At 42.5% G+C, this 144,179-nt stretch overlaps 1 protein-coding gene across 1 annotated transcript; it reads left to right on the top strand.

Moving 5' to 3' along the window:
- Positions 1–50,492: 50,492 nt before the first annotated feature.
- Positions 50,493–110,832, top strand: ACVR1 (activin A receptor type 1). The gene is made up of 10 exons (XM_065413844.1): positions 50,493–50,512; positions 54,063–54,136; positions 72,296–72,556; positions 73,079–73,296; positions 80,879–80,978; positions 84,149–84,295; positions 88,364–88,639; positions 92,376–92,573; positions 108,512–108,642; positions 109,763–110,832. The coding sequence occupies exons 1-10, from the start codon at positions 50,493–50,495 to the stop codon at positions 109,895–109,897; spliced, it is 1,560 nt and encodes a 519-aa protein (XP_065269916.1). The 3' UTR covers positions 109,898–110,832.
- The last annotated feature ends 33,347 nt before the right edge of the window (positions 110,833–144,179 follow it).

The raw sequence follows: 144,179 nt of genomic DNA, 5'->3' as shown, positions 1-144,179 counted from the left end.
TGCTGCCGCCATCCAGAGGATTGAGCGAGCTCCGGGAAAGTGCTGGGGCCGGGCAGGAAAGTGCCTCTGCTGGCCCAGGGCCCTCGGATCTCGCAGCCCCGGGAACCTGCTCCCCTGGTGTAGTGATGCTGCAGGAGGGAGCCGCATTAACACGGTGATTAGCCCCGTGCTCTCCGCTCCAGCCAGGACCTGCTCCGGGGGCAGAGCTCGGAGTCAGGTAGCAAATGGGAGGGAAACTGCTCAGACCAGCTTCACCGGGACCATGAAGCAGCCCTTTCCCGCACCCACATGTTTGTGCTCTGGACCAGTCCCTGGGAGGACCCCTTCGGTGTGCCAGGCTCCCTTAGGGTCACCAGGGCAAGCCTTCAGGGCCTGGGGCCGGGAGCGCAGCGCGGAGGCTGCTCCAGCCCTGCAGCCCGCGGGGCAGCGTGGTGGGTCCGGGGCGAACACGCTCCTGCCAGGAGGGGCCGGGCCCGGCTGCCTGGTTCGCCCCCTGCCCGGGTCCCCGAGCTCCCCGTGGCCGGAGATGGGCTGTCCGGGGCTGCGGGGGCGAGTGTCCCAGCCCTGGCGGGGTGGAGCGGAGCAGCCCCTGCTGCGGGTCCGGGGCGACGGAGACCGGGAATGGCGGGGCAGGGAGCTGCAGGAGGGGCCCGGAGCGCGGCTCGCCTGGGGGGCGCTCCGGCCGTTTTTGGGTTTTTTCCCCCCTCTGCCACCGGCTTTTTTTTTCCCGCCCCCCCCCCCCCCCCCCCGCGTCCCGATATTTAATCTGTGACATCTGGTCACCCTAGGGGGTGGGAAGGGGTGAAGTGGGGAAAGGGCCTGTGGCAGAGCCAGGGATTGAGCAGTGAGCACCCCCTGGCCCATTGGAAATCTGGCGCCTGTAGTTCCAGCCCCAGAGTCGGTATCTATACAAGGAGCCTCATATTAACATCTGAAGAGCCGCATGTGGCTCCGGAGCCACAGGTTGGCCACCTCTGCCCCACTTGGTAAGGCAATTCCCATCTTTTCATGTACTGTGTATATATACCTGCCAACCGTTTTTTTCTACTCCATGCATCTGATGAAGTGGGTTTTAGCCCACAAAAGCTTATGCCCAAATAAATTTGTTAGTCTCTAAGGTGCCACAAGTACTCCTCATTGTTTATGCTGATACAGACTAACACGGCTACCACGCTGAAACTGAAATCAGTGGCACTAATCACATATGTAAAGGTACTCAGATGGATAAGTGCTTGCAGTATCAGAGTCTAAGATACTACTCAACATGAGCAAAGGTGGCAAAATCAGGCCCCTATATATTTGTATTACCATCGTAGCTTGGGACCCCATTGTGCTTCATAAACCCTATATGAACACATATGAAGACAATGGCCCAGATCCTCAAAGTTATTTGTGGGAATCAGGCATCTTTTGAGGATCTGGGCCTGCCCTGAAAGCTCCTCAGTGCTTTTGGGGCTTGATAAATATTATAACATTTTAAATTTGAAACAATATTGAGGAAACATTGGGAACTAATAAAAACTGTTGGAGCACAGACACCTCACCTGATTTAATAAAGTTTGTTATTCTTGAATGGCTTGACCCTGCTTCTGTTAAATTCTACGGAATTTTTGTCATTTACTTCAGAGGGAGCAGGGCTGGTCCCATATAGTAACAATTAAGGATAATACATTTTAGAAATGCTAAATATTAACAGTGGGAAAATTTGGAAACATTTCTTCTCCACCAGTGTAACTCCACCAGTTTTTGTGTATGCAAAACTTCCACTAATTTCAACGAGGATTATTAGTCCACAAGCCGGGGATCCAGCAAATACGTTGGTATTTCTATAACTATGAAAAGGGGTGTGATCCTGCACTTGTTCTGCACATGAAGTCAATAAGGTTTTGCACGTGAAAATACTACAGGATTGTACACATGACGCCACCGCAAAACATAAGGTTTGATATCCTTTTTGCTGTTGTTTTCTGGGGGTTATATAGCTCTAAACAGTATAACAGCTGCACTAAACTTAGTGGGGCTGTTCTGCTGAACTCATTGAATGGGAATTTTAGTACCCCTTTCACATCAACATACCACCATTATTAAACCCTTAGGAATGCAAACATTCTGTAGGAGAAAGTGACATACTTAACACTGTGGGGGAAAAAAAGTTTATCTTCAAGGGACACTGTCAAGGTTGAGAGAAACAGAATTTAATCTTGCCTTTTATTCTCTCTATGTGATTGCAAAGTCCATGTACACACATTGCAAATTTACAGAACCTTTCATCAAAGGATCTCAAAATTCTTTAATAAAGGTGGGTATTATTATCATTGTCCACATTTTACTAACGTGGAAAATGAGGCATGGAGAGATTGTGAGTTTGCCCAGGATCACAAAGCAAATAAGTGGCAGACTCGGGAACACATTTCCTGACTCCCAGCCATTTTCTCTGGCCACTGAACACATGGGTGATTTGTGATTTTTTTAACATAGGTTTCAATTCTGTTTTTTCTAAGGAAAGAAACAAAATAATAAAAAATAATAAACAAATCTGTATTAACAGCTGAGCACTTTTGATCAACCCAAATGTAATAATAAGTCACATTGATAAAGGAAAAACTTTCAGGAATTAAATTTTAGTTTCAAATTTCTGGGAGTTATCAACATTGATATGTAGAAAGTTATCTTCAAAGGAATGATAAATACCATACATGTATATGGCCTATGCTGAGATTCATTCACCTACATACAGGGCTGGCTCCAGGCACCAGCGAAGGAAGCAGGTGCTTGGGGTGGCCAATACAAAGGGGCGGCACTCCGTCTGCTATTGGGGCGGCACATCCGGGTCTTCGGCGGGAATTCGTCGGCAGGTCCCTCAATCCGTCTCTTCCTCTTTAAGCTGCCGCCGAAGTGCCGCCGAAGTGAAGGACGGTGAAGGACCCGCTGCCGAAGACCCGGAGCGTCTTCCACTCCGGGTCTTCGGCGGCGAGGGCTCCTTCCGCTCCGGGTCTTTGGCAGCAATTCGGCGGCGAGGGCTCCTTCCTCTCCGGGTCTTTGGCGGCAATTCGGTGGCGAGGGCTCCTTCCGCTCCGGGTCTTCGGGGCACTTCGGTGGCGGGTCCTGGAGGGAGTGAAGGACCTGCCACCGAAGACCCGGAGCGGAAGGAGCCCTTGCCGCCGAATTGCCGCCGAAGACCCGGAGTGGAAGAAGCTCCGGGTCTTCGGCAGCGGGTCCTTCACTGGCTCCGAGTGTGTTTGGCGGCACTGAAGGACCTGCCGCCGAAGACCCACTAAAAACTCTCATGGGGGCCCCTAAAAATTCTCGTGGGGCCCCTGCGGGGCCTGGGGCAAATTTCCCCACTTGCCCCCCCCTCTGGGCGGCCCTGGTAGCAAAACTGATTTAGTTAAATTGGTGCCACCCATTAGCGTGGACACAGTTGTATGAATATAAAGGTATTTATATTGGTCTAGTTTGAGCCTGACCTAAATCGGTGTAAAAACTGAGCAAGTAATCCTTGTTATCACGTTATGTGTTTTTCTTCTCTTTGGATTAACACTCTTACTTTAAGTGTTCTCAGAGGATTATGAATAATAAAAGCAGACCTGGTGACATGATACATCATAGTTTCCTCGAAGTTTAATTTTCCAAATTGTGCAAGCATGTGTAGTGCGTGTGAATTCATGCTGCCTCGCTGGGGGTTAATCCACTTCTTAAACATTCAGGGAAATTAGCTGTAATGTTTTGTTTGACGTTTGTTTGCATGTCAGAGGATTCTCTATACCAGCTTCCACATAATTCAGGCTTTGTGGGCCTCACTAGTTAGCAGAGCAGCACCTTGCTCCAGAGCCTGCTGCAATTTAAAGTGAATTAAAATAAGTTCTCTGATGTTTACAGAGACAGACCAAAGTATATTATTATTTATAGAAAGAAACATTAAGGACTCATTTCAGAAATTAAAACTGGTTACTGTTCTGTAACCATAGTAAAAGTATCTTTGTCATTTATTACAGAGCGGGTCGAACTATTGAGTATGAATTGTATTTGTTATGAAGTAAGCCTCATGGTTTAGTGAATCATTAACAAAACTGAGCTCAATTCTCTTTGTATTAGTTATCCATATGTGTATTCACTGATAGTTTGGACAATTATTTTTCATACTATGGGGAGTTTGGAAACTTTTCACTTTGGACAATTCAATATTTGTATTGTGTGGTCGGTCACCTAAATAAAATGTTAGTGTTTCCACTCTGTGGATGACAAACATTTTAAATGGGAGAATAATTGACAAATAAATAACACACTTCTGCTACAAATACTTATGAATAATGAATAATATTCATGCTAAAATTCATCTAATTTTCAGGATTCATGTGAGTATTCAGTGCTTGTAAGACTACCCAGAAGTGACATAAACCCAGAAACCAAACTTGTCTTTTTTATTTACAAAAATATCCATGAATCAATTTATTTTCCTATTCAGTCACTTCAGTGCTTTGCCATGAGGCAGACCTATGGATCAACTGTTTGGATGAATTGAACTAGGATCCTCTATGATCTTACTAAAGAACAACATAACTGCCAGAATCTCCAGCATAGCTGTTGGTAGAATATTTTGTTGTTATAAATACATTTAATTCTGTGGTGAAATTAATAATATATATATAATGAACATTTATTAATTTATTTTTCATGTCTACAATGACAAGATGGAAGAAACTAAGAAATAATTTGCCAGCAATAGATGACAGTCAAAAGATGAATCCAACTTTTGCATATTTCATTCTTCAGTACAGAGATTATGAAAACAGAAAACAATCAACATAGCGGCTCATATTATTCTTATGATTGTGTCTACTTACCGCTAATCAGAAACATTATACTGTACATTTTATAATGGTATGTTTTTTAGTTGATTGTTGCCTGTTAAAGCAATTAGTTGTGAGATTCCTGAGAGAGTCCAGATGAGCAATTTTTTTCATTAGCCCCAAAACCTCTCCCCCATCCTGAGTTTATAAACTGCCTCTTGTGATGAGCCCCTGATGTTGCATTTTCCTACTTTGCAAACTGTCTCCTGAACCACAGCCAACATTTCCATTTTGCTCTACAGATTCCATCTTTATTTGATTACTCTCCCATATATCAAATCTAAGTTTAATAAAATACATTTTCTGTTGAGGAAAGATCACTGAGGCCTTGTCTGTACTAGAAGGGGTTTGCTGGTATAGCAATATAGTGGTACAGCTCTGTTGGTAAAACTCTCCAGTGTGGGTGCAACTTAACCTGGCCAACTGGTATAGCTTATGCCAGTTCTTCGAACAAAATAAGTTATACCAGCACAAAGACTTTTTTGCTGGTACGACTGTGTTTGCCCTAGAGCTTCTGCCAAAGTAACTATGTCGGTTAGGGATGTGTTGTTTTCACACTCCTGACAGAGCTAGGCCAGCAACATTTTAATTGTAGAATGGCCCTGAGTAACAATATTAGGGGCCAGATTCTGCTTTTAATTTATGTGGTTGTATCTCCCTGAGATGAACCTGGGTAACAGAGCAGCATATGGAATTGTCTTTTAGATTCTTCCAGTTATAAACTCATACCTGAAAGAATCTAAGTGCAGAGCTATACTACAAGCTTTTGTCAGCATAGCTAAAGTGGTCAGGGTTGTGACAGGGTAACTCCACCAGAGAGGTCCTTTGGGGCCATCTGCCTGTCCCAAGTCAGGATAAAGGAGGAGGGTTGGGCGTGGGGCTAGCAACTCCACCCCATAAAAAATCAACGTGCTACAGAAACGCCAAAAATAGAGATAACAGAGACTTTTAGCCTGGAAAAAGAAGGGTCTTCAACTTGAAGACGCATGACGCTGGGCGGTGAAAGTCGTGAGGAATAAAAATGGGCTATACCTGGAACCAGCTAGAGCAAATGGCTCAGGATAGAGGACTCTGGAGATCTGTGGTTGGCGGCCCATACCCCAATTGGGGTGACGGGCATGAGTGAGTGAGTGAGTGTGACAGGGTGGGATCCCGGATTGACACAGCCGTGCCAGCAAAAGCTGCTAGTGTGGATGTAGATATACTGGCAATTTTATCTTTTGCCAATATAGCTTGTTTTGCTCAGAGAGACTGGAATAAGCTAGACTGCCAACATTGTTTTTGGTGGTCTAAGCTGCGTCCACAGGTGGAGTGCTTCGCTGGTATAATATACAAGTATAGGCATAATGGCAAAGCACTCTTAAGGTATGTCTTCACTCCAAAGAAAAACTTGTGGCACCAAATCTTGGAGTCTGAGTCAATTGACTCAGGCTTGCGAGGCTCAGGCTGCGGGGCTAAAGAGAGCAGTGTAGACATTCAGGCTCAGATTGGAGCCTGGGCTCTGGGACCCTCCCCACTCCCCGAGTTGCAGAGCGCAGACTCCAGCCCCAGCCCAAATGTCTTCACTGCAATTTTAGCCTTGTAGCCTGAGTCCATTGACCCAGGCTCTGAGACTTGGTGCTGCAGGTTTTTCTTTGCAGTTTAGACATACCCTTAGTGTAGACATGACCTAACATGTTGAGACTTTATATTGTATGTAGAAAAAGAGAGAAAATATGGCACCTGATGTTTCTTGGCTAAATCGAATGTAATAGATTTATAGAGGTACAGACACTAGATAGAGGTACAGACACTATTTCCTTAACCTGTATATTATATAATTTTAACATTAGCTTTAATAAAATTTTTAAATCAGTTCAGAGCCAGTCTAAGGCATGTCAAATAACCAGCTGAATAGTCCTGCCCTCCTTCCCACACTGTGGGTATTACTTCCTAAAATGCTCCTATGTCCTCCCCCTCCATCCTGAGAGATAAATTGGGGGAGGGACCATCCTTTTCTGTATCCTAATGACAAAACCTTCTAGATTTCCCTGTCATACGGTAAAGCTCCTGGCTCCCAAGTAGTAACAACCAACCAAGTGTCCTACTCAAAACTGACATCCTGTACCCCCATAAATATATCCTCTTCTTTGTGGCAGTTATCCTGAGTTCACCATACATCTTGCCTCATGCATGGCCCTATAAACTTTAGTGCACACCCTGCACCAAATTATCTGATGTGTCTTTTATGGGGGGCTGTAACCTGCGCTTGCCAGTGGAACAGACTCATTCGTCTAGTGATTCTTTCCTACTTCTAAATGCTATAAGAGCCAAATTCTTGCCCCCCAATTACAGCTCAGCTCCGCAAGCCCATTGCACACTGCCTTTAATAGGGATGCAGGCGTAGCTGAAGGAAGAAATCGGCCAAATATTCCTAAGTTAGTTCACAGAAACATGGACAAATGCTGACTTTGTAACCTCACCTTCCCTCTTGTCCCTCCTCCTCACCCACTGCCTCCTGAATGTCAAGAAATGCCGATCTGAATGCGCAATTGCAACACACTCTGTGATCCAAGATAGTTGCATGTACCAGGTATTATTTCTTCCATTCAATTTGCAGTACATTTTGCGGGAGCCAGAGAGGAGCAGGATCTTTAACGGGGGCAAGAGGAGCAGAAAGGAATCCAAAGCTGAAGGAGTAAAGGGAAACAAGATCTGTGAGAGACACTGGTTTGGTAGATACTCTCTGTCTGACATGAGTGCAGGTACTGTTGGGGCTCAGTGCCTCAAAAGTTTTCTACCTGTCTCTCTGGTATCAATGTGCATGACACCGGCAGCTCCCTGGTGTGAGTGTGTACTCTCGCGCTATCAGGTGCCTCTGACCTGCTCTCTGGCGGAGCAGTTCTATGGGTGCCCACTCTGGGGCCTTGTCTGTAGCCAAAGTTGCATCTGTATTACTTTAAATCAGTTTTTAAGAGATGTAGCTAAACACAGTGTGGTTGTGTTGCCAGCTCTTGCCATTTCAGGCTGAGTTATGGAATAGTTGGTGTTTTGCTTAAAGTCACTGCTCCTGGCAATACACCTCCACTTTAAAAAAAGCGAGTTTCTAGCCCTCCTGATTGCGGAGGAAAGCTGGAGGGTGTGACCACAGTGAATCCTAATGGCTCAGAAATGGGAGGCCGTTAAAAAGTTTCAGAGGGGTTGCCTGTGTTAGTCTGTATCCACAAAAACACGGAGGAGTCCGGTGGCACCTTAAAGACTAACAGATTTATTTGGGCATAAGCTTTCGTGGGTCGGACTCCTCCTTGTTTCCGTTAACAAATTCTTACTTTTCAAGTCAATGTCATGAGTTCTGGGGGTCTGACTCAACACTTCTGACTGCTTGGGACTGGCAGGGGCACTCTTAAACCAGGCGGCGGCGCCTATGGCTGCAGGCGGACTGAATTAAACTCAATCCACATCAGCCGGGTTTACACCGCATTGCGTGTCTGCCCTGGGGCCGGCACCGGTGACTTTACACTCACACGGTGCGCTCATTGCCGGAGGGGCGACTGGCTGCGAACGTGGCCGGGCAGGGTGCGCTGCGCCGGCCGGCCGGCAGGGGGCGAGGCGGGGCGGCGCGCTGGGTTTGTGCCGGGAGGAAATGATGTGCCTGGTGCCTGGTTATTAATTACAGCGCCGGGCGTCCATTGGCAGAGCGGGGAGCAGCCACTTCCTCCTCCCGCTGGCGCCGCAGGAGCAGCATCCCAGCCCCGCCTGCCGCCGCTGGGACCTTTGGCTCTCCGGCGTCTCGTCCCTCGTCCGCCGCCGAGTCCCCGCGGGCAGGGCTGGGGGATGCGGCCGGGCTTGGCCGAGAGGAAGCGCCGTGATTAGAGCGCAGCGGCGCGGGGAGGTCTCGCCGCCGCCCCATGGCGAGGGCTGCCCGTCTCTAGCGCCCCGGCGCCGCCGCAGCCCCGCGCCTCCTCCCTCCGCGCTGCCATGAGACGGTGAGTGGCCTTGCCGGGCCCCGCTGCGGCGGGCGGCCCTGCGGAGCCCCGCGCGCCGCCTGGGCCGGGAGCTGCCTCTGGCGCAGCGCGGGGAGGTCCTGCCCGCCCCGGGGCGCGGGAGGGGACGCGCTGCCTGCGGGGCCTCGGTCCTGCCTGCTGTGGGGCCCAGGCGGGAAGTCCCAGCTCCCGGCAGTGCGTGTAGGGGAGTCGGTGCGGGCACCTCGCTACCTACCTCTGGTTGGGAGGCGCCTTCAGGGGCGCTGGCAGCCAAAACATGACATCTGCCCTCTGCTTGCCGCGGCCCTGAATGTCTCCCTCCGCTGGGAGTTCCTGGCCCCTGCTCGACAAGAAAGAGCCAGGAAACTCCTCTCTGAGCTCCCTTCCTTGCTAGCTGCCGTTTGAATAGCTTCAAAGGCAGGAATGTGGGATTCATCTTCTGATGCCCACAAGGCAAATGTGGTTACAGATGTTACACGTTACTTTGCCAAGTTTAAACTCTTCCCTCTGCGCTGTAACCATAACAGTAAAAAGAGAAGCTTGGGAACCTTTAAATGGATGAAGGAGGGGGGGGGTGATCTGGGTACATGAATGCTGCTTTTAAATGGACAAATTGCTATTTTCAGTTCATCTCTGGGTTCTTCTGTCACTGCTTTAAGCACAGGAACACTTTGTAGAAAGGCTGGAGTTCCCACTAGTTTTCAAGCTTCTTTTGTAATGTAGAAATGATTGGTGAACAAGACTGACACTTTCCTGTTGGTTTCAGTTGCCTCATGCTGATTGATTAAACATTACAATGACTATCACACATAAAAAGCTGTTAATTTAGTCCTTTGAAGAATGCAACTATCTTTTGGGGTCTAGTTTCTTAAGTCTCTTTCCTGTTAGCAATATTAAAACTCTACTAGCAGAGTTTTAAAACATCATATGAGCCAAAAATAGAACTTGTTTCAAAATTGCTTTTCTATGTTTTATAAATATCTTAAAAAGTATTTATCAAACATGCTTTAAAGTACACAACTATTTTTCCAAAATATAGTCCAAACGTTACAAAGCTGTTCCTGTCATGTGCTCACGATGAATAATCAACACTCCCTTTCTAAATGCATTGAAGTCATAGGACCAACTTGAAAATGGTTGAGGTATGTGATTTCATGGTGGAAAAACCCTGTGAGATAAACAGATATTACCAGGACTTTTGGGATGTGTGTTGATAACTTAAATCAAAACAAACGGAAAATATCACAGTTCAGAAATATAGAACATGGCCTGTTGAGTGTTCCACACACCTGTGTGGAAGACAGCTACATACAGCCTTGATTCCTGGTCTTTCTCAAACTAGCAAGTGCTTTAGATTTAGTCTGCTCAGCTCTGTGAGACATGGATGCCTTGTAATGCTCAACAGCAATCCCATTAGCCTGATGGAGAGTGGTATTAACACAGGCCTGGTCTACACTGGGGGGGGATCGATCTAAGTTATGCAATGTCAGCTACGTGAATAACGTAGTTGAAGTCGATGTACTTAAACCTATTCACCGCGGTGTCTTCACTGTGGTGAGTCGACTGCTGCCGCTCCCCGATCGACTCTGCCTGTACTCCACCGCCGCGAGATGTGCAGGAGTCGACGGGAGAGTGCTCGGGGGGTCGATTTATCGCATCTAGATAAATTGACACCGCGCCCCCCCCCGGTGGATTGATCGCTGCCTGCCGATTCTGCGGGTAGTATAGACATACCCACAGTCTAAGGAGTCTTGTCTGGTCTAGTCCTCAGCCTTGAGAAAATTATCTTCCAGTCATCTTTCTCCTCCCCCAAGCCCCCAACTCTGAAAATTGTGGAGAAATGGGTATTTTAAAAGTGAGGAAGGAAAATGTCTCAATTGTTGAGAATGTGAATAATTCTTCTGCTCAGGGGAAGGAAAAAGTTAAGTGAAATAACAAACTACATGGTACTTGGTTTTTAAAGGCAACTTCTCTAGCTGTATCCATTTAGGATAGGCATAATAATAGCAAACAGCCTCTTATTTTGATAATTGTCTCAATTTGGAGATTGTAGGGGGCAGAGGGAGGAGGGGAAGCTCTTGCTAATAACCCAGCCCCAATGTCTCTGCCTTCCAAACAGAAGAATACTAGGTATCAAATTCCACCCTATTTCTCTTACAGCTCTTGTTGTTTAGTATTTATATACAAACAACCATATATCTGAATCACTGACTCTGGAAGAAATTTTCTGGACTACATATAATGCAGTCATCATGGGAGATGTTTATAATGGTTAATATTTTTCTCATTCCCTGGTATATGAGAAAGAAGGCAACACTGAAAGCCAGTGTAGCAAAAGCCAGTTTAGAGAAGGCTGAAGTTTTGACAGGAAACTGATGAAGTCAGAGGCCAGAAATCCTGTGTGCATTTGAATCTCTTGAGGCTATTTCATTCATTGCTGATTTGGTGGTGTTTAGTCAATGCATTTCTGGGAGACTAAATTAAACCACCTATTTTATGTAGTATTAATGGGCTCCTATCTATGTATTAACGGTCCTAAAGATTTTATTAACACTCATTGCTTTGTGAAACACCATAAGCATGGTGTTAGCCTTTACAATAATGTAATTTGTAGCAATACCCTGTAGAGATACAAAATGATCTATTTCAGAGGTTCTCAAATTGTGGTCCGCGGACCACTGGTGGTCCGCGGACCACATAGTCCCCTCTAAGGTACGCGCCTGGATGTCCGCACACAAGAATGAAGGGCCACCCACCTAATTAGTGGAGCCGTGCAGGCGTGGCTCCACTAATTAGGTGCCTGGACCCTGGAGAAGACGCACATGTAAGGTGAGGTGGTGGCCTTGGAAGGAATAGTATTGGGGAGTAGGTGGGAGGGGGCAGTGGGGTGAGAAGAGGGGGTGGGGGGAATTTGGGACGTGCAGGGCTCCGGCAGCCAGAGAAAGATGTGACTTTCCCCAGCTCCAGGGCTGTGGCTGCTGGGGAGAGACAGCCCTCTTTCCCAGCCTCAGCTCTGTGGCTGCTGTGGCAGGGGAGATACCCCTCTCCTTCCCAGTCCCAGGTTGGGGGCTGGCGCAGCGGGGGAGAAAGGGCACATCCATCACATTAGAAAGGTAAGACTACTGATATTAAAGTGAGTTGTGTGCTTTTATTTGTTAATTTTTTTAATATAGCGCTTTTATTCAAAGCGCTTTACAATAGTTAGCTAACAGTACAAACAACATTTGGAAAGATCATTAAGTGGTCCGCTAAGACCCACAGCAATTTTCAAGTGGTCCGTCAGCTTGAGAACTACTGATCTATTTACAGCAATACCTTTGTTTTATAGTAAACTGGAAGAAGAACGCTTCATGCCTACACGGACATACCCTGTTTAAACCTACCGAAGACTGTGGGCTTGTACAGCTATCACTGAGGGCATAATCTGTCCTAGAGAACTTTTTGTTATTTGTGATGATGCAGGAGATAGCCTGGAATTTGAAAGTTTCTAAGTTTGACGGGCTGGCAGTTATTAGGGAAACATTTTTTTTCACCCTAAAGTGAGCATTCTTGATACAGAGTCACTAAGATTTCCAAGTGGAACCATACTTTCAAATCAACAAAGATTGTCCATTTTTGTGACATGCATTGAGACACTTCTGTGGCCCCCCAATCTTCCAACTAGGAAAAATCCTGTTCTTGCAAAGGATGAAGCAATTTGTTTATGGTCAATGACACATTTAGATGTCTCTCTTTTCAGTTTTCATTTCTATGTCCTGTAGCCTTGAACTAGGCCCTATGCTTCTTATCCATGGAGGCTGTAGTGACCATATCAAATATTTTATAAATGCCCTCCAAGTACCATCTGTAAAGATCTAATGTTGTTTGAGAATAATGCTCTTCCCAAGAAGGGTATGAAATTGAAGGCAGTAAAAAGGCCAAGCACCCAAATGAAGCTGCCTGCAAATGCATTGATGCTTCCCTGGATGGTTCTAACATATATTTAGACATTACGAATTAGTCTGTTTTTTTGGAGAACAGATTCTCCAAAATGAAAGTAACCCGCCTCATCCCCTACATTTGAACAAACAGTGATGTGTTCCATACTGTTGTTTTGAGTCACTTGGACCCCACCTCAATGTACCTTGTTAGTATGAAAAACACTTTTCTGTTTGTGTTATAATTAACTTCATAAAGGGCCCTTGGCATGCCATATACTTTGGGAATTGCCTGTTGACCCAGATGGCCCAAGATTTATGGGTAGTCCTTGCTTGTAGTTCTTCCCACTACTCATATGCCCGTTGTAACCTAATGACAAAGTGGTCTTTTTCCCCTCTGTCTCCATTTCAGGACATACTTCAAGGCATACTACAGTGACTGAGATAATTTTTGCAGCCATTTCACTGTCTACATCATCAGCCTTTATGTGATGAACTGTAGTCTGTCCAAAAATATAGAAGGTGGGGCTGTTTATTTAAAAAAAAAAAAAAAAAAAAAAAATGCTTGGGAGAAGGGAACCATTTATCTGTGTTTAATTATAATTCATGTAAATATAGCACATTTCAAAGTTAGAAGCAGAGAAATGGAAATCCTGTTTGGATATTATTGGTGTTGGCAGAACCAGTCGCTTTCAGTTGTATCAGCTGCTCTATTTTACAGGGTGCTCCAATGGCAGTCTCCTTGTATTTTCACTCAGTTCTTTATAAATAGGCATGGCAGAACTTGATTTTTATTGTTATTTTTATAATTTTGATGGATAATATTGATGTTTTTAAGCACTCTTGCAGTTTTTATCAATATAAATCTTCACAGTTGCCCACAGTTTTGGTTCTTCTGCCTTTTTTAGGTTTTTATTGACTTAAATTTTGGCAGTTGTGGGCAGTTATGGATGGGAGTGGTGGTCAGACAATTATTTAATGGTGTTAGACATTGAGACTCAAAGCTTTAATGGTTAAAATACAAATTGTCAACATCACATGCCAAAATGTATGAAATAAATAGCCTTAAATCATACTCAAGTTCTCAAGCAACATTTTTTTTACTTGGCCTATCTGTAAATTTAAGTTATAATTGTGGGAATACTTTTTTCATTGTGTGTGGTGAACTTGACACTTACTGACATACTTATAAGTTTAATTCTTCCAAGCCTATTGATAATCTACATTACAACAGTCATCATTAACATCTTTCTAATTTTGCTTTTGTGAAAATGTAACCATCGTATTTCCTTCATTTTTATTTTTTTTAATTTTTTTTGTAAGGAATATAGCAGCATATTGGTTGCTTTGCCTTTGCAAATGAATCATGTTACCTAGTGTTTGTTCCTCAGTATATGGAATAGCGTAGTCACATTAATTTCTTACAAAGGGATTTGTAACGGTTTTAATAGTGACCACAGAAGTTCAGTCTGTGTCTCTGCAGACCTTTCTCAGAGCATTTTCAGCTATATTATTTCCTGAAGCTTGTTATTAACAAACTTCCACTTAATACACAAATAGGAGGAATGTGTTTTGTATCAACTATAATTCTTGATGTTCTGATGACTGTTTATGCTGCTGTCTAGCCTGATATGTCAAGTTGGTTAAGATTTCCCCCCCCCCCCCCCCAGCTGTCTATCCATCCAAATAAGATAGCCAGGTGCTTTTAGGAAATTGGAGAAGTGACCTGCTCTTTCTTAGCAGTTGAGAAGCTCTTGGGGGTAGGAGGACTTGGAAAAGCCTCTTCTTCCTTTCAGCAGGAACAGTGGCACAGTAGAGTGGAGCTGAAATTTTATGTGAAGCTGATGTAGGAGCAGGATCTAAGGACAGGATCCTTGTAGAAATCCCTGGATCCGTTCCCTTTCCTAGCAGCTTGACATTACAAGTGGGGTTCCTGTAACCTGTGCTTGTAGATCTACCTCTGTCTAATAAGTATATGGTAAAAATACAGTTCACTTCCATCTACACAGCAAGAAAGAGCTGTGTTTGAACATTGTGGTGGGACTGGGTCACCAGACAGTGCTTAATCTGGGTCCTGTCCTGCCAACTATTAAGCATGTGATTACTAATGGGGATTCTGCTAGGCTTTTTGTGTGTTTTGACTGGGAGTTAAAGGTGTGGTGTTCTAAAACACTATTGTAGACAAGGCAGTGTAGATTTTAACACAGTTTAAGAACGTTAGGATGAGTTATCTCCTAAAACCATAATTTTAAATCCTACTCTAGACAAGCCCTTAGTGTGTAGCTGAGATCTTAATCTTTCTGTGCTTCAGTCTACCACATCTGTAAAACAGTGATGATACTTCCCAGGTGTGTTGGAAGGCTTAATTTCCAAACACTTGTAAAGTGCTTTGAGATCCTCAGATGGAAGGAGCTATATAAGCACAAAGTTTTGTTATTAAATTTAATAGAAATGCTTTAAAGAAATAACCAAGTGATTTTTTTTTATTACATTTAAACTATTCCCCTGCAGTATTTGCAACCATTACATAGCAACACAGTCTTAGAGTAATATTTTCAAAATTACATCAGGTGACTTAGGAGCCCAAGTCCCATTTTCAGAAGTGACTAAAAGTATGTCTACACTGTAGAGGAAAAACCAAGTCTCAGAACCCAGATCAATTTACTTGGGTTTGTGGGGTTCGGGCTGCAGGGCTAAAAATAGCACTGTAGGCTCTGGTGCCCGGTAAGGGGAAACAATCTGGAGCCTGGGTTCCAGCCTGAGCAGGAACAACTACGCTGCTATTTTTGGTCCTGCAGCCTGAGCCCAAGTCAGTTGATTCTGGCTCTGAGACTCAGTGCTGTGGGGTTTTCTTTGCAGCGTAGACATACCTTTAGGCTAGTAAGGCCCATTGACTTTCAGTGTGTGCTTTTGAAAGTGCTACCCTATATTACATAAGAACCAAAATGAACTGAGTAGAATCACAAAGATGATATTGAGTTTGTTTTTATTGGATAAGCTGAGTGAGATGATATAGAAGATGAAAGAGATTAAGTCAGATAACATCAAGATATGACTAATAACATGTGTAAGATGTGGGTTTTTTTATAAATCTTTTACCCATTTAGTAGTGGGTTTAAACATGCTGACTCAGAGATAGAAAGCCCAAATCAGAAATGACTAATAACGATTCACCAGCTAGTGTATGAAGGATATCAAGTGCTGCATCTCATTATCGGAGCTAGTAGGGGGAGCCTCTTCAACCTCTGATCTGGTGTTTCATTTCAGATTGGATTCAGCTTAACCCTTTGCTAGTCCTCCACTTCAACTGCTTGCTACTGTTACCTATTAACATTTCACTGAAGTCAATGGAGCATTGGGATATGCATGGCGGCTGAGCAGTGCATTGGAACTAGGCATTGTATCTGCCATTGGTCAGAACCAGCCTTAAATAATCTTTGCTGGTTATGCAAAACCACTAGTTACCAACTCCAGAAAATCCTGACTCGTCCACTGTAATCATATCCTATTCTGCATTAGTGCAAATGAACAACACAATGTCCATCTTCATAAATAATTAGGGTATCCATGGGTCCCTGCAATTAGAAATGTCTGTTTTCAGGACCTGCCCTCGCTAGTCTTACGCCAGTGTTTAGTCTAGCATGCTTTAGCTGACTGGTCACCTGAAGGATGTGCTGGCCCAGTGTCCTCATGAAGCGGACATCAGGCTGAGACTTGACAAGGGTGCAGCATGATTTGGTAGCATGTTACTGGGGCCATTGGTCTCGTAAAATGGTTGTATTGTAGGTGGGTCCTTATTCCCTCCCATCTTACCTAAACAAAATTTACAACTTGTAGTTCACTAGACAGGGTACTAAATTGGGCAGTTAATTCCAAAATAGATATGGAATTATGGTCTGATTCTCATATTAAAGAACTTGCTTTAATTTTACTTTAAACTCTGGCTAAAGTTAAAGGGTAACAAATACATCAAACAGTACTGGAGTCATTTGAAAAAAGATGATTTTCTTAAGAAAAATATCGCTTGTGGTTTTGACAAATGACCATAGTGGAAGAATACATTAAAGCTGATGAAGTATACACTGAAAGAAAAAATGTCCTGTGAAGTTGCTAATGATTTAAGGTATTCTTAGGGGTGCTGTATTAACTGATGTAAAATAACAGACAGCATAAGGTATGCCTAAATTAATCAACTATAACAAAAGTATTCTAGATTTCCTTTGTATAATTTTTTTCCGTACAGCTAAAATTTGCGTCCAGACCCTTATCCTTTCACTGAGCATTATCTAAACACAGTTTTTTGTACTGCTCTATCATTGCTGCTTGCCCCTGGTATATAATTATACCTGTTATAGAGGTGCTTACTCTTGTATAACTAATGGGAATAGCTCAAATAGGCTGATCCCTAGGGTAAAGAACAAATGCTTGTAACCTGGAATAAACGTGGGGATTGCCTCTCTAGCATTTTGTAAGGGTATGTCTTCACTGCAGAGTTCACCTGGGCTCTTACCTAGATGTTACCTCAACTACCCTCCCATCCCCACACACAGCCCTTTCACCCAAGTTTAGTGGTGCTAGCTGGCCTGTCTGGAGGTATGGGTTAGAGCCCAGGTGCCATTCTATTCGGGCTAATAACTTGGCCACTTTGCAGTGAGGACACAGGCTAAATCACTTCAGTGCTGATAGTCCTTCAATGCTTTCCCACAATTCCCCCATGGGACCATAAGGTCAAACTAGTTCTCCCAGTTCACCGGGCAAGAATCGGAGTGGCTCAATTTATTGCAGCACAAAGAACCATGGGATGTGTCCCCAGAAATGCTAGGAACACACACAAGTGCAGCACAGGTGAGGATGCAGTAACTCATGTAAGGGCTTTGCAATGTTGCTGCTCATATCCAGGCTAGGCTAACTCAGGTACTGCTCACCTGGTCTATCTCTGGCAGGGAAGATACCCTTTAGTACCTCAAGTTCAGTTGTAATCACCAAGCAGAGTGAAGGCAAGTCCTTGGAGTTTATCCGTTAGCTTCCCATTTTCTATCAGATCAGGTGCTGCATTCAAGGCCCTTCACAGCTCCGCATAACTGCTCTCATACTGTCCCTCCAACTTCAGCCTGGACTACCCCCCCCCCCTTTTTTTTTTTTTTGCACTTTTCTTTGCTAGCTAGCCTTTTTATTTTTAACCTCTAGTTAATGACTTTGTCAGTGAACTTGAGATACTTGGTTCATTTGTGAAGCCTGGTGTGGACACTCCTCATGTATGTTCCAAGTTATAAATGTTTGTCCTTTACTTCAGCCAATGGTAATGCAAATTAATAACATGTTCTAACTTAACTGGTAGGATATTTGTTCCATTTTGTGTAGACTCAATGCACACATGTAAAACTCATGTACATACCTCAGGTAGAAAGCTGAATATAAAACTCCTGGGGGAATTCTGCACCAAAATTCAGTGTGCAATATTTTAAAATTCTGCACATTTTATTTGTCAAAAACCACAATATAATCACACCAGTTTCAACTATTTTGGTAATTGATTTCCAAATACCTGTCAGCAAGCATGTCTGTGACCATACAGATAAAAACATTCAGGAAATTTTTTGACAAATTCCTGACTAGGCATATCAATACAGAACTTTGAATAATAATTCATTTAAATTACAATAGAAAAATGTATTTCCCACACCCCTCAGCAACAGTGCAAAGGATTGGGGGAGTCAGAGGTGATGGAGGAGCTGAGAGAGAGGGAAGTAATTGCTGGGAAGGAGACTGGGCGTGGACCTGATGGGTTGTTGGGTGTGCGTGGGAGAAATATGGAACTGTTTTTTGGGAGGGGGGGATTGTTAAGGAGTTGGGGAGCCTCTCCCATGCAGACCGCTAGCCTCTCCCATTCAGTCAGGCACATCTGCACATATCCCCATGGGCGGGGCACTCCAAGGAATGCAGTCTGTCTCCTCCCTCTCCATGGCTGGCTGCTCCGGTCCACGAGCCAGCTGCCCTCTCGTCTGGTGCCATATCACACCTTTCGCCCACCAAGGGCTAATTGCAGCTTCCCTTCACCTCTGTCTCAGAACCAATTTTTCTGCAGGAGGGAAAAAAATCTGCGGGGGACATTAATTCTGCCCTTGCGCAGTGGTGCGGAATTCCTTCAGGAGTAATATAATTATTCTGCCAGACCTATGCTAAAATCTGAGGCACACAGTATGCATTCATTTTACCTCTTTTTCACTCACATACATATTTATTGTCCAAAATGGCCTTCTGGAGAATGATTGATTGCATCAATTTAACCAGTTCAAAACTATGCAATAAAGCTTCCTTATGTTAAACTATCTTTCTGACAGCAGTATGGTATTTCTGTGCTTTGCGCATAAATGGTAATTTGTAGGAGAAAAGTATTTCTCTGACTTCTTTTTAATTAGGAATTAATCATTGAGGAGCTATTTTCCAATAACTATTTATAAAACAATTTATTAGATTCTAATTTACAGGGCTTTGGAGCGGAGGCCGGAGCCGGAGTGCGGAGCAGCTCCGGAGCAGTGGAGCTGCAGGTTTTTGCCTGGAGCTGGAGCGGAGCTGGAGTACAGCTCCAAAGCCCTGCGTAGAGCCCAAGGCTCTAAGAAAGGACTTGACTTCTCCAATGGTAGGAGAAGAAACAGCATGCAGTCCCTGACCAAAGGACTAAACTGACTTGCAAAAGTTGACTTGCAGAGTTGCCAGAGACCAGGGCACCTGCCTGGTGAGAAGTTAAATGTGCAGGGAGATAGCAAGGCCCAGTCTTTCCTTGTTTGGTTTGGTTGCCACTCAATGTGCAGTGGCAGTCAAAAAAGCTAACAATGTTGGGAATCATTAAGAAAGGGGTAGATAAGACAGAAAATATCATATTACCTCTATAGCGGGGTGGGCAAACTTTTTGGCCCAAGGGCCACATCTGAATTCGGAAATTGCATGGGGGGCCATGAATGCTCACGAAACTGGGGGTTGGGGTGCAGGAGGGGGTGAGGGCTCCAGCTGGGGGTGCAAGCTCTGGATTGGGGCCAGAAATGAGTTCAGGGTGCGGGAAGGGGCTCTGGGCTGGGACTGAGGGGTTCGGAGGGCAGGAGGGGGATCAGAGCTGGGGCAGGGGGTTGGGGCACGGGAAGGGTGCAGAGTCTGGGCGGCGCTTACCTCAAGCAGCTCCCAGAAGCAGCAGCATGTCCCCCCCTGTCTCCTACGTGGAGGCACGGCCAAGCAGTTCTGCGTGCTGCCCTCTCCGCAGGCACCACCCCTTCAGCTCCCATTGGCCATGATTCCCGGCCAATGGGAGCTGCGGGGGCAGCGCGTGGAGCCCATTAGCTGCCCCTAGGTGTAGGAGCCGAAGGGGGGACATGCCACTGCTTCCGGGAGCCGCACAGAGTGGAGTAAGCCCTCAACCCTGCTTCCCGATTGGAGCACCGGAGCGGGACAAGCCCTGGATCCCACTCCCTGGCGGGAGCTCGAGGACCAGATTAAAACGTCTGAAGGGCCGGATGTGTTTCCCCGGGCTGTAGTTTGCCCACCTCTGCTCTATATAAATCCATGGTATGCCCACATCTTGAATACTGCATGCAGATGTGGTCACCACATCTCAAAAAAGATATTGGATTTGGAAAAGGGCAACAAAAATTATTAGGGATATGGAACGGCTTCTTTATGAGAAGGGATTAATAAGATTGGGACTTTTCAGTTTGGAAAAGAGATGATTGAGGGGGATATATAGAAACCTATAAAATCATGACTGGTGTGAAAAAAGTAACTATTAGAAGGAGTAAATAATACTTCCTTAACCCAAGAACTAGGGGTCACCAAATGAAATTAATAGGCAGCAGGTTTAAAACTAACAAAAGGAAGTATTTCTTCACACAACGCACAGTCAACCTGTGAAACTCTTTGCCCGAGGATGTTGTGAAGGCCAAGAGTATAACCGGGTTCAAAAAAGAACTAGATAAATCATGGAGGATAGGTCCATCAATGACTATTAGCCAGGGTGGGCAGGGATGGTGTCCCTAGCCTCTGTTTGCCAGAAGCTGGAAATGGGCAGCAGGGAATGAATCACTTGATGATTACCTGTTCTGTTCATTCCCTCTGGGGCACCTGCCATTGGAAGACAGGATACTGGGCTAGATGGGCCTGTGGTCTGACCCAGTATGACCATTCTTATGTTTAACTTACTTTGGGCTGGTCTACACTGGGGGGGGGGGGGGGGGGGATTGATCCAAGATACGCAACTTCAGCTACGCGAATAGCGTAGCTGAAGTCGAAGTATCTTGGATCGAATTACCTGGGGTCCACACGGCGTGGGATCGACGGCCGCGGCTCCCCCGTCGACTGCACTACCGCCGCTCACTCTGGTGGAGTTCCGGAGTCGACGGTGAGTGCGTTCGGGGATCGATATATCGCGTCTTAACGAGACGTGATATATCGATCCCCGGATAAATTGATTGCTACCCGCCGATACGGCGGGTAGTGAAGATGTACCCTTTGTGTAAAAAGTGCCATAAGCTAAACAAAGGCCCTCTTATACTGGAGAAAGTAAACTTCCACACAGGAAGTTTTATCGGTAGAATTTTTTTGATTTACAGTCACATCTTAGTTTATGCCAGTATAAGTTTCCCCGTAGATGAGCCCTGACATTGATCTGCTGTGTGACTTTGCACAAGTCACTATGGGCCAGTCCTATATGAGGAAATTGTCTAGCATAGCTATGGTAGAATAGGCTAGTCTGGAAAAGCTCTTCATGTTGACACTCTATTCTGGAATAAAAATCACTGTTATTCCAATTAATCTATACCATAATTCCTGAATAAGTGTCAACACAGGGAGCCATTCCAGTTTATTCTCATATGGCTATGATGGTCACTTTCCCCAAGTAGACGAGTCCTTATTGTGTCTGTCTGTCTACTTGCAAATTGGGGCTAGTGATGTTTATAATGTACTCTGCATCTGTAGCTCTCAAAGTGCTGTTCAGATTTGCAAAGTATTATCCTTTCTTACGAACTCTTCTTCGCTCTCTGTTGGTGAGTAATAGCTTGTTTGAATGTTTCCTATTCACTTCCCCTTTTCTCCTGCAGGGTTGTGGGAACTTCTAAGGGTATGTCTACACCCAGCCGCTAGTTCGGCGGCTGGCAATCGAAGTTCTGGGTTCGACTTATCGCGTCTTGTCTGGACGCGATAAGTCGAACCAGGAAGTGCTCGCTGTCGACTGCGGTACTCCAGCTAGACGAGAGGAGTACCGCGGAGTCGACGGGGGAGCCTGCCTGCCGCGTGTGGACCGAGGTAAGTTCGAACTAAGGTACTTCGAACTTCAGCTACGTTATTCACGTAGCTGAAGTTGCGTACCTTAGTTCGATTTGGGGGTTTAGTGTAGACCAAGCCTAAGATTAGGCAGGCTGAGTGCAGCTAATCAACAGGACCATATATTGAGCAGTACTTTCACATCACAGGGCTGTACTGACTCAGATAACAAGTGGTCTTGCAGTGGGTACCCATAGTACTCACGGATAACTTTTTTTTTTTTTTTTTTCTTCCATCAGTGAGATTATATTTACTTGGAGATGACACTTGCTCTACAGACACTAGAAATCAGGAGGCACTTCCCCAATATCTGTAGGAGTGTGTGGTGGGGTGTACCAGACCTTTGTGGCCCCCTATTTCTTCCTTCCTCAGAAAAGAAGCACTGAAGGTGGATCCCCCATGCCTACCCAGAGCCAATCAGAGCCCAACAGGCTCAGATAAAAGGAACTGCAGGGCCTTTATCAGTTCAGTTCCTGGCTGGGACCAGTGGGATGAGGAACCGTGTTCCTCTTCTCTGGCCACAGAAGGGGATTGGTTGTATTTGCATAAGCTGTGGGGGAGAGGACTTGAGAGTTTTAACCTTAAGGTAAGGGGTAAAGGGGCCAAGTAGGAAGTGACCCAGAGAAGTTGCAGCAACTAACTGAAGGAAGCAGTACGTGGCTGCTGTTTATAGTGCCCTGGGCTGGAACCTGGAGTTCCTGGCTTCCCCTGCTGGCATAGTGATGATGACCCGAAAAGGGGACAAGGGTTGCTTAGAAGCCTGAGCAAAGGGCAGAATTTAAAGGGCCCAGAGCCCTGGCTGAAGACCAAGGAGGGCAGACAACTTTGTTGGACTCTTTTGTTACCCCAGAAGGGGTTTGTTTTAACTGTGACACTTGGTCAGAGGGCTGAGCCACTGAAGACCCACCAAACAAGGTTGACAACCTATGGGGAGTGCAAGGAGCAGGAAAAGGCATACAGCAGGAGGCACTTGAGGTGAGTGCTCCACTTAATGGAGGTAGTTCAGCAATTAAGCCCTTCTGTATTTTATTTACAATTGAAAGCTTTTTGGTTCATGCTAAAACGCTTTGCTGTTGCTTGTGGAAAAGAATATTGTATCAGTCTTTTCTACAGTAGTGCAGTAGGAAACCTAATCATTGGCTAGAAAAGAGTGACTATGGGATGAAACATCCAAAGGGAAGAAGCTATAGGAAAAAAGAGCATGATAGATAATTTGCTTTTGAAGTGTAATAGATACTTTTTTTTCTTTTTGCAGGCTGATGGTCCATAATGATACTAGGCCCACTTTAAATAATTCTTGTGTTATAGTATTGGTTGAAGCCAGTTCAATTTCTCCAGTGTAAACAAGTGCTCAATTTGGTAGAGTAGCTTTGTCTAGTCTAGGTTCTTGCATCATGCTCTGTTACCTTTAATCACTCCTGCAGTACTCAAACCTCCTTCCTCTCCCCCCCTTCAATCTCAAGTTTGGGCATCAACTGCACTACTTCAGTGGCTTATTGTGCACCTTATGTCAAGTTAATACAATAAAATAGGCATGTAGCTTAAAGGATAAGAAAGGGAATGCAATGTTGAGGTTCAGAGTAACTTGCTTGCCTTTCATACACAGAATTTATTTATTTGATTATTGGTTAGGCTATTAAACTTGTAAGAAAAACTAATGTTCTGTGAGCTTTCCCTTTTTTACTTGACTTTTTTGTGGCTTTATGCAAATAAGTTACATATTTAAGGTAAAAGTTTTGGTGTCTTTGCATTCATTGCCATTTCTCATAAAGAAACTTGGGGGATTGCCCAGGCCTGTTAGCATGTAGCACACTACAACTATAACTGCACACGGGTATGGGTAGAGGCATTTGTGTTTTAACTGGATTCTTTTTGTTTATTGCTAGTGTGGAGGGGCAGAAAGTTACTACAGAACAATGTAAAGGGGCTGAAGCTAATGTGAAAGCTGTGATGTCCTGCCGACACAAACCTGGGAAGGGGGAAGAGGGTCCCTCTCTAACCGTACTTGCACATGGTTAACTATTGGGTGAGCATGGGCTCTTAAGCTTTGTTTACGCTACAATTATAATCGAGTTGGGGGACCCTGATCAGTATTAGTATAAACATTGCCAAAACACATAGAGTAGATGGGCTCAGTGTCTAGCGTAAAGTCTCATTAAAGACGCAGGATAAATGGCTCTGTTGCAACCTGGTTAGGGGTCAGCTATTAACTGTCCCTTCTGCATTACGGGTGCTGCAGCAGCTCATAGTATAGGTGCACGCTACAGTGACAGATGGAGTTTTTCCATTGCTGTAGTAACTCCACCTCCCGGAGCAAAGCTAGCTAAGTCAATGGAAGCATTCTTCCGTCAACCTAGCTGCATCTAGGTTGGCATAGCTGTAGTGCTTACGGTGTGGATTCTTCACACTCTTGAGCACTATAATTATGTCGACCTAAGTTTTAAGTGCAGACCAGGGCACGCCTAACTCATAGTTACAGTTGTAGTGTAGCAGTCGCCTCAGTCTCCTTCTATAGACTGTCCTAACAACCACCCTATGCAGGTTAGGGAACTGCAGTAGGTTGGTATCACAGAGGGTGCAGGACTTTGGGATCTGCTAAAATTCTTACGTGACAGTTGAGTGTGCACAGAAATGATTTTCCCCCTGATTGTCTATAGATGTCGATCCTTTTTTCCTAAAAATCAATATTAAACCAAAAAAGGGTTGATGGGGTACCTGTAAACTTGAGGTCACTTTCTTCAGTTATTTGAGTTCTCCTGTGACTCTTAAAATGCTGAAAGTGCATTTAACCCCTAAACAAATGACTGCAAAAATTCTTCCAAAAAAAGTTTGGGCTCTGGACTCAGACCAAACTTGAGATGATTCAGCCCCAAAGGTTAGTGTCACACAATACATTCAATGGTGGGTTCTAATGAAAGTCCTGACATAGCTTGACCTAGCTATAGCTGTAAAAGCTTTAATGTGCTGGCACACACACACACAATGACAAATATATATTCACCCTCAATTTTTGTAAGATACTTGCTTTGAAAAGTGTCCTATTGATTTTATTGTAGCTCATTGGCAGAAGTATTTGCTTCATTGGAACAAGTTTACAAATGAACAACCACTTGGTTCTTTTTATTTGCATATTTGAGTTTAATTGTCCTTTGCAGGGCCAGACAAATTCTGTGTGCTGTGTTCTAGAGAGCTCAGAGCTGCAATGTGACACTGGAGTTCTTACTTTGTTTTTGTTGTTTTTGCCATTTACATTCTGAAAGGGTGGAGGGAGTCCCAGATAGGATTCACAATATTGTGTTGGCTAGAAGCTTATTTTTCAAAGAGGTTGTTTAAAGCTTATACTTTCAATTACACTGGCCTATTAAAATCCACTAATCCCAGTTGATATTGAAAATAGTGTTGATCACAAGTTGGTACAGTTTTATAAACTTTACCTGAAATGTCCTTGGGATAACACCTTAGATTTTGTTTACACTATTGCTTATGTCAATGTAACTTCCATTGCTCGGGGGGGGGGGGGGGGGGGAGGCTTTTTCACACACCTGATCTAAATTAATAGACTTCAAAAGCAGTGTGGACACGGCCTTATGTTGGTGGGAGACAGTCTCCCACCAACATAGCTTCTGCCTCTGTTGAGGTGGAGTAATTATGCTGACGGGAGAGCGCTCTCCCACTGGCATAGCGCATCTTCACCAGACATGCTATAGTGGCACAGCTGCATCGGTGCAGCTGTGCCAATGTAGCGCAGTAGTGTAGACTTTACATTAGGGAAGTTAGTTATTTTTTCACTTTTAGTAACCACACAAAACATACAGAAGAATGTTTAATGTTAATTTACAGTCCTTTGCCGTACAGTAATAATCAAGTAACTACTTGATTTGGTATAGTAGATAGTCCTCCTGCTTTCTTTTGGTGTTTTTCTTCATTAAGAAGGAATTGTAGGTTACTTTAATAATATAGTAATAAAGTAAAAATAATGTTCTTGTACAGTATTCTGAAATATTTCTTCACACAGTTTTTAAGTACATAACGTGGCAAACCTTGTGTGAAAGAGAGACTACTGGTTCTGCTGTTCTCAAACAATCCTCTTCAAAAATGTATAGTCTCCTATACTTTGGATTAAGCATAAACAAAAGCATAAACAATAGTCTGTGTGCTGTATAAACATTCTCCATATAAATCATGGAAAATCAGTGTTTAAAAAAACATTAAAAGGTTGATTTAACTCTGATTGTATTTGCGTTGTAGTTTTAAGGTTAAAATTAATCCTTAATTCATCCCACAAGGTTCTAGGGAAACAAATGATTATTCTGATCAGTTTTGAGACATGGGATTTTAACCCCTTGATTGACTGATCCAAAGAGACAGTCAGGTTAAGTTACTTTTAAAAGCATCTCTTTCCTGGTGTTACTTAAATTTTGAAATGTTGAAATCATTTAAATGTTGAATATACTAAGTTTACATGCTCGTCTCACTATATATTCTGTTCACTTTCTGGTTCTCACATGCTACCATAGTGCTACACCGGTTCGATTGGAAGGAAATATAGGGAATTGTTTAACTACTATTACCAGGAGAACCAAACTGTTCATTAAGTATAAATGTGAAACCTATTCCAGAAACGTTATTTTTAAGAAGACCAGGTAGAGTTTAGAATAGTGTTTGCTAAACTTTTAAATTTGATTTAATCTTTCTCTGAATCAACTTAATTTTGACATTACTAATAAGAGATGTTCTCTAAGTTAGCTGCCTTAGTACTTCAAATAAGGTCTACTCTGTATTTCCTTTTCTTTGCCTAGTTCACTTCAGCTGTACTGTAGAGCAGTGGTTCTCAACCTTTCCAGACTGCTGTACTCCTATCGGGAGTCTGATTTGTCTTGCGTACCCCCAGGTTTCACCTCACTTAAAAACTACTTGCTTACAAAATCAGACATAAAAATACAAAAGTATCACAACACACTTACTGAAAAATTGCTTTTACCATAATAAAATAGATCAATTGGAATATAAATATTGTACTTTTCAGTGTGTATATAGAGCAGTATAAACAAGTCATTGTCTGAAATTTTAGTTTGTACTGACATCACTAATGCTTTTTATGTAGCCTGTTGTAAAACTAGATCACTATCTAGAGGAGTAGGTGTGCCCCAGAAGACCTCTGCATACCCCCCGGGGTACATGTACCCCTGGTTGAGAACCACTGTGTTGCAGGCACAGAGGCCCGAGGACAGCAACAGCTGGTTCGTTGCCCGGCGTGCTTCGCGCCAATAAACATACCGGGGGGAGAAACAATCAAAGTTTATTTGAGATCTCAAAGTGGTGCAAGGAGACAGGCAAGTCTCAAATCGAGCACACCAGTAAAAAGCAGCTTCTCTCTTCTTATACTTTACAACCAAGCCCCCCCTTCTCTCCCCCTGTACCACCACCACCTACTCCCCCTCCCCTCTCTACCGAAGACATGTTTATACATTTAAGCCGTTAAATCATTCTAGGGCTATAAATCTAGCTTGTTAGTAACATTCCTCTAAACAATCATTTGGTTCTGTTTACCCTAGTTTACTACCCCTCCTCCAGCTAGAAACATGCAAACCTCATCATTATTGCTTAGGACCTGGTTATGAGCAAGGTCGTAATAGGTAACTGGCTATTTACACATTCCAATTCCTGTCCTTGGCTCTTGAGGCCGATTAGAGTTAAACATGGAAGGACAGAGTTTAAACATGGAAGAACTCTGGTTCATATATATAGGCCTAGTAACCCCAACAACTGCTATAGAGAAGTGCCCCTTCAGTGCTCCACTGGTTGACCAACACCTGGCTCTGTACCCTATTCAAGTAAAGTGGCTACAGCAGAGGGAGTCAAAAAGAATGTTGCTCCCTCCATGGCAAATTGATGTAGCGCTAATTTATGCAAAGTGCCCCCCAGTACAATGGTAAGAGATGTATTAGGAATATGTGCAGTGGGTGACATTCTATTCTAGATGGGCACTGCTCCTGTTCACTTTATTTTGATCATTCCTGTACTACCCTGACCAAAATAAATATTCTTCAGATAAATAAGCAAATAGAACATATGAGTCTAGATAGTCCACCTACTCTTACAAGCATCAAAAGAAAATACAGGCTCTGCCTCTGAGAGGTGCGACAACTCATGCAGACATAGCTAGCTAGCTCAGTAGCCCAAATAACAATTGCATGAAGCTGTGGCAGCACAAGCTAGCCACTTGAGTACATAACCAGGGTCCTGGGTGGGCTTGCACAGCTCCTCTGCTGCGGCTTCACTGCTGCTGTTACTTGGGTATGTCTACCCAGGCTGCAGTCAGCTTCTGATTGCAGTGTATAGAACCCTATGAGGCTCAGCACAGAATCTCCCCAGAGCTTGTGCTTGTTAACTCCTTAATAGTTCCGCTGGTGGGAATGCTAATACAGAGACAGCTGCTGGCATTTAAGTAAATACAGTCTAGACTTGCTCTGAGAAAGATTGCACAATGTGGTTAAAATGCTGGAGACCAGCCTGAACTAGCACTCCCATTAATGCAGGTGCACTTGTGGTAAGGGCATAGGCAATCTTATGGGAAGGAGGAGAGGACAGCAGTTATATTCTGCACTCCACCCTTTCATCCACAGCTGGGATGGGTGTAGGCTTTGTGATGCCAGGTGCAAATTAAAAATTCAGACAGCAATATGAGGAGAAGTGAGAGGGTGAGGCAGCTAGTTGGTTGGACTAATGCCCCTTGCAGAGGGATTTGGAAGGAAGCTGACAATCATAACCCCAGAGGTGTGGGACCCTTTGCAGCGACATGCTTCACGCCAGCTTATGGCCTGCCCTGCAAAGATCTGTTACCAGTGTAAGATTTTATTATTTAGAGCCATACTAGCAATGTAAGTTTTTAAGCTCCTGAAATAGTAGGCATTGGAAGCTAACACTAAAAGACTCTTCCCTTAAAAATGCAGCTGTGTTAATAATTATTTAACATAGATATTGGGATACTACTTATAGGACACAGCCAGGCTGGGTCCTGTTGTGCTGGGCACTTAAACACATCACAAAGGACAGTTCCTGCCCTGAAGAGCTTACCTTTGTGTATCCCCAAACTGGTTGGCAAGTAGCCTGAATCTGACTCTGAAACATTGGGGGAAGGAGAACTATAAATTAATAAGTGAGGTTTGACTTTAATTCCTTCAGGCCTGATCTTGCTCCCATTGGGACTGATGGGGAATTTTGCACCCAACTCCCATGGAAGTGGGATGGGGCATTAACTAGAAGGCAGTACCACTGCTTGTGTGTTTTCTGTGGTACTTACAAATAAAACAAGTGGAACAAGTTGAAATGAAGGATGAGATGGCTGCACTTATTAATGCTGCCGTGGCTGTTCAATCTTTGTTTTGCAACTCTTCCCAAAATTGTCAAACCATTAAAAGTGAAATCAGGTGAAGCTGATCTCTAATAGTGTTAAAGAAAGCTGTACTGGTGCAAGAGATTTTTCCTTTTCTACCTATCCCAGTCTCTTCCTTGCAGTCAATCTGTTCAGTAATACTGCACTGTTTTTTTGGAAAGGCTATTTTGTAAGCAAATTCTAAATTCTAGAGAGCTGCTGTTTAGAATTAAACTGTGATCCAGTTTGGAGTCAGAGAAATCATGCATGTCAAAAATATTATTTAAAAAAAGAGTATGTGCGGGGAAGGGATGGGAGGTGTCTCTTCTCCTGCCTCAAGTATTGAGAATGGGACCAGCACCATGGCTGAAGATTCCCATTAGCTAGAAAGCCCCAAGGTTGGTACTTGGAGCTTGATCCAGCTCCCACTGAAGACCAATGGAGTCTTTCCATTGACTTTAATGTGAAATGGATCTAAACTACCAGCTGAGTGGGCACATAACTCTCTGATTTGCCTTCATCATAAGATAGTGGCAGAAAAGGGTAAGGAAGGAGCCTGTAGGTGAGAAGCAATAAGGAAAGGTAAGGGAAATGATAGATACACTTCACTGTCTTTCTCCATTGAAAATGTCTTTTGGGGGGGGGGGAGGGGGAATGAAAATAAACAGGTGATAGTCAGGAAATGGAACAGATTAAATAGGAGTAGAACAGGAGGAAAGAAATCCTGTTTTTTTAAAAATAAAACTTTCACACAGCATTTTAGGTAGTGAAACTTCATAGGTGCATATTATAATAAAGGAAGCATTACTTAGGAAAATACTGCATAGCAAAGTTAATTTGAAAAGGGATGAAAGCTTCTGGGAGAAGGTTGTTTGATACTTGAGCCAAATTGGGTCAGACTTCACTACTTGTGGTAGTGAATGGTAACTTGTCACTGGGTTTCAAAGCTTGCTAGCACAGTTCTTGGAAGCCTGTAGTATGCTTTTGCCTTCCCAGACTTTTGGGGCATGCTCAGATCACCTGATGACCTTCCCTGCACCTTTTTGTTAAACTGTGGTGAAAATCAAGCAATGGTGCCCTTTTATCTTTTCTTTTTTTGGGGGTGTGGGAGGGGGAGGGTGGCAAAAGTGGCAGACCCAAATACTAAATGAAATCACAAGTGTGGTGTCGTCCTTGTCCTTAGGGCATATTTGACAAGACAAATAAGCACTGCATGGTTTGGCAAGATCAGCAATAGAGCTGGTTTGAAATTTTGACAGTTTTTTTTGGTAGCTCACATTATTCAGCAGATAATGTGTTACATTATTCAGCAAGCTCCCCAGGCTGGATAAAAGTTAATTAAGTAACTTATTTGATGCAGGGGTGCAATCAATGAATAATGTTAAAAGGGAATAACTCCTTTAGTCAGCTGTAATCTTCAGCCTCTGCTTGAGAGGTCCCCATCTTTAGAATACCAGTTTTTTTCATGACTGGCCTGAGATGCGCTGGCAGAGTTGGCTGTGGGATCCCAAGTCTGGAATAGCAGGGGGTGTTGCATGACACATTGTACTCTGCACGGGCAGAGCTGCATGTGTGGGGGAAACTATCAGTGAGTTCTCCTCATGCTGTAATGGATTTAGCTAGTGCTCTAAGTCCTGCAACTTCGTGTGTCCCATTTAAGAGGGATATTAAAAATAAAAATGGCTACTTAAAATGCTAGGCACGTTCTCAGTAACTGTTGCATAGGGAGGAGGCTACAGATGGAATATTTGATACTGTTGGGTTTCTTTGCCTTATACAGCATAAAGCAGAGTCATTCCTTAAGCATCACAAACAGAAGAACTATGTATGTATCCAACATCAAATTATCACTTGGGTGTATGCAGTTGTTGGTTCCCAGACTGAAGCTGGCACAAGACACTTCTTCAGAGCACATAGTCACTGCAGAGAGGCTTTGGTAAGATAGCTGTGCTGTGTAACGGTTGGCATCCCATCCTTCCATTGGATTGTGTTTAACAGGAACTCTTTTAATTGGTTTCCACTGTCATTCTGTTAAAACTCTATTGCTAGACAGAGAAATTCTTGACATATGTTTGTTCTTGAAAACATACACTCTGTACTGCTTTGGTCATTAGATTCATTTTACGTGATTGTCAGCTTAAAAAACCTCCCAAACCCTGCATTTGGCAGCCTTTCAACAGCAAAGCAGCTTCCTGCAGCCTAGGACTATAAACAGTATAATTTGTCCATGGAGGCCTATGCATTACAGAAATGAAAATTCTCTCTGACAGCATTCATTGCTTAGAACACAGCAATTTGGCTGTCAGAAACAGCTGGCACAGTAGGATGGGACTATAGGAAGGGGGAGAGAAGGAAGTGCTTACTCCAGAGCACCAACCGAGAAGATCAAGTTACACAGTCTGTCATTAACAGACGACACCATGCTCTAAGATCTAGCTTCATGTCTGAGCAGGAGTCTGTGGCTCAGACAGTAGGTGTTTTACTAAACAATTGAAGAAAAATCTTTACTCTGCAGCAATTGCCCAATGCTGGCTTTCTTCAATGTTAAGTTGTGCTAAGTGTGTCCTCTGTTAAACGGAGCTATGCATTAAAGTAATTTTTTTTTCTTCCCTAGATTAGGTAAAGTCTTGCTGTCCCCCACCCCCTTTCTTATATGGGGTGGGGGATGGGTCAAACAGCTGTGAAAGTATTGCTCAGAGGGCTTGTCTCCAGCCCACAGTTCTCTTCAGTCTGGTTGCTGGTTAAGAAATGTACAGTAATCATGACAATCTACTAATTAAATACCAAGTTAAACAGGTGACAATGGAAAAACAAGTGTCTTATAAAAACAAGGAGTCAGTGGGGTTTTTTACCCACGAAAGCTTATGCCCAAATAAATCTGTTAGCCTTTAAGGTGTCACCAGACTCCTCATTGTTTTTGAGGATACAGACTAACACGGCTACCCCTCTGATACTTGGCACCATGCAAGTGTTTTATGTGGCATGCCTTTCTCCAGTATATCTTTCTCCCAAAAAATAGTGTGTACATGCTTGATTTCTGTGTCTCCAGTATGGCTTTGTGTTTCCTCTGTATTGATTCACGGTTCATTGAACATGAGCTAAGCAAAAAGCATACTTAAATGATGATGGAGACAGCTGTCTGTTCAAGTAGGAGATGTACTCATGGTGTAATGGCGCCAGGTTTTTCTTCCATTACTTTCTCCAGTAAGGTACACAGGAGTAATATTTCACTAAAGGCTTTTTCATTTCCTCTTAAGTCTCTGGTGTCTTACATTAAAATATACTATGTTTCAAAGAACTCATCTGTACTACAAGCTTTAGTATGATTTCTGTTCCTGAAGACCTAACTACTGTATTTCTGTGGTGATCTATCTCTAATCATTTTAGTTGGAAAGATTTTTGTGGGTTTGAGTCCTTATCAAAAATGTGCAGAGAGAAGAAGGAAAAGAGATTTATATTTTTAAAAGCTGATTGGCTAGCTAGCAGAACTGTTGAAAATGTACATATGGAGAATTTTAGATAAAAGCAGAAACTTGTAATGCTCTGGAAGCTGATATGTGGTTTTTTGTTTTTGTTTTTAATCTGTTCGCCTTTATACAACAGAAGCTGAAGTTCCAGATGTTGTTTTGGATTAAAGATAGTGAATGGAAAAATAAGCTTTCTTAATGATAATAGAGTCAGACTGGCTGGTTCTGTACTGACAGGAATATGGAGAGATAAAAACTCCATTAATGGTGCATGCACTGCTGAAGAAGCCAATAAAACAATGCCTTCTTCACTGGAAAAAAAACTCCATATTGGCAGTGATCAGTGCCAACTGCAAGAGGAGGCAGCTGCAGACTAACAAAAGTATTAAAATAAAAACACTTACATGATTTGGGTGGGACTGGGTTTTTTGTTTGAGTTTTTTCTTCTCTTATAGTTAAAGGTTAATCTTTAATGATCAATATTGCATGGAAAAAACAGGATCTTAAAATGCTTTAGCCATGTATAGAGTTTGTGGTGGGAAGGAGCAGTGGACAGAGGATGGAGAAAAGTCAATACACTCTTTCAGAGAGAGATGTATTCTCAGGGGTCAGTCATGTGGCCTCTTGGTGGCTTACCACCCTGAAAAAAAATCACTTCTGTTGGTCTATATAGTGACTTTATTTTTTTAATTTAATTTTTTAAGCTAAATATTTCCTACAATCCATGAAGGTTTGTTTTTAAATAACTGTTCTGCTTATTTCCTCCTCTTGATCTCAGTTGCATCCTTCTCCTGAGTCCTGGCAAATCTTACTAACAGTGAATGCAGGTTTTCCATTCAGTGGAATGCCCTCCCCATCCAGTATCTGATAACTTACTGTGCTATTTAACTGCTTCAGGCCTCTAACAAAACCCTCATTCTCCAGTTTCTCTGACCTTGCAGTGCAGCTTTTGTAAGGTAGGTTTCAGAGTATAAATTTGTTAGTCTCTAAGGTGCCACAAGTACTCCTGTTATTTTTTTGTAAGGTAGCTACTTCAACTATGCTGATTCATGGCATAGTACTAATAGTTACAGGAGGCAGTATCAGCCACCCTCATGTAGTGTGGAACTAAGCCATTGCTGATCACCAGGGATCCTAGTTTTCAGTGATTTTTTTTTTTTTTTTTTTTAACCCTGCTCCCATGAATTCTCCAGTTTTTAAAAACAAAAAACAAAACCTCAAATCTGTCATTTAAATGAAATGCTGAACTTTAGTTTCCATAGCCACAGTATATATAGTGTGACAAAGTTCCTCCTCTACCTTGGTGGGTCCTGCGCTTATTGGCAGGTTTTCTCACCTCAGATTCACCATGTGGGTCGGGAAACAGCCTAGAGACCTTACCCTCTCGTAGAAGCCATAGTCCAGGTCAATTCCTCCTGTGTCTGATCAGGAGTTGGGAGGTTTGGGGGATACCCGGGCCCACCCTCTACTCTGGGTTCCAGCCCAGGGCCCTGTGGACTGCAGCTGTCTAGAGTGCCTCCTGATACAGCTGCACGACAGCTACAACTCCCTGGGCTATTTCCCCATAGCCGCCTCCCCACAGGACCTTTCTCCTGGTGTTTGATAATGCTTGTACTCCTCAGTCTTCCAGCAATATGTCTTCTGACTCTCAGCTCCTCACATGCACACCACAAACTGAACTGAGGTCCTTTTTAAACTCCGGTGCCCTGATTAGCTATCCTGTCCTAATTGATTCTAGCAGTTTCTTAATTGGCTCCAGGTGTCTTAATTATCCTGCCTGTCTTAATTGGTTCTAGCAGGTTCCTGATTATTCTAGTGCAGCCCCTGCTCTGGTCACTCAGGGAACAGAAAACTACTCATCCAGTGACCAGTATATTTGCCCTCTACCAGACTCTTGTACCCCACTGGTCTGGGTCTGTCACAGTAGGTATCAGTTGAACACAATGTTTTATTGATATACTGTAGAACCCTGTTTATCCAATCCTCATCATCTGGCTTTCTGTATTAACTGAAATATTGGCTGGAGCCGACTGCCCAAACCCCTCACCCCATCTTAAAATAAGGGTGAGAAAGCTCTTTGCCAATTCTTCTGGTTATCTGGATTTTTGACACCCCCCCCCCAATCTGGCCCCGTCCCAATTAGATTGGATAAATGGGGTTCAGCTGTAAACTTAAAGTGCATTCAAAAATCAATCACAAGAGCGGGAGGTTGCGCGCATTGAATAAATGACACTGGTAATTTTAGTAAAATTTAATTTGTTTTATTTTTTCACAAAATGTAAAAACTTGATTCTCTGTAAAAACACACGTTCTGCATTTTTCTGTGGCAAATGGATTTCTAGGGTCCCTGCTGAGCACTCAGGATCTAAATCAGGGGTCTCAATCTCAAATGACCATGAGGGCCACATGAGGACTAGTGCATTGGCCTGAGGGCTGCATCACTGACACCCCCCCCCCCCTCGCTGTCCCCGTCCCCACTCCACCCCTTCCATGAGGCCCTGCCCCTGCCCCGTCTCTTCTCCTCCACCTCCTCCCCTGAGCATGCGGCTCCCTGCTCCTCCCCCCTCCCTCCTGGAAAGTGCTAAGTGCCACCAACAGTAATGCACCTCACTCAAAGGACAAAACACGCACTTAGTTAAATTTACTTCTGTTAAAGCCCCCCCACTGCACTGGGCTGCACCACCACTCCACTCCTGCTCTGCCTCTTCCAGGGGTGGCAGGTTTGTAGAAATTTTGGTGGTGCCCAGAACCTGCGCGCCTCTCCCCCTCCCCCCCCAACCTCTACCCCCACCTGCCTAAGGCTCTGGGAGGGAGTTTGGGTGGGGCAGGGGGTGGAGGGTGCAGGCTCTGGGATGGAGTTTGGGGATAGGAGGGGGTGCAGGGGTGAGGGCTGTGGGGCTGGGGATGAGGGGTTTGGGGCATTGGAGAGGCTCAGAACTAGGGCAGAAGGGAAGGGCAGCCTGCCCTGGCCATAGTGGAGGGGGGCACTAGGACCCTGCAGCAGCAGGTGATGCCGGAAGCTGGCAGAGCGGAGTGGAGTTAGCATGAGCTGCAGGCTCCGGGCGGTGAGGGGGCAGCAAGTGAGCCCAGGGGAGACATGTGGGGGTGGCAGGCGGGGCCGGGGGAGAGACCCGGCCCCAAATGTTGGGGAGCAGGGAGCTTAGCTGCCACATAAAATAACTTGGAGGGGGCGGCACAGGGAGCTTGGCGGGCCGCAGGGGAGAGCTCCGGCCCACGGGCCGTGTGTTTGAGACCCCTGATCTAAAGCCGTGTCCATATGACTGACTGACTGCTATTGCTTGAAATGGGGGTAAACTTCCTCAGGGCAAGTAAAGGCTTTCTTGGTCTAGGCTAATGGCTTGCACTGGTGTAGCTATGCTAGCCTGCATTTCTGGCTGCAAATTTCTACTGCATATAAGGCCTTATTCCCTGTCTACACTAGGGAATTTTTAGTGTCCTCCCTCCCCGCTCTTCACCTCTTCCCCCTTCCGCCCTCCCCCACTCCAAATGTGGCTTATCAAGGCTTTTGCCATTTTTCTCTGGACCTTGCTCCTGCTGTTGATCTGATTCGGACTCTGACTCTTAATTTCTTGCTCCGTTTAAGTTGAGTATTGGTTTACTTCATGCCCCTTCTAGGATGGGTTTTGTTAAGCTTATGTCTCTGCCTTTTGAGCTTGGGAGTCAGAGGGGGAACCTTTCGTGAGAGGCTTTCCCTTCCCCATGGGCAGTGGTTGAGGTCCAGTGATCTTTATGGAGGAATTAATCTCCAGCCCTGCATATGCTGGTCTAGCCCCATTTTTAGGGAGTAGGGTACTCATTTGAGGGAATTACAGACTAAAAGGCTGACAAACTCCTGATAGAGCTGGAGCAAAGTGGAGGGTATAGAAGGAGCTGGGCAAAGAGTTCCCTTATTTTATCATCTGTTTATCATGGGCGCGGCATTACATTCTTTCCCTCTGTTGCCTGGAGGTGGCAGTGGGACCATGATGCCCCTGTTGCTGATGTTTCAATTCCCCCCAAGTATTTTTGTGCCCCTTCTAGCCTGTTTAGCTGCAGTTCGTTTCTGACCATTATCTTAGGTGCCTGAGTTCATTTTCTATGTTGCAGCTTCCTGGACCTCTCGGCTGACTTGGCTCTCCTCCAGCTGAAGTTTTTCCTGCTTTGCTTGCGCCTCCATAGACAAATATGGTTCCTTGTTTGCTGCTGAGTTAGAATAAGACTTGGGCTTTTGTGGAGATGGGTTACCTGTCTTGCCAGTGACTGAGAGATCTAGGTCACATCTGTCCCCCCCACCCAACACACACTAAGGGCTTGTCTGCACATACATTTTATAGTGCTCTAACTTGCTGGCTCAGGGGGGTGAAAAATCACCCCCCTGAGCACAGCAAGTCTGAGCACTTTAAAGTGCTAGTGTAGACAAGCTCCGAGCATTGGGAGCCACACTCCCAGCGCATGGAGCTAATCCCCTCATGGAGGTGGATTACCAGGAGCGCCGGGAGAGCTCTCTCGCGCAACCACACGTCAAAGCGCTGCTGCGGGAGCGTTCCCGCGGCAGCGCTTTGAAGTTTCCAGTGTAGACATACCCTAAGTGCAAGAAGGAACTGGAGTAACAAACTCATTCTGCCAGAGACTGGGTTAATCTTTTAAATTTAGTGGGGTGAAGTGTACATTTAGGGCTACATACATATCCTTAGTGAAACTTTCTCTGATCTCGTTCGACTTGCACAAAGATCAATGCTAGAGTATCGCCTTTTATGTAATACTGTAACTTATAATTTTTATATGCATTATTTGTTAGTATCTTTATAATGGCATTCAGTATCACTCATTGGGAAAGTAAGCTCACCTTTCAGCTTTTTCTCCTTGTTTCTCTTATCTTTCACAATCTGTTTCTTTTCTTTGACCTTTCTGTATCACTGTAGGTTTCTCCCCATTCCTTAATTCATCCACTAAAATGATCTGCATAGAGATGTTGCTGAAAGCATAATCAGGCTTTAGTTATTTTACTGAGGAGTTTGATAGAAGGAGAAGTTAGTTTAGAACCCCTCAAACTATTGCTGTCTTCCTGAGTCTGCAGACAGACAAACATTGCATTGGTTTACACCTGGTTTGGAAGGCTTTCTTCATAACCATCACTCCAAGAAACTTAATATTTAAAGTGAGAGCTTATATTCTGGTAAGGTGGGTCACATAAATATATCACGTTAGCCTGGTGTTTGAAAGATAATTTTCATGGGTGAGGAATGATATAGTCTCCTGTTTTGGAAGCATCCCCCCTCATAAATTACAGTGGTTTTTTGTTGCTTCACCCACTTCGTTGAAAACCATAAGATTCAGTCTAATAAGGCTGTTTAGAAACAAACTACCTACAGGATTTTAAGAAGATTCTGATGGGTTTGAAAATGATTCCTTACCTTACCGTAAAGATCAATAACTAAGCTACTACTTTAGAGTGTCCATGATCTATGACTTATTTGTCATCTTAAAACTGAGTGACCTTAAAATATTCTAGAAATGATAGGTAGTCTTTAGTTTCTAAACATAAAAGTAGATAAGATTAAGCTGTGTGGTGTGGGGTTTGTTTGTTTGTTTTTATTTATTTATTTATTTTTATTTTTGCTGTGTAGCTGCATCCAGAGCCAAGCAAACTTGCAAAATCCCATCAGGGGAAGGAAGTGTGTGGCATGGCGGAGTGGGGTGTCGAGTTCCCTTGAACTATTCTTGGGTATGCTGTAGTTCAGCAAATCTACCAAGGTGTTTATTGTGTTACAAGATGGTTGTCCCTAGTCCTATTGTACCATAGTTTGACCTTGCCTGTACCTAAGATCCTACAAGTTTGGTAACATGGTTTGTTCCTGTCCAAACAGGCAAAACCAAATTATATAGTATAATGTAGTCAAGGCTCTCTGTCTGTGGTATTGTAATACAGTTTCTGAGAGCTAAACTTGCTTGTGTAGCTGGATCCTCCTCCTTTGCCTGGATAACTAATTGCATTCAGCTATTTGCCTTTCAAGAGGGTAGTTAAGGAAAGAATTTAATGAAAACTCCTTAAATGACACACACATGTGTGTAGACCAGCATAATAGAGAGAGGACTTTTAATCAGATTGTCCTTTTTTTTTTTTTTTTTTTTTTAAAGTCTTTAAACATCTCCTAAACTTCTATGACTGGCTGCTCTTTTGGAGGAAGGGGGGAAGTTAACCTGTTGTACCTCGCCCCCCCAATCTTCCTGCTTCAGAGCACTGCCCCCCCCCCCCAAACCACAACCTTTCCAGCCTTAACCATCATAAAGAAGCTAAAAAGAGTGATCAGCCCATTTAAAAACTCCCTTCAAGTTGCCTTCTTGAAAAACAGAAATATGTGGCTTGTTCCCTCACATTTGTAGAGGGCCAACTGTCCAGGGATATTGTTGATGACTTCAAGCTGTGATCTTCCTTTTTCTGCTTTCTTCCTAACTAACTTGTGTGGAGTCCCTTTGGACACCTTAGTCTCCTGGCCTGCTCATATTTGTTTGGTGAATATATTTTAATGAACAGCTGTGCATTTGTTGAGTCACACTGCAATTATCTGATTCTGCCATAGCAGTGAGATGGGCAAAAACATGTTTCAAGCTGAGTTGCTGGAAAATTCCATTAATCACATTCTAGTTAGGAGGCTTGGGATGAGGGGAACAAAGCAAAGTATTTTTGTATATTAAGTATTTATTATACTTTTCTCCCCCCACTCTTGATTTAGTGGGTAATGTGATTTGCTGTTAACATTATAGGTCCTGGGAAAATAATTACAGAGGTTCAGCTTTACCCTGGCAGGCAAAATCCTGCTGGGATTATTGATGTGCAAATGAAGTTAGTTACTTGTGGTAGAGTATTTAAATAGATAAGGGGTCACCGAAAAAGTTCTGTCTGTAATGACAGTGATTGCAATAGCATTCCATGAATTCATTTACTAGGTATTCAGTTTGAAATGCTCCAACCTGATAATATCACAGGCTGAAAATAAGAAACATTTGCACCTTCTAAGTTCCGTGCATGTGTGAAAACACAGAACTAACCACTAGTGAGACAGTATTTAATTAGTACACATGGCAATCTGCAGAATCTAGACTAGCTTGCTCTTCTCTCTCTCACCCTTCTCCTTCCCCCCCACCTACCTGGTGAAGGAGGTTCATTTTGAATTATGGGTCTCTAAATAGTTAATTATTAGTCAGATATTGGGGGCATAGAATAATTGATTATAGGAAATGTGTGTTTCATCTCTTGTATGCCCTGTGATGTTGAACTACTCTCCTACATTTTTTTGATAGATGAGCAACTCCCCCTGCTTTTGTTTAGACTAGGATAAAAGGTGTATCTTTAAAATGTATTAGCCATGACATTTTTAACTAACACATTTCAAAAGGTGATTGATTCACCATCTCTTCACACAATGTTAAAATCCAACTTTCCCCGTCCATGCAAAAATTTTCAATGTTTTAGTTAAAATGTTGAACTAATGTTTTAAAAATACATCTTTTCCTAGTGTCGTCATATGTTGACATTGGTCTCTATCTACACTGTAACTTCTAATCAGGTCCTGAACGCAGTAGAATATATTGTAGTCCCGAGAGGGCTAAAATACAGATCCATCATGCAGCATAGGTGGGGCTATTCTCTGCTTTTACGGTGTACAAAAATCATCATATAGACTTCGACTTTTGTAGGGCTGGAAGCACAACACAAATACACTTTTTAAAACATGGGCCCCATACTGTATCACATTCCCCCAGTATGGTGAAATTACAGTGCAGAGACAGGACCTTTGTCAGACTTGCTTGCAACCATTCTTCTAAACATCCTCTAAAACTGGCCCAAAACTCTTAATGGTATGTTTTGATTTGCAAGAACAAAATACTGTTTGATCTTAAATGGTCTTGTAAAGTTACAAGAACTAGTTTGTCAGGAAAATACTTGCAATGTCTTTTCTGAAGCAAATCAGTTTCAGGGAGGGCAGCTAACAATTCTTGGAGAGGGGAATGCAGAAGTACCTCATCAGCTAGAAAAATTCCTTCTGTATTTATGGCTGCAAAGTATAAACACCACCTACTTTTTAAAGCATTCAAGTAGTTTGGTGGTCAGAATATCAGCATCTGCATATTCATCCTTAATGCTACTTAGCAGGCTTAAATTTTTTTAAAAACGAAATTCTACAAGCTAAAGAATGTTGTTCTGTCACCAAAACAGACACATTTTCATGTAAAGACTAATAAATATTCCACTCTGAAAGTCTGACAAGCCCTGTGTTCTTTTCTGTAGGGAAGCAAGGTAAGGTTTCTCTTCCCTCCATCATCTGTCAGTTTGTAACACACACCTTTAATGTGACTTAAACACTTTTTAATAACTAATTTTGAAAAGCCTACAGACTATCATAGAGCTTCTGTTTATCTCTAAAGACTTACAGATTTATTTGGGCATAAGCTTTCGTGGGTAAAAAACCCCATTTCTTCAGATGCATGAAGTCACTCCATGCATCTGAAGAAGTGGGTTTTTACCCACGAAAGCTTATGCCCAAATAAATCTGTTCGTATTTAAGGTGCCACCAGACTCCTCATTGTTTTTGTGGATACAAACTAACACGGCTACCCATTTGATACTTGTTTATCCCTGAATCTGGTTGAGCAAATACTGTAAGTATTTAGAGCTAATATTACACAAATATAACCCTCATTAAAAGTATTTGCTAGACACACACAGGTCACTTCCCAAAGTTTAAAATCTGTACTATTTACCTCTTAAAATTTATCTTTGTGCTTTTGCCAGTTTTTTTTTTAACACAACTCCTTGATCATCATAACAATCTGACTTGTGATTTTGGCTTTTGTTTACAGTTGTGCAACTAACAATGGTCAAGCTAAGTTCTGTTTTAAAATAAATAAGCCCTCCTTTCCCTGAAGCTCTGTGCTGAGATCTTAAGCAGAATGGCCAGGATACTGCAGACACTTGTGATTGTATGAGAAGCATTATAGTAGTGAGCTCAATATCTGGCAGTGTTTGCAGGATTGGGCCCTATGTTTGCCTCTTCTATAACAGAATCTTCATTCTAAACTGGTTTTCTGGTGTTTATAATTAAAATGCCCCATATTATGCAAGTGTATTGATATGTGCAGCGGTTTGGTGTGGCTGCAGCAGAATTCAGGATTACCCAAACCAGTTTAAAATATACTGTTGAGATTATTTTTAAAATGGGGAAAAGTATTCAAGAAGGAGCTCATGCTGCTACTGTAAGACGGTCTTCAGCGTGCCTGTTGGCTTCAGCAAGCAGGCTGCAATGTTCCCCTTCCCTAGGAGCATGTCCGAGAATCACATTGTGTGCCAATGTGACATAAAAAGTATAACTCATTTAATATTCAAAATATTACTAAGGATATTTAATGAGCTGCTGAAATATGTGGGAAGCAGCAATAACGTGTGTACTTGCTGTTAAATGTCTTGCTTAATTGATGCTTAGTTTGTGTCCTTGGGGTAAATTGATAAGACGCACAAAGCCAGTGCATACTCAAGTTGTTGAGCCTAACTTTCTCATGCAATTACTTGTGAATATATCAGTTATTTGTCAATACGAATGATAATTTAGTTTCTACTTGGCTGTTTGCATACATAGAATTGTGCACACAGTTCTTAAATATTGAGGGGTGATGTCACTAGTGAACCAGAGCCACTAATGTCTACACTGCCCATGTTACAGCGCGGCCACGGCAGCGCTGTGACGTGGGCAGTGTAGACGCGCTTTATCGCCAGGGAAGAGCTCTCCCGGTGATTAAAACCCACCCCGAACGAGGGCTCCCGGCGACAAAAGCGCTGTCTATACTGGCGCTTTTCAGCGCTAAAACTGTGTGTGTGTGTGTGTGTGTGTGTGTGTGTGTTCACACCCCTGAATGACTAAAGTTTTAGCATTGAAAGTGGCAGTGTACACACAGCCTTAGTTATTGAATGCGCATTTTTAAGAAACATTATTTTGTGTGTAAGGAAGAAGGCTCTACAGCCTCTTCCTCTTTCATCATAGTGCTGTATTAGGCCTTGACTTCAGTAAAAATGCAGTGAACTTGGCTTCTGTTTGGTGGGAGAACGGCTTTGGCTTCTGTGAAAGGCAGTTAACTGTGGGCTTGTCTACACTGACAATTAACAGTGCGGCAACTTTCCCGCTCAGGGGTGTGGGGAAAAAAAACACCCCCCTGAGCGCAGCAAGTTGCAGTGCTGTAAAGCGCCGGGGTAAACAGTGCCCCAGCGCTGGGAGCTGTGCCCCTTGTTGAGGTGGTTTAATTTTTATTTATTTTATTTATTTTATTTTTTTAAGAGCGCTGGGAGTCAGCTTTAGTGTTGCCAGTGTAGACTAGCCCTAAATACAGTGACCTACAGAGTCTTAAAAGACACAAGTAGGGTGTAATGTGTCTTGAGTTTTTGAAAGGGCTTGAAGAAAATTCTTTGACAATTCCTCACCTACTGTCCCAGGTGAAAAGTACCTGCACTGCCAAACCCTCACCTCCCCCCCCCCCCCCCCCCACACACACACTTTCTCCACAAGCTGTATCTATTTAACTTAAATTGCTACATCTTCACTGTTCTATAAACTCTGTAATCCATCCCACGCCCAATATAAAATCATGAATCCACACATACCAGTTATTGAATGGTAGGCTCCCTGAATAAATGAGTTTTGGGTCTTTTCCCCTGGGGGGAGAATTGGGCCCCAGTCTCTTACAAGACTCCTCCTGGGTCTGCTCTTCTCCTAGACACACTTGAGACTCCTCTTAAAGGAGCTTCACTGATGTAATCCCTGCCCACCTCTTCCCCGCCCCCCAATATGGAAAGCAATTAGTGCTGCTTGTTCAGCTTGGCTCCTTTTGGAGCCCCCTCACCTCAAAAAAGGAGGGGCGGGAGAGGAAAGAGCCTCCAGTCCACTTGCCCAGGCAAAATTTCTCCTGTGTGAGTAGGTTGTTCAAGCCCTGTATTTGATACTTGTTCCCTCACACTGTAATTTCTCTAATCAGTATGTGAGCTGTGGGTAACAGCATAGACAATAAATGTATGCTAGCTTGACGCCAACAGGGAGACCAAATGAGATTTTATTCCTGTAATTGACTACTACTCTACTGTGGGTGGGTGGGTGGGGTGGGTGTGATTTTTTTTGTTTGTTTGTTTGTTAAAGCTAGAACAGCTATGGAAATCAAAACTTTTTCATAAGTGAGACTAACTTTCATTACACTTGTTGGATTTGTTTAGGGGATGACCCCTTGATCCAGGAGTTAGTGCTCTTCTCTTTTGGTGTCTCCACTATTGACAGGCCGAATAGGAACCCAACACATCAAAACCTTGCAATGCCTACATTCTTGGTGCATCTCAGACTGAGGCTTCCTGTCTTTCAGACTCTTTCTGCTGGGCTCAGATGTTGGTACTCTACTGATGTGTATAGAGCACCCATGCAGATGCCAAATGGAGTTTGACTGACTTCCATGTCATATCTTAGTGATGTAGGTAAGCGTATGGATATTTTCCCCCAGGTCAGAACCCACATGTGCGATTCTTCTGACTTTGGCCTGGCCTGGGCTTAAAAAGTTGGGTCGAGCCAGCTATGTTGCTCAGGGGTGTGAAAAATCCCCACCCTGAGCCATGTAGTTCAGCCGACCTAACCGCCAGTGTAGACAGCACTGGAGAAATGGAAGAGGCATTGCTGCCGCTTGGGCAGGTGAATTGCCTACGCTGATGGGAGAATCCCTTCCCTCCGTGTAGGTCAGGGGTTCTCAAACTGGGAGTCAAGACGTTATTACATGGGGGGGTCGTGAGCTGTCCACCTCCACCTCAAACCCTGCTTTGCCTCCAGCATTTATAATAGTGTTAAATATATAAAAGTGTTTTTAATTTATAAGGGGGGTTGCACTCAGAGATTTGCTATGTGAAAGGGATCACCAGTAAAAAAAAAAGTTTGAGAGCCACTGGTGTGGTGTCTGCACTCAGTCAGGCACTATAGCAGCTCAGCTGTAGCCTTTCCAGTGTAGACTGGACAAGCCCTTTGAAGGCCTGGGGAATGTGTGTGTAAGGTCACATGATCCTCTAAACCCATCTGTAATTATTCCCTATAACTGCAAGGTGAGGACAAAGCTTATGTAAATACAGGTTTTAATTGCTGATGAACTCAGCTGATGTGCAGCTATCATGGAAGGTAGAATTACAAATCAGTACGTTTTTTTTTTTTAAATTTGAAGTACATGCAAAATATGTGCAGCCCTTGGGGTTTTTGTCAGCTGCCACCAGTGCTATCAGTATTACAGAATTTGGGTACTCCTGATCTCTTCAGAATGATTTGAACTTGTTTAATGGTGTGTGTCCATGTCTGTGCTATATGAAGAAATTAGAAACTATGTTTCATCTTAACTAATTGGACCTGCCTTGCTTTCATTTGGACCATTCCATGGGGGTTCAGAATGTGTGTAGGTGACGTTCATGGCCCTGTACAGAAACAGTGCAGCACACCGCTTCCAGCAAGTTGTGTTGCTGTCAATCCCATCTTAGATTTTAAGAATACCTGGTTCTCTCTTTACGGCTTCCTAATTGTAATCACCAGTGGAGCTGCAGCACTGATGAATTCTGGGTTCAATTTTTGCCTGCATAGTCAGGCCATAGTGATATATTGAGAGGAGATTAGTGGAGTTTCCTACAAAGAATAGGATAATGGATATGTATACTTGCATGCGGTGAAAATATGAGAATCCTAAAATCTGTTTGCCATATTGGATTAGTACCCAGGCATTTAGATGGTTCAGAATGCTACCCCTTTTACAGTGCTTTATGAACACCAGTCTTAATTTTCTGAACTTGCTGTACACTTGCCCTTTCTGAATCTGTTCTCTGCCCCAAGTTTTGAACTGAAAGCTTACTTTCCATTAAGCCACTGGCCTGGGCTGGAATTGGGTTCCTTTTTGCAATGTGACTCTTACATACTGGCTTGGGATCCCAGTTAGCCTTTTAATACGCATAAAGTTTGCAATTTTAGTAAATATCATCTGAATTTGTAAGTTTGACCTTTTAAGTACAAACAGAGGATTTTTCTTTTTTTACTTTCCCAATGGCCCAGAGCAGCTTTAAATTTAGTTTGTTCCATGAATAATCTGCTTCTTTGTATTTGACTTGGATGTGCATTTCCAGAAGTAATACTGTAACACACTGTGTTTTTACTACCCTCTAGTGGTGATAGTAGCTGTAGTAGTTCTTAGTACAGGAAATGCCTGTTGAATGGCAGTACCCAGATTCATTAATAGAAAGTTGGGGAGGGGGAGTATGTGTCTGGGAATGGAACTGGAAATAAAGCTTGATGCATTATTAGCTGCACACCAAAGTCTCTGGTGGCGTTTCACATTAATTTTTGACAAACACAGGTGTACAATATGCCACATGTGTACCAGTGTTGCTAATACATCTTTATTTTTAATCTAATGCACCTTTCACAGACTCTTGTTTGCTTTTTGTTTTTTCCCTTGGCAATGAAAGACTTTGCTAGTTGGTTTTACTTTTGTTTCTCTTTAGTTTCAGTGTCTCGCGTAGACAATACACAGTCCTATGTGCTTATAGTGCAATGCTTTACATCTGAATTGTAAGCCTTCCAAAGGAATATTTTTTTACATCCAAACACTTTCCTTTGCATTTGACAAAAGTAAGCCTTTCTCTTCCTGAAACTTTAACAAAAATGGAATTTGACCCCAAATTCAATGTCAGAATGATCCTTTAATACAAATAATGCACTAATTAAATGGGCAAAATTTCACATGGGTGTCTCCAAATGTAGGTTTGACATGCATTTTATTTTTTAAAAACCTGATATTAATAGAACTTGTTCTTATTTGTTTTTAATTCTAAACAGGTTTTAAAAACAAACATTACTGTGCTGTGTTGGCAACTAAAACTTTGAAGTATTGTGTTAATAAAAAACAGCCTGAAAGTGAAATTGACTAGAAACCTGTCTACCAAGCCTCTCCACTGTCCTTGTGTGTTTTAAAAGGAAGGACTTCACCATGAGGCTTAGAAACTCCAGACATCCTTTCAAACAAATTGCTTACAAAGAAGATTACTCCCCCTCTGTCCCATACAAATATTCAAACCAAAATGTGTGAACTAACAAGATGTGGGCCACTTTTTGTTACATCCCATATCCTGTCTATTTAGGCCCTGGTCCTGCAAAATAGGTCTACAGTTGTGGGCCCTTGCATTTTTGGCAGTTCCATTAACTTCAGTATGACTGAATCCATGGATAGAAGGGTTCATGGTTCAGATTGGGCTTGGATTGTAACCTTTTACAGATGGGATCTTTTTCTCCTATGCAGCTTCTAAAGTATCTAGCATGCTTCTGGCACTGTGTAAAATAAGTGCCTTCATTACCTGAGCTTAGAGAGAAGGAACCACCTCCCTCCCCCAAACAAAAAGCATTAAATGGTGAAAAGCATATCAGATTTAAAATGTGAAGTTTTAATAATCTTGGGTGTTTATGTAGGCAAGAACATTCCCCTTTGACCTTCTCACAGTATAATTTTAGGAATGTGCCCCATGTTTATATAGCACTTTGAAGTTCTAATAAAGCACTATGTAAGTCTTAATTAGCATTATCAGTTTCACTACAAGGATTTCATTGTACTATTGCAATCTTCTGTGATATTATACCTGAGTATTGTAGTGACTCTCTTAGAATATTTGTTAGTCATTTTAAAAATCACAAAATATACAAGACATAGTTCTCACTGTGTATTAAGAGTTCTAGTTATATGTTTTTTTTTCTTTTTCTTTTTTTTTCAACAACATAAGAATGGCCATACTGGATCAGACCACTTGTCTGTCTAGCTCTGTACCCTGTCTCTCTCAGTTGAGATGCTTCAGAGTGAATGAACAGAACAGGGCAATTTTGAGTGATCCATCCCCTATCCTCCAGACCCAGTCTCTGGCAGTCAGAGGTTTAGGGACATCAGGAACATGGGGTTGCGTCCCTGATCATCTTGGCTAACGGCCATTGATGAACCTAATATCTATAAACTTATGTAATTCTTTTTTTTTTTTTTTTGGTACTTTTGGCCTTCACAATATGCTCTGGCAATGAGTTCCACAGGTTTGAGGTGGGTTTTGTGAAGAAGTACTTCCTTATGTTTGTTTTAAATTTGCTGCCTGTTAATTTCTTTGGGTGTCCTCTAGTTCTTGTGTTATGTGAAGGGGTAAATAACACTTCCTTATTCCCTTTCTTGATACCATTCATGATTTTATAGACCTCTATCATATCCCCCTTTAGTCATCTCTTTTCTAAGCTGTATAGCCCCAGCCTTTGTAATCTCTCCTCACATGGGAGCAGTTCCATACCCCTTATTGTTTTTGTTGCCATTTTTGGTATCTTTTCCAATTCTAATACCTTTTTGAGATGAGGCAACCAGAGTGGTACACAGGATTCAGTGTGTGGGCATCCCATGGATTATGATATTTACGGTCTTCTTATGTATCCCTTTTCTAATTGTTTCTAATGTTAGCTTTTTTTGACTGCCACTGCACGTTGAGCAGATGGTTTTAAGAGAACTATCTACGATGACTCCAAGATCTTTCCTGAGTGCTTATAGATAATTTTGATCCCCATCATTTTGCATGTAAAGTTGGGATTATGTTTTCCGATGTGTTACTTTGCATTTACCAAAATTGAATTCATCTATTTTGTTTCCCAGTGTCCCAGTTTAGTGAGGTCTTCACAGTCAGCTTTGGACTTAACTATCTTGAGTAATTTTGTATCCTCTGCAAACTCTACCACCTCATTGTTAAGGCTACGTTTTAGTCACTGGTATTTTTAGTAAAAGTCATGGACAGGTCACGGGCTGTAAACAAAAATTCACGGGCCCATGACCTGTCCATGACTTTTACTTAAAAATACCTGCCCGGACTAAAACTTGGGGGGAAGAGGGGGTGGTCAGGAAGCACTGGGGGTTATGGCCCAGGACCCCCACTAGTGCTGGGGGAGGGTGGGGGGTTGGTTGGCGGGGGTTCCTACCCAGCTCCCTGTCCCTGCAGCTCCTAGGCGGCGGAGGCAGGGGCCAGGGCAGGGACTCCGCTGCTCCTGCCACAAGCGCTGGCTGCCGCAGCTCCTATTGGGTGCAGAGACCCCCTTTGCTGCCTATGAACTGGAGGGGGGCCATGCCAGTGGGAGCCAGGGAGCCCCCCACCCTGAGGTAAGTGCTCCCCGCACTACCCAACCCCTTGCCCTTAGCCCTGAGCCCCTGCCACACACCGTTCTGTGAGTGTTTCTTTACTGCCTGCAACCTGCCCGTGACTTTTACTAAAAATAACTGTGACGCAATCTTAACCTTACCTATGATTGTTTAGTTTGCTTAAGAACCTTTGATGAGGGACCTTGTCAAAGGCTTTCTGAAAGACCAAGCACACTGTATTGTCTGGATCACCCTTCTCCACATGCTTGTTGACTTCTTCGAAGAATTCTAATAGATTGGTGAGGCATGATTTCCCTTAGTATAAGTCCTGTTGACTCTTCCACAACATATCATATTTATCTGTGTCTGATAATTTTGTTCTTTACTATAGCTGCAACCAATTTGCCTCGTACTGAAGTTAAGCTTACTAGCCTGTAGTTGCCAGAATCACCTCTAGAGCCTTTTCTAAAAATCAGTGTTTCATTGGCCATCCTCCAGTCATGTGGTACAGAGGCTAATTTAAGCTATAGGTTTCATACCCATGATTTGAAATTTCATAATTGATTTTTTTTCAGAACTCGTGAACATTATCTAGTCCTGGTGACTTATGAACCTTGACATTTATTTATTCAGTAATATCCAATCTATTTGACAAAAATAAATCAAATAGATCATGGAAAAAACATGTGCTTGGATATTTGTGTGTACTTAGTGCAGTGTGTCATCCTCTTTAGCAAAAGAGAGCACATATTAGGTAGAATATGGTAAGCATTTTCAGTGACCATAACTTAGATGTGCTGGAATTGGTTTGTCTGCTTTGGTTTGTGGTAGGTTGATAACCTAACAAATACCAAGACAATAGAGCACTGGCTTACATGTAATCCTGTTGGAGCACAGTCATGGGAGTCATCTTTGATGTTTATTGATAAAAGGTGCAGTTTATTGGTTGTAACTGCATTTAAAAAAAAAGAACCACAAATATGTCTGATTCCTGCAGGTGAGCAGTCGGGGCTGTCTTCCTTCAGTCTCTACACTTTCAGACTCAGGAACAGTAGTTCCTTTGTCAGGTTTATCTCTGCAGCAGGAAACGTTTAATCTAAAACTTCAAGAGTGGCAAGGATGTCGCTGGAAAATCAAAGCTGAGAAGTCAGTCAGCTAGCTGGAGATGGGATTGTGTGGCTGAGGTGCTTATCGGAGGATAAGTCTCAAGTGACAGATCATTTGAACAGAAAACAGCACTGAGCTGCTCTGAGGCTACACATCTTGGACTGCTACCACTTCTTTCCCCCTCTCCCTTACTCCCTACTTTTCCAGCCGACACATCAGAAGACTGCTCAGCCAGCAGATACCAAAGCGCAGAGGGTTGTGTTGCTTTTATAAACATTTATATCCTAATCACTGTGACCGGTCTGTTTTTGATGGATACATTTCTGTCCAGGTAAGAGGTAATCTGTGGAACCTCCTTCGTTGTTTTTATTGTTGGCATCTGATTGTGGAGCAGATTTATAAATGAGTTTCTTTCTTAGTTTATTTTTAACTAGCTGAATTAACAGGCTAACAGCAGATACTTCATTCTCTGAGCAAAATGGCAACCAGCAAGGGATCTTGACATCTCTTCCAAAGTTTTTGGCAGGCTTTCAACGGTATAAACACAGTATGTTGGCTGGAGCCGGATAACCACATACAATGAGAGAACAGATCTCTGGTTCTCTTGTTTACTGGAGTCTAATTTTATTATTTGGAATTTGTTGTGTTTTGTTCTTATTGGAGCAGAGACAAATCTTTATAGAGAACAAATTTTTTGCTAAGGCTTTTGATGATATATATATATTTTTTGTAACCGTGTTGATGGGTTGCGTCTCAAAGTCCTACCCCCCCCCCTACATCTTTCAAAGGAAAATCAGGATTTCATTAAGGTTTGAGGCTCACACTCTAGCTCTCTGCCCCTCTGCCTTACAACCATAGCAGGCAATCCAGTCAGTTGTTGTGGAGTAACTCAGTTGTGAAGCATTGAGGGCCACAGTGGTAATTTGCCAGAAGCTCAAGGGCTGTACCTAGTCTGCATAAACACAGCATAAAATATAATTGTCAAATACACAGGTGTTTTTTTGTTTGTTTGTTTGGGTTTTTTTTAGAATACCATTAGTGTACACAGCACTTCACAGGACATAGAGGCAAAATATGCTTTGAGGCTTTCAGGAGAAGGAATGCCATGGGAATTGTTGCAAAGAAGCGGAGCCTAGGGTTCTTCGTATCTGCTTTCCCCATGAGATAGCCACATTATAAAATGCAGATTAGAATGCTGTGTGACTGACCTTTTTGTTCAGATTTATAATAGAAAAGGCCTGTTTTTAAATAAGCATGTCCAAAGAGGTTTATATAAATAAGTGCCCTCAAACAGATCTCTGAATGTTGGTCAGTCAGCAGGCTTTTTTTATTTTATTTTTTTTAATGTTAAGAAACACTTAAGTTGTGTCTAGAATACTTTGAATCTGAGTGCGGTTGGAAAGCAGTGAGATCTGTGGATGGTGACCTGGGTTCTGTTCCTGGCTCTAACACTGGCCTTCTGGGTGAACTTGAGCAAGTCACTTCACTTCTCAATGTTTGTTTCCATGTGTAAAATGGCAAGATTGATACTTACCTCCTTTTTTTAAAGTGCTTTGAGATACATTATTGAAAGTTGCTATATTATTAGATCAACTGGTTCTTCTGGCCTCCTTTTTTGGGCTCATCTGAAAATGACTCTCTAGGGGATGAAAAATAATTGATCAGATGAACTTTTCAAAGTTTATCCATTCACCATTAGGGAAGAAACTGTCATTCATGTTTCCTCAATGTTTATTGTCCTTCTGTGTTTATGCTTCAAAACAAAGTGTTTGGCTGCATACAATAGTGAATGAGGACCCATATTGACCTACTACTAAGCTCTTAACATCATCCAGGCCAACTCTTACCAAAGAGAGGAACAGAAACTGGAAAAGTTCTGTTTTTCAAGAAACTGCCAAACTATTAAGTCATAAGTGCGTGTTTTTGAAGAGGTGTATGTGGGGGGATAAAATAACTTGCTGTCTTCCCATTGTCCCCTTTTCTTTTTGTATCTTAATGTTTCTTCAGTATCTCTTTTGCTGGTCTGCAAAATGCCTTTCATGCTCTTATTTCTAATGTCTTAACCCACTCTTTCCTCAAGAATGTTCCCTTTTTCCTCATTTTGTTGATGATTTCCCATTTAATTTTCTCCTTTAGTGTTTGCTTTACTCTCTTCCTCTATTCCCATGACTGTCTGACAGCCTTTTCAGGATGTGGGTCAGTGCATGTCCTATTCCACTTCTAAAGGAGGCTGAGTGTTGTGAATTTAAGTTCACTCCCTTCAGTTGCAGGGTAACTCCCAACCCTGTACTAATAGTTTGCTTCAGGGTTGCTGGCTTAACCAACTCCATGTGGTGGAGCAGCATCACTAGAATCAATTTTTTTCTGTCTGTGCATTTGAACCTTTGGTCTCCTGAAAGAGGCATGTGTACTGTACAACCTTTGTCCAGGTGTGCAGAAATTTATCTGGGTATGGCCATCAAGAGAAGACTTGCTTAAGATCTCAGTTCAAATGAGACCCAGTGATGGAATGGTGGGGGAAGAGTGTTCTAGTCACATCCATCAATCTGCACAAACTTCTTTATGTCAAAAGTCCCTTCCAGCTATTTAAAAGTACTGAAATTTTTAAGATTGGTTGGCTGTCTTCTGAGTCAGCTTTCTGCCAGGTAAAGCTTCCCCATACCATACCCCGCTTTATTTCTGTATTAAGTCACTAGCAGCCTGGGTTAAAAAAGGCAAGTTTTTCATGAGAGGGAGAGAGAGAGAGAGAGAGAGAGAGAGAAATGAAGGTACTGAGTCTTCCAAATTTGATCCACTCAAACAGAAATCACTTCCAAGAAACTAAATAGGGACTATAACACACTTCCATTAGGATAGTCCTAATCATTCTCTCCCTTGAATAGAATAACTTGTCTTAAACAAGCTATGGCCTCCATTTTTGATTAGAAGTGTATGAAGTTTAATGCCAGAGCTTTAGCATTGGAAAGAAAGGAGACCATTTTGATGGAAAATACAAGTGATTGCTATGGAATAGGTGTTTTTTCTCAGAAACCTGATAATATATTTCTTTGCAGTGACAGTCTGATCTTATTTTCATGTGTGTGAAGAGGGAAACCACCAATTTGTGTGGGAAAAACTAATGAAATACAGGAAATCTAATGAATTCACTTGTATCTAGAAACTATGCACATGCTGGAAATATCCCTTCGTTCTCTCACTAGATGCAATTGTTTTAATGTTTAGTAGCAGAGGAATAGTGTTGGGGTCACTGGAATGGAACCCTTCACAAATAATGCAGAATACAACTGGAAATTTAATTACTAAGAATAGTTGCTCAACTATGGAGTGCCCTCTTCCCTTCTAGCAACTTCCTCTGTTTTAAAGAAAATCTAATAAATAGTGGGACTTGTCCACCAGTGTTCTATGGCTTCTGCATTGGCAGGCAGTGCCCCTTTTCTGACAGATCTTCAACTTAAAAACATTTGTACAGTGTGTATTAAGTTCACAGTAATTTTTTTCTTTTAAATCTTACTGGTTTGGTTTGAAAGCCCAGAAATTCAAGTGTGTGCCAGACAAGGTTTGCTTTCAAGAGTTTGAATCTGTTTAGCTAAAACAGTATTGGAACAGGCTTTATACCCAGTAGCCTGGTCCTTGCTTTATACCCAGTAGCCTGGTCCTTGAGTTGTTGTGTACCTGCAGTACAACACCAATGCTATTTCTGTGACTCCCCTTCTCCCTCCCCATGTAAGAATTGCTGTGCAATTTGTAGGAGTGTGTGTGTCTGGTTGTGGGTGGGTTTTTGTTTGTTTTTTTGTTTGTTTTTTTTAATAAAGCCTACTAGAAGAAAATCCAACTGCTTAGCCATTAAAGTACACTTATTTTCCCTTTTGCTCTTTCTCCAGATCTACAATGATAGATGGAGTTATGATTCTTCCCGTGCTGCTGCTGCTGGCTTTTCCATCACCCAGTCTGGAAGGTAAGTAATGTGAATTACAGTGGGTTAGTGCAGCAGCTGTTAACTCCTGAAGCACCAGACTCAAATACAGTTTTAACTATGAATCTGGTCCTAGTCTACTCTAGTTCAGTGTTCTACCCTTATACATTGATAGTTGACAAATTCTTCTTGGGAGTGATGTTTGATTAATGTTTCAGTTGGGCATTCATAGATAAGGAGATGTGTGAGGGCTTCTCAGCTGGAAGTACGCAGAAAATAACTGATCGGTGCTCACTCCAATGAGGGTGGAAGAGCATCAGTAGTTCAGATGAAGGTCTAATAACCTCTGGACAGATGCTGCTCTGCTCCCTCTAACCTGAGTCAATCACTGTTGCTCCTGTGTGTGTTTGATTACTAATGTCTTGAGCCATACTGTGTTATTTAGTTTTAACTGCACCCGTTCTTGTCCAAAGTAATTTAGAACAGTGCATATGGAAATGCATGTACTTCATTCTTCTCTTTTTTTAATTAAAAAAGATTTTTATTTTGGAAACCTAAAAAAAATCTGAGAATCTATATCTGTAACTTTCTCTGCACACCTACTGACAGGTAGAAGTGGGTGTTGTGGAAATAATGCAGGGCAAGGTGAATGTAGTGTCCAATCCAAAGCAAAGAGGAGAAGGGGGAAAAAAGTGGGAAAGTGGTTGTAAACTCTAAGCCTATCAATAATACAAGTACTTTGTCATTGTTTTAATATGACTCTCCTTTTCTAATAAAAATCTACATTTCAAGCCTAAAACGTCTTGATGGTGTCACTTCAACAAGAGTATAATGAAGTGTTCTGCAAGGAAAGAGTTAAATCCGTAGTGGGGGTCTCCCTTTTTTCTGGAAATTGCTGCTGTGCTGATCCTAAGAGTCATGGGACCATATGCATGGTGTGAGAGGCATAGCTGGCTGCTGGGGTGAATTTAGAGTTACGCGTTTGGAAGAAGAGTGGACCGTATATCCTGATTGCTCAATTTATATAGGGTGATGAACAATTACACATGTGAACCACGTTGTTTTGCGCTCAACTGAAATGTTGAGGTAAACTTGTGCCATAAATTTTCAAAAAGAGTGTGTCTGTAGTAACTGAGTCTCTCTTGTAGTGGAGTTACAGGTGATGTAGCATGTGCAGAAAATTAGTCCTGCATTTTTCTTCTCCCCACCACCTTTCTTTTTTCCCCCTCTTCATGGCTGATTTTTGTTTTCTGTATACTGTATGACTGCTGGGAGGATATACTGCTTTATTTTTTTCCTGACTTAAAATAATAGTAAAAGTGGTCTTGCTTTTTTCTTAAGTTCTGATGTAAACAAATATGGAAGGATGTTCAACAAGAAAGCTTAGTGGAACCCATGATGCATCTTGGTTTGTATCTGTTTGCTCATGTAGATATCTGATCTTGCAGAGGCCAGGCATTCAGTGATCTCATGAGAATTAACCACTTTGTTTCTGAACACTTTGTCATCACTTCCTTTCATGTTAGTAACATAAAGTAGGGCCTACAGAGTGAGTCAAAGGTACATAAGAATGGCCACAGTGGTTGAGACCAATGATGCATCTAGCCCATATCCTGTCTTCCAGCAGTGGCCGATGCCAGATGCATCAGAAGGAATGGTCCAACCCCTGTTGTCCAGTTCCAGCCAGAGTGGATTTGAGCTCCTTGTAATTTCCTTAGTCTACTTTCCACACATGTGCTTGGGCCTTAATTTGGTGCAGAACTGATAGAACTGAATGCCCATGAGTTCTGGGGCAAAAATTCCCTTTACTCCTGTCTGCCTTCTAATTTTGAATGGATATGAAGTCTACTACTAGGCCATAGCACACTTATTATTATTATTATTATTTTTTTTTTTTTATTGGGGTTTGCTGGAGTGGGTTAGCTTAGTTCTGCCCCTTAATCTAAATCTACAAAACTGCAATACTTCATGTTTGGCATGAGAACATCCTCAGGTTTTGCAGCAGACCTGGCCAGCTTTCTAGTGGCAATACCTTTGCTCATACCTCCACTGCAGCTGTAGCCTGATTCTTAAAGTGCCATTAAGCCCTGCTGTTACAGAAAAGCAGGGTAGGGTCATGTGCATGCTTCATACAAGGTCCATATTTAATGTTCAAGATCTATATTTTATGGGTAGGAACAAAACAAGATCTCTCAACAGGAGTTTCTTGTTAAAAGAAATGCTTGATGACCTGGAGTAGCTTCATATCCTCTTAACCATCACTTTCACTCACATCTTTCTTGATAGCAAACTGGTAGTAGACTTTAATTTTTGGGGCTGCCTTTGAATAGCCCGTCTGATGCTGTAGCAGTGCTTCAAGAGGCAAGAGTGCATTTGCAAGTTTATTGTAGAAAAGCATATGAGTAATTTCCTATACCCTTAACCATGAATTTTAAATTAGAACATTATGTCTGAGGCAGAGGATGAAGATGCTAAAGTAATGATTGTTAGGCTTGCTGTTGGTATTGTGATGGACACTTTTGTCAGGGTGATGGTATGTGGTACTGAATTTACCTATATCATATATTGTATTTTGCTATAGTTAGGGTCCTTTGTTTTCAGTTTTAATTTTAATTTAATTTTTTTCCCCAAGAATTTATTGGTGTTTATTACTACAACCAAAACAGGTGAAAATAGTGGAAAAAATTAACAATTTTTTTCTGGGTAAATATTGGGGTTTATTTTGGTGGACAGAAGGACGGGGGAAAAGTATTTGGTAGATTAATGCTTTGATGAATGGAATTCAATGTAGTTTGCTGCAGAACTAAAACAGAACTCAAAACACAATGCCACCTCTAAGTTTAAGAAAACAATACATCTCTAATCCCCCCCCAACAAAACTTTTCATTTGAATAAACAGTTTACAGTTGTAGACTTGTAAATATTTATAGGCTAATAGTTCTATTTAATAATTGGGCCACACAATTTGCAGTGCATACACTCAACTTCATCCTTTTCTCCTGCTTTTGTTTTTAAAAAAACTTTTGAATACTTTGTTGTGTTTTGAAATGTTTTCTGATACAGATTTTCATTTTCTTCCCATTGTAGGGTCAGATCTTTAAACTATTATCTGCTAACACCTTAAAATGTGTACATGGTGGGTATGAGATTCATCAGTACGTTCAGATGTACTTCAGAGCTTGCATGTGTGCCTGTTTGTGTGTAACTTCTAGGCTAATATGTAGCATTACTTCAACAGGCAGCTTTGCATATACACACAGACTAATGTATTATCGTAATACATATCTCATGCAATGTATTGTATTTTCCTAATAAAACAAGTTATTTTTATGTTCAATATAAAAGTAGGGTGAAAATAGGGGGAGGGGGAAACTGAATAATACTTGTAAAACTCAGGATTTTTTCAGTAAAAATTGGTTTAAACTGAGAGCAAAGGGGCTTAGCTGTACTTGACTTTTTGGGGGAAAGGAAGAAGTGGTATGGGAGGGTCTCCTCTTTCCTGAAAGATGCCCACAAAACATAGTGAAGGTATGAATATATGAACATCTTGACTTTCCTCCCCGTGTGTTTTAGTTCCTCCTCTCACTCAGATTTTCTTCATGAGAACTAAACTAGAATTTTATGGGAGCCAAATTAATCACTTGAGTGACTTTATTTTGGTGGCGGTGGTGAAGAGTGGCTAGACGTATCTAAATTGGAACAGGTAGAGCCCACCTGAGGCGAAGTATCACTGTTGGATTATAGGAGTTCTGTGACCTTGATGACGTGCATGCTGTGTTTTCGAAGGGGTAGGGGAAAACCCCATTTTACCTCATAAATACAAATCTACTTTTTTGCCTACATGGCTATCTCAGAAAACTGGCTGCTTTAAAATGTTTAATAGTATGTCTTACCCTTTCTGTAAATGGTGGTCCTGTTGAGTTGACCAAGAAGTTAAGGGTATTGCTACACTGCAATGTAAACCCAGGGTTAGTGGGACTTGAGTTAGCTGGCCCTGGGTTAGAAAACCCAGAGCTTGAGCATCTGCACTGATTTTTAACCCTAGGTTAAGATTTTTCTAACCCGGGCTTGAACATGGGGCTGTGGTGTCCACAGTGCAGCTTGAAGACCTGAGTCAAACCAACCCATACCCCAGACTCCCTAGTGGCCACCTGGAATTTGGCCGCTCAGGCCCTCTGTCTTTAGTGCACTGTGAGGGAAAACTTGACTGCCCACCCTGCACATTTCAGGAAGCTTGAACAGCTGGCCCACACAGCTTGCCAGCAACATGGAGGCGGCGCCTTTTCAAGAAGTTCTCTTGGTTTGCTCTGTCACTCCTGCGTCAGGAAACAGGCAGAGCTTCTGTGTGATGCTGGTAGATGTTTCGATGGCATTTTCTGACCCACCAAAGGTACCTGACACAGCTTATGGAGGAGAGAATGAGGCGTACCCAGGCATGACTGACTTGAATGGGTTGATGCTGTGCATTACACTTGGTACAGCCGCTGATGCCCCCTTCATACACTGTGCTTCTGGAGCAGGGCCACAAGCACAGACTGGTGATCTCACATAATCATGCAGACCTGGGATGACCAGCAGTGGGTCCAGAACTTTTGCACTAAGGAAGATATATTTGTAGAGCTTTGTAAGCAGCTTGCCCGAATCCACCAGTAATAGAGATACACAAAGGAGGGTACCCTTGCTGCTCCAGAAGTGTGTTGCTATAGCAACCCTGGAAGCTGGCTATGCCAGACTGCTATAGGTCTGTTGCAAACCAGTTTGTTGTTGGGAGAGTTGACTGGGGGTAAACCACATACCTGACTCAAACCTCCGCTTCCACTTTACCCAAAGTGGCAGTCATAAAAGATATTCCTGGGGTAATTGCTGGCTTTGAGAGAATGGGGTTTTCAAACTGTGCTGGGACCATTGGTGGGACTGGTGCCCATAGTTTGCCCTCCTCAAGGAGCATATGTGTACATGAAGTAGCACCCTTTGCAGTTTATTGTTCTACAGGCCCTTGTGCACCGCCAAAGTTGACTTATGAATGTCAATGTAGACTGCAGTAGGGAAGTTGACGATGCCATGCTTTTTGGCAAATGGATCTACAAGATTCCTTGATGGGCTGGGACATTATCCCACCAAGTGACATTGTCATAGACTGAGTTCCTGTTCTGGGGGACCCTACATACCCCGTTTTGCCTTGGCTTATGAAACAGTACCCTGATTTCAGAGGCCCTGGCAAAAGATGGTTTAATTACATTCTCAGCAAGTGTAGGGTGGTGGTTGGATGTCCTTTTGGCATATTGAAATCCTATTGGAGATTTTTACAGACATGTTTGGATGTCAATGTCAAGTGCTGTCTGCCTTACTGTGGCTTGTTGTGCTCTTCACAGTCTTTGTGAAGTTGGAGGTGGTCCATTTTCCCTTGAATGGCCCTATGGTAGTGAGGGGCTACTGAATCAGTACATTAGGCCAGAAAGTGCACCTACCACAGCTGGAGCTGGTGCACCAAGGCAACAGAAGTCAGGGATGCGTTGTGCTCCCACATTATGGACTTGCATGGCCCAATGGAAGAGGGGGGAATAGTACCTCTATGAATGTGCTTTTGGGGGGGGGGAGAAATTGAGCTAATTGGTTTGGGGGGGTTGATTGCTATGCAGTGTACTTGTGAATGAAATGATGAATTATGAAATGGGGATGATTTACAGTAGAGATTCATCTAAGGAAGTTATTGAAGAGTAGACTTCTGTACCTAATTGTATAGCAGAATAGTGTTTGCTTACTAATTCCTAATTGTTCCTGATCATGTGTTTACCTGTTAAGAATCAGTGATAGTAATAAACTTTTGATGACAAACTGCTTTATCGATAGACATATTAAAACAGTACAACATTCACCCTTTGCCAGGCAGGCCAGCTGCCATTACCACATCAAAACTCTAGTTACAACAGAACCTTTCTAAAACAAAATAAGTGCATGAACAAATGCAAACAGTGGAAACCATGTACATGACAGAAACCCTCTACCATTGTATGTCCCCTGATCCCACCCCTTGTTTCATTATTTCCTGCTCACTTGGTGCCAGGGGAGAGGGGTGGAGGCATACACAGGGAAGGGGGTCAAGTCAGTGGACTGCATGGGACTAAGTTGCCCTGCCCAGCTGCTCGTGGGGCCTGATTTCAGGGGTCACCTAGCCATGGAGTTTTCCAAGCTGTTTCTAGACTGCATCCAATGGTATGGTGCAGAGGACTCAGGCTGTTGTGTGGGAGAGGCAGCAGGAGCCCATGCTCATGCAGCCATGATTCGCATCAGCTGCTCTGACAGTACTCTGCTGAGCTCTGTCCTCCTACCTTAGTCACCATTCCTTTTCCAGGAACTGTGAAACCCTGTCTTCACTGTGTAGCCAGCTGTCCCCTTGCTTCTTGGCAAGGCTGTTCTCTAGCCTTCAGTCTCTCTTTCTGGTACTGCACGTGCTTGTTGGCCCACTCCAGGAATTCAACTGTAAGTTCATAGTGGAAATGCTTCCTCTTGGAACGGTCTGTGAAGGCACATTGGGCCAGGCTTGTACTGAAGTGTGAGTGAGCTGTGGCGGTCTTGTGGCCCATTGAGGTCGAGAGGCCCGGAACAGGACAAGACAGAGGGTTATTATCTCAACTAGCCCAGTGCAGGAGCACAGAAAAAATTCATGTGGAATTTCAAGGACCTAAAATGTTACTTTTTTGAAACTGAAATTCAGTATATTGTGAAAGGTATGCTTCAGTCTACAGAAGCTCCTTGGACACAGCCTGGTTAATCACAGTGAAAGAAATGCAGAGACGATGGTAAGTTTAAAAATTCAAAGCTGTGTGTTTTCTGTTTGTTTGTTTTGGGTTTTTTTTTTTGGTTTGTTTTCTAAAAATTGCAAAACTACTTGGGCGGGAGGCGGTCAGTGGCTGTGCTACAAAAGCTTTTATTTTTTTATTTTATTTTTTAACCGTGTAGGCCTCACATTTTGGAGGACATAACCGTTTTTGTGGTGCCCGATTGGCAAAGGGAGATGTTGTTTCAAGCTGTTGGTGGGGAAACCTGCAGTTAATGCAAGAGAAGTATTCAAACGTCTGAGGACTGAACAGCATGTCTAAGTGGAGTGGGCTGGCCAGCTATTGAGGTGGCCCTGGAAGATATGCCCTTCCCCTGCAATATTACTACCTATTTGGAGTTCCTGCTTCAGGAAAAGTGCGCACCTATCAGCACCCAGGATTGGGTCAGAATTCACAAAGTCATCGGGGTGCTGGTGTTCACTTCCAAATGACTTATCCCAGTTATGGCTGCATGCAAGCATGCAGAACTCTACATCTTTCTTCCTCCCTGCCCCCGGCACATTTCTGGACAAAAATTCAATCATCAGTCTTATTTTGGACAAATGATTTTGTTGCCTATGGATTACCTCTAAGTGAAATGGAATAGATTTGAAAATGGAATATTTTTTTCTCCTTACAAGCATGGGAATGCAAGGTTATTTTTAAGAAAGAGGAATGCCCTAGCAAAACCTGTCTTTCCAGTAAAAATACACTTTAAAGGTATTCTTTACTGTTTGCATTTCCTGGCTACTATTTTGATGGGAGGGGGGACAAGTTGCTGACATACAATCCGTGGATGCACTCTGCTAGCCTGGGCTTCTCATATTTTTGCAGTGGTTCTTAGAGCAGAAGTCCCTCACATTACTGTATAATAAACAATAAAATGAAATCAGAGACTTACCAGGCTCTGGGACCACTTCTGTCTGTTCTGTGTCTGCTACAGGCTTCAGAGCAGCTTTTACCTGGTGGGGGGGACCCCAAGTATGGACCCCAAATTTTCTGCTGCTGCTCCTGTTCCAAAGCCTGCTCTAAGCCAGCAACAGAGTGACTTCATGCTCCTTGCTCTGTGCCTACTGGTTCCCATCAGTCTTCATGCTGGACTCTGGGACCAGCACCCTATCCCAACTGACCAGGTCATCATGCACCACAGCTGACTCCTTGCTGGATGCGGTGCCCAGCACCTGTTCAAACTCCTCATTAAAATGGGCACTATGTCAGTGGGTTGCCTGAGGTACTGTTCTGGTCCCTGGCTTTCCGGTTCTCTTGAGCCACTTTAATCCATTCCCTGCACTGGCCACCGGTCCAGTAAATTTGCAAAGCTGCCAACTTCTTCACTATTTGCTGGTATGCATGATCATTCCTGGTACTCTTACTAAAGTTCACAGTTCTGCCGGCCTATCAAAATCTGGCTGTGCTCCTATGACCATGAAGCTGTGAGCTTTGCAAAAGGCTGGTTCTGTTCAGTCTCCATTGCAAAAATAGAAGGCTTTCTGATGGTGTATTTGCAGGTCGGTGGTCAGAAGTCAGTGGAAGGGCTAAAACTGACTCACTGAGCTGCTGCTGTATGCCAAGGAGGAGTTGCTTCCATTTTCACTGGGTCAATTGGAGATTCTTGTGATAGAGAGGACAAAGGAAGTTGGCCCATGGGATTGTGAGACATTTCTGAGGGATTCCCAGGACCAAAGTCAAGCAGGGCTGCCTGTACCCTGCAAAGCAACAGGGCTTAAACCCTGGGTCATGGCTTGGACCCTGGAACCCTGGATCTGAGCCTTGGGTTAGCGTGATTTGTGTGGTGAGGGAAGAGGGGTTTAGGCTTGAGCCTAGGCCTGGCTTATGTTGCAGCATAGATCTACCTTTTAGAGTCTCTGGTAAATGCACGGAGATTATGTTGCTTAGAAGAAAAACAGAGTTAATACAGACCAACTGTGGCCAGAATGTCACTGGGGATTTTTACAATTAGGTATTGAACATAGTCATTATTTATATATAATACGAGACTCTTAGATGTGGAAGAAAATGCTAGCAACCTGATCCATGAGCCACTCTTCTGTCTCTCTGAGTTAAGTGCACTAGGGGAAAACGTGGAGCATCTGTCTTCTTTCAGTCACATCTTTGCTCTCCCTGACCTGGCTTCCCTGGCAAGTTGGACTTCTTTGAGGCATATCACAGATGCGTAGCTCTAGGAGAGTCCCATGAAAGGCCTATCTACCACAGTTAGTCTTAAGTGAAATCTCCAGTAGAGAGAGGTTGGGGCCCATGCTTTGAGGCTCCTGAACAGAGCAGCATGCCTGGAGGGTGAGGCCACTCTTCACTTGATCTCCCACTCCAGCAGCTGGACTAGAATGAGAGGTGGTTTGTGGCCCATTTCCAGTGGTTGTGGCATCTTTGGGTGGGGGTGGGAGTTACTTTTTTTTGGGACTAAAATCCTAAGACTATTTTTGAAATATTGCTCTTCAATACGTGCTCCTGCCCCTTTTTGTAAAGTACAGACAATGATATGGACCTCCCTTTTTTTTTTTTTTTTTTTTTTTTTTTTTTTTTTTTTTTTTAGCGCTTGGAGTTCTGCAGATTAAAAGTGCTATATAAGAGCTAGGTATTTTATTTCCTCATTGAGGTAGAAAATAAGATTAGGTCTAAAGAGCTGTGGCTTGATGCTGGGGAGTTCTGAGTTATTTGGTAAACTAATAACTCCTGTATAAAGTAAACAGCATATGCGTTATCATAGCTGTCTTACTGTGATGTGGCTTGCGTTACCGCAAGTTCCCAGAAAGAGGAAAATAAACTCAGGATAGCTAGCTCTATAAACTTGTGGAGCTTCTTGTTGGACTGCAATCATAGGAAACATCCCTGGTTATACAGGAATGAAGGAAGACCTAAACTCTTCATCTAATCTAAAGTTAAATGAAACTTTCAAATTCTCGTCGTTTCTCTCATGTCTTTGACTTGTGACACATCCAGTCAGTTCTAGTTTGTCTTGTAAAATGACCATTTGATTAGCTGTTATCATTTGCTGCCCTGTCGAGAGTCCTGTATCCTTCATGTTGTTAGATTAACACTTTTCATCCCTGTAGATATTTCAACAACTCCATGACATCTCAGAATTTTATAAAAGCATTGATGAGGCTTATTATAACTTGTTGGTTTCTCTGGCCCTGCTGTTGTCTTGTTGAAGAAAATGAACCTGCTCAACAGTGTTGGCAGTCTCAACCTCTAGTGGCAAACCTACAAAGATATCAACCCTAGTATGCAGTCATGGATTCATTACAGCTTCCTACTGCACTACTATGGACAGGCAAATGAATATACTAGTGGGTTTTTGTTTTTTCCCTTCTGGAGGGAAAAGCCTTATGTCCTTCCTTGTACTGTAGATTTTTTTCTGGTTTGTTTTGTTTTTTGTTTTTTTCCTCTCGTTTTACCCCACTCCTGTGCTGAAGAAAGATCACCACAGAATGCTCTTTTTGAACATAGCTTTTTACAAATAATCTGATCTTAATTAGTTCAAGGTCCTGAAGAAAACTAGTTTTTCTGCCATTCTACACTCACTCTGTTACCCTTTTTCATTCCAGCAGCATGTATGAGTTTACTTCCTATATACCCCCTCTTTGGGGTATCACTCATTTCCTCTTGCTTTTATCTCCAAAGTGAAATGCCACTGTTGGGCATGCTTGGAATGGCAATATGCTTGGCCGCAATCTGTGGAAGGAAACGTATTTGAAATTTAGTATTGTTAAAGCTACTGTTCAAAAGTAATTCATTGCTATTACAAAGTTGTAGCTTTAGAACTGAAACACTGCAGATAGAGGAGCCAAAGGAAATTAGACTTTCCAGTTACTATTACAATGAATTGCTTTTATATCTGGTGATTTCTGCTATTAATCCAGTGAGACACTTCCTGGGGATTGCAAGGCACCTTTTCATCATAAAGAAGCCTTTTCTGAGCCCACCAGAGGTGGTAAACCACCAGCCATAGGCAGCACAAGGCTTAGCCTGGCTCTGTTTGTCCCGCTGCAGGCTAGTACCAACCACCAAGTGTCTGCCTGCAGTATCCAGTCCCTGATTCACTGGACACGCTCAGAATTCCCAGATCCTCTACTCCCAAAGAAACAGTACACCACAGCTTACTAGTTACAGCCTAGAACACAGCTCTGCTTAACATGGCGGCACTTAAGGTATGTCTACACTACAAAATTAGGTCAATTTTACAGAAGTCGATTTTTAGAAATCGACTTTATACAGTCGATTGTGTATGTCCCCACTAAGTGCATTAAGTCGGCGGAGTGCATCCTCACTACCGTGGCTAGCATCAACTCATGGGGCGGTGCGCTGTGGGAAGCTATCCCACAGTTCCCGCAGTCTCCACTGCCCATTGGAATGATGAGTTAAACTCCCAATCCCTGATGGGGCAAAAACATTGTCGCAGGTGGTTTTGGGTACATGTCGTTACTCTCCCCTCCCTCCCTCCATGAAAGCAACTACAGACAATCATTTCACACCTTTTTGCCTGGGTTACCCATGCAGACGCCATAGCATGGCAAGCATGGAGCCTGCTCAGCTCACCGCTGCTGTTGCGAGCATTGTAAACACCTCGCGCTTTATACTGCAGTATGTGCAGAACCTGACTAAGAGATGGCAGCATGAGGACGATTGTGATGAGGACATGGACACAGATGTTCCTGAAAGCACGGGCTGTGGCAGTTGGGACATCATGGCGGCAGTGGGGCTGGTTGATACAGTGGAATGCCGATTCTGGGCCCGGCAAACAAGCACAGACTGGTGGGACCGCATAGTGTTGCAGGTATGGGATGATTCCCAGTGGCTGTGAAACTTTCAGATGCATAAGGCCACTTTCCTGGAACTTTGTGAGTTGCTTTCCCCCACCCTGAAGCGCAGGAATACCAAGATGAGAGCTGTCCTGACAGTTGAGAAGCGAGTGGCGATAGCACTGTGGAAGCTTGCAACGCCTGACTGCTACCGGTCAGTCGGGAATCAATTTGGAGTGGGAAATCTACTGTGGGGACTGCTGTGATTCAAGTAGCCAATGCAATCACTGACATTCTGCTATCAAGGGTAGTGACTCTGGGAAATGTGCAGGTCATAGTGGATGGCTTTGCTGCAATGGGTTTCCCTAACTGTGGTAGGGATATGCGTTCTGTCTATTGCCCCATCTTGGCACTGGACCACCTCGCCAACCAGTACATAAACCCCAAGGGGTACTTCTCAATGGTGCTGCAAGCAATGGTGGATCACAAGGGATGTTTCACTGACCTCAATGTGGGATGGCCGAGAGAGGTGCATGACGCTTGCATCTTTAGGAACTCCGGGCTGTTTGAGCAGCTGCAAGAAGGGACTTACTTCCCAGACCAGAAAATTACTGTTGGGGATGTTGAAATGCCAAGTTATCCTCGGAGACCCAGCCTACCCCTTGCTCCCCTGGCTCATGAAGCCATACACAGGCAGCCTGGACAGTAATAAGGAGCAGTTCAACAATAGGCTGAGCAAGTGCAGAATGGTGGTAGAATGTGCCTTTGTATGTTTAAAAGCTCACTGGCAATGTTTGCTGACTAGGTTAGACCTCAGCGCAACCAATATTCCCATTGTTATAACTGCTTGCTGTGTGCTCCATAATATCTGTGAGAGTAAAGGGGAGATGTTTGTGGCGGGCTGGGAGGTTGAGGCAAATCGCCTGGCTGCCAATTTTGAACAGCCAGACACCAGGGCGATTAGAAGAACACAGGTAGGCGCACTGCGCATCACAGAGGCTTTGAAAACCAGTTTCATGACTGGCCAGGCTTCGGTGTGATAGTTGTGTGTGTTTCTCCTTGATGTAAACCCGCCCCCGTTGTTGGTGGTGGTGGTGGTGGTTTTATTTTATTTTATTTTTAAACTCCCTGTAAGCCAATCACCCTCCCCTTCGATCATAGCTGGCAAAGGAAATAAAGTCACTATTGTTTTGAAACCATGCATTCTTTCTTAAATTTTTTTTTTTTTTTTTTTTTTTTTAAAAGGGGAGATAACTGATAAGGTATCCTGGGTGGGGTGGGGGAGGAGGGAAGGACAAGGCTACATTGCTTATTGTAGCCATACTACAAACCAAAACTGTTTGAATGACAGCCTTCTGTTGCTTGGGCCATCCTCTGGAGTGCAGTGGCTGGGTGCCTGGAGCCCCCGGCGTTCTTGGGCGTCTGGGTGAGGAGGATATGGAACTTGGGGAGGAGGGCAGGCAGTTGTACAGTGGATGCAGCGGCAGTCTGTGCTCTTGCTGGCTTTCCTGCAGCTCCACCAGATGCCTGAGCATGTCGGTTTGCTCCCCCATTAGCTTCAGCATTGCATCCTGCCTCTTCTCATCGCACTCACTTAATGCTTTCCTGGACTCTGCCACTGAATGCCTCCATGGATTCAGCTGTGCCCTATCAGTGCGTGAGGACTTCATGAGCTCAGAAAATATGTCATTGCGAGTGCGTTTTTTTCCGCCTTCTAATCTGCGATAACCTCAGGGACGGAGATGATAGGGGGAGCATAGAAACATTTGCACTTGCGGGGGGATAAAAAGGGAGAGTAAAATTTAAGATGATACATTTCTGAGAACAAAAGGGAGACTCTTTCACAGTGAATCAAGCAATTCACAGCAGACAGCACATGTGCTTTAGGTACAAGGTCGCATTTTGCCTTTTATATTGAGTGCCTGCCAGTATGGTAGCAAATCACACACGGCTGGGCAACAGAATTCGGTTTCCAGGCAGCCATGGTAGGCCAAAGGGTACACGGGTTTGGCTTTTAACGCCTTGATAACATGTGGGAATGTTTTCAAACTGCAGCCCCCTCGTTTCCCATAGCAAGCCATGCCGGTTGGGTTTGCCATTTAAAAGGAGGGGCTGCGGTTTTCAGGTGGATGTGCAGCACACACTTCCCCCCCACCCCTCTGCGTGGCTATTTGGGGTGATCCCTTCACCTCTCTCCCCGCCGCGTGGCTATTCTCAGGGATGATCCCTTTTAGCCAAGCGCAAACAGCCCAGCATGAATGGGGTCCTTTTACTGTTCCCTTACAAATATTCCCCTATTTCAACCAGGTGACCATGAATGATATCACTCTCCTGAGGCTAACAAAGAAAGATATAGACCGAATGTTGCTTGAATGCGACCAAAACCCAGGACCATTCGCTGCCATGCTTTGTGCTGCGATGATTCCAGACTACTTGCTACTGGCTTGGAGTGGTAAAGTGTCCTACCGTGGAGGACTAAATAAGGCAGCCCTCCCCAGAAACCTTCTTTCAGAGTACCTCCAGGAGAGCTTCATGGAGATGTCCCTGGAGGATTCCCGCTCCATCCCCAGACACGTTAATAGACTTTTCCAGTAGCTGTACTGGCCGCGAATGCATCCCAAGTCTTCAGGGCAAATCAAACATTAAACACTATTGCTTTTAAACCCTGTACTGTAGTTACAAATGTGCACTCACCAGAGGGGCCTTCTCTGCCTTCAGGGTCGGGGATCCTGCCTTAGGAGGGTATTGGCTCCAGGGTGATGAAAAGGGAGAACGGATTCACTGCTGTGCATTCCCCTCCTCCGTGTTGCGTGAGCCTCCCCTCTTGCAGGTGTCCACGGACAGTGGTGGGGTAGTGGTAGGGTCTTCCCCCCCCCCCCCCCCCCCAGAATGCCATGCAGCTGATCATAGAAGCGGCATGTATGGGACTCTGACCCAGAGTGACTGCCTCCTTTGTCATTTGGTAGGCTTGCCTGAGCTCCTTGGCTTTTACGTGGCACTGCTGTGTGTCCCTGTTGTAGCCTCTGTCCATCATGCCCTGGGTGATTTTGGCATATATATTAGCATTTCTTCTTTTTGATCGGAGTTCTGCCTGCACAGATTCTTCTCTCTATACAGCAATCAGATCCAGTGTCTCCCATTTGCTCCATGATGGAGCTCGTTTGCGATTCTGGGGGGACTGCATGGTCACCTGTGCTGCTGAGCTTGCCACGCTGACCAAACAGGAAATGAAATTAAAAAGTTCCCGGGGCTTTCCTGTGTACCTGGCTAGTGCATCGGAGTTGAAAGCGCTGTCCAGAGCGGTCACATTGGAGCACTCTGGGATAGCCCCCGGAGCCAATAATGTCGATTTGCATTCGCACTACCCCATATTCGACCCAGCAAGTTTGATTTTAGCGCTACTTTTTTCTTTTCTTTTTTCATGAAGCAAGCCCACTATTCGCGTACCTTCCTAGGTGAAGGAGCCAGTGTACCTACAGCTGTAGTCCAAAAATCCATTTTCATCTATTGGAAACAGGATAACCCCAACCCTGTTTTCCTGCCTAGAGAATTTGCAGTCACTTGATTAGCACTGTGCTCAGGCAGACATTCAGTAGACAGACTTAGTCGATAAACTGGTTTCTTTCGGGCAGAGATGTTTATCAACTTCTGGTGGCTGCCCCCAATTCAGACCTGAAAACATGATTTTGTGAGAGTGTATACATATATCTTGTGATTATCATGACCGATGTGACACAGGCTTTCTGTGGAGACCTTGCATGACTCTCTGGTGAAATAATATGCCTCAGAGATGGGGGATCCTTTTAACCATTGTGCATCACTGTGCCTTCTGTTGGTTGGCTCCGAAAGGCCATCAGATGGCAACCATCTCTAGTTTAGCCAGTTTGTCCAAGCCAAACTTAAGAGTTTTCGTAAACTTTGAAATTATAGTAATTCATCAGTAAGAGAAGTTTTCCCAGTGGCTGTCATAGCACTACCTGGTTGCAGAGGTGAATCCAACCTCTCTCTAGAGATTTTTAAAGAGAGATCTCCCACAGAACCAGAAACATACATACCCCACTACTGGAAATTCTTAATATGAATGTGTTAAGACAGTGCTTTCCAAAATAAATACCAAGGGGGCATTGTGAGCTCTTTGAGGCACATACTATCTCAAAGATAGAAATTGGGTACAACCTACAAAGTAAAGTGGTCAGTTTAGTAATAGCACATTATTTCATGTGAACTAACGTAACGAATATTTTGGGGTGGCTATCCTTGGTTTATCTTAAATGTTTAATCTAGCTGTAACCAGCCAGCTGGCGTCCTGTAGGCATCTTCATACAAAAAGGTTTCTTTGGGATGAATGTGAATTCAGAGGCTTAGTGGTCTTGTGAAAGGGCTCACCAAGAATGTTCCATGAAATAACAGATTAAAAGAAATAGAAATATCTTTCTGTTGGTATAAAGACTTGAATATCCTAATTCTTGTTCCATATGAATAGGTTGTTAATTCACACTAATAACAGGATGTCCCTTGTGAATCATAGAATTTTGCAAGTTTAGCATGTAAGTGATCACACTAAAATTAATTAGTTTGATAATTGTAGTCTAGCTCTAATTTTAATACTATGTAATGAACTAATATACTGTGTGAATAAAAATTATAACTTGCACACAAGTCTGAGAACTCACTGCAAGTCGCTGCTAGAATATCTTTAAATGTGGCAAGTCCAGAAATTTTGGGGCACATCATAAAGTGCATGGACTGTAAGTATTGCTGTGTGGGTTTTTTTGTATGTTTTCTTTAACATAGTATGCAAGTGTATTGGGATAAGAATGGTTAGGTAATGGAAATACTTTAACATTGGCTTCTTGCCTCGTACCTTGCCTTAAGTGCTGCATGTCGCTTGTTCTGATTACATTCTGTGCCTCAAGTTGTTTCTGGCTGTGTGGAGGTGCTGTTTATACTTTTTGCATATTTTAGACAGTGCATCTGAGAGTTCTGAGTGGCTTACCACACTTTTCACTATTCAGGCCCTGGTCTTTTCTGTAGCTGAGCAGTGCTGGGGATGAATGACCATTGAGCACTGGGCTGTAACCCTTAAGCTTCCAGAGGGGACAGATCCTGAAGTACTAAGCAACTTCTTGCCTTTTGTCTTATACTTGGCTTATCTAGAGAGAGGGGCAGAGGGGCCAGGTTTTGGAACTCAGACTAACATTCTGTTGAGATATAAATTACATAAGTTTATAGAAAACTTTCTGGGTTACTGGAGGATCTTGTCTGAATCTGGGAAATCTCTTTCCATGGTGTGTGTGTGTGTTTATACCTTTTCCTGTATGCCTCTCATGCATCCCCAGTATAAAATGTTACCAGTGAAATTTAGTGCTGACAATACCCACCCTCCTCCACACCACATCATAAGAAACGGCCAGACTTTTGGATTTACCAGAAACTTAAAAATAAGAATTTGGGAGTTCATTCCTCAGCTCCTGGAGTCTGACCTGTTTGGTTTGTGTAGGTCTTCTCAATCAGTGGGCTTGTTGAGGTGTCTATGGTACCCTCTCAGCTGGTGGTCTGCTCAAGTTGGAATAATGTGGTGCACTGCTCTTCACTTTGCTGTAAGCTGCTGGTGGTGTAGTATCAATACTTTTCGTTTTTTGTTTTTGTTTTTGGTCTGAATAAAATTAAGTTTGAGGCTACAGAAGCAGTGGTGGAGGAGTGTTGGCAGGTCACTATACAATCACCTGGTATATCTCACTAGCCCACCAGTGAATTGGGGGACCTACAAAGTAAGCAACAGTGAGACCTCCTCATAAGAGAGAATTTTGTTTCCTGTAGGCCTAAGTGTGCCGTAGCTTTTCCATGAGACAAGAGGTGGCTCTTTCATGCAAAATTTATTTCTCAACTATGAAAGTCTGCAGAAAACTCAGACTAGTCTGGTCTTGTCAGCACTGAATAAATCAAGATGATCTGAATCACTTACATAAATGTGACCAGTGTTATAAAGTATAAAGAGGGAATTCCCTTAAGTCTACAGAGCAGCTATTTTTTATTGCTCGTTAATTGAAATGACTGTTACTACAACCTATGGACTTTCTACTCAGCTTTGTCCTGGCAGGCCACTGTTTGTAAAATAGTGACATCGGAAGTCTAGTGTTTTATGTGTCTGCTCTGGGCAGAAGGAGACTGCAATTAAAGAAATGCTCATGAGGACTGAAACACTACTGATCAGGGTGCCCGATTTAAATCACTGCTGATTCAAGTGCCTGCTGGTGATGGGTATTCTCCCCAGGAGCACAGGTATACAGTTTCTACTCTCTGCAGTTAGGCAGATCACAACTAAGAAGACGGCAAGTGTGACATGTGAATGTTTGGTTCTGGCTGAGTAGAATCCTCACCAGACACTTGAGCAGGTACAAACTAGTTGCTCATAAATGGGCATCTTAATAAATTGGGTCTGTTAACATCTTTAGGTCCTACTTAGTGTGACTAGCACTAATTTCTATTCAAACGACTTCCTTCTTAAACAGAAAGTCAGTGAGTTAGCGTCTACTGAATTAAACAATAGCTATATCTTCTGCATGTAACTGAAATGAAATAAGAGCATATGCTGATGTCCCCTCAATTCTCCCCCTCTGCAGATGAGCTGGAACTAAATATGGTCCGCTACGAGTGTGTGTGTGAAGGCATGTCCTGTGGGAATGGAGATCGCTGCCAGGGCCAGCAGTGCTTTGCCTCCCTGAGCATAAATGATGGCACTAAAGTTTACCAGAAAGGCTGCTTCCAAGTCTATGAACAGGGGAAAATGACATGCAAAACACCCCCGTCTCCTGACCAAGCTGTCGAGTGCTGTCAGGGATATTTGTGCAACATGAATATCACAGCACAATTGCCTACTAAAGGTGAAAGGTTAATTTTAAAATAGCTATTTTATAATCCGTCTCTAGTCGGGCGTTTGCCTGTTAATGTTCTTCTCTCCTAGTGCAAACTAAGGTTTGAGCATGATAAGGCTTTTGCCACTTGAACCAGAGGGGACTGAGAATGGGTGTGGTTGGGGTCTGCAAGCTGCATGATCAGAGTGTCACTGATTGCTGCTGAATATTGGGGACTAAAGTGCACAAAACAGTAAGTTTTTTGACTCTGGGTTACTGACTTTGATAAAGCTCTCTGAAGCCAGCTGTGATTCTGAATTTCAAAAACTTGAATGGATTTTACCACGGATGGGATTGCCATAAAAGATTTGATGGTGGTACTGGTGGCGGTGGGGTGTGACTGTAAACTTATATGAAGTAGCTTTGACTGTCCTGTGATTGGTATTTAGTTCAGTTGACTACAAATGAAAATGTCACCATAATTTTTTTGTCTTTAAACTACTGTCTGTGGGAGTTCTTAACCTCCTTTCTCTTTCCTGTTTTCTTACCAAGGGCAAACCCTCCAGGGAGAAGCTGTGGGTTACAGCATGGAAATGCTAGTCATTGTTATACTGGCTCCGGTGATAGTGCTGATAATATTTTCAGCGTTAGCTGTGCTGATTATTCGAAAAATACAGCAAAACCACATGGAAAGACTCAATGCTAGGGATGCAGAGTACGGCACAATTGAGGGACTCATTACATCAAATGTTGGCGACAGTACATTGGCAGTAAGTAATCTTTTGTATATGGTAGAAATTGCTTAACCTCTGTCTCAATTTCTTTCTCTGATCAGGTCTACACTAGAAACTCGTGTTGGTATAGTAATGTCGGGTTATTTTGGGGGGGCTAGACGGGGCGACATTTCTATATCTGCAGAAGTCCGTGTGTGTGTGTGTGTGTGTGTGTGTGTGTGTGTGTGTGTGTATATATACAATTATACTGGGATAAAAGAGCTTTGGCTGGTATAGCATATTTTGCTCAGTGAACTGGTACAAGCACTTTTTTGCTGGTATAATTTGCATCTACGCCAGGAGGGTTCGCTGGTGTAGCAATACCAACCAACCTTTGGTAGTGTAGATGTGCTGTGACAGGAGAGTAGCTCAGGTTACCTTACAAGAGTGTTGTACCTTTAAGCTTCACCATGAAAAGGGCAAATATGCCTTTGTGTCCATGATGTATGACTGTCTTGAAAGGTAGCTGGGTGGGGATGTTTCTAATGGCTCTACAATCATATTTGTTTAGAAATTTCACATCTTGTCTTCCCTATGTTTGCTGAAGAATTTCTGGATAACTGGAGAATGAGTGAGATTTTTGACTCGAGAAGAGGCTGAAATCTGAGTAAATGGGAGGGAGGGGGGACTTTTTGGTAAGCAGGTTAATCGTAATCCTACTTTACTTTTGTTTTTATTTTTGTCAACGTTTACTCAGTCTCCTCTTAAACAAAAAATGCCTCACTTGGAAAGTTCTTTCTGTTTAAATATTCAAACGACACCAACACCGTGAAGCCTGAGACTGCCCGCAACTGGGAAGACAAGATTTGATATACCTGAAACTTCTGAAAATAAATACAAAGAAGGAAAAATCATCACTTTTTTTCTGATTTTAAAAAAAAAAAAACTTAGCCTTTTTATGTGTGTCACAAGGAAGCAAGCAAACTGTAACTTTTCCTCAGTGTTGCCATTACAACTTGAAGGTTTTAAGAGCTACAGAAAGGTTTAAAGAGTGACTTGAGAGAGGAAATGTCGACTGAAGAACACCAGGATATTAAGATTAATATGTACTTCGACCTAGTATTTCCTTTGTGTTTTGGGAGACCTACTCTGTTTGGCTTTTCTCCCCTGGACTGGCAGAAGATGGGCACTTGGCTTTTGCAGGTGGAGAGAAATAGGTTGGTGGTTGTATGCTTTTTTTTTTTTTTTTTTTTTTTTTATTAAGGTGCCCCCATCACCAAGTAACGGAGCATTGCTGACTGCTTCAAGAATTTCTGCCCACTTCTCTTTGCCTGAAAGTTGGTGAATGCCATGCAGGCCTAGTTATGAGGACTTGTTAAAGCAAAGATGCTTGGGAACAGTCAAGTGTGGAAATCCCTACTCAGGGAGCTGTGAAGTGATGCCTGCATTTAAACAAATCGGAGATTATAAAGTGAGATGCTTCTAAAACCTGTTTTTGTGGATTGGTGCTGAGTTGATGGATTCAGAAATCTGACCCTCAGGGAAGTTGTTTTATCATTTTCCTAGGTTTATGAGGTGACCACCAAGTGGCAGCATTGTCAAGAGGATACCTTGATTAGGAGGAGGAGCCGGTTAGAACCCGAAGAGCCAGTCCTGCCTCTTTTTACTGTCAGGCATCCCTACCTTGTCTCTACCCTGCAGCACAGAAACCAAGTTAGGAGTAGGTAGCAAAAATCTGGAGGGCATCCTAGTGCAGAAAAGAATCTGGTCTATATCTCAGAATGGCTCAGTATTGAGCTAGAGGCTGGTGGAAGATGTGAGACTTCCAGCTGAGGGGGAGCAGCTCATCTAGAGCTTGTTGAGAGGAGGAGCTAAACTATCCTCTGTCCTGTAGCTTGAAATACTCAAGACAAACTTATTAAAGTTTGCCTGGCAGTAGAACAGGTGCGGCATAAGCAGTGGAAGCTTCCCCATAATGCTCTGCTTCAGCTCTGCCCTGTAAGAACCACATCTAGTGGCCATTCTTCGTACCTGTTCTGTCGTCGTCTTCTCCCCTTCTCTCCCCCCCCCCCCCCCCCCAGAGTCATCTAGTGCCCCTTGAAAATGTTCAAGTAAGGGCAGGTCAAATCAGCCAGCAAACAAGAATACATCAAAGCTTCCTTTTTAAAAGGAATGAGGTGACGTTACTAACTTTAAAAGCTACTTCCAATTTAAACATTACATGGTGCTCCGAGAATGAAACTTTATGTATGCAGTGCATCTAATGTGACTCCACTGAGTTTTGATTATGTACAAAATTGATAGTTCCTTGTCACATATGAGTGTTCATCTCAACTATAATTCTTTCATTTTTCATGTTCCAGATTTAAGCACTCAAAGAGGAGAAAAATCTTGGGTTTTGTAATACATCAGATTTGTTTACATTTTAGGATTAGTTCCCACAGTGTAGCAAATATTTATTGCACTAAGCTTCCTGAATGAAGAAAGCTGTAGCTCCTTAAAATCTTGTTTTTACAGTCGTTGCTGCAGATAGTATTTTGCTTCAGTCCAGAATGAGCTGGGGAGGGGGAGAAAGAAGGGGGAAGTTAGTTCACATTTTGGATAAAGGGCCCTGTTTGTTTTACAGACAATCTTGTCATTCTCAAATTATCTTGTTTCTGAGCGTACTTCTTAAAATCTTGTTGGGTGAAATGAGGCTTCAGAGATTTCTGGTCGAAACCTGAAAGCACAATTTGTCTTTTTATGAAATATTAGAACAAGGATTATAAATCTTCCTCCTCTGCTTTCTCCTCCAAGAAAAATAGAAGTTCGATAGTGTTGACCTTTCCACTTGATTTTTTTTTTTTTTTAACTGGATTTGGAATATACAAAAATGGATGGTAGTATTTTAACAGAGTAATAGGATTTTATTGAATCTTCCTTATTCATTATTTTTAAGTTTACAGTTAAACTTTTTTAGTCACCTCCCACTTTTTTTAGTACTGAAAAATTTAACATTAAGATAAAGATTCGTCACTTAAATGGTTGACAGTATTATTGTTCCCTTCTCTTCCCCCTCTCAAAAAATTAGTTCAGGTAGCATTCCCTATAGTTAAGGTTGCCAACAGCTTTCCATTATCCGACACCCATCTTCAGTTGTCAAAATTAAATGGTTTGGGCTGAAAACTTCTGTGGTGTCTTTCTGCTTTAGGCTGAATTTTTGGGTTGAAGTTCCAGATAAAAGGGTTCAGCCATTTTTGCAAATGAGAAGAGTTTTGCCCATGCTTTTTAAAACCAAAAACCAAAACTGTTTTGTTGAAAAGGTCTAGCTTGGAGCAAAGGGATGAATGACCCTGATGTCAGGAACATGTCTTTTGCTATCTTCATGGAAATTTGGCCAGATTTTAAGATGCTAAAAAATCTGGTTGGGCATGCAGAGATTTGTTTAGACCTGAGCAGCTAAACTCCCTGAAGACTTCATCTGCGCTGATCATGTGCAATCCCTTGTGCCAGTCAGACTGCACATGTCATCCCCACAGTGTGACTGTGTGTTCTCCATTGTGGCTGTGGGGGACCGATGTGCTGCTGTAATGAGGAACTGAGAGCAGACACACTCTCCCATGCTCTCAGCAGCCCGCAGCCCACATCCCTCACTGCACAGGCAGCATGGAGAAGGAAGCAGCTAAGGAAGCAGAGAGGGGGAAGAGATGCGAGGTTTAGAGACAGGGTCAGGAGCTGGTATGGGAGACAGAGGTAGGAGCAAATGGGGTAGAAGGCAGTGAGGTAGGAGATCGGAACCGGGGTGTGGAGAAGAGGGAGGAATATGGGCAGAGAGGTGATGGAGGGGGAGGGGATAAGGGCCAGAAAGCTCTATAAACTAGAGAACCCTCCCCAACAGAACCTGGAGTGAAACCTGTTCCTGAGTCTCCATATTCATTTGTTGTCCCACAAATAGGTGTGAAATCCACTAGCAGAGTATTTCCATCTCCCTGTAATGGCAGGCCCACATAAAAGGTAATAGTCTCCTACTGTTACCAGTTATCAGTTAGCTCAAGTGGTAGAACTGTGGATCAACCGAGCCCAACCTTGCACTTGTCCCATATGGGGGTCAGTATGCCTCCACATGATCAAATTAATTTTTTTACATTTAGATTTTTTTTTTATGGATATAATTTCCTATATTAAAAGAATGTTAAGGTTGAGAAGTCAAGCACTTCCAGTTAGGAAATGCCAGAGTGAAGGTTGCCCTGTGCAACTTTTATTCAGCCCCCTTGTGTGTATGTATTAGGTTTGGCAGAATTCAATTTTTAATTTAAACTGATAATATTGGTGTTCATTTTAAAGCATTAAAATTGTCATAGTTGTAGGCAGTTATGGGGGGGGAGGGTCAGACAATTATTTGATAGTAGGTGTTGAGATTCAGAAAGTTAAATCTTTATAAAATGCTAAAGCACAAATTGTCAATATCACATGTCAAAATATACAAAGTAAATAATCCTTGAATCAAAAATCATACCTATCTTTACTATTCACTTGCTAGTCCATTTACAGAGCCTAATTCAAATGTCTAAATCTCTGGATTTTGACTCCAATGCTCAAGCAGCTTTTTTCTTTCTTTTTGCCTATTTGTAAATTTCTTCTATTATTGATTTTTTTTTTTGGTTGTTGTTGTGTGCGTTTTAAAGTAAATGTTTACTGACACCGAATAATCTAATCCAGCGGTTCTCAAACGTCATTGCACCATGACCCCCTTCTGACGACAAATTATTACACAACCCCAGGAGGGTAGACCAAAGATTGAGTCCGCCTGAGCCCCACTGCCCCAGGCAACGGGAGTGGGGGGGGAGGGGGCAAAGCCCAAGGGCCCCGGGCTCCAGTAAGTATAACACCAGCCCTGGCCACCCCATTAAAATGGGTTTGCGACCCACTTTTTGGGTCCTGACCACAGTTTGAGAGCTACTCATCTAATCCTTCTAACCCTAATTATTATTGTCTTTTAATAACCTGATCACATCATAGGCACAGACTCTGTGGGTGCTCTGGGGCTGGAGCACCCACATGGAAAAAATGGTGGGTGCTGAGCAGTGTTCCCTCTACATTTTTACATCCAGTGTGGAATGAATTTTGTTAAGTGCACCAATATGAAGGTGATGTGTGACACATATTGGTGCACATAACAAAATGCATGTAGTGGGGGTAGGGCCGAGGGGTTCGGACTGCGGGAGGGGGCTCTGGGCTAGGGCAGAGAGTTGGGATGGTGGTGGTGGTGAGGGCTCTGGCTGGGGATGAGGGGTTTGGGGTGCAGGCTGCCCCCGGGCTGCGGTGGGGGGAGGACTCCCCCCAGTCCTCTCTCGCCACAGCAGCTCGGGGCTGTGGGAGAGTCACCTCCCCCCGGCTGCAGCAGCTCTGGCGCGGCTGGGCTGCGACAGGGGCTCCTCTCCTCCAGCCACAGCAGGTTGGGGGTATGTCTGTGCTGGGGCTGGTGGGGAGGGGGCGCCTCTCCCCCGCCGGGGCAGGTCCGTGCTTGAGGAGAGGCGTCTCTCCCCACTGCAGCCCTGAGCCCCTGCACGGGGCTTAATAGGCAGCTGTGCGGCCGCGCAGCTTAGAGGGAACTTAGGTGCTGAGCATCCACTTATAGCCCCCCATCAGCTCCCTCCAGGGGCCCCACAGATCAGCGCCTCCCCGTGTCTCCCGCCCGCTGTGATCAGCTGTTTCGCAGCATGCAGGAGGCTCTGGGGGGAAGGGAGGAGGAGCGTTGATGTGGAGTGCTTGGGGGAGGGGGTTGAATTGGGTGGGAAGAGGTGGGGCGGGGCCTTTGGGGAAGGGGGTGGAGTGGGGGCGGAGTTGGGGGTTGAACACCCCCAGCACTTTGGAAAATCAGCGCCTGAGGATCACATGCTGTTTGCTAGAAGACTTATTCTGTCCATTGTGTGTGTTTTACATACATAAATAGATGGGCTAGTAATAGGTTTTGAGCATGTGAGCTTATGTTGACAACAAAAAGTGCAGCCACTCCCCTGCATCCCATCCCTGTTTTTTAAAGCGTAGTTTACTCTGAAAACTGACATTCAGAAAGTCTCATTTTGGAATGTTCAAGTGCTGCCACCCTGTGGAATACTCACAGGTTTTCAATAACAAACAGAACTTGGGTTTTAATATGCAAGAACAACTTTGGTGCTTTCTTTGGCCCCTGTGGAACAAAGTAGTTAAGCGCATGCTTAAATTCAATTTAAAATTAGTAGGCCTTCAACATGTTTTTAAATGCTTTGTTGAATAGGAATGGTTTTGTTGAACTGGTGCCTTTGTGCTAGAGCTTGACTTATCTACTCTCACAAGTTGTACAGCTCTAACTATACCCCATAGTTAAAGTGGTGCAGCCGCCCTAGGGTGGACACTCTTATACTAGAAGAAAGGTGCTTATCCTGGAATAGCTTATTCCCATATGGGCAGGATTGTACTGGTATAACTGCATCTACACTAAGAGGGGTCGTACTGGTGTGTAACTATTTCAAGAAAAAATCAACTCCTGAACTGAAAGTTAAACCAGTACAAAATCTGAATGTGGACCAGGTCTTGGAAAGGTGGAAGAAAAGAAACTTCTACAGCAGGTGTATATTTTCCTCTTTCAGGTTTTTAATTTTCTATTGAAATTTAATCTTTTTAGTTTTGACTGGCAAATGTAAAAATTTTAAGTTCTAAAGATCTCTTTTATAATGTAAGATTCCCTTTAGGGATTCTTAAAGCAAAAAAAGAATTTTTTTTTTTTTTTAATATGGTGATGTATCAACTATTAGTTATGGGTAAACTCCTGTCTCTGATTAGCAAGGCCACATTTACAGCAATGTGCAATTCTGGTAACCTTTTTTGAAAAGAATATGCTAGTACTGCAATTTGAAAAGGTAAAGTAAAAGCTTATGTAGATTTTAAAAGGTAAACACTGCATTTTTACTTTCCCATAATCATATAGGGAGTTGAAGGGTCTTAAATTTGGAAAGCTCAAAGAAATGAAGCCTTTGCTTTGGAAGGAAATCCTCCTGTGAGACATAGAAAGTTCTAACACAGGGAGTAAAGCAGATATAAGGTCATTTGAGATAGTGACAAATATAGGATTGAGAGGGCACAAGCTAAGCAAAGGGAAGGCAGAGTGTTAAAATAATTTAGGTAGAATTTCATTACAGAGTAGCTAGCATTCAGCAAACAAACTCCCAAGGGCAGTAGTAGGAGCAGTAAATGTCAATCACTTTTTCATTGCAAAACATATTTGGAGGAATATGTGTTGTGGCAGGTACAATTGCTAACTAAAAAGTAGGAACAGACTTGAGAGGCCTCTTTCCTCTTGCATTGTCTGAAGAAAACTTCTGGCAGTGGGTTGCAATAGAAAATGACTGTGTGTATGTAAAACTTGTATCTCCCTTTCCCCCACCCTCTATTTATAGCTTGTGGTCTAAGACTGTAAACTCCTCAGGGCAGGGTGTCTGCCTGTCTGCACCATGTCTAGCACTATGTGGTCCTGATGCTAATCAGGTTTTAGGGAGCTACCCTAATAATCCTTAAAATGATCAACATTGTGGGAACATGTACAGTTATGTATTTGGATAAAAAGTCCACGTACTCTACGTTTCTCAAATGTTTTCTCTCCCTTTCTCCCCTTTTTAAATAGGACTTATTGGACCATTCCTGTACATCTGGAAGTGGCTCTGGTCTTCCTTTCCTGGTACAAAGAACAGTGGCTCGTCAGATTACACTCTTAGAGTGTGTAGGTTAGTAAAACTCTTGTTTGTATATCGAATATCAAGTCCTGGTACCACTTGAGGTTAGGGAGACCAGATAGCAAGTGTGAAAAATCGGGACGGGGGTGGGGGATAATAGGTGCCTATTGTAAGAAAAAGCTCCAAATATCGAGATTGTCCCTATAAAATCGGAACATCTGGTCACCCTACTTGAGGTTGAGATCTAACTTCCATTTGAACAGTCTCTTTCTCTTCTCAGTACTCAAAATGTTTTCAAATAACTTCTATTAAGTGGAGTTCTCTATGCCTCTGCCCGTGGATGGAATTTTTGGGGGAAAGTTTGATGAAAAACGCTTTCACCTTTTGCATACTGTGTGCTCTGTGGTCCAACATCTGCATAGCTCTATCAGCTAAAGCTAGAAAGGAGAGAGGTCAAACATAGCTTTCAAAGTGATCAGCAAAACAAGCCAAATAAACTAGATTTGAAGATGACATTTCAATCCATTTTAAAAATATGAATATATGGGTTTGAAAGTGTCTAGATGTGAAGTAGACTACTGCTAACTCTGGGGGTCTTTAGTTTTAAACGTTTTTAGTTATCTGAATTATAGTTAAGGGGTAAAAACACATTGCATGAAAATGTAGCTAGTCCAGAGGTGGGCAAACTACGGCCCGTGGGCCACATCCAGCCTGTGGGACCGTCCTGCCCGGCCCTTGAGCTCCCGGCTGGGAAGGCTAGCCCCCGGCTCCTCCCCTGCAGCCTCAGCTCACCGTGTTGCCAGCGCTCTGGGCGGCGGGGCTGCAAGGTCCTGCTGGGCAGTGCGGCTGCGAGAGCCGCCGGGTGTAGTGTATTTAAATTGCTCCCTGTAGGAATGTGCTACTTATGGAGCACCAGGACTGGCAGCTGTAAGTAGTATGCCCTAAGTAGCACATTCCTACGGGGAGCAATTTAATACACTACACCCGGATAGGGAAGGCTGTGCCTCTCCAAACAGCCTGGCCCCCGCCCCCTCCCACGTCCCGCCCCCTGACTGCCCCCCTCAGAATTCCTGGCCCACCCAACCCCCCTTGCTCCTAGTCCCCTGACTGCCCCATCCCGGGACCCACCACCCCTAACCACCTCCCTGGGATCCCAACCCCTATCCAACCCCCCCTGTTCCCTGTCCCCAACTGCCCCGCCCCCGATAGGCCCCCCCGGGACTCCCATGCCTATCCAACCGCCCCTGTCCCCTGACTGCCCCCTAGTGTGTTGACTAGCCTTAATGGTATTAGTGCTGCTGTCTGTTTGTTCTTGTTATGGAACGTATTAAATAGTGACAAACATTCACACTTGTGTCAAAACCACATGTGAGTTTTTCTTCAGTTTGTATTAACCCGGAGTGTTAGGATACACTTGATGATCTTACATGGTCTCTGGTCTGCAGATGGTCATGTCCCATGTGTGTTTGGAACTGAGCCTGCTCTTAAGTTAGCTCAAGTTGGCAGTGTTTAGATAGGAAGGCTACATAGCACTGCCAGTGAAAGCTCTTGGGCAGGAAATCCCTTCTGTGACAGCGCTACCACATCAGTGTCTCATATCTCTTTACACTTGATTACACCTGTTGTTGAATCGATGTGCCAACCCCCCCGCCCCCCCCCAAAAAAACCAACCCTTGAACCTTGGCAGCTATACATATTAGAGAGACCACAAGTTGTATTGCACTGAAATTGAGGCTAACTTTAGATCAGATGAGTCACTATACAGTAGTGAAAACTATAATGATCAGAACTCTTTACCACTTGGGCTCTGCTGTGTGGCACTCTACTGCATTGTCATGAGCAGACAATGTGAGCAAATCTCTACACTCAACACCAGAGAGTGGTGGTGACTGGGGAAGCAGGGACCCAGAGGGGTGAGGAGCTGAGTGGGTGGACATGGAAACAGGGACCTAGAGTTGGGGGAATGGAGATTTGGTGGGGGCTGGGACACAGAGGTAGAAATGATGGAGATGGGAGGGCAAAGTGGGGACCCAGGGGAGGGATTGGGAGAGGAATATGGGGGGCCACATCCCATGTCCTGTTGGAGGGCGGAGAATGGGAACAATGGGATGGGGACGCAGAGACCAAGGCATGAGCAAATGGGTGGGTGGAGTTGCTGGGAGTCCCTGAAATAGAGGGGATGGGAGAGTGGTACACAGGGAGCGTGTGGGGGAGGGGGGCATAGCGAAATGGTAGGAGCTCCTGGTATGTGCATGCACTTGGTATCCAGAAGGAAAAAAGTGTGCAACCACCTAGTGTTTACAGCACACTCGAATCCTAAAATAGGATAGGTTTTCATATCTTTGAATAGTTTGGTTTTTGTTTTTGTTTTTGAAGTTCTGTTTTGTCCATTTAACTGACCTGTTGAAGCTTTATATTTATATCCATGGCATATCATTTGTTTTTGCAGGGCTAATGCTGTAAGCAAAATAAAATCTAAAGAACACAGTCTCCCCAGCATGTGTGCACTGCATGCTCTATTTTCAGAGTTTGCAGATTGTCTGGATTGTGTAACCTGCTGACCACAAGACCTAGAGCTAGCCATGATTTTGCTGCACTGTAGCTAATGTTCTAGCTTAGGCTGTAATGACACTTTCATTACTGGTGGTGGTGATCACAATTGTTCCTAGTAGCATCCACAGTAATCTAGCTCCTGTACAAACACGTAAGAAGACATGGTCTTCACCCCCAAGAGGTCACAATCTAAAGACCAGACTGATTGATGAAGGATATGGGGAAGGGCATACGTGCAAGTAAAGTGGTCAAGGTAGTATTGCCATGATGTAGCCAATACAATGTATGACTCTCAATTGGCTTTTTGTTTTGTGCATCATATTAGATATATGCTTGTTCCAGTTACTGCGCATCCTCCATGGTAGAAGTGGGCCCGGCCCTCAGCAGGGATTCATTTATTTATTTGTATTGCTGAAGTGCGTCCTAGTTATGGATTGGGGTGTGTGTGTTTACCTTTGCAGTCTATGTTGTGTTAATGTAAGCTTGTGCATTTAATTTATTAAAGTAGCATTTCAGAGAGGGCAAGGAGCTGCAGGCACTGCAGCTTATCACCTTTCAAAATTGTTTTATTTAGACTGTATTGTCTTGAGATCTATTTATGCTAACTTATAATTCCATTGACACTAATGAAGAATGTTGATCAAAATCCCCTGTTTGCTTTTTGTCAGGAAAAGGCCGATATGGAGAGGTCTGGAGGGGTCAGTGGCAAGGAGAAAACGTTGCAGTGAAGATCTTTTCTTCACGAGATGAAAAATCCTGGTTCAGGGAAACTGAATTGTACAACACTGTGTTACTGCGGCATGAAAATATTTTAGGTAAGTAGAACAATTGCACCCATTATACTGAAGCAGGGACACTAGGAAACTGAGTTAACTTTGAACTGTAATGTTGCATGCTCTTCAATTTTCTAAGTGCCCCTCAGTATCCAGGCTTTGGTACATCCTTTTGGGAAAAGGGAGGGGAGACACACTTATGGGAATAAGGGAGGGATTTAGAGGCCAATCCTTGGAATCTAAGGCCCCTGATCAGAGAGGTCCTCAAAGCAAGAGTCATTGCCTTAATGCAAAAACAAGCTAGTGAGAAGCAGGCAACGTGGCTATTAGCTGATTGCTAGCAGGAAAAAGAAAGGTGTGCAGCCTGGGTCTGGGGGGAGGGATAGCTCAGTGGTTTGAGCATTGGCCTGCTAAACCCAGGGTTGTGAGTTCAATCCTTGAGGGGGCCACTTCGGGATCTGGGGCAAAATCAGTACTTGGTCCTGCTAGTGAAGGCAGGGGGCTGGACTCGACCTTTCAGGGTCCCTTCCAGTTCTAGGAGATAGGTATATCTCCATATATTATTCTATTATAGTAGCCTGTCAGGTCACACTGCAGTGTGACCGAAGGGCAGAACCAGACAATTTTGAGAGTTGTGTGACAGCTGTCCAAGTCACTTGCATTGGATCCAGGCCCAATGTCGTTGTATTGGTTCCAGGCCCAATGTAGTTTTAATCTAATTGGTGTAATGGGGTAGGAAGAAAGAGGGGAAAAACTCTCAAAGTTTGTTCTTACTGTTGCATACTTACATGTGCTTATTAGATTTGAGTATAAGTATTCCTTTAGACTTCATGGAGGACACAGAAATGAGTTGCCTATATAAGGAAAAAAGGATGTTATTACAAAGATGTAGAACCAAACATTAGGAAATATTTTCATGGTGTCTGGGTAAAGTATGTCTATGTGTAGGGGTGAGGTAATTAGGATTTACCAGTTCTTAAAATACCTTTATATTCTTGGTGTAAATGGCATTTGAAATTAACATTTACTAAGCCTACAAACACAAGATATTTCAAGAGCTTGCACTAATGCAGGGAGGAGGAGATCATGAGCTGGTCTGGTTATATCCTGGTACTGTGAGATCAATGTACCAGACTAATGAAGGTGATTGTGAACAGGACAGGTTGGTTCTACCTCTCCTTGCTCACTTAAATAAAATGTTCCTACCTTCGCACCTTAAAATATGCTAAAACTTCACTGGTTTTAGGATTATGGATGCAAACAGGCTACTTGCCATGGCCTGACAATGAGCTTCACTTCCATTTCCTTGCTGATTTTCCTGCTATTGCTACTATCTTCTCTCCTTATGTGTATTTGAGAAACTCCTGTCTTTTTGGTTCAAGCTCTGGCGCACAATCAGATGTTCCATATCCTTATGTTCATTGCTGTGAAACAGCTTCTGACTCTGGGTTGTTAATTTTCCTTTCATGCTCTTAACTTTTTTTGTAGCGATCTTGTGTTGTATCAACTTAATAAATCTGCTTTAAAGTCAGACTTTAATTAGAGTTGTCCTTTATGAAGTAGCCCATTTTTCCTGTATATAAACAATATTGAATATTGAGACCCTGTATCACTTTCTCTCTGTGAACTGTACCTGTTGCAACACTCTCTCTGTTTGGAGCTAAAAGCCTAAGAAAATGGTTTTTCTTCTCTAATTTTGTCACACTTGCATGTATTGAATCACAGTTGCAGTTTGTAAGTTTAGGTAGTACTTTTTCTTTCCCAGTCTCTGCCTTTTCACTAGTGTATCATTCTGAAAAATGAAAAGCAGCAGTCTGTTTACTGCTTAGTGACTTTACCTTACCCATAACCTGTCTCACTTTAAATTATTTTATGAAGGCTCTTTCTCGTTTCTTTCCTGTTAGAGAATTCCCCCCTGGCTCCATGGATCAGCCTCCAAGATGTTTGTCAAATGTTTCCTGAAACAGTTTCCTCTGCTGTTACAAAAATAATATTGTGGCCTCCAAAAATGTGAATTCTTGAACTTCTCTTCCTGAGAGTATACTGAGTTGGCTGAAATATTACCCTTTCCCAATGTTCCGCTGTTAGACTGACCTGATTTTACTGAGTCATTCTAGATTACTGTGAACTTTTGCTGGTTATTCCTTGAATTTTTTTTTTTTGGTCACAATGTCAAATGTCATATTTACAAGAAATCAGAATTTTAAAGGGAAACGTGTGTGTGTGGGGGGGGGCTGGAAGTGCATTTGCGTTTGGGTGTGCCCTGTGGTTTATCCCTGTGGGCTTTTATTTAAAAGAAACAACTTTTATTTCTATTTACTTGGGAATAAACTTCTATTGTAAATACAAGAGCATCTCCCTCTCTTTCACCTCTGGATCTTGGATTTGATTTTGATCTAGGACACCTCTGGGGGTCTTGGTTCTCTGTTTACAAAAGAAATTGCTCTCAATTTCCTTTCTAGAAAGGATCAAGAAATCCAGCCATAATTAATAGCTGTCTTTCCATCTTGCTCTACCTCTGAGGTACCTTGCATAATAACTGAGTTGTCCAGCATTTGGTGGGGGGGAAAGTGATCATCTCACTAAAGATGCTCTACTAGGTCTTGCTAAATTCCTCTTGGCAATTGGCCACCTTTTGTCCACCAATCCTGTGGATGGAGCATCTTGGGTTTAGTGCCTAGAGCAGTTTGCTGCAGACTCAGGGTGCATCTTCTAATTTGTTTTGCTTCAGCAATTCCCAAGTGGCATTTCCAGCAACTGTAGAGCAAGCTGTTTGTTGCTCAGCCCAGAAGAGACCGAAGCCAAGGTGGTGATGGTAGCTTGAAGGAAATATCTTGATTTGAGGGTGTACTCCCTGGCTACTATGTGCTCATAATCTGGGGATCTAGTTAGACCAACAGTTGCTCACAGATTATCAAGTAGCTGTTGTTACTCTCTGCTCTCTTTCCCCCCCCCCCCCCCATATACTCTTGGCCAGAAAGGTGTGGTCTTTTCTTTTTGGATATGGACTTCACTCCTAGTCCTGTCAATGCCTTTGTCATTCCAATTAGGCTATTGCAGCACTCTACATGGGGCTACATCTTAAATCTGACAGTTAAACTGGTGCAAAATATGTCTGCTTGCTTACTGAGCACAATAGCTCATCTGGAACACCCATTTTCTGTGATCTGCTCTAGCTGCTTGTTGGCCTCAAGTAGAGTGTGTTGTTTTTGACTAATAAAGATTTAGATGGCCTGGGACCTACCTATTTGAGGGACTGCTTCTCTTCCAATGCCACGCTGTTAGAGTTGCAGTCATGCTCAAATTGAAGCTCCCTTCCTTTAAGTGGGGGGAAGTTGCTGGCAAGCCACTCAATTTTGGTTTCATTCCTCACTCTGTGACCCAAAATAGCTCAAATAATTTGACCTCAAATGAACTTTGCAGGGTTTGCCTGTTCTCGCAGGCATTTGCGGAAGGTTTAGGGTCTAGAGTGAATGATGGGGCTTTGAAGTGAAATGTGGTATCAGTTGGTTTGTTCGATTATGACTGCATTTCCGGTGGGGGTGAGTATGTATTGTATATTATATTTTAATTGAGTTCAAGGTGGCTAGAGCTATGGGTATTCACTTAATTAGTTTAGCAATCTAAATACTGTATAATAACTTGGCTTTGATTACAGTAGAAGGCAAATACTGAGTTACTTTATTTTAATTATTGGGAATAAAAGCTGAAAACACTTAGTTTTAAAAAGGAATTATTAAACTGATTTGCTTAATTAGCCAACATCCAAATAAAGGAAATTGTTTGTTTAAAACAAAATTTGACCTGTGGATATTAGTTGTTAAAAAGCTTGTTTGAGTTTGACTTCTAACTTGCAATTTTATCTTATTGTAGTCATTCAAATGAAGGTCTGATGCATTTTTGTGACTAAATTTGAGTTGCATTTTATAAATATCTTTTAAGATTGCTCCCTCACCGTAGTATTTATCATCTCCACAGTGGCCTTTCACAAGTATGACTACAGTTCAGTTCAGTTTTAAATTATAAGTTGTTGGTGACATTTTACCTCTTGATGTAAACTTGAAATCTATGTAATCTAATTTTGTTGTCTTTTTGCTTTTCTCATCTCAGGTTTTATTGCATCAGATATGACTTCTAGAAACTCCAGCACCCAGTTGTGGTTAATTACACACTATCATGAAATGGGATCTCTGTACGACTATCTACAACTCACTACACTAGACACTGTCAGCTGCCTACGAATAGTCCTGTCCATAGCCAGTGGTCTTGCACACTTGCACATAGAGATATTTGGGACCCAGGGGAAGCCTGCCATTTCCCATCGGGACTTGAAGAGCAAAAATATCCTTGTTAAAAAAAATGGGCAGTGCTGCATAGCAGATTTAGGTGAGTTTCCGTTTACAAACAACACAAACTGCATGTTCCATAACTAACCAAATATAGTAGATACATTTTTAAGGTGCTTTGAGTTTTGTAACTTTCTTGGAAGTTAGGGCAGCCACTAGGGGGCATTTATAAAATACTATCCAGCTGAATAAACTTAGTACCACTTCTGATTTCAGAAACAGATGTTACATTTTGATCATTCTCAGACTGGGCTTCATCAATAAATAACACTTCACAGTTTCATTAATAATGTCTAGTCTATAGCATTTTAGAGGCTTTATGGATAGTATTTAGGATCCAATTAACTTTTTTCCCCTCTAAATTTTAAATTGATTTCCCCCCCCCCCCCCATTCTTCCATTTCAAAAGGGAAGGGGGGCAATTTAGGGCTTGATCCGACTCTGATTTGAAGTCAATGGGAGTTGGGTTGAACTGGGCTCTTACTAAAAATGATATACTAATAATGTACTTATTGTTCCAAATGCATTTACTTAAATCTTAAAATCCTACTAAATTTTTTGCCTGTAAAACTTATTGTACAAAATATAACATTTAACTCCCTGACACCTATAGGCCTGATCCAGCATTCCCTGAAGTCAGTGGGACTTTTGCCATTGATAGTGAGCACAGAACCAAGCTTTTATTGACTGACTTGTATTTTTTTTTTTTTAATTAAATAGCAATTTCTAGGCCAGGGGGATGCAGAGGGATGATTAAAGCAACACGACTGGTTAATGTACAAGGCATTCTGGTGCGATGCTTCTGTTATCTGTGCAAAGGGAAGAAAAAAGGGACAGACTAGTTGTCTTAAGGCATGTTGAATGTAAGGGAATAATTGGCTGGATTTAAAAACATTGTATGACTTGATTCTGAGATTTTCTTTGTGCATAATTCCTATTAACTTCACTGGGTCTTCTGACTGTGACACACATTGAGATCTGACCTTATCACATGCAAATAGTGTGCAGCATAAATGCAGGTGCTCCCATAATAAGTAACAACCTAGCTGGATCTCTGCTGAGGGGACAGCTCCTTGGAATTCACAGAGGGAATCCCAAACAGGAAATGGATATTTTATTTAGTGAAATAAGTAATACACATCTTTAAATTCTGTTTTGTAGAGTTCATTTTTAATCTAATACTTAATCATCACCAGAAGGGGGCAGCATTTATTTTACTATTGAGTCAGCACCACAGAAGTGAAATGAAACCTTTTTGCAATGGTATTTAGAGACCTCATTAGTATAGTGGAGGAATGTATGTTAAACAGATAGGAGCAGAAGTATTTGCTGCTGTTTTGACTGACCGTGGGTGCACAGGGGCTCGGTGCGGGGTTCTGGATGCAGAGGGGAATTGGGACCCTGCAAGGGGAGGCATGGTGAAGGTGGTTAGGGCTTGGTGGGGTGGGGGGTCAAGGTGGGGCTCATGTGGTGGTCTGGGTATGGGGGGCTTCTGATGCAGGGGTGAGGCTCAGCAGGGTGGTGGTTTGGGGGCTCAGGGATCACTTCTTCTTTGTTGTTCAGTCCTTTTCTTCTCTGATGAAAGTGTCTTCAAGAGTGCTGGTTACGCCTGTCCTCTAAGATCTGGATGGAGAACTAATAAATTTATTGCCAAATGTCAATTTGATGGTAAAAAGTTTCAGTTGCTACTAATCTAGGCTGGACATGAACTAGAAGTTTAGGGAGGAAAGTCCTTTGAAATCAAAACTTTGAATGTTTTGGAACTAGGTAATGAAATACCTAGCTTGCAGTATTTTTACAATTGTGGCAAAAAGCTTTGTGCATTCTGTATAGATATACTCTTTTTTTAATAAAGAAACCCAAGTATATGTGGTGGCTTCACTTTAATGAATGTCTGTATTCGAGTTACTGGATTTAGGAAAATTGTAGTTTGGGAGAACTATAAAAGCAATCCACATACGCAATGAATCATTGCAATAGCTTTGTAGAAGAGAGCAGAGACTTACATATAGTACAGGACACAAAATAGCGCAGTAAATGTCACTGTTCTGAAACAAGTACTTACCTTCCTAGAGGAGATGTAAAAATGCTAAGAAAATTGCTTGAGTGGTAATATTATAATCTCCTCAATGTTTAGAATGGAATATCTGTATGGAAGCCATTAATGATCCCAATAGTGATGTAAAATAAGACTTTTTTTTCTTTTCTTGTCCAAAACCAAGAAGCTGCATCAGTTCCAACTCTTCCCCTCTCTCCCTTAAACGTTTCCTGTCAAAATCAGTAGTCTGCAGGTTGATACCCTGCGTAGCGCTTAAGTTCCCGAACTCAAATTTTCACCTAGGTTTCTTGAAGTGGAAGGCAAGTACGCTTAAAACAGTGAAAATTCTGGTCTCTAAATACCACCTACAGTACAGAGACCATCATATTGAGGATCTGGTTGCAACACTTTCTCATTTTGTAGTGTAGAAAAACACTAACTTGAGTCTCGTTAAGCCCTTGACCTGTCATTCTACTGAATCTTCTACAAGAGAAACCTGGATTTTGTCCAATTTGAATAGTGTTATGATCATATCAGCAAATTTCCCCCAGAATACTGATATGTTCAAAGTTTGCCAGGAAAATTGCTCTGTAAAATTTACTTTCCCTATCTGAAAGAGGAAATTTATACTTATTAAGGACTGGAGGTGCCTTTAGCTGATGAGCAGACTTAGTATATTATCTTCCTTAGCAATGAAGGGGTTAGCAGATGGCACATTTCTAGTTCTGTGCAAATTCTTGTAGCAACTCCAAATTGACTTTAAGTGCACTTAAATGGCAGAAAAAAAACGTTTTTTCAAATCCTTGTTACTGTGGAAAAGAGACAGTGTTTTAAAGGAATATTTGGGAATACAGTAATCCTGTGTCTTAATCTTCCATGGGTCTGCAGTTAGTGTTATCAAGTTGTCTTAAATAAGCTTGTGTTAAATTTAAGTAGTAGATGTTGCTCTTGCAGAATTCGGTAAGGGAGTCAGGAAGAGTCTGTGTTCTGTTTTATTGCTTAGCACTGTCCTGCACCTGTCACTGTTTACTTTGGAGTGACTGCCTGTTTACCATGGTAAAATGGGTTCTTTGTGGGTTTCCAAATTTACTATAATTTAGTCTTTCACATAATGTTCTTTACTTAACTGTTTGGAGATCAGCATAAACCAAGTTGAGTGGTTTTAGTTGACTCATCTCAGGCCCCTTTGACGATGTTTACTTTCTGACCTACATCTGTGTTGCTGTTTTTCAGCTTTATTTTTTACTCCAGTCTACATATTGGTCATGCAGTATCTTTTCCTCTCTCTGCAAAGAAAGTTCTTTCCCCCACAGTTTGTACGTGTCCGCCTACCCAAAAGTTCCATAAATACATTTGGACTCAGGGTAGAATTGTTTTCTTTTTAAATAAGATTCCTGGCCTTCTGGTGTAGAGAGTAACGGTGACATCCAGTGGCTGCCAAACACTTAATCCCTGGAATGATAAAATTTTATAACAGTGCAATACGCATGTTTAATAGTAATCTTGTAAGAGATAGTTGGTCTAAGTCTATGGCCAAACTGGCTGTTTTTAATATTTGGTAGCTAGTTTGGAGCTGACACAGCTGCTCTTTGGACAATTGAACCCTGTCTATTGCTTGTTTTCAAGAAACCTCTGTGTCCTTGGTTCACATTCCAACTTTTGTATGCAGTTCAAGTCTCTACTGCATGTGCTACTAGAGTTTAAAAAATGATTTAACAGCAACTCTTTCTTTGTTTCAGGTCTTGCAGTTATGCATTCCCAAAGCACTAATCAGTTGGATGTGGGGAACAACCCCCGTGTGGGTACCAAGCGCTACATGGCGCCTGAAGTCTTAGATGAAACCATTCAAGTGGACTGTTTTGACTCTTATAAAAGGGTTGACATCTGGGCTTTTGGACTAGTCCTCTGGGAAGTAGCTAGACGCATGGTTAGCAATGGTGAGTATTTGAGGATTTCTTTTTAGGACTCAGACCTCTGCTTTTTCAAGAGAGGTAAGGTGAAAGCATCTGCCGTTCTACTGCACACTTTGCTGTTGAACTAAGTGGGCAATGTGAAAATACTGTACCTCTGAAGTGTTTGTATTCCAGATGCTGAGGCTGAACTCTCACCCACTTTGAAGGACTTGTGTTGTCTCGTATCTGATGTGCAAAGTGCTTTTGCCAACTTTGGATGGGATATGATGAAAAGCAACTGTTGTTGAATTCCAAATTGAAGATTATTTTAATTATTATACTGAAATTTTAATGCTGAGAGGGGCTCTGATGTCCTGAGAGGAAAATTCTACTCTGCTCCCCATGCTGGAGCCCATTCAAACATGTTTAGTTCCTTTTGGTATTTAAGTGAGAGCTTCTAGGGAACCCAAAGGACAATATAGAGAAGGGAAGTGATGTGTGTTCTGGGGTATGCGGACTGTATATCAAGCTAAACACATTGCACTCTTAAAGAAATACCTGTTCAAAATACAAATTTATCAGAACAAAATTCCTAGTGAAATTCTTCTCTTCAGCAGTGAGCAATAGTGCATTGGTAGGGGGAATCCTATGCTAGATAGCTGTCTCGAGGATTCTTTAGTGGAAAACACCATACCTAGTTTCTGTGACCAAAAGGGATGGGATATACTGCAGGAGTCTGAAGTACAAATACCGAACCTGGTCTTGTTCCTCTGGTCAGAAGGGACTGGGAGCCCTTTGGAGCACCATGTGGGGTGGTGGGGGGAGTTTGTTTGGCAGTAACCCTCAAGCCAGATAAGTGATTAGGACTACTCATACGCTTAAACTTTGCATGTGCCTAAGTATCCTGCTGAATTAGCACCAGTGGCTTGTGGAAGAAACTTCTGTATAGCTTGAGAGAAGCTTGACATTTTAAGAAGGCATTCAAAATCCACATAGGGAAAATAGCGGGGATATTATGTATTAAGGTTCTTGGCTATGATCTGTTTAACTTTGATAAAATCCTCCAATCTGTTTACTGAAATAAGTATGTATTGATTTGCTTTGGGCCTGATCATTTTCCTAGGGAAGTCTCTTGATCTGAAGCCTTACCTTAACTAGAAAAAAAGTTGTTCTTACCATACGTTAATTACACATTTTAACATGAGGTAAAATCCCAGTGAAGACGAGGCAGCGGGTAGTTTTCATACCTGTTGGCAGGTCAAGGTAAACACTAAACTCCCCTATCATCTGTCTCAACCTGCTAACAGATATGAAAACTACAAATTACCTTGCCTCTACTTGGATTTTACCATATGTATTCAAAATAAGAGCACATTTTTTGTCCTAGTGAAGACTTGCCCAGAGGGAGTAGACTTGGACCCTGGGGAGGAGGTCAGCAGGTGCAGTAGTGTTCAAAGCAGAAAAGCTGATCGTGTATTATAATAATTAGGCTGCATTTCACAGCAACTCCTGAATAGCAGTGGCCATCCTAACTATATAGTAGACAATATGCTACTTTCCCCCCCAAAGCATTGCTCCCCCGTCCAAGATGATGCTCAACACAGTCTCCAGGTAGGCAGTTACTTCCATAAAATCTGCATTCTGGAACTTGAGTAATTTCTTTAAAAGAGAATTCTAAAATGGATTCTTTTTTGAGATCAGAAAACAAGATGAGCTAGTTGGGTGGCTCTGTGGCAAACAGTTCCACGTAACATCTAAGAGCCAAATACAAACAGTTCCTGCTCCCGTGGAAGTCCGCTGGAATCTTGTGATTCACTCTAGTGGGAGCAACACTATCATTGCTGTCTGAATATGGACCATCTTCTCATTGAGACACTGGGAGAGGTGCTGTACAGTAGAACCTCAGTTACAAACACCAGAGTTACAAACTGACCAGTCAACCACACACCCCATTTGGAACCAGAAGAACACAATCAGGCAGCAGCAAAGACTAAAAAACAAACAAAAAACCCAGTACAGTACTGTGTTAAATGTAACTACTAAAATAAACGGAAAGCCGCATTTTTCTTCATAATAAAGTTTCAAAGCTATATTAGGCAATAGTTGTAAACTTTTGAAAGAACTATAATGTTTTGTTCAGAGTTACGAAAAACCTCCATTCCCGAGGTGTTTGTAACTCTGATGTTCTACTGTATAGAGCAAGGATCGCTTTGGTGTGTCAACAGCTGGCTTTTGAACCATGAAGTGATGTGGTTATGGCCTTAGAACAGTGGTTCTCAGCTCGCTCCCTTGGGCTGATTGTGGCCCAATCAGCACACAGCTACCACCCATGTGACATCCTCAGGGCCATACAGGTAATATATCTAGTGTGTGGGTGCAGCCCACATAAGAGAGCTGCATATGCAGCCCACAGAGGTAAATAGGTTGAGAACCACTGCCTTAGAAGTAAGGTATCTCTCCAGTAAGATGAGTTGAGGTAGCTACAAGGGATGGTTAAATAGAGAAGTGGGAAAAAATGTCACTAAAGAAATTGTTGTGCACAAATTCTGTGTGGATATAAAATTAACAGCAATGTTTTTAATATTTTATTGGTGAACTTTTTAAAAAGGGAGTCAAAAAGATTGAGGGACTATTTCTCAATACTTGGAAACCTCGGGGTTGCAATTTGTCACTTGAGTGCCTTGAGATTTGATCTGTAACAATGAGCTTATGTTGAGATTTAGATTCTGAACTTTATCTGAAATTGCATATTTTTCTTTCTAAACACTGAGCACTGTGAAATGGAAACCTAATTACTGATTGTCCTAGTGAGAGTTCTGTTGGATGGGTGGTGGTTTAACCAACTGTGTAATAGGTAACCCAACCCAAGACCACAAGGGAAACTGAGATGAGAACAAAATGTGTGTTTCAATATAACTGACTGATGCCATTCATAGCTATGGTTAACAGGACTGGTGGTAGTTAAGGGGGTGCCTGTATATCTTTACATTGCACAATATTTTTTTCTCAACAAAGCCGTCCACACAATGAAACTTTTCATACCAGTTTTCAATTAAGCCATTTATAGTTTCAACTAGATATGGAACTTTTTTTAGCTAGCTGTGAAGTTTGTAGTTCTTCCATTTTTTTGTCCCTCCGTGCATGCACACCATACTCCTGAGTCTGGAGATTTTAACAAGCAACGTCCTTTGTCCCCCGCACATGCGCATTAGATCTCCTCGTGCTCCCGAGTTGAGGATATAATAAGCCGTGTGCATCAACACCCTCTCAGTTCCTTATTACTTCTGCATGGTCTGAGTCGGAATCCAGTGTCATCCTTTCAGAAAACTTGTAAATAAGATTGTAAATAGTTGTTCATTAGGTTAGTGTAGTTTGTTTTCCCCAGACTGGGGACTTTTTCCTCACAGTCAGGGACTATGCCCAGACTCCCCACTTTCAAAACTGTATCTCCTGCCTTAGTCACTGACAGAGAAGGAATTAATACCAGCTGTGTCCCTACTGTCTAGGTGAGACACACATTTCAGTGACATGCAGCATTTGTCGTTCATTTCCACCAAGAACTCACAGAGCTCGTGAGTTTCACTTTAGACCATGATGGAGAAGGCTATGAAGCCCCTTTCTGATCTGGCCCAGGAAGACCTCCTTGTACATCGGCCTCATCAAATGAGCAGCGCTCCTCTGTGCACGTGCTTAGGAGTGGAGCACTCCGTATCTAAGCCCAAAGACACTCTCCAGGGCTTCTCATAAGAGTAAGGGACACTCTCGTGGGCACAAGGACAGATCAAGGTTGAAGACTGTCTGTAAGCGACACACTACTTCCCTGAGCCCATTGAGGTTAGGCAAGCCCTTGGCACACAGACCCTAAGGACTGATTCTGCCAAAAAACTATCAGGGTGGAGGGTAAGGTGCATAGGGAGAAGAATCTTCCTGTTCCATTGGTGATTCCAGTTCTGAAGCACAAGGACCATTGTCCTCGAGTCCCTTCCACAAGTGTAGCTTTAGACTCTGATAGTGGCACAGCCGCCTGAAGAATACCCCACGACTGGGGGTGTACTGGTTCCATTGGTGCCAACTATCAGAACACCCTGCACACGGGGTGCACAGAGAACTATATGGCACCAGAGGATATCGTCCTCCCCCACCCGCAGTCTCCCCTCTTCTCTAGCCCGACCTTCCTGAGGGACATTACTATACCAGAAGACTATATTGCTTTGTTGTCCCAGGAGCCGTCTTTCTTACAACCGTCAGGCAGGATTACCACGGTACTGATGGCTCTGACGTTACAGAAGGAGCAGTTTCCAGATTTGGACAAATCTGATGAGCTGGTCCCTCGTTCATCGTCACAGAGACCCAAGCCTGGACAGGCGATCGAGGACTTATGGTTGCTACCCTTATGAGCACTGCCTCCCTCGGACCAATGGTTCCCCATGCCATGGGGTCCCCTTCAAACAGTTGGCCCCTCTTTCTGGCCCTGTTGGGGACTATGGGATTCCTATACCAGATGTCCAGCACCCACCTAGGAGTCTTTCCACTCTTCCTCATTGCACCATCAACCAGTTCCATCGGTGTGTGAGGTGGAGGAAGATGCTGAACCAGAACCACAGGTACTGATGTTTCCTCCTCTTCCCCATTTTACCCCCCCTCCCCGACAACCATAAGCAATAACAGGACTTACTACAAAGAGTGGCTAGTGGTCTCCAGATATCTCTGGAGGAAGCCCAAGACTCATCATCACTTGTTGGACATCTGCAGCCTCAGGCCCAAATAAGGTGGCTCTCCCAGTTAACAAGGCCATCTTAAACCAGTGAGATTGGTCTGGCACATCCCCCCCCAGCATCCTGCATGCTCTTTTCCCCGCCTCACCCCCACATACCTAAAAGGGCTGAAAAGTGCTATTTCATTTTGGCAAATGGAGCTGAATTCCTGTTCTCCCCCTCTGCTCCCAACTCCCTGATGGTACAGGCTACTATGGAACATACAGGTCTCAATACCTAAGGACCACCCCATCAGACATGGGCTCCAAGAGACTGGCCCTCCTGGGGAGAAAGATCATCCCTGTGGGCTTGTGATTCTGCATCACCAATTACCAGGCCTTGCTAGCCAAGTATGACTTTAACTACTCTAGACTGGTGGCCTTTTAGGACAAACTTTCCTGTGAGGATAGAGCCAAGTTTTTCTCCCTTCTAGAGGAGGGCAAGTTGGTGGCAAAAACAGTTCTTCAGGCTGCAGTTGATGCTGCAGATGCAGCATCCAGAAGCTTGGCCACTGGTATTGTGATGAGGAGAGATTCATGGTTGCAATTCTTGGCCCTCTCCAGGGAGGTGGAGAATACTATCCAAGATTTTCCCTTTGAGTCCAACCTCTTTAATGAGAAGACTGAGACTCTCCACTTGTTAAAGGGCTCAACTCAAGGTCTTCCCTCTGCTCCCTGGGGATCTGCACATGGGTCTCAAGGACAAATAACAAGAAGGCAGACCTTTAAATCAAGACCACCACCACTTCCTACTTGTGCGTTCTGCTATCAGCATCCTGCGGGGCCTTCCTGCAATAGACAGAAGACTCAGAGGCCCTGCTTTTCATCCCCCTCTACTACTGCAACCTGTTGCCAGCCTGTGGCTAGGAGCCGCTTTTGATGATGAGCGGGTCTCAACTAAAACATCTCTGGTGCCACCTGCCCCTTCTGTCACCTTTTTGGAGGCCGTCTCACTGTTTTGCCCACAACTGGGAGCTAATCAGGATGGATAATTTCCAAGACCTAACCATCCATCAGGGATACTCCATAGAGTTTCTCCTTCCCTCCCTGCAAACACCCTTCGTGGTCACCCTTCAGGATCACTCTCAAGACAATTCTTCAACAGGAAACAAAGTCCTCATTACACCGAGGCGCCCGCCTCAAGGAAGAGGGTTCTATTGTCTGTATTTCGTAGTCCCCAAAAAGGACACCCATTCTGGATATTTGGCAACTCAACATCTTCGTTTGGAAGTCTGACTTCAGGATGGTCACGTTAGTATCGGTAATCCCCTCTCTCCAAGAAGGGATGTGGTTCACGGCTCTCAGCTCTTGACATAGGTGTTCACCCCTCCTACAGGAGGTTCCTATGGCTTATCATGGGCCAGGAGCACTTACAATTCTGGGTCCTCCCCTTTGGACTAGTGACAGCACCCAGAATGTTTGCAAAAGTTTTCTCTGGGGTGGAAGACTAGATGAGAAGTCAGGGCCACACAGTCTTTCCGTATCTCAATGACTGTCTAGCTCCTGGTAGGTCGCTTTTGCCAGGAGGTCAGGTCAGCTAGTCAATACCTCATTCAAAGCCCTGGCGGTCTGCATGAACAGAAGTCCATTTTGTCCCTCACAAGGACAACACACTCTGAGTATCAGGGGTAGCCGTGTTAGTTTGGATCTGTAAAAAGCAACAAAGAGTCCTGTGGCACCTTAAAGACTAACAGATGTATTTGAGCATAAGCTTTCGTGGGTGAATACCCACTTTGTCAAACTTTATTGAGGCAATGTTGGACTCTTTCTGCAAGAGCCTTCCTCCCTGCAGAAAGGTTTCAGACGATGCACAACTTAGTTTCTTTGATTTCCCACAGACCAAGGATTACAATGTGGATGTGCCTGTTGCTGTTAGGTCATATGGCAGCGTGTACTTGTCAGACCCCCCTTTGCCAGGCTTTATTTGCATTGCCTGCCTGGCTCACTTAGGCGAGTAGACCAAACAAAGACCACATTAACTCCTGGCTCATCAGCTCCTTCACTAAGTGGTCAAACAGAGATGAGGTTCCCTTCACCACTTCTAGCATCACTATTGTAACTGCATCCCTTCTGAGGTGGGTGCCCAACTGAACAGTCACACCGTACAGAGCACATGGACCATGCAGGAGGTCAGACTACATATCAACATCCTGGAGCTATGGGTAGTTGACCTTTGCATGCAAAGGCCTTCCTTCCTCTCACTTGCACCCTCCACATCCACATAATGTCAGATAATATCACCACTGTTGTCTACATAAACAGGGAAGAATGAGTTCTCTGCTGCTTTGTCTGGAGGGAGGCAGGCTTTGGAACTGGTGCATCAGTCACAACATCACCATCTAGGTGACCTACCTCCTGGGTATCCACAACTCCTTAGCAGACAACCTCAGCAGGCATTTCGTGGAGGACCATGAGTCAGGAAATCCACAACTCCATTCTCACAGACATCTTTACGTGCAGGGTCACAACTCAGAGATCTCTTTGCATCACAAACAAACAAGAAATTCCCCATGTATTGTTCCATGGGAGCCATAGGTCGTGACTCTGAATGTGATGCTCTCCTACTGTTGTGGATGAGCAGTTTCAGATATGCCTTTCCTCCCATTTTCCTGCTTCTACAGGTGCTGAGAAAGATGACATTGGCTCTGTCATGATGCTTCATTCTCCTAGCATGCTACTGGCCTAGGTAGTTTTGGTTCCCAGAGCTTCTGTCCATGTTAGTCGACCCTCCCATCAAGTTCCAAACCTTCCCAAAACTCCTGACACAGGACAGGGGCAGGTCAAACACCCCAACCTGGGCTTTCTCCACCTTATGGTCCGGTATTTGGATGAGCATCTGAATTGTTCTTGTTCATTCCTGGTCCAGGCTGTACATAACAGGTTCTGGTCAATTCTTTCTTATGCTGGGTATTTGGCTAAATGGAAATACTTCTCCACAGTCAGTCTTACAAGTCCACCCAGCAGCTGTTAGTGCCCCCTTTTTCTCTCACCCCCCCCCCCCCCAAAGTAGATGAGTGCTCTGTTTTACCCACCCAATTACGACACTGTTCCTGAAGGGCCTCATCAAGGCCTTTTCCGGCAGTCACTAAACCCACACCACTATGGGATTGAACCTTGTGCTGTCGTAGCTTAGTAGACCTCCATTTGAAACCTTAGCAGCATGTCTCACTTTTCCTTGAAGGTGGCATTTCTAGTGGCCATCACTTTGGCCAGGAGGATCAACAAACTTGGAGCACTCATGGCAGATTTCTTCCCCCTTTACACAAGGACAAAGTATCCTTTCACCTTCACCCTACATTTCTACCCAGGGTTGTTGCAGAATTCTACCTTAGCCAATGTATTCACTTACCTGTCCTTTTTCCGAAACCCCCATGCTTCTGAAGAGAAGAGACTTTCGCTCCTTCCACATCAAGTGTGCGCTGGCTTTTTACTTGCAAAGAACTAAGACCATCAGACGGTCTCCAAGACACTCTGACACAATAGTAGAGAGATCCCATGGTCAGGCTATATCCTGTCAGAGGATTTCTAAGTGGGTTTCTGGCTGCATTATAGAATGCTACGGACTAGCTTGCATCCTGCCTCCTGGTGGTATAACAAGCCACTCTACGAGAGTGCAAGCTGCCACCAGGTGGCATCCCTGAAGGAGGTCCCTATGCAGAGTAGCCACCTGGAGTGGAATACATGTTTGCTTAGACACTATGTGCCCGTCCAAGCCTCTGCTGCAGGTGTAGCAGTGGGATCTGTGGTGCTGCATGAATCTTCGTTGGTGGCTTCCTCACACCTACCTCCAATTTGATACTTGCTTGTCAATCTCTTATATGTGGAATTCACATAGGGACCAGCACTTGAAAAAGTGGAGGTTACTTACTGTAAATGGAGCTCCTTCAAAATGTGTGGTCCCTATCTGTATTCCACTACCCCCCCTCCGTCCCCTCTGAGAACTGTAGATGTGATTGGATTCGCGGTAAGAAGAGGAATTGAGAGGGTATTGACCTGCACTGCTTATACCCTTGCTTGGGAGCATGAGGCGATCTACTGCATGTGTGTGGGCCAATGGACACTGCTGTTAAATCGCTGGACTCAGATGCGTGGGGCACATGCATACTCACGTATGGAATACATATAGGGCCCACACATCTCAAAGAACCTCCAGTTCTAGTAAGCAACCTCCACTTAGAAGTTTGTCTGAACTCTTCCTTGCCATCTTAATTCTAACCTGGCTTAATAGGTCACGTGGATAGTTTGCAAATTGATAGACCTTAGTGTCGTATTAGATATTTTAAGTGTTTAAATTTGAAAAATTACTACTTTATATTGAGTGTACAATATTACATCCCATCTGAGTAGAATGTTGGTCTATATTATAGTAGCTCCTATTTCCAGGACCATAAGTAATTCCTCTCATTTTTGTGTTTTAAATGTTAAACATCAAGGAGAAAACTTTTATTCATATCTCATAGTAACCATGGAAATCGCTGTCAGGTGGTCAGTCAAATGATGTTGCTGGATCTGTAAAAGAGCTTACATAGGGTATGTCTACACTTCAAGCTGGAAACATGATTCCTGGTTCAAGGAGACATACTTGCGCTAGCTCTCATTGAGCTAGCGCTCTAAAAATATAGTACAACGCTGGAGGTGCGAGCGTCAAGATGAGCAAGCCATCTTGAGTACATGGCTAGGGTCTCAGATGGGCACATACATGGTGGCTGGCCCGTCCTGCAGCTTGCACTGCCACAGCTACGTTTTTGAGTGTATTTCCTAGAGCTATGAATCACATCCCCTACTTAGTGTATAGTCGTGCTCCAAGTTTAATGACTGATAGCATGTGTAATGCCAAGTGTTAAGGTAGAGATAATCTGCTCTTGTGTCATAGATGGCAGGAAGCAATTTTCAATTGTGTATGCTATGAACTTGTATTGGCAGGATGCTGGTCTTAATGTTCTGATCAGTATGGCAAATCTTGTATCCTATTCTGTAACTGTTGATCTAATCTAGTCTTTTAATTCATAAAGACTGTCAGCTCCTGTAATACTGAGTAGGTTATTCTATCTGCTAATGACTGTTTTGGTGACGCAGTATTTTCTAACATTTCCCCCTTTCAGTTGTTGATTAGTTTAAGGAAGGACACAACATTAACAGATTTCCTCCCTCCCCCCCCAACTTAGAGTGCTGGTGTGGCCTTGTGAGGCATGTACACTGCAAGATATCATCTTCTAATAACTTATTATTTCTTTTTTAAGCCTGGTGATCAGTACTGCACTCTATGCCTAATACAGCCTCACTAGCTCACTGCAGAATCATTCTCTTGCTTTTGAATAGATTCCCTAGTTAGTTTACAGAATCTCAGTAATCTTTATCTTGTATTTCATAGAATCATACGACTGGAAGGGACCTTGAGAGATCATCTGGTCCAGTCCCCTGCACTCATGGCAGGACTAAGTATTATCTAGACTAGGGATCGGCAACCTTTGGCACGCGACTCGCCAGGGTAAGCCCCCTGGCGGGCCGGGCCGGTTTGTTTACCTGCTGCATCCGCAGGTTCGGCCGCTCCAACCAATGGGGGCTGCGGGAAGCGGCGGCCAGCACATCCCTGGCTGCCGCTTTCCACAGCCCCCATTGGCCTGGACCGGCGAACCGCAGTCAGTGGGAGCTGCGATCGGCCGAACCTGCGGACGCAGCAGGTAAACAAACCAGCCCGGCCCGCCGGGGGCTTACCCTGGTGGGCCGCGTGCCAAAGGTTGCTGATCCCTGATCTAGATCATTCCTGACAGGTGTTTGTCCGAGACTCCACCGTCTGTTTGAGACTCCACCTCTTATTGCTATTACTTCTCAATCTCACTGATTTCTAATACTATCATCTTGTTGAGCATCAATGCTAATCATGACATACTGTAACTGAAAGAGAATTTAGACTACATATCCATTTTCACAGTCCAGGCAGCTTTGCCTCATTTTTATACAAAGGTCTGCCTGTTAACTAGTTAATTGCATTGTATTTCATACAGTCGTTGTATACATGAAGAAATGAGTAATCGGGTGAAAAATACTATCTTGGATGCAAGCTTATCATTAATTCAATTCTTGAAAAGCTGGCTTCTATATGGGAGTGTTGAAGTATTTTCTAAGTTATGAAAGGGATCCTTAAACTGTTTGGTAACTGGCATGGGTTTAGGGTTGTTCTTTCTGATTTAAGAGGCTTGTTTTCTTCTCTTGCAAGTGAGGAAGAGAGGGATATCATAGTTCACAGTGACAGCTCTGTTACGATAATGTAGACTAGAGGTTACGGTGGCTTGCTGACATAGTCCCACAGTTGTTGTGGAGCCAACAGTGATCCCATAGAATCCATGAAGTTTGGCATGGTTGTTTAAAATATTTTTGACTTAGCTGTTAGAATAAAGGCCAGATCTGGTTCCTTATAGATCTAATATAGTCAACTATGATGGTTAAAAATAATTAGGCCATTTATTATACTCAACAATATATACCAGACCAAATGAAAATAGTAACTTAAAATAAATCCATGCTGTGTTTGTGGTGATAGAGGAAAGATTCTATTAACATCCTAATGAGGTTTGGAAATTAAGCTGAAATTTAGATCAAACTTCAAATATAGATTCAATTCCCCTCCCTTCCCCCCCCCCCCCGAAGGTAGGCCCTAATGTGTGCCTTAGATTGGCATTTCTGCATTCAGATGTTGAACAAGAGGGAGAAGTTTTGCATTTTAACTCTAATGAAATGCTAGTTTTACACTTCACACCTGTCAACGTTTGAAGTATAGAAAGAGGGACTCTTGAGAGGAAACATAGGGATGTCTCCACGGACTACTCTAGACTAAGCGTTGTTCTGGAGCAACAGACTAGAGGATGTGCAGAATGGGGGAGAATATAAACATTGTGCTTTAAAAAAATAAATAAATAAGATGTTGCTCAGCACTTCTGAAAATCAGATCCTTCTCAGGGTGACTGTGAAGTGCCCCAAATCACTAATAACTTCTGAAAATGTAGGTTAATATTACTTTACATTGCATATAATGGAATCTGCACTTCTGTATGCCTATCAAAGCTAATTTTGAAATTAAGTTTAGTTAAAATAGGCTTTTTCTTCCTTTTCCATCTCTGCCATCTGTTGTATCTTACACATTTATCTATAGTTCAGTAATAGTTACATTAATCATGTTGTAAAGTAGCTTACTTAAAGAGGGATAAAAAAGATTTTACTCACGTAAAATTGAATGAATCTATCAGAGTGGCTTATTAAGTAAACCAAACAGAAAACTAAATGTTGAGACATCTCTCCCAAATAGGAAATACATTTGAACACTCTACTGGAATCTGTTTTACTCCTACAAGATCCCCAAACTTCTGTATCTTCTAGTGGTGACAATTCAACGTGCCTGGTTGAATGATACCACTGTATCAGATTTTTCCCTATGTAAATCAGTCTTAACTTTAAATGCTTCTTTACTCTTGTAGCTGTATCCTTCATTACATCCTGGTATATTTGAGTAATTTTATCATTCCAAATGAATACTCTTCTTGCTTGTATGTCCTTTTTTGGCCTGATTGACACTTAAGATTTCTGGTATAGCTTTCAGATGGACATGAAGTGTTTGTTTTGTTTGGGTTTTTTGTAACTGAAATAGCTATTCTGGTAAAAGCCCTTCCTGAATTGAGAATAAGGGCTTGTCTACACTTAAAATGCGACAGCAGCCACTGTAGCGCTTCAGTGTAGAGGCCTAACTATGCCCACAGGAAGGATTCTCTTGTTGGCGTACGTAATCCACCTCACTGAGAGGCGATAGCTAGACCAACCTAAGGCCCAGTATAGCTAGTACTAGGCTGATGGGAAAATTCTTCCATTTACCTAGCTCTCACCTCTCAGGGAAGTGGATTTGTCACAACCCTGAGACATGTGGCTACACCAACTTGTAAATTCCTAGTGTAGACCAGGCCTAAGCTATACCGGTATAAACACTTCTATACAGGTATTACTGTGTCCATACTGGACAGGACACTGCCTCGTTAACTGTACTGGTATAGTTAAAGGCAATGCAACTTTTTATTATAGAAAGGCCTTAGTCTTCCAAAGCAGGGGTTCTCAATCAGGGGGTTATAACACAATGGGTGTTTGGACTTGCAATCACTCTGTCTCATCCATATTGTTAGCCATGACATTGGTCATATCTAGATCCCAGCTCCATGGGAGAGGGGCTCGAAGGTGGAGATCTGGAAAAAGCTGAGAGAGGTTGAGGCACAATGAACGGTCTGTCATTTCTGATCATGGGGGGGGGAGGGCAGGAATCCTGATATTATTTTATTAGCACATCCAAAATAGGGATGTAAATACCATTTTAAAAGTTCAGTTTAAACGATTAACATTTTTTTAAAAAGTTGACGTTTTACATCCCTAATCGAAAAATAAGATGATTGCAGTGACTAAGTGGGAGAGTTGAAAGTTGCAGTTGCTTCAATATATAAAGTGATTTCAGGATTTTCTGTATCAAAGCCCGTTGAACTTTTCCTTGTTTTCCATACCTTGTCACACAAAAGATCTCAATGGTATTCTGTGCTTCCTGTTTTGGTTCTCCAGCTATTCCAGTCTATGCCAAGCTGTAGGAGGTCCGGACTCACCCCTGCGGCGCCTCCTGCTGGTCGTCCAGGGAATTAGCTCATCAGCCTCTGGAGCGCCCTCTGCAGGGTGGTGATCCGCCTTGTCCTCTGCACTGGCCCCATGTCCCTCCCAGGACCCCGGTGCCCCTTGCTCTGGGTGCTGCCCCTTGCTCTGGGTGCTGCCCCCTGGCAATACCCACACACGCTAGGTCTCCCCTCCTAGGGGAACCCCCACCCACTATCCCCACCTTGCCTCAGTACTAGGCCACTGCCAGTCACCAACTAGCCCCCGCTCCCTGGGGCAGACTGCAGTATAGGCCACTCATCACTGGCAAGGGGGGTTTAGACCTGCTGCCTTGGCCTAGCCCTGGGCTGCCCTCTGCAACCCCCAGTACCTGTTGAGCTATTACCAGGCCGCAGCCTGGGGCTATCCAGGCTGGAGCTCCCCAGCTCCTCAGCCTTTCCCTAGCCCTGCTCCACTACAGGCACCCTGTCTAGCTCCCTGCAGCCAGGCCCTTCTCTCTCTGAAGGCAGAGAGAGACTCTTGAGCTCCTGGCTCCCAGCCTCTTATATAGAGCCAGCTGAGGCCTGATTGGGGCGTGGCCCAGCTGCAGCCACTTCCCCCAATCAGCCAGGGTTTTACCTTGCCCAGCCCCAGCCCTCTGCAGGGCTTTTCCAAGCTCTCAGGGCAGGAGCGGGTGTCCACCCCGCTACACAAGCTGTTTCAGTCCTTTTTAAAAAGCTAGTTGTTTTCTATTACTCTTCTTCTGTCTACATCAGCTGAAACCCTTATATCTGCTTCGGTCATTCTCCTTGTGCTGTTGTGTCAGAGCACTCTCTGTATTTGTTTTAAAGCCCACTATATCAGATAGTGGGCTTCTTTATCTTTTCAGAGCTTGTCCACTTCATTTTTGCATAGTTTCTTGCAACATGTGTTAAATCCTTACGCTTAACAATCTGTTCCACCTTGTATCTAGCTGTGACATTCTGATTATCTTTTCCAGACCTGAAGAACAGCTCTGTATCTTGTCTATGGGTATGTCTACACTGCAATGAAAAACCTGCAGCTGGCCTGTGCCAGCTGACTCTGGCTCTGCGAGCACAAGTTGGCTGGCAGGGGCTAATTGCAAGTGTCTAGTTGCTCTGTAACTAACAAAGTGGTCCAATAAAAAACGTTACTTCACCCACCTTCTCTTTCATGGTTTTTGGCAGTTCTGATTCTTCTTTGACACCCTGTGCATAGTCCACATGTGGGTACGCATATGCAGCATATGCCTGAGTTCAGAGATTTATTTAAGCACTGTCAAGCAAATCTTGGGGCTTCTAAAATTTTGAAATTGAATTTACGCTTTTGGCGCTCCCCACTCACTTAGCCTTATGGTATCATATGACACCTGCTTTACAGTATGTCTTTAAGAAAGAGAACGATCTTCATTTTGAGGTGTCAGTGTGAGAGCATATAGAGACTTAAACAACAAGGAGTCTGGTGGCACCTTAAAGGCTAACAGATTTATTTGGGCATAAGCTTTCGTGAGTAAAAACCTCACTTCTTCGGATGCATCTTCGGATGCAGAAGTGAGGTTTTTACTCACGAAAGCTTATGCCCAAATAAATCTGTTAGTCTTTAAGGTGCCACCAGACTCCTTGTTGTTTTTGTAGATACAGACTAACACGGCTACCCCCTGATACTTGACACCATATAGAGACTTAAGTGCTTCTCGTCTTCCTCCATGAGTCATGAAAAACAGATATATTTATGGTCAACCAATCAAAGCCAGCATACAGATCGGGGACGTTTTCTGTTAGCATTTTGCTAACAAAAATCCCATTTCTCTTCAGACTCAGTTCATGTCAAGGAGTTAATGAATTCCCAAGGGCATAAGAGGAGTTTAAAAGCCTTTTTGATAATTTAGACTTGCATTAACAGTTGCAAACTCTGAGTTAAATATGTCAAGGGAGGAAATGCATAGGCAAAACTAGTACCCTTTATTAGTAATATAGTTTAGCACTGAATTTACTTTTTTGGGGGGAAGTGGGGGGGTTGCTTATCTGGAATAAATTACTGCTTTTTGTTCGACATAGCCTTTAAAATGTGAGATGCTAGGTTTCCTGGTGGCTAGCTAATGTCTTTCACCAGCCAGCTACCTGCCATAAATTTATGAATCTCCTAGATTCTCTGTACCTTTATTAATTTGGGAAGCAGCATGGTTTAGCCGACTAAGCGTGTTCCCTTTTTTTGCAAGGAACTTTGAGTTCTAATCCTAGCTCTGTCACTGATTCACTGTGTGGTTTTGAGGAATTTCTCTGTGCCCCAGTTTCTCCACTTGCAAAATGGGTCTGATGCTTGCCTACCTCATAAGTGTCATACATACGGATTAACATATTGAAGATGTAAACCTGTGTGTCTGATAAGAATTAATAATAGTATGGTTGTTAAATCATATAACCACAGCCTCAGTGCAGAAACGTCTTACTGATGGTCTAGACAGTATTTGGTCCTGCCATGAGGGCAGGGGACTGGACTCGATGAGCTCTCGAGGTCCCTTCCAGTCCTAGAATCTATGAATCTATGAAGTCACTAAAAGCCAGCAGCACAATAATGTAATCTTCATCTGTTTTAGGTATTGTAGAAGACTATAAACCTCCATTCTATGATGTGGTTCCAAATGACCCTAGTTTTGAAGATATGAGAAAAGTGGTCTGTGTGGATCAGCAAAGGCCAAACATTCCCAACAGATGGTTCTCCGACCCAGTAAGTGTGCAAACTGGAGGTCATGTCTTGAAGTGTCAGCTCATACCTTTTGCAATAATCTTTTGGTGTAAGCTGTTTTCAGCTGTTAATATCTTCTTTTAGTTGAAATGGTCTCTGTTGTTTATTGCTAAGATAATTGCTTGCAAAGATAGATTGCCAAATGTGTGCTGATATCTGACTGTATGTTAAGGGAAAAACCACAGCGAACAAGTTCTCACCAGGTAAATTGAAACAAATCTAATCTCTGTGATATAAATCCAGACTGTTTTTTAAATGGCCACACCCACTGTGGCGCATCTTATTCTTGCTCTTCAGTAGAAAATCATGTTGGTGTTGAAGTAACCTATGTAAGGACATGAGGGTCATAAATATGCAGATTATGTCAAAACTGACTTTTCTCCTCTCCCCCATAATAAGGGCCCATATCAAGAAATATTTTTAAAACATAAGATTAAAGTAGTAAGAGTAAAGATCTTCATTTTTCTTCACCAAAATCAATGTAATTGTGCCCTCGAATATCCTGTCAGCACTTGAGTAACTGGTTTGTCTGTTTCTGAAGATATGGAATTATGGTTTAATCTCTGCAGTGTTTTATGTATATTTGAGTCACATTGTTGGCCATGGACAAATAAAATAAACTTCAGCTATGTATTACTTGAACTGTCCTGCCACGTTAGACAGCTCTGTTTCCCAGATATACAAACTGCCCTAGATATTTTAAAATTACAGTGCTTTTTATGTTTTTTATAGAAAACTTACTTTTTGTTGCATTATTTACAGATTTAGTAATACTATTTAGTAAAACTGTGTTCTTTTTAAACATTCAAATATAATTTTTATCTGACCTTACCTTTTTTAATTGCACTGGGCAGGGCATCTTCTTGGCCCCATCCTCTTTAAATACTGTTTCCATTTATTCAACAAACCAAACCAAAAAAAAAAAAAAAACCTGCAGAAATTTGAAGGGATGAAATCATTTTTGGCAGCTGTAAACCAAGTTGTAGATTTTTGTAAAGATTTGAGTATTAACAACGCAGTAAGGCTAATGAAACTTCAGTGAGCTTGTGATCTGTGTGCTTATATACAACTGTCTTTTTTTTTTTTCTTTTTCTTTTCCCAGACACTAACCTCTCTTGCCAAGCTGATGAAAGAATGCTGGTATCACAATCCATCGGCAAGACTAACAGCCCTGCGTATCAAAAAGACTTTGACCAAAATTGATAATTCCTTAGATAAACTGAAAGCTGACTGTTGATGTTCTTGTGGTGCTGTCAAGATGGAAGTCTTTTGTCCAGTTCAGAAATATTCTGGCCTGACGAGTTCTAGAACTGGTCCCGAATGGCTTCTTAGAGGCAGACGTTCTTATCTAGCCATTCATTTGGGAAACAATGGAACCATACGAACCCTGCTCAGTGACTGTCGTGGGCATTTCACAAAGGGTCAAACTATAAAGACTTATGCTGGATGTACTGTTGCAAAGATAGTGGCCTGAAGGAAGACACAGAAATCCTAAAACAAGATCAGGGCATTAAACAATGGCTTTGAATAGCTTTTTATAGAGAGACTCCTAGTCACTCCCAGGACAAACACATGGAAGTGGTAAATTTTAATCAGCAATATTGCCTGTGCTTCTCCTCTTTATTGCACTAGGAATTCTTTGCATTCCTTACTTGCACTGTTACTGTTAATTTTAAAGACGTGACTTGCCAAAAATGATTGGCTATGTACCCCATTGATCTGTGTCTGAATAGGAAATCGATTTGATAAATTGAAAATGTAACTGTCAGATTTTAGTGCATTTTACATGTGTACTGATGTTTACAATAATGCTGAACATTAGGAATTTCTCATTTATACAAAACTTGCAAATTATTTATTACTAATGCACTTGCCAGTTTTAAAAAACTGAATAAGTGCATAAAGTTAAAGCTTATTTTTATGTGGCCTCTTTCATTATTTCTTACACAGATGTTTTTGTAACACAATATAATCTGAAACAGAAATTGCTTTCTGTATTATCATATTACAACGTGTTAGTCACATTTTAAATGCTTCACTTTTGTAGGTGTGGTCTGTAACATGAGTTCAGTTCAAATGCGGAACATATATTTAGCCACTACCCACACAACACCGCATCTAGTGTTTTACTGATCTAGAACATGAAAGCAATGTAGGACTTCAGTAGATTTTTTTAAGTCATGAATGCTGTTGGAAAATGCATTTTTTTTCTTCTAAGCTCTACATAATGTGCATTTAAACTCTGCCAGAAAACACTATTTTGTTTTTAATCTACTTTTTCTATTTAGTAGTTATTTGTATAAATTAAATAGAATGTTTTCAAGTCAAACAAGTGTTTTTAGTTAATGCCTATTAGTAACTAGTTTCCAGTTTCTGGTATCTTTCAGTGATCTTGCAAGCTTAAGCGAGCAGGTCCATGTCAATACTTGGATGGGACATGTAGGTGCTGAGGCATATGTTGGCATTCTTCCCTTTTGAGTCAGTACTGAACCTATACAGTTAACTAGTTGCCACGTTTCACCCAACAGAGATGGCTGAATTTCAGTGCCTGGTGAAGGGAACCCTGTATATGTGCTGCATATCAATCTGTAGGATCAAAGATGCTATACAAAAAGAAGCCATGATTATTAGTTGTTACTACAAGATAAGTAGAGGTGTAAGTAGTAACTGTTGAATATTCTATATCACTCAAACTGAAGAGTTATAGATGCCTGGTGCACAATCATTTCATATTTACCAAATGATTTGGGGAGATAGTTCAGTTCTGTGTATTTACTGAAGAGCGACATCTTTGGGAGGGAGATGGCAGACGACCAGAGGCTCCTTGAGACTTGCCTCAAAGAACCCCCAGAAACCGCACTCGGTGGTACATAGGTGCTGTTGATTCCCAATAAGGACCGCTGGGAACCTGTGCAAAGTCCACACTTGCCTGGTGTTGTGGTTCTCCTATGTCTGGGTTCCTCCACATCTTCTGAGCTGGGTGATTGTGCATTATGGCCCAAGTTTACAAGTCACCAAAAGTAGGAAAATGGTTGGCTCAGAATATCGTGATACTTTCTCTTCTTTTCTTGAGCCTTAGAACACACGTTTGTGCAATGATTTGACAAATAATGATCCCAGAAGTATTAATAGCAACTCAAATGTATTATTTAAACGAGTTAACTCTTCTACTTTGCTGTGGCGATGTGGGCAGAGAGGCTCACTCTGCAGAAGGTTCATTCACTTGCAGGGGGGCGAGCACCAGAAATATCAGCAGCAACTAAAGTTTAAGACTTGGGCAGGGAACCATATTTTCATGTTCGTATTCAGCACAGTTCTATGGATCCATGATCCTTGTGGAGGTATCTGAGTGATCAGTAATATAAATATGAACTATTAATAACCATTCTCTCTTGCTGCTGTGTGTGATTCAGGTGCTGATGCTGCACTGCAGTATGAAAGGTACATTGATTTTAGTGATCTCTCTCTCTCTCTCTCTCTCGGACTTACTGCCATGGTTTCCTGCTGTTCAGCTTTTCCCCTGCATCGCCTCCCTGCTGATGTAATCACAAAAGATAAATTTCATGTTTGAACTAAAGGAAACTAGTTACATTTGTGTTTTTTTTTTTTTTTTCTTTGCTGCCACGATGTCAGTAAATTAAGTACCAGTAAGTTGTAGGTGTTTCAGTTTTGTTTTTGTTTTTTCCCCTTCAGTAGAAAAGGTAATTATGGGTTGATCTGGTCTTTAGGTCTTGTTTAACAAATCATCCTGTATGGTTACATCTTTATTTCCAAGCAAGTCGACTGTCTGGTTGCATCCCATGTGCATAAGAGCTGGGGTCTCAACATGAAAAAGGAGTATCATAGAAAAAATCAGAATAGATCTGTTTGTGAAGCAAAAACTTCTTACTATATCCTCCCTCCCACTCCCCCTCCGCCATTCTATGAAGAGAAGCAGTCAGTACATGGAGCATCATGGCTTTGCCTGCTGGAAGGCAAGAGCTGTCAGACATGATGAATATAGAAGCACCTCCCCACTTTCTTTGTTTTGTCTCCTGACCATGGAGCAGGAGTGGAAGTGCTCTCACTGTAGTCTCCATTTCCAACTCAAGAGGATTCAACTACTAAGCAGCCAAAGCCAGGGACCCGGAAGTGTCTGCCTCCAGCCTTTCTTGGGGCTCTGCTTGGTTTGAAATGGGCTTTGCTGCAACTCTCCCAGCACTGCCATAATCTCTCCTACATCCAGCCACCTCGAATCAACTCAGCTAAGAGCTGGTCAGTTCCTTTCTTTAAGGCTTCCCCTCTGCTCCAGACATAGCCCTTCCAGTGGTAGCACCACTCTCTTCTCAGTGGGACTGTGATTGCAACACCCCATCTGGTCTCATGGCAGGCCCTCTCCCTGATCCCCCATCTTGTCCCCTACTGTTAAGCTTAGCTTTTGTTGTCCATTTGAGCAGTGTACCTGCCATCAATGGATAACACAATAACCCACTGACTGATTCACTGCCAGTTCCCAGCAGGCAAATGAAGTATCAAAAAGGCTCAGCCAGATCTGCCACTGAGAATTCCCATCATGTTGAACTGGTCAGAGAAATTTTGCGACTACTGCCTGTAGTTAACTGACTCCAGAGTTCCCAGCTTGACATCCACTTCCGGTACTGAGGGAAGGCAGTGGTTTCTCCCCTTCTTCCACCTCCTTCCCCTATTTCCCTCGTCTGTTGATGGTCCTCAGAAAGCTCAGGGAAAAGAAGGTAGAAACAATTCCACCTGCTTCCTGGTGACCTTACTACACCATCTATGGCATCTGGACCTCATGGTCCCAGCAGTGGGAGAACCCTGGGCGCACTCCTTCTATTGGACTGTTTCTGGGACCTATCACATTCATTCGTTCCTGGCTAACTCGCCTCTAATTACATCACATCTGGGGAAAAGCTCAATCAGAAAGTTTTCTGACACTGAGTAATGAACATGCCAAGTCTTGGATTTAGTCTAATTTTTTCTGGCAAGAAGTTCAGTAGTAAAGGCCCCACCCCAAGTAGGCCTGGCTCCAGAACCTTGTAGTGTAAACCTACCTGTCCAGCTGCATCCTCACTGTGGAATGCAGTGGGAGGGTTCAGTGTGTGAGGCAGTCTCAAGGAAAGGAGTTCCCAGTCTATTAAAGACATAATAAGTTACATCGCTCCCTACTGTTCTAGACCGTGAAAGGATGAAAGAGATGGAATTTTATGGCCTTAGTGAGGACATCTCTGGAGACACAACTCTGTCTCTGAGGTAAGTGTTACCAACATTCTAGTCTGCCAGACCTGGCACTGCCAGTTATTGAAGAGGAATGCTTGAGAGCTCATTATAAATGTAGAGTAGAATTTTCTTTTGTTGTGGCTTTATTAAACAATTTTAGACACAGAGGTTAGATTGGGCAGGGGAACATGCTGCCATACCTGATATTTATGAACAGCACGTTTGTTACTGGCACGTTGCACCCAGGTTTGTGCAATGACTTCTGCTCTCCCTGAACTACTGACACAGATGAGTCACAGCATCTTGGTATTTGCTGGGGAAGTGCTGATTGCAAAAAATAAGTCCTGTTTCTTTGCACCATGGAATCTTCAAGAAAATGTTAACGTAAAAAATGGTATTTCTCGTTGGCTGCTTACTTTATTTTACTGTAGTTCCTAATGCTGTTTGGATTATGAAACACTTAACGGTTGCATGAGGAATCTCGTATTATCCACAATAGGATTCCTCAACACAGTGCAAGTTACTGGGCTGATTGGAAATTTGTGTTCTAATTTCCAAGGAGCTTTTTTTCCAGGCAGTGGTCTGAAGTCCAGGACATTTTATGTTCTAATCTTGCTTTGGATACGGACTTGCCAAGGAACTCTAAGTACATAGGACCAGAAGGGTTATCGTGTCTAGTCCCCTTGCTATTTCAGTCAACCACAACATATAATCCCACTCAAATTTATGCTCCATTTTAAAACTAGTTATGTTGTTTGCCCCCATTACTCCTATTGGAAGTCTGTGCCAGAACCTCACTCCTTTGATGATTAGTAACCCTCAAATTTAATTGATTCGCCTGAGAAGAGCCATTTAAGCTAAAGAACCGCATTGGCCCAAGACCAAATGACTGTGATCTGGCCAGGAATTAGCTGAGGTTGGAAATTAAGAGTCACTCTTCCCCAGTCCATAAAATAGGGATAATGAACTGAAGTTGTAATGTATTTATAAAGTGCTAAGTAAATGCTGCTGTTAAAGCCAGCTACTGGTACAAATGGAGGGAAAAAACACTGAGCATCCTGGCTCTCAGCCTGTGGTAATCCCTTAACCAGGAGGCTCTTTGGAAGTACCAACCATTATCTGCCTCTTTTTATGTATCCAAATTCCCAGTGTGGATGTTTGAACAAAAATGGCATTTTGTGTTGACATCTTGATTGTGAAACAGTGTCCAGATTTTCACTGAACACTTCTGAAGTTTCACAAAACTGCTTCAATTTTGTGGATGTTGTAAACTCAAATCAAGCAAACGTCACTGGAAAAAAATCAAAATTAATTTGGCAAACTCTAATAATTAACAATAGATTATTACTTTTCTGATCTAGTATCAGAATTGAACCCAGAATCCACACCGTTCAGTAATATGGCCTGGAGGTAAGATTTCATAGAAATTGAAGAAGGAACAGATCTACCATATTAAGTCACTACATCATCTGCCTACTCAGTGCAGGATTTTGACTGTCTTTGGGTTATTTAACCACACTTTGAGGTGCCTGTTTGCATGATCATGGAAGACAGTCCACTGAATTCCATAACTGTTTCCCCAAGATTTCAGGGGTTTCTTGATTTATTTAAAAAAAATACTTCTAGAGTTTGTAGATGCTGTAGGTGGAGGTAACAAATGCTGATCATGTTCCCTGCATGTTTACTGAATCAGTGTTCTTCAACTTCACCCATAATACCTCATATTTTAAAGAGATCGGGTATATTAATATATTATGACCTTATGGCAACAGATTGTATTTTTATTACTATGGAGATGGCATTAGTCGCTCCATAGTTGAAGTGGCATTATTTTTGTCCCTGACAAATGTGTGTTCTGCACTTTAATATACGTCTGGGATCTTCATTCAAATGGAGATAGGACATGCTACTAAACTTCAGTAAGAGGAGAATGCCATTTGTGTTTAAATAAAAACAACCAGGTACGCATGAGTAGTACTGTAAATATTCAATTAGCTATCTATGGAAACAAATTGTACTTGTTCCATCTGCCCTTTTAAGTTAATAGGATAAAGATTAAAAAAGGATAAGCATTGAAGAGAATAACATGCTTTCTTCTGTTCTAAATAGTTGATTATTTTTAGTTCATAATATATTTCACTTAGATTAATACCTAGTATGACTGTTTGAAGGCGACCAGTGCTCTGTTCATAGTATCATTTTAGAGTTATGGCAACAAACACTATAGTTAGGACTGAAGGCGTTACTATTAAAGTCCCATTTTTCACTTGCTCATAACTTTCTTCGTGGTCTGTTTGGGCTGAAACTTTCTATGCTCAGTCTCTGCTCAAAATTGAGTTGATCTGGGAAGATTGAGGGACATGGACGGAGCCATCTAAGACTCAGACAAGAAGTAGGACTTTAACGCCAGATTTTTTCACCTCAAAATAGGAAAGGACATGAAATTCAAATTTAGCCTAGTCATAGTCCTCATTGAGAGAGGGAAAACCTAAAATATTAAAAGGTCTAACTAACTTTTTAAATTAAAGATTTAGTCAGATGTCTGTCCATCCACACGCCGTAGAAGAGTTTACATCTAGGATTTTGGTTTAGGTTAAAGTGTAAGTACAATGTATAAAATGTCATGGTATAGCACATACCCTACATCCACTCTTGTTTTGGAATAATGCATTTGTCTCACCCACATCTAAAAAATCCTTTCAACACATTGTGCACAGACCAAAGAAATATCAGGAAAAACCAAGTAGGCTTAGTAGAAAGAACAGTACATGGTGATGAAATCTGCTTAGTGTGGATATAAACACTTGGGGAGCGATTCAAAAAATATGTCCTGAGCCAAAAGTGGGGCCCGGGAAATGCAGGGCTAGAAACTCTTATCCCTCTTGCAGATCTGGAAAATGCAACTTCTTGTAATTATGGAATTTTATTTCTCTAGGTCTCAGACCATTGGCACTAGAGCCTGATGAAGCTCTCAACTTTGCGAAACCACAGTGGTGCACTTCTGACCTGGAAATAAGAACATTTAAGAAAGCTTAAAAGTCTTTTGAGGCGAGCAGAGGAGAGTTTGGCTACCTCTTACTGCCGACTCCCCTGTGGATTAATTTATTGTGTTTTGTAGGATCCTATCTCCCTAATGGTGTTAAACGCTGACGTTGTGTTGTTGTTGCACCAGTACACAATTGTATTGCAACACTAACTCCATTCAGTGATAAAATGGTTCATTGATTCTTTCTTACTGTGGGCTGGTGCACAGGAGGGGAAGAAGAGAGGAAGGACTCTTTCTCTCTTGTTGTGGTTTGGAAGGAGGGTGTGTTCTTTCTGCTTCCTCTGATTTCCTGAAGATACATCTTCTCCAGCACCCTGTGTCCTAGCCAACCCCCTTCCTGGTTGCTCCAGCTGTTGGGAACGAAGTGTGGGATCCCCATAGCTTTTTTTAAGGATCTGCTCCAAAGCCCACTGATGTCCATGGGAAGCAGAGGCAGATTAAGTTTTATTGGGACCTTGGACACAAAGAACATTTGGGCCACCCACACCTGGGGCCCCAAATTGACAGGGCCCCTGGGCATGGGCCCCTTTCGGCCGTGTGTTAATCCACCACTGATGGGAAGCTTCGCATGTTCTTTAGTGTGTTCAGGATCAGGCCTTAATTCCCTGCCTTGCCCCATCTCAAATGTGGGGAGAAAACACAGCTCTCAGGCCTGTACCGAGTTTGCTCAATGTTTCCTGCACATTCATAGATACCAAATGGGAACTGATCTCCTAAGGTGTCTGTTTTCCCTTCCTGGATCTGAGTGAGCAGGAGCACTTATGTACAAATGTATGTGAGAGGCCCCCAAAAGCCATGTGGGAACTCAAGAACAGCAGGCTGAATATTAATGTAAGAGCACTCTCATGTGAGTCAAATGGGACCTCATTATTGGTGGTTGGACACATCACTCAGATAACACAAGACACACCATTTATAGAATGCTGTACAGAACCAGAAACAGGACAGCTGGAGTCATTCTCTGATTAAATAAAGTCCTCACTAAGAGCTTCACTTGCCTACATTAGGATTTTTTTTTTTCTTGTATTAGAAAATGTCAGACAAGAAGAAAGCGAAAGCTGTAATGGGCAGCCTCTCCGAAATGGAGAGATTAACAACCAAAAGCTTGCCAGAGTACAATGTTCAAAGTTGCAAAATGAGGAGAGGAAAAAACATTTGCCTTTTGACTGAGAGACTGCTTGTTTTTTCTTGTTATAATATTTGCTCTACATGGATCTTGCAATCTTTAATATTGCAAAACAGATTGTTAAATGGTTTACTATTTGTCCTCTTGTTAGAAATTGTTTATCATTCAAATAGGAAAGCAAGGGCGCAACCCTAAATGCTTCTTGCCAACTGCTGTAGCCCGGTCTATAAATTTTAAACAATATAATCCCCAATGTAGTAATTCACCAATACTTTGGCTAAAGATCAGATGTTCATATTGCAAATAAGGTTTCTGGCTCTGAAATTATGATGAAGCTGGTGTATCGTGTCTCTTGTGTTCACACACTGTATGAATTTTAAATTAGTAATTACTATCTAAATTAATTACAAGATAGACCAATAACTTTAAAAGCAGGTTAAAGGTATGCTCTCATCTTGAATTGTTTGAATAAATTCCCTTTTCTTACGGAGCACTGTTTAAATACTAGGACCTCTGAAAGTTTGTTTGAAGGGTTTCTCTGCTACTCTGCTGTGTTTTATAAGGCTCTTGGAATAAAATCAAAGTTGCTCAGGCCCTCCCCTTCTGCTCCCTCCCCATTGTATCTTTGCACATTTCTACCTGTTACCTCTTCAGTTTCACTTTTGTTTCTACTATTGCTGGCAAATATCATCTTCCAGAAAGGGGTGCTCACAAAAATTAAAATAGCCACTAGGGGCTTTCCAAAATAAATACACTGATAAATGTCTCATAGCAAGAGCAATCAATATATTACTCTCTTCTGAACATTCATTATACTCTTTGCTACTAATTTATCATAATATATTCCGAAATCCGAGGTTATTCCCATAAACTAAACAGAGATGCAAATCACATGATACGTTTACAGAAAGAGAAGCGTATACAGACCTGATTAGGAGACAGTATTCCAAGTACACCTCTATGCTATACATGAACTGCCATGTTGTGTCAGAACAGTGGTCCGTCTAGTTCAATATGCTACGTCTGATGGTGGCCACTACTAGATGGTTCAAAAGAATGTACAGGAAACCTTGCAGTGGACAATTATGGGAAACTGCCTAGGGGAAACTTCCTTCTAATCCCAGTCACTTACTGTACTAAACGCTTTGTTTGAAATGAGAATTTATATCAATTTAAAAAAAATCTGTCAAATATCTAATCCTGTTTGAGTTTATATTTTCTAGCCATTTTACATTTTGTTGCTTTTCAGTTTCATTGAATGTCCTCTTCTTGAATTAGAGAAGTTCAGTCAGGCATACTCGTATGCCAGCTATTGTTTTGTATACCTCTGTGTCCCCTTTTATTAGTCCATATCTTTACAATCTCTCCTTAGATGGAAGTTTTCCCTTTTCTGATTATATTAATTGCCCTTCTTGAATGACACCTTCTATGTCTGAGGTCTTGTCTACACTTACCGGGGTAAGTTGACCTAAATTACGCTACTCCAGCTACATGAACAATGTAACTGGAGTCAACATAGCTTAGCTCGACTTACCGCGGTGTCTTCACTGTGCTGCATCGATGGGAGACGCTCTCCCATCGACTTACCTTACTTTTCTCTGGAAGCTGGAGTACCAGAGTTGACCAGAGAGCACTCTGCTGTCAATTTATCAGGTCTTCACTAGACCTGTTAAATCGACACCTGCTGCATCGATTGCAGCAGCATCAATCTCCCCAGTAGTGAAGACAAACCCTGAAATAAGGATTTTCAAATCTTTCTATATAGTCCCCATAGTTAATCTAAAGTGAAATCTCCCCTATCAGGTTAGTGCACACTTTAAGTGGATTCATGCAAAGGATACAGAGATGTTGAATGCAGCACTTTCAGGTGAAGCTGGATGGGAGCCTCTAAATGGCTCTGACAAAAATGAGTAGCCCTGAATAGTGGTTTTACTGTCTGGTGTCTGCTGTAAATTGTTATACATGTGGACTGCCTTTTTTTCCTACAGCTGCTTAACATTTTACTCCTATTTTTGTTCTGTGTAGATTTTCATGCCATTCTCCGAGCGCCTTCCAGTAATGCATTAAGTGACATAGCGAATATCTGTTGTGTGGGTCATTCCTTGACTTAACACCTGCCCACACCATGGAGAGAGGGTATGTGTACAGTATAGTGTTGTGTTTTGGTAGGGTTTTTAATGTATACATCCTGCTATGTTTTTAGGTAGGAAAAGGCAAGATCAAAAAGGGGTACCTCACACTTGGAGCAGAAGGTGGTGAGTTTGTGACACTGCTCAGTTCGTCCAAGTTCATGTCACCATTCGGGATTGGTTGCCAAGAAAGCTGTCTCCTACACAAATGAGCTTTTAACCTTGTGATAGAAAGTGCCATTGTGCCTGAGGAGCGGAGTCCTTCCAGGAAGGGCACTTTAGCACATTTCCCTCTACTCCTGCTACTTTTCTCAGGTGGGACAGCAGTATCCTATGGTCAACCGGATCCAATGTTGCAGAGATCTCCAGGAGGATGAGAATGAGACTTTTGTCCTCCATCCATTCAAAGAAATCATCAATCAGTGCAACTAAAGTTGTTTCGATCCCATGTCTTGGCCTGAAACCAGATTGTGCCAAGATAAGAATATTTGATTCAGTTAAGTTTGTAGTTGGCCTTTTGCTGGCTTCTTTGACTTTGCTCGGGGACAGATGTGATATGTGTTTTTTATAGTTTTTCCTATTTTGGTTTTATTCACTAATCATGTTTATTTGCTGAGTTCAATTAAAAACTTCTAAAATGAAGGTTTGCAAATGCTTTCCTATCATTACTCCTGTTTCCAAAGTCTCTCAGATCCCTAGGACGTGCTGTTTTTAGGCCTAATGTGAATCATGACATGCATACTTTTAGCTTGGGAACTAATTTGTTTTAATGGCCTGTCAAGGCTGATTCCCCCTCTGGCACTTCGATTGCAGAAAGTGGGGGCCCGCAAGGATTCTAAAAATTAATACTGGCCACTCCAGACTTGTATTAAACTCACAAGGTACCAGCTTCTCTCTGACCTGGGATAGGTAAATGCTGCCACCACCCAAATGCAAAAAAACCCTTTGAACCCAGGAAGGCACACTTGGGAATTCCTCCCTGTGGGGTACTCTCAAGCCCTTTCATCCCCCCTCCAGGGAAGAGCTGAGAAAGGAAATCAGCTTTTGCCACTAGCTAATTAAACAACATATGCACAAACTTCGTAGGACACAAAAACCCAATCCTGTTCTTAAAAAACGTAAATTTTATTAAAAACCACAAGAAAGGAAATAATCTGGAATTTAGGCTATTGCTAGATTTAAAAAGAGCAAATATAATAATTAAACATCATTAAGCTGGACCTCAATAAAACCATTCTTGGTTACAAGCAAAACAAAAGCAATTGGGGGTTAGCAAAGAGGAGTCCACAAGCTGTAAAGAAATAAACCTAATCATGTCTTTCTAGACATTTCCTAATCTACTTACATATCTGGGGGTTTCAAATGAGTAGTTTCTAGGTATGATCTAGTGCTTTTCATACCTGGTCCACAGCTTTTTACTGCATAGCTCCAGCCCTGTCTCTGCTCTGTCCCCTCTCTCTGGAGAACAACAGACAGACAAAGGGAAAGTTTTTTTCCCAATTTAAAAAAGTTCTAGCCCTCCCATTGGCTCTTATGGTCAGGTGCCCACTCCCTTCTTTTTACCTATGGGCTTTTTTAACCTTTTACAGGTAAAGCAAGTAGAGAACAGCTACTAAGAGGGATTTTGTAGCTAGCTGGCTTGCTGGCTGGGTGTCCATAAAAGGGCGCTACCCTCCTCCCCCTTCATTTATCACAGACCTCCAAATGTGTGTGGTGTGTTTTTTTTTGTTTTGTTTTTTAACACAAGAAATCTGGCGCTTGGTATATTGAAGGCATGCTGAAGATGGGAGAAGCAAGATTAAGGATCATTCAGGAACCTAATACTACAAGGTGCTGATAATGGGATATGAGGGGTACTCATTACTCCACATGATCATGTGCCAGAGTAGTTCCTGGTGATGTAGGGGTTTTGTTTGTTTGTTTGTTTTTTTAATTTTGCATCCTTTTCTCTTGCCCTGCTATGTGTGACACATGGCCCTGTTCCTGCAGTAAGGTCTGTTAAGGTGAACCTCTGTTCCCATTCAGAATCCCCTTGACTTCAATTGGACTCTGTGTGGCTGCTAGTGTCCATGGTAATGGACCCTGATGCAGGATTTGGGGCATGTGGGGTAAGAGAATGATCTATACACCTCTACCCCAATATAACGCTGTCCTCGGGAGCCAAAAATCTTACCACACTATAGGTGAAACCACATTATATCGAACTATGCTACCCATCAATATATTTCAAGTGGTGTGGGTTGGTCAGTGTCAACATTGATTTATATTGCTGCTTTCATATCTTCAGGTCTTAGATAAAATAGGCTAGGTTTGAGATCTAAATAAACAATGGTGCTTATTATAAGCAAGCTAATAATAGTTTGGATTTTTAAATTCTTCTTAATTGCTCTTAATGAGATTGCAAAAAAGTTGAACATTTACTTCTGTAAATCATGCTAAGGAAGTGTTTTTTCACCCATCTATACACTGGGATTTTTATCTGAAAATATAGTTATTAAACCAAAGTTGGTATTTCACTAATCAATATTTATTTTAAAATCTTACTGACAAATCCTTTGTCCAAATCAACAGGACAGGATTCAAATAGATTATTGAACTACAGTATTGTTTAGGCTGCAGTGTGTTATGGGGATGTATGAGATTTTCCCACATTCTAGTTTTTAATGCCATTTCTACAGTGGGGCTAACATTTCAAAAGTTGTGGTTTGCTGCAAAAGTGGATTTTCAAAGTTGCTAGTCATTGATTTCATTCAGACCCAGGTCTTGATCCAGGTCTTTGAAAAGGATGCCATCTCTATTTAGTCGCCTCGATAGAAATAGAAAAGTTTAAGCACCTTTGAAGGTGTTGGCCATTGCTTGTAAATCACTTTCATAGAATCTTAGGACTGGAGGGGGACCTAAGAGAGGTCATCTAGTCCAGTCCCCTGCCCTCATGGCTAAGTATTATCTAGACCATCCCTGATGGGTGTTTCTCACCTGCTCTTAAAAATCTCCAATGATAGAGATTCCACAACTTCCCTAGGCAATTTATTCTACCCTGACAGGAAGTTTTTCCTAATGTCCTAATCTAAACCGCTCATGCTGCAATTTAAGCCCATTGCTGCTTGTCCTATTCTAAGAGAATAATTTTTCTCCTTCCTCCTTGTAACAACCTTTTATGTACTTGAAAACTGTTATTGTGTCCCCCCCTTCAGTCTTCTCTTCTCCAGACTAAACAAACCCAATTTTTTCCACTCTTCCCTCATAGGTCATGTTTTCTAGACCTTAGATCATTTTGGTTGCTCTTCTCTGGACTTTCTCCAATTTGTCCACATCTTTCCTGAAATGTGGCACCCAGAACTGGACACAATACTCCAGCTGAGGCCTAATCAGCATGGAATAGAGCGGAAGAATTACTACTTGTCTTGCTTATAACATTCCTTCTAATAAATCCCAGAATGTATGTTTTCTTTCTTTCTTTCTTGCAACAGTGTTACACTGTTGACTCATATTTAATTTGTGATCCACTATGACTCCCAGATCCGTTTCCCTTCCTAAGCAGTCATTTCCCATTTTATATGTGCACAACTGATTGTTCCTAAGAGGAGTACTTTGCATTTGTCCTTATTGAATTTCATCTTCTTTACTCCTGGACAAACTGAAGAAATGGTCTGATCACTTTCAATTTTAATCCTGTCCTCCAAAGCACTTGCAACCTGTCCCCGCTTGGTATCATTGGCAAACTTTAAGCATACTCTCTATGCCATTATCTAAATCATTGATAAAGATATCGAACAGAACTGGACCCAGAACTGATCACTGTGGGACCCCATTTGATCTGCCCTTCCAGCTTGACTGAACCACTGATGATTACTCTCTGGGAATGGTTTTCCAACCAGTTATGCACACACCTTGGAGATCACTTGTGATGAACTGCATGATATAAATGTAGGATGCTATCATTAATGTTGTGAGTGGAAAAAATAGGGACCTATTTACATTCTATTACTCTATATATACATCGGACTGTGGATTGGATGAATGCAGACAGGTTCCCATTGTTCAAAGTATTATTGAGATGTTACATTTTATGTTGCGCAATTCATGTTGCATCTCAAAGTACTTTATAAATTCTTTGACTCTCACAAATTGCACAGTGCATATCCTCAGGATGCAAAGAGAGAGTGTTTGACTAGGGCTGGCAAGAGACTAAAAATATTAATTGTGATTAATCACGATTAATCACACTGTTAAACAATAATAGAATACCATTTATTTGAAACTGTAGGAAACATCCAAAAATATTGACTTCAATTACAACACAGAATACAAAGTGTACAGTGCTCACTTTATTTTTGATGACAAATATTTGCACTGTAAAAAAATGAATTGAATACTATTTCTTTTATCTCATACAAGTACTGTAGTGCAATCTCTTTATCATGAAAGTTGAACTTACAAATGTAGAATTATGTACAAAAAAACTGCATTCAAAAATAAAACAATGTAAAACTTTACAGTGTACAAGCCCACTCAGTCCTACTTCTTGTTCAGCCAATTGCTCAGATAAACAAGCTTGTTTACATTTGCAGGGGATAATGCTGCCTGCTTCCTTGTTTACAATGTCACCTGAAAGTGAGAACAGGCATTCTCATGGCACTGTTGTAGCTGGCATTGCAAGATATTTAAGTACCAAATGCGCTAAAGATTCATATGTCCCTTCATGCTTCAACCACCATTCCAGGGGACATGTATGGTCCTAGATGGGATGTTTGAATTTAAGAGGAACGTACTTATAAATTTTACCTTAAGCTCTACCACTGCAAATAGATTATCACCTTCCAAAAGGCTTTCCTTGTAACTCACATTATGACAGAAAATCAAGAAAGACAGGCCATTTGATTCCAATTACCACCCACTGGTTTCTCATCAGGTGAAAAATCTCAAATTGGTAGGCTCTTTATAAAGCAAAACTTTTTGCTGAGCAATGCAGAGCAGACAAGAACAGTAACCAGGTCCACAGCATGTTGCACAATAATGGAGAAAGGGAAAATCGGCTAAAGATCCTCTACACTTATAAAAAGTTCATGGGATTCTTAATGATTGATTGATAATAGTAGTAGAAACTGGTTTACAAATCCTTGCCATGCAGGGAACATATCAGAAACAAAACAATCACAACATTGAGCTTTTGTTTAGAGACATTATACAGGAATTATAGTAATCAGATCTCTCTATTTAACAGGTTGTTACCATTGTATAGGATGAGCATCACTACACCACCTGATGTGGTTTCATTAAATTAAATGAAATCTCTGATTACACATTTAATGGACCAGGCATGTCTATCGAATGTCAACATTAAAAAAAAAAAAAAAAAACTGGCTGAGCAGCTACCAGCAGTTGAGAGATTAATTCTTCATTTCCTTTTGTGTGACCATTTCCACTAGGAAGCCCCAGGGGGATTATGAATGGCTCGTTTGGCAATAAATATCCAACAACTTGTGATATTTGGTTACGGATTGCATCCCAATACACTCTTGGTGAACGTGTGCGGTCATTATATACAGTATGCATAAAATCTCCTCTTTCACCTCCATTTCGCCATTTTTGGTCTGCTCAGCGGTCGCTTGTGGTCTTGGGGATCCAGTCACTGCGGGTTGTCCATCTATTGTCTTGCCTGCGGACTACATGATCCAGCCATCCTCATGTTGCGTCGTACATGCATGTCATATAAGGACATTTTTTTGTTAGGAAAGTTATTTGCAGAGATTGATATAATTGTTTGTTTTTTGTTTCCTAATTGACCAGATGCCATCACTTCTATTGAAGTTAGCTTTCTGTATAAAACAGTTTTTCTAGAAAAAAAGAGAAACAAAATGCCTAATTTAAAAGGACTGGTACCATGGGAGAGTGGACCAATTAGGTAGTTTTGATCTCCAAAATAAGTTGGAAAAATTTCTCTACTGAATAGCAGAGCAACCATATGTATTCTATGGCTCTTCCAATCATTAAAGCTCTCTGGTTCACGATTTAGGTTAATATCTTAATTATTTGCAATAGGTGTCATTGGTGAAGGAAAAAAACTCTATCTCTAGTTTTAGCCCAACTCTCTAGAGTAGTCTTTGCTAAAGGATGTGTATAAATTTCTGGAGAGTGATTTTTTTTTAAATACTCCGGGGTAGCCTCATAATGTTTATGCTAGCACAATTTTCTTCAATAAAGACCCAGGGGTTGGGGGAGCTCTAATCCAGACTATCTACTGCTGCTTTGAGTTGATAGTACCATAGAATATTTCCACCCTGTTTAATGGGTCTATACAAAGTATCTGCACTTATTCTTGGGGTTTTTTATTCCATATAAATTGGTACTAGAGTTTTATCTGGGATGATAACAGAAGGATTTTGAAACAAGAAAGATATCCTTAGCAAAAGGTTCATTTGACTGGCTAGTCTACCCAATCAAGAAGTTGCATACTTCCCCTGCCACTCCAGATCTTTTTTGTTTTCATTTGTTGAAGTATAGTAACTCCTCGCTTAACGTTGTAGTTATGTTCCTGAAAAATGCGTCTTTAAGTGAAACGATGTTAAGCGAATCCAATTTCCCCATAAGAATTAATGTAAAGGGGGGGGGGGGTTAGGTTCCAGGGAATTTTTTTTCACCAGACAAAAAACTATATATTATATAGATATACACACAGTATACGTTTTAAACAAACAATTTAATACTGTTCACAGCTATGATGATTGTGAAGCTTGGCTGAGGAGGTGAAGTTAGAGGGTGGAAGAGGGAGGGATATTTCCCAGGGAATACCTTGCTGCTAAATGATGAACTAACACTCGGCGGAGCCCTCAAGGATTAACACGTTGTTAATGTAGCCTCTCACACAAGGCAGCATGAACACGAGGGAGGGGAGACAGCATAGCAGACAGACACACACACCCCTTGTGTGTGGGAGAGAGAGATGCACACTGCCCCTTTAAGTAAGCTGACCCACTCTTAAGTGCATTGTCTTTTTAAGTGGATCAGGAAGTTGAGACAGCAGCTGCTGCCCCAAGCTCTCTGTCTCTCTCCCTCCATGTCCCCTCCCTGCTCTGGGAGATGGGGTAAGCAGGGTGTAGGAGCAGGGGGGAGGGGGACACCCTGACATTAGCCCCCCCTTCTCCTGCTGCACAGCAAGCAGGAGTCTCTGGGAGCAGCACATGGCAGTGGGGGGAGGGACAGCTGAACTGCGGGCAATTGATAGCCTGCTGGGCGGCTGCAGCACAGGGAACTTAGGGGAGCGGGGAACTGATGGGGGGGGGAGAGAGGGAGGGGGCTGCCGGTCCACCCTGGTTCCAAGCCCCCACCAGCTAGCTGCAACGGGCTGCTCTTCCTGCAAGCAGTGGACAAAGCAGGCAGCTGCCAAACGACGTTAGAAGGGAGCATTGCACAATTTTAAACAAGCATGTTCCCTAATTGATCAACAACATTAACTGGGATGACTTTAAGTGAGGAATTACTGTAGGGATTTCACATTTAAATCACACAGCGCTTCTAAGTTATTTGAGATTTGAATGTCCAGGTATCTTATAGAATTTGTTGCCCATTTGTACCCAAATGATTTCTGGAGGAATACATTTTCAGAGTCTGGCAAACTTATACATAGCATTTCAGACTTGACGTAACTTACTTTAAATATGGACACTTTCCCAAAGTCATGGATGTCTTTAGAGACTAATTTTAGGGAAATAATTGGTTGAGATAAGAATAATATTCCATCATCTGCATATAAAGCTATTTTCTGATTTGGTCCTGCAAATTTTATTCCTATGTTAGGAACCATGAATCTATGTGCAACAGGATCAATGGTCAGTGCAAGAAGTAAAGAAGACAATGAACATCCCTGCCTAGCTCCTCTGAGTAATTCAATCCCATTAATGTGCATATCTGCTTTTGGGCTGGTGGTGTAAAGAGCAGTTATTCATTTAAAGAACTGGAGGCTGATGTCCCTGAGGAGCAGGACTTGAAACAGAAAGTCCCACTCTATTCTATCAAAGGCTTTCTCGCCATTAAGTGACAACAAAAGAAATCGATTTTTTTGGATCTGGCATTATGGATGATTCCAAGTACTCTCTGAAGATTGTCAGACATTTGTCTACCCTCATTGAATCCAGCTTGATCTGCATTTATATAAGCTAAGATATGCACTAGAATAGGCTAGCTAATATGTTTGCTAAAATCGCTCTCATGATTCAACAGTGATATGGACCTATCAGAGCTGCATAAGGTAAGGTCTTTGCCAATTTAGGGAGAACAACAATAGCTTCTTCCATAGCTGTGGAAGTTCCTCCCAGAACAGAAAAACATTGAAAGTAGCTCTCAAGAGACCCCCCCCCCCATACCTCCTTAAATACCTTGTAAAATTCATCTGGAAAGCCATCATGCCCTGGACTCTTAGAATCATAGAAGCTTAGAGTTGGAAGAGACCTTAGGAGGTCATCTAGTCCAACCCCCTGCTCAAAGCAGGACCAACCCCAGCTAAATCATCCTAACCAGGGCTTTGTCATGCTAGGCCTTACAAACCATTAAGGATGAAGATTCCACCACCTCCCTTGGTAACCCATTCCCATGCTACACCACACTCCTAGTGAAATAGTTTTTCCTAATAGCCAACCTAGACCTCCCCCACTGCAACTTGAGATCATTGCTACTTGTTCTGTCATCTGCCAACACTGAGAACAGCCGAGCTCCATCCTCTTTGGAACCCCCCTTCAGATAGTTGAAGGCTGCTATCAAATCCCCCCTCACTCTTCTTTTCTGCAGACTAAATAAGCCCAGTTCCCTCAACCTCTCCTCATAAGGCATGTGTCCCAACCCCTTACTACTTTTCATGCTTGCTATTGCCTCTAAGATTTCTTCTTCTGTTGTTTCTTTATCTAAAGTTTCTTTACAAACTGTGTTTCTTTGGCAAGCCTGCTACTTCCAGATAAATTTTAACTTCTGAGCTTGGAGTATCTGAGCTGTAGAGATTTTTAAATAAGATGCAAACAAAGCACATTTTATTAGGGTGTGTAACTATCATTTGCTGCTTGTTGTTAATTGGTGGAATATTACATTGCTCTCGAATCTCTCTAAGCTTTTGAGTCAATACCTTACACTTGTATGTCTTTTCATAAAACATCTGCCTTTTGTACATAAGGGCTTTTTCAGCAGCATCTGTCATCAACATATTCAATCTTCCCCTAAAGTTAGTTAATTGTTGATATACTTTTTCTAACCTGTTTTTATGAATGTCTTGTAACCTTTTTATCTCCTGGTTCTATTTTGTCTTGAGCTCTGGTTTTTCAGTTGAGAGATTCTGCTTATCAGCTGCCCCCTAAATATCGTTTTACCTGCCTTTCAGAAAAGACCTCTTCTGATATTTTCTGTTTATTTTAGTCACCTTGGAGAAGCAAGCAGCTCATTTTCCAAAAGACGGTCTTTGGGTCCCATCCCAGCTAGCAAATATTACTTCCAATAGTGCGTGTTCTGACCAATGTAATGGTGCCAATTCATGATTAAGAAATTAATATTAAATTTAATCTAGTATAGAGCTGATTAGGGTGTGAATAAAAGGTGTAATCTTTTCCCTCGGTGTAATTCTCTCCAGAAAGCTGAGAGATTGAATTGTTGGCACAGAGGAAGTTAATGCTGCACCTGCTTCCTTATCCCCCTCGTCTTTTTATCAGACCTTTCCCAGTAAGGAATTGGTGTGCAATCGAAGTCTCCTCCAAGTACAATTTCCCCTTCCTCAAAGTGTTGCAGTATTTAAATCCTTTTTTGCTTTTGATTGGGAGCATACATTGAGCAAAGTTCTGTCAGGGCTCTTTTCCTTTTAATGACATGATTTAACCCTTTTAAAATAAGATCTTTGAATGTCAAAGGAAGAGCCATTGAAAATAACTATTTAGCTTATTGGAAAAACTTGAAATTATTGTGATTCTTGAGCTGTTTGATGGAATGAACCCCTGTATGGCCAATGTGTCTCATTTAGAATTATGTGAATATGGTTTTCTGTTTGTAAACTTCTCTATATATTTCTTGTAGTAATTCCTTTTCCCCTCACCCGCCTTTCAGGTTCCCTCCCCTCTTCTCCATTCTCCTTCATTTAAATTCAAAAATAAAATACCCAACATTGCATGTAAATCAGTCTCCAAACAACTGTGCTTTGCTGAACCCTAATCCTTTTTACACTTTCTATGAACACTTGGACATCTTCTCTTGCAATCCATAGGGATTCATTCTCCACCTATTCATCCCCAAGAAGTCCCTTCTAGTTAATCTTAGGTTTCTCCTCAGGTATCTGAGTTCTCTTATTCAGCTTCACTTCTGCCATTGCCAGTATGGTCTCTAGAGTTTTTTCCTGTTCTCCTTTTCCTGGGTTTCACTATCTGTCAAGACTTTTACAGTAGCTTAGCTTTAGTTACTACCTCTGGAATACCCTTTTGTATGGGGAGTTTGAATGGGGATCTCCATCTGTAGCTGATACCTGCCCTCCAGAGTGCTGCTGTAATTTCCCTCAGCTCTATTCTCTTTTTAAAAAAAAATTAGGGCAGAGAGATCATGGAAAAATTGCAGCTTGTGGCCTTACACTATGAGCGCTGAATGCTCTCTGGCTTTTCTCATAACTAATCTTTCTGCTGATAATCATGAAACTTCACAATTTGGTCTCTGAGTCTATTGGCAGGCCTTGGTAGAAGGAGCAGCACTCTATGTATTCTGTCAATTTTTACCTCTTCCATACAGTTCAGCTGTAACAACTCTACAATTAAGGTTTTTACATGCCAGACTGAGTTTCCTTCTTCAGCATTTTCAGACACTCCTTTAATTCTTAGTTGGGAATTGGTCCTGCTTTGAGCAGGGGGTTGGACTAGATGACCTCCTGAGGTCCCTTCAACCCTGATATTCTATGATTCTGATGTTGGGGAACTAGTAGAATAACATGGCTGTCTGAAGCCTGAGCTCTGATGTGATAGCAAAGTAATCTGCCTCCATTGACCCCACCACCCTCCCTAAATTCCCCCCCAAAATCAGAGCAAAGAGTTGCACAGGATGAATTCTCTTTAAAAATCTGAAATTTAAAAAGATACCAAGAAGAGTGTTTCCTGCTCACAGCATAGAGACCTCCAAGTAAACATGTGGCAGCCAAATCAGGCAGAAAGGCCAGGACTTAAGAAAATCAAATAGCTACCAAAGCAGACATTTTGGTGCTGAGCACTGAATTAAAGGCCATGAGACATGATCTGATGACCGAACTTCTACTGCTAAAAGAAGTTACTGACTTGGAAGAATGAGTCACTGTGTTAGAGACTGATTTAAGAGAAGAAAGTGACAGAGAGAGAGAGAGTGAGAGAGCCGCAGAGCTACATGGCATTGATGGAGAAGAGAGAGAGAGGGAGATGCAGGTTAAATTCTGGAAGAAGGTCTCATTAAACCTCCAAGTTTGGCAGCTGAAGTATGCAAGGTCTGGGCTAGTCCCCTGCTTTATGCATTAAAATACTTGCATACTAGTTCTTCAAGGACAAAGAAAGAAACTCTGATATCTTTTTGTTCCATGTATGAAAACAGATCCTAATATCTTATTTGCACCAACCAGCTGAAGGGAATTACTTTTGATTTCAAATCATCATAGTTCAAGGAAAAAACAGGTACAAGGAAGAAAGCATCAGTCTGCAATTTCACCACCATTTGGTAAAGCTGAGAGCTTTCTGGAGGACTGCCATGTTGCTTCATGATCCCTGTTGGTACAATCAGAGACCTCCAATGAAACGAACACCTCTGATGAGAATAGAAGGCAACCATGAATAAGAAGAAATTAATGAGGGAAGCATTTTCCTGTTGTGCCCCTGGGATGAAAGTTAACAGCAGCTTGTGGGGACTGATTACAGAGCTGCTTTTGTTTCAGGAACTCTAGCATCCAGGTGGCGTTGTCCAGCTGACTAGCATGCAGCCTGCGCTATTGCAGATACACATCCACAGAGGAAAGGCTTGGACAGTACAATAGTTTACGTGCAGCTAAGCCTTTGTAATATTAATTAAAGGGCCTATGGTAGCTTAGGCTGGAGACGTACCCAAAGAGGGTAGAGGGAAAGCTGAACGCTGACCCAGTTTTTATTTTGCTGTCCTTGAGATTCAGTCTAGCTTCTCAACATAAATACAACAAATATCTTAAAATCTGCTTTAAAATAATGTTAAGGGTCAAACCTAACCCCCACAAAAAGAACTTAAATTCTGTGTTAAGCCTAACATAGCGCCCATAACTTTATTCTGCTGTGCTTCAGTAATGTAACACGTGCAAGATGACCCACTGCCCTCAGAACCCCTGATTAAGGACCATCTGACTAGTAATTCTAGGGAACAACAAAATTAATTAAGAATGGCATGGCAGTCTTGTCCTCGAGAATTAATTGCTTTTGTTGCCTTGCTGTCTAGATTTGTAAATTGGTTTTCATTTGGGTTTAATTAGCTTTTGACATATATTTCCTTGAGTGGGGGAAAATTTGACCTGTTTAGCGCCTCCCTCCCACCCCCATTCTCAACCCTCCATTATCTGCAAAGCAGCAGTATACTTTACCAAATGTATAATATGCAGTGTACTGTGTGTGTGTGGAGAAATATTAGAAGATAGCTTGCATGATATTTTGTGTACAAGTAGAACTTGCTATCAAACAGTGAACACACTTTGAAGTGTGTAGTCCTTATTAATTTACTCATTTATGCAGGGGTTGACGTGGAAGCTCTCTGGCTAACTTGACATATTTTATTTGCATGTTAATCGACTGTACAATAGCGGTTGGGGCATCTATCTTATATTTAAACTTAAAAAGTGCTAAATTCTAACCCTTTTGGGGTTATTTTATTATATTTTAGTCTTTTTCTACTATAGTATTAACTGAGTTTCTAACTTTCTAATTTGCCTAGCTGTTAACATATGTTTGTGTAAAAGTAATCACATGGAAGTATTAAACTAGCATGGCTCAAATTAATATAACTTAGTTCAAGAAAATAGATTTCTTCATGACAATACCATCCTATATCAGCCTGAAACAAAGAAAAAAAGGAATATTTTACTATCTGGTCACCACTTAAGTTCCTGACTCTAATAAGTATCTGTTTAACCCAACATTCTTTAATTATTTCAAACCACAATGACTGTTAAGCAAACAAGTCACACTGACCTTAAAGTAATTGTCTAAGAATGATTCTTACATTATACTTGTTTACTCATGCCTACTGAAATGTCTTTTTTCTGAGGATTAAATGAACCATTACCTGTTCAAAATTTAATTATTTTCACCATCTAAAAATGCTATGTTCTTAATGAAAATATTTAAATATTTATTTAAAGAAGCAAAAAGAGTGCCACAAAATACACATGAAAGTTTGTGCATTTAAGGCTTTAACCTGGAAGGTGCAGCATGTTCTCCACTCCTTTTGCTAATAAAGATACTGTGTATAATCCATAACAAAATGGCTAAAAGTCCATGCAATACTAAGGGCTTGGTGATAGAAACCATCAACTCCCATTGGTTTGCCTTGGCTCTTAGTACTGTATGAACTTTAAACTACATACTCAATAGCTCTCTCCCTATGGTGGACTTTGATCAAGATTACTTAATGAGGATCAGCACAGTTGAATCAGTGAATTCCCTAGCTTAATTATATTTATCATTCATTTATTATGTACTGACATAAACAACTAATAGGAAAAGGCATAAGAGAAACAGATAAAAAATAGATACACTGAAGTGGTGTTATATTTAACTTCCATTCATGACATTAAAGGTTGAGAGAAAAAGTTTACTTTCCCACACCCACACATACCCCGTCCAGCCCATATTAACAAATTACAATAATTTGTGATTCTCTGTTGGCTGCCCAGGAGGTTGAGTTGGCCTTGTTGATTCATATCATCACTGTTACCTTTTATCCTGATTCATATTTGTAAGAGCAGAGCCAGACCTACAAAATTTGTGTCTAAATTTGGGGGAGTTTTTAGCTTTAGAATTTTGTTGCAGGCCCATCTTTAATTTTAATTCATAAGTAATCAAAATTGATCAGTGGGAAGAGAAAATTCTTCAAAATTGATACGCACATAAATAATAGTGTGTGATTATGTTCCAATTACTTATGTTTTTCATTCCCAGCTCCTTGAGTATAGATAAGGGACGTCTGGGCTCACCCAATCCAAAATGGAACTATTGGTAAGTATGGATGCCTAAGTGACCCAGATATGTAGCACAAAGTAGGCAACTGAAACAGAGCAATAACTGAAAAGTAGAACTGGTTGGAATTTTTTTGATGGAACAGTCTTCCATTTAAAAAAAAGGGGGGGGGGGAGGGAGGGAGGGGAAACAGTTTAATTGCAATGGAAATATTCCATTGGAACCTGATAATTGTGACCTGTTTTTATGGGAAAATGGAATGTTTAGTTTCAACAAAGTTATTTGGATTAATATTTTTTACTTTTCATATTGTAGCAAAATATTGATTTTAATATTGTATTGTGTGTATCATATAGTATATTTAATACTTGAATGTAATTAAACATTTTTCTGGGATTTCATATCTTTAGAAGATTTGAAATTTTGCCTTTGTGTTTTGATACTGAATGGATTATTTTCTGAAATGTCAGAATTTTCCACAGGATGGAAATTCCAGTTCCTGACCATCTCCACTCATAAAATTGTGCATATGCACATGCCCTCACGTTAATCTGAAAGAACATTACCATTATCTCTTTACAAGGCATATCTGAAATGCCATTATGATCCCATATCGTCTCTTGGGCCAGGAGATTTGAGTGTGGGTAGAATTGTGTATACACTGAAATTTCCATTTTGCAGGGAAATCTGCTTTGAAATGTATTTTTATTCTGAATCAAAATGAAATGTTAAATTTCTCATGAAACAAAAATTTTAAATGTCTTTTGTTTTGGATCAACAGAAATGTTTTGTTTCAATTTTGACTTTTTATTTTTTTAAATTCAAAATTAAATTTTATTTTATAAGTCATTTTGAAATGGAAAAATCAAAACATTCCATTCTGAAAATGTCTGGACCATGTTGACATTAATGAAACACTTTGTTTCAATATTTTTCTCAAATGAAATTTCATAAAAATTGACATGTTTGAGTAGAAAATTTAGATTTCCACAAAACATATTTTCCAATGGAAAAATGTTCAGAAAATTTTCCACTACCTTTACTTAAGGGTATTGCCATTCAAAAGACTGCAGCATAATGTGAATGATCAGCTTCCTTCTTCCAGATTAGATGTACTCACTGTTACATGTCAAAAAGTTATCTCCTCCCTTTGCATCCCCAGAGAACTGACCAATGAAGTGCCTGAGCCCAGAAGTGGCAGCAACAGGTACCCGCTTCTGCTTGTTCTCATCCTATCCTAGAGAATCCAACAGTGGGATCAATGAGAGGAAAAAAATCAATTATCCTTTTCTGGCTGTCTCCCCTATCTAATTGATTTCATAACCCATGAAGTAGGAAGGGTAAGTACTTGTTTTGTGTGTTTGCAAAAAAAAGTGTTCTATATTTTCTCAATGGGGAAACTGAGAAACCAAGAGGCTAAGTGACTTCCCCTATGCCACACAGCAAAAGCAGTTGCAAAGTCAGGACTCAGGCTAGTCTACCAGGGAAAGAGCACAGAATAGCTATTAAAATTATGTCAGAATAGAAAAGGGCATCGAGTGCCTTTGTCCTGTTTTTAGCGGAATCTATGTCCAGAGTGGATTCAGTTAAACTGCAAAAAGGCTCTTGTATTGTGGAGTAAGTGAGAAGCTAGTGCGGATTAGTTATTGAGCTTTAAATTCACATCATAGTTTATTGTGCAGTAGCTTCCTCATGTAGACAAGCCCTTAGAACTCATGAGTTCCTGACTCCCCACACCTTGCTAATCTGCCAGACTATATTGCCTCAAAAACATTTTTTAAAATAAATACTAGGTGAAAAGAAGATCTGGAAAGGAAACATTAATAAACCAGAAGGGAGATAAAGCTGCAGTGGAAAGGGGCTACAGATGATTAAGCGATAATAAAGACCATGTCAATGTAAATATGACTATACAGCTGGTAAAGGAATACTGGGTAAAAATTACATATGTAAAGTCAGCAGGTGCTCATTGGGATGTTTTCTGGGGTTTTAAGGGAACTAGCATAATGCAGTCATGGAACCTCTAGCAGATAATTTTGAAATGTCATGTAGAACTGGCCAGGTACTAGAGGGCTGGAGGGAAAAAATGTTGTTAGCATCAGTCTTTAAAAATAGAAAAAGGAGCAGCTCTAGCAGTTACTATCCAGTAAATTTAATTTGAATCCCTAATTAAAATAATGGAACAAATATGAAAAGAAAAAAACCCTACACATCTAGAGGACAATGAAACCATGAGCAATAGGTGGCATAAAGAACTCATAATGCAGACAAATTTGCTTTATTTGATTGAATCACAAAATTAGTGAATGAGAGAGAGATTAACCATGGTGTGTCTAAAGATTAAAGAATTTGATGCAATTTCTCATGAAATCATATTGGATAAAATAATTACAACCACTTGGGACCAGCTGACATCACATGGATTGAAATACATCTGAAGAGCTGTAAATAGACCAAAGTGTTGATTTAAGAAGGGATATACGGTGAAGTGCTGCAGGTACTGGTACGGGTGTAAGGCTTGGTTTAATTAAACATTTCTATTGAGCTGAAAGAAGTTACAGTTGCAGATGACCTATACTACATTATTAAGTGAAGCCAGACAAATTATTTAAAAAGCACTTTGAAATAGGTTAGAAATATGGATAAGAAATACAGAATACGTTTGGGAAGAGATACTTAGAAACCAGTAATGCCAAAAAGAACTAGGGATGATAATGAATAAGAAATTGGATTAGGGCTGATGTTACTATCTTAAAACAAGTAAATCCAGACTCTTGTGTAGGAACAGGTCCAACACTATTTTATTGACAGAGCTCCAGTAACCTGCTTCTCTAACATTTCATGTACTGCTGACTTCACCAGCAGTGCTGGGGCTCTCAGGCTATAAAAACATGGTGGCCGTAAGGAGATGTTACATTACAGCAAGTGACGACATATTGGGGAGCGAGGGGAAAAGGTAGCACTGTTCTGGGATGCTTATACTGTCTTAGACCCAGGGAGATGGCAGTCCTCCTTTGTAGATTACTGGTGAGACCACACATAAGACACTGCATATACTGTTCTGGATACCACAATACCAGAAAGATATTGACAAATTGGAAGGTATTCAGGAAAGAATACTGAAAACTATTTAGGGGTGGAAGTATTCTGGTGTATTAGGAAAGCTTTAAAGCATAGCTTGGCTAAATGGTGACTAAATGGAGGGTATGAAAACTATTAACATATAGCTGAAAGATGTAAATACTCTGAGAAGGGAAATAGATTGTTTAAGGCTGGTTTTAGGCTACTTTTATAGCTTAGAGCATACAGTTATAACTGGGTGAATAATTTTTTTTGGTTTAGTTCAGTAGCCAAAGTGAAAAACTGAACAAATTTCAGTTTGAGTGAAATGAAATATTTCATTCAACCTGACATTTTGTTTAATTTTCAGGTGGTTCCCCCCCCCCTTCTTGTTTTTAGTTAAATCAGCTAAATTTCTAACCAAAATGTCATTCTAAAACAAAAAGATGAAATGTTTAATTTAGAAAATATTGAAACAAAACATTTCACCTTTATTGAAAATTTTCCCCATTTTTTTTTTTCAGCGAAAGCTCTTCACCAATTTTTGTGTGTGTCCAGCTCCACATGCAATAAGATGCAATTACATCTTGGTAGGATGTGGTGAAATTAGAAATGGAATTGAGCTGTGAAGTTTGGATCTGGGTCTGAACAATCCCAGATTTCAGCAAGGTTTGGACCTGTGATTTTGTCTCAAGACCATCTCAAGATGAGGTGAAATGAGATAAAGATAGCATGTGATTAAGGAGAGATCATCACATGGTGAAGAAAACTTGTGATACCGAAAGCCTGAAATGAAAATAGCATGGAAATAATATTCATGCTGTAAGACAATCCTTCCAATATTTGGAGTTATCAAATGCCACAACCTCACTTTGGCATTGCAGTTTGCAAAAGTTTGCACCCAAAAACCACGTTATTTTATTACTCTAATGCCATGATGATTTTTTTTAAATACTAGGCTCAATTATGCCCTAATTTTGTATATCCAGTGTCTTATTTAAATTAACTACGAGTAAAATTATTTCAATCTAAACTGTCTTCTGTTCTTTGATGCTCTACTTCCAGTAAAGCAGCTGTTACTCTTTTTTTTTTTTTTTTAAACTTTTTTGTCTGCATAGGACCACATGACCCTAAGATTTCTAAGGAATTTAACAAAATGTATGTCAACTGACTTGACTTTACCAGATATATACAGTGTAGCTCACATGCCTACTAGCATTGTTCTGATTTTATATGGTCATTCCACTGCCACCATCCTTCTGATTTCTGAGGAGATTTAGCTGAAGTTAATGTTTAATACCAATTATACAAAAGCACAGTTTCAAAGTTATCCTCTATGGAAATTCCTGTTTTATAATATGCCCACTCCTGTTCTCAAAGCGAGGTTTAGAGTGGATAACTAGCTTAATCTGGCAACCACTGCCCTTCTACTTGGCTTGCGCTTCCAGAACACAGACCCAATAGTCCTAGCCAAGGCTAAGAAACAACATGCATCTGTAGGACACTTGTACATTTGGCAGCCATGTCATGCCTTTCTGTAAATCAGGTTGAATCCCCAGCAGCACATGCTGAGCAGGCAACCAGATGACTTCTTTCATGATGTTGCACTTGCTGGATCCAAGGCAGGAACTCACAGGTAGCAGTGGCCAGAGGAAGGATGTCAGTAGCAGCACCACCCGAGGGACTCAGCATTAGTGTCAGGCTCCCTCACCTCTCCTGCATCAGGCTTTATCAAGCTGTCCCTAAGCAAACACACCCAAGCCCCCTGGCTGCATCCCCAGCATCCAGCCAACTCCCCTTCCCCAGTAGCAGCAACCTGTGACCCACCCACACTCAGTAACCCACAACATCCCAATTGCTGTAATCCCAGCAGCTCACCCCATCATTCTCCCAGCACCACATCTTCTGCAGACTCACCCACAACCTCTGCACCCCTCTCAATAGCCAGCAAACCATCCCAAGCAACCCAGTAGCCACAAGCAATCAACAAATACCCACCCCCTACAACTCCAGGCACTCCACCACTGCCACTTACACCTTCACTGTCCCTAAGTGTCTCCCATCCATCCTGCTACTGCCTCCCCACATCAGCCACCAGTTTCCCTCTAGTCACCCCAGCCATAGCTGCCACGTTTTATACAGCTTCGTGCCATACCCCTTGAGGCAGGGTGTGTTGACTATAAATGGAAGTTTGTTTTGTGCAAATTTATAAACCTACAAATTAACTCTAAACAATTTGCTTAAAATGACACATGGAGCTACACAAAACTTGGCGGCTATGCATATTTCAGAACACTCTACACCAGCTGCAACTGATCTTGTGGCATGTAAACTATACCACCTTGGTCTAGGATCCTTGTCAGTTGAGTTTGATAAACTGGGCTGGGTTCCTCCTTGGTGATCCTCCTAAATCACAGTGTTGTAGGAAGCACTGCTAGTGATTCAGTAGCTGGCCCTCTTTCCATTTGAGCTAATACAGTGTTAGGGGGCTCTGTGCTGCCAGAGGCAATGTCTTATACAAAAAAACACAAAACAGAGGTTCCTAACAATTATGGCCACTAACTAACCTATGGTACTTTTCTCCAGTGATTTGGTCAAATTCTAATTTTAAAAAAACTATTCAGTTTTCCTAGCTTCCTTGTCACCATTTCTTTTAGGTATGGTATTGTACGCTCTTCTTTTGTAAATTACTGTGTCGTTTCAGTGCGCTGTTACACAGTTCCATGTTTTGATACACAGATGGCTACATTTCATTAGCCTGTAATATGATCTTTCTGCATAATTTGTATACATTTTATCTATGTGGTGTTTTCAGATCCTTTGAGATGAAAGGGGATATTTAAGCCTAAGATATCAGTATATTACTCAGTTAAGCTTTGCTTTAAAATGTATTTTTTCTTTTCATATCTTTGTAGCTTTGTAGCTCTTATCTCACTGGCTGATTTACTAGAGGAGGTCCTACTGGTAAGTGTGTTGGTTCTTCAAGGGGAAACATACTTCCTACTGATTACTTTAATGTGGCTATCTTATGCCAGTGTTTGGCCTCTTAATAGTTGCTGTGGAAATGAGTATGATGATATAAAGACATGATTACAAGTAAATAGGTTATGACTGTGAGATAATTGTGCACAAATATTTAATATCATAGGCCCAGATTGTCCCCCAGTGATCCATGCATGCAGGAGTTCACTGTCCACAGATCCCCCAGCTATGCAGAGGTGACTTAGCCAAGCCTGTGCTAATGTGTGTCTCTTGACTCTGCAGCAGGCACTCTGCTGGTAGATGGTCCAAGCTGCAGGGCAGAGTGGAGACTGGGCATGTGGGGAGAGGAGTAGGTGGTCCAGGGCTAGGATTGCACATAAACTCAATGAATCTAAGACTAGATGGGATCAACAGATCATCTAGTCTGACCTCCTCTGCACACTAAACCTGACAACCAAATTAAACCAAAGTATTACAGCCCTGAGGAGACTAAACTGTTCTGTGCCACAGGCACAGAATAGGAGGAACCAAGGTGCAGTTGTTCCCAAGGCCCCCACAATAGCAGGGAAATGAGGGATTCCTAGATAATCCTGGCAAGTGATTCACACTCCATGCTGCAGATTTAAAGAAATTCCAAGCCCCCTCCACATTTAAGTCCTTGAGTTCTTCAGTCTGTGGACTTCCTTAACTAATTCCCTTAATTTCCCAAAGTCTAAAACCATAGCTGATGACCTGGTTTTGATTATCCTTTTATTTTATTTAAAATCACCCTGTGGAGGAAAGATAGCGTAGATAGCAAAGCAATGCAAGAGAATGCAGTCTTTCCCAGGGAACACCTTCCTGACTGTATGGTCCTGCTGCAGCCAAGGGGAGTCCTTGATAATGTGGATTCAATGGCGCTGTGGTGCCAGAGAGGCAGAGGAAGATGGGAGTGGGTAGGCTACAGTCCAGAACTGGTGCTCAAGCATAGGTTTCTACATGACAAGGCCCTAGCCTTTCACAGATCCCTTTAAAGACGTGCAATGTTTGTGATGTGTGTTCTCTTTCATGTGAGGAGCAAATACTGCCCCTGACAGGACAGGGCAATTTCTTTTGTGGGGAGGATAGTGGATATCCTCAGGGATCCTTTTAGAGGTTTCCTCCCTCCAAGCCTCTCCCTGCAGGTTTTTCTGTGGGGAAGGGATGATCTGGCCTCTTATTTGTGGGAATATATTAAATAAAACTGATTTTTGTTCCTTAATTTTAATGTGACTGTTAAACTAAGCTCCATTAAATAATAAAATGGTTTTGTAGGCACAGGGCTTACTAGGAGAAAAACAGGTCTTCTTGCCAGGAGCCAGCAATCGCAGGTTGAGTACCTAGGCGCTCTAGCTGGAGAGGTGGGGTGCACTATCTGATACGTGCACAGCAGAAGAGACTTTACTGCTCCGGCTGTTCTAACCCCTTCACGGTAGTGGTGATAAATAAAATATTTGTTGGTTAATATTTATAGAAACCTAATACAGCTTTAGACCTGTTCAATGTTTTCCTTAACTGTTACAGCGCTGAGCTTTGGGAGCTGTATCTCAGCGCATTTTGCAACAGAGCTCGCTGGAAGCCACTGACAAAGCCCCACGTCTTCAGTAGTTAGCAGGAGTGGGGCACGGGAGATCGTCTTTATGCATTTTCTTAAAGTTGTTTAGCTCTCTCTCTCTATAATTTTACAATTTAGGAAAGGGGCTGTTAAACCACTAGCTCTTGCTGGTTTTTCGAAGCCCAGCCCCTAGATTCTTAGGAGGGTAGACGATCACGCTGCACAGCCGAGAACCAGTACTAGTGTTGTTTAAAAAGGGGTAGGGGCATTTCCCCTCGTAACAGAATAGTAACGCCTGCTAGCGAACGAGAGCAGACTACCTGCGGGCTAGCCACACGTGCTGAACGATAACTGTCTGCAGGGCAATGGTCTCACCCACCTACCTCTACAACAATCAAGCCGAGCTGCAAGACGGAGACTAAATCTGAGCGGACTATTCAAACCCCGCAAGCCGGTGTAGCAGACGCTCTCCCTGCGGCCCGGGCTGTGCGGCAGGACGCTCCTGGGGACGCCCCCCCCCCGTGCTGGCAGGGTGGTGACAAGCACCTTACCACGTAGCACAGCCCGGTGTAAGCGGGGGCAGGCTGGGCGGGAAGGTGTGTCTGGGGCGGGGAGGAGCTGGCGGGGAAGCCCTCCCCCGGCTCAGGCTGTCGCGGCCAGTGGTGCCCGAGGAGCGCTAGGCGCACAGCTGGGAGCAGGGGGGCAGACACCGCGAGGAGCCCCGCTGCACCTGGCCGCTGCGGAGCCCCTGCGCCGCCCTCAGCCCCGCACCGCGGCCATGCGGCGGGCGCTGCTGCTCCTGTTCGCCGCCGCCTCGCTCTGCTCAGGTACGTGGGGACGGGACGGGGCGGGAACCGGGATGGTCCTGTCCCCGCACGGCGGCTGGGTGCGCGCTCGCGCGCCTTCCGAACTTCGCTCCGTTGCGCGGGCAGGGGCGCGCGGGCTCGCTCCGGAGACTCGCTCTGCACGTGCGCACGGCTCGCGCCGATGTATCCGCTACCTGGGAGTGACAAACCCGCCCTGGTCCTGGTGCGTTCCCCGCCAGCTCCGAGCCCTGCCCGTGCCGCGCTGACAGCTGGCCAGCCCCTTGTGTTTCGCGGGCAGATAAGAAGCTTAATGCATTTCATTATCAACGTGTGTGCGCACCAGAGCTAGGTCGGTTAGGATTTGGAATAACGAGTCCAAAGCTATTAAACTGACGGGTTCAGTCCAGAACTGTTCTGGTAACTGAGAAGTTTGCGCCCTGTGGCTTCAAGAACTATTGCCTTGTGTGCAGGGATTTGCACATGCCAAGGCACTGCCAGTTCGCCCCGATTTTCAAAAGGGGACTTGAAGCGAATTGCTTGTCCTGGCGATCAGAGTTTTGTGTGTGTTTGTCTGTGGCCACCCCGCGCTGTGAACTTCAGGACATCACAAGTTTGCGACTCGTAGGTGTGCACTCATTTGGGATACTTTAGAGGTAAGGTTGCAAGATGGCACAGGTGGGAGTGTCTGTGTATGTATATTACGGCACAATGTTTCAAAAGTTACTAGGGATTTTTGGGTGCCCAACCTGAGACATCTTGAAGAAGCCTGTTATTCAAACTCAGCACTAAGGGAAAAATCAGACCTCTTTGAGAATTTTCAAGTTTGGGTATTCAATTTAGTAGTCACTTTTGAGAATTTGTGCATACTGTTTCCAGTGTTTATCAGTTTTTCTCATTCTTTCAAATGTGGATTAGTACAGTTACTTATAGTGGAGAAAAATATATTTAAATAACTTTTGTATTGCAGTGCAGATTGCAGCAGATATGCACAAAGAGCCTAATCACCTATTCTATGTGAGCCCAGAGTTCCTATTGACTTCAGAGAGAGATTTGGGTACAAGACAAATGCAGGTTGGGGCCCAATCTGTGTTCTAGAAATATTTCATACGTTTTTTATTTAAGCACACAGAAAAATATAGTGCCATCAGTTACAAAAGCTGGTTTTCTCTTTCCATTCACCTCAGTTGTACACTACACTGTACTGACAGCCAGCCTCCCAGCCCAGGTAGACACTCATGCTAATGGGGCTTGAGCTCACACCCTAAAAATGGCCATGTGGATGTTGTGGCGCCAGTGGCAGCCTGAGCTCTCAAGCTCAGCCAACCGACCCCATGGTCTGAGCTTGGGTGGCTAGCCCATCTCCACTGGAGCCGGAACATCCCCACTACTATTTTTAATTCCCACAAAAATTTTAG

This window comes from Emys orbicularis, chromosome 11 (assembly GCF_028017835.1).
Source record: "Emys orbicularis isolate rEmyOrb1 chromosome 11, rEmyOrb1.hap1, whole genome shotgun sequence".
In the NCBI taxonomy this organism is placed as follows: Eukaryota; Metazoa; Chordata; order Testudines; family Emydidae; genus Emys; species Emys orbicularis.
Note: the sequence above shows the minus strand (reverse complement) of the source record. Positions and strands in the feature narration are given on the sequence as shown.

Coding starts and splice junctions, on each gene's coding strand:
- ACVR1 (XM_065413844.1), top strand. CDS start 50,493: ATGGATACATTTCTGTCCAG. Junction 54,137..72,295: donor TCCATCACCCAGTCTGGAAG/GTAAGTAATGTG, acceptor CCCCCTCTGCAG/ATGAGCTGGAACTAAATATG. Junction 73,297..80,878: donor TTGGCGACAGTACATTGGCA/GTAAGTAATCTT, acceptor CTTTTTAAATAG/GACTTATTGGACCATTCCTG.